The 124,619-nt window shown below is 38.5% G+C and overlaps 4 protein-coding genes across 8 annotated transcripts in view; 2 read left to right on the top strand and 2 right to left on the bottom strand.

The window, feature by feature from the left end:
* Positions 1-11,048, top strand: part of LOC129767295 (putative uncharacterized protein DDB_G0279653) — a 75,143-nt gene extending 64,095 nt beyond the window's left edge. Inside the window, exons 4-11 of one of the 4 annotated variants that reach the window (XM_055768010.1) lie at positions 3,452-3,560; positions 3,619-3,882; positions 4,106-4,234; positions 4,786-4,884; positions 5,349-5,438; positions 9,161-9,483; positions 9,553-9,646; positions 9,712-11,048. In XM_055768010.1, the coding sequence (XP_055623985.1) occupies positions 3,452-3,560; positions 3,619-3,882; positions 4,106-4,234; positions 4,786-4,884; positions 5,349-5,438; positions 9,161-9,483; positions 9,553-9,646; positions 9,712-9,822 (1,219 nt within the window). In that variant the 3' untranslated portion in view covers positions 9,823-11,048. The remainder of the gene's footprint in view (positions 1-3,451; positions 3,561-3,618; positions 3,883-4,105; positions 4,235-4,785; positions 4,885-5,348; positions 5,439-9,160; positions 9,484-9,552; positions 9,647-9,711) is intronic. The other 3 variants (XM_055768012.1, XM_055768011.1, XM_055768013.1) reach the window with 3 other exon arrangements.
* Positions 11,049-11,830: 782 nt separating this feature from the next.
* On the bottom strand, positions 11,831-13,549 carry LOC129770444 (uncharacterized). Its single transcript, XM_055773285.1, has 2 exons — positions 12,535-13,549; positions 11,831-12,473 (listed from the first exon to the last, which is right to left on the bottom strand). Exons 1-2 carry the CDS (start codon positions 12,815-12,817, stop codon positions 12,388-12,390), a joined length of 369 nt encoding a protein of 122 aa, XP_055629260.1. The 5' UTR covers positions 12,818-13,549; the 3' UTR covers positions 11,831-12,387.
* Positions 13,550-40,752: 27,203 nt separating this feature from the next.
* LOC129765116 (uncharacterized) lies at positions 40,753-81,247 on the bottom strand. Of its 2 annotated transcripts, none has more exons than XM_055764997.1 (4): positions 81,215-81,247; positions 50,695-50,975; positions 42,231-42,361; positions 40,753-42,168 (listed from the first exon to the last, which is right to left on the bottom strand). In XM_055764997.1, exons 1-4 carry the CDS (start codon positions 81,230-81,232, stop codon positions 41,912-41,914), a joined length of 687 nt encoding a protein of 228 aa, XP_055620972.1. In that variant the 5' UTR covers positions 81,233-81,247; the 3' UTR covers positions 40,753-41,911. The 2 variants fall into 2 exon arrangements, with proteins under 2 accessions (XP_055620972.1, XP_055620973.1); XM_055764998.1 differs by lacking the exon at positions 81,215-81,247 and adding an exon at positions 51,297-51,430.
* Positions 67,351-121,673, top strand: LOC129765115 (glutamate decarboxylase). The gene is made up of 6 exons (XM_055764996.1): positions 67,351-67,769; positions 87,805-88,044; positions 111,805-112,373; positions 112,447-112,514; positions 117,183-117,261; positions 119,203-121,673. The coding sequence occupies exons 1-6, from the start codon at positions 67,706-67,708 to the stop codon at positions 119,719-119,721; spliced, it is 1,539 nt and encodes a 512-aa protein (XP_055620971.1). The 5' UTR covers positions 67,351-67,705; the 3' UTR covers positions 119,722-121,673.
* Positions 121,674-124,619: the final 2,946 nt, after the last annotated feature.

The raw sequence follows: 124,619 nt of genomic DNA, 5'->3' as shown, positions 1-124,619 counted from the left end.
GCCCTGCTAGAAAAACTTGCAACGCATTTTCCTGATGTGTTTTTATACGGTCTTCTCGCAAGCTCGTGTCTGCTGTTGAGATGCTCGTGTTGTTAATTAAGAGCGATAAAATTTGTTGGACTGACCCATAGAATTCTTCTAGGGTGCCCGTTTGTTGGAGTTGGAATAGCTCCCTTGTGAGTGTGACAGCATCGCGCTTGTCACTGTAATAGGCAATCAAGTTTGCCTTAATTTCGCTCCATTTAAGCGGAGTGCCATATATTTCTAGAGCTTGGTCTGCGTCTCCTGTGATCTTTGCACGAATAGATTGCAGCCAGATCTCTTCGAAAGGTGTGTCTTTCATAATATTTAAGAAAGGTAGTAGATTTTCTACTGACCTTATAAATGAATGTAATTTGACGGGATTCCCGTCGAAGGATGGCAAATTATTTATGGCTTGAGGCGTTTGCATCGCCTTCAGCACTTTTTCTGCATTGCAGAACATTTCGTTCGTTTGAGCAATGCAGTCACTATCCTGAGTATTTACAGGAATTGTGAAACCTGCCAATTCAGGGTTCATTTTTCACTATTAAATCACTATCTAATCACTATCACCTTTTTTCAGGGTTAGAATTTTAATTGTAATTCGATAATTTAATTTATTTTTGTTTTATGTTAGCTTTGTGTGTTTCTTGTGATATACAGTGGTCCGGTTACCTCGGGTAGGGCCTCGCCACTCTGAATTAGTACTTGCTTTAATTTTTGTTTTCGGGGACGGGCTTTTATTTGTTTCAGTAAAGCGCCGATCCGATTTATGAGTTAGAAAAAAGAAAAATTTTGTTACTTACGATTTTTAGAGCTGGAACTAGTGTTGCGTCCGGTTTCGTCAGATTAATCACCACTACACGATATTCGTTCGCGCAGGCGCAATTGCTGAAATTAAACTAACGTTTCGCGAACACTTAAAACACTATCCTACCGACTGCGCCAGTTAAATAGTGAAAGAATTTCGGATAATGAAAACTAAAACTAGTGAGCTATGTTGCTCCTGTTAAGGTTACGACAAGACTGATCTTTATTTTCTATTTCATGTACAAAGCTAGCTTATAATCTACCCTATCTGCCTATCTCTATGTTTCCCTTCTTCCTTCTTCTCAGAAAGAATGTTTAACCGTTTTATGGTGTCGACTCGAGTCCTTATCTGTGGCTGCATAATTGTTCGTCGGTCGCATTTACCACATGGCGTTATTTATGCTTAAGTGTTTACTTAAGCGCTAGAACATTGATGCGTGATGTTTGCTCTGTCTCCTGCTGATAAGTAATGTTGGCGTTGGTCGATACTGAAGATTGGTTGACTGTGTTGATAACTTATATATATATATATATATATATATATATATATATATATATATATATATATATATATATATATATATATATATATATATATATATATATATATATATACTAGCTGACCAGGCAATAATAATAAATTATTTCTAGTGAATATTTTGGATGTTGAATAAAACACACTAATGTATTGTAAGTGTGTTTGAATATTTTAACGATCTTTAAAATAAATCGAATGTGACATATAAAAATACGAATTAAATGATTTGAACGAAAGGTTATATGATGTTTCTTGGTGTATTTCATTAACGTAACTGACATGTTTGGTCTCTTTAAAGTTATACGTCAACTGAAAAAAGTAATATAAGTTTGTCGTAAAGTAGAAAAAATGAAATATAGAAAATCAATATTTATTGCTGTCTCCTTGTTAGAAAATACGTGCATGTGATTTTCAACATGGCTTAGTTTATAACAGCTTGGTCTCGTTCATACATTAGAAAACAGCGATACGCCAGCTAACTTCAATGAAGCTGATTAATCGGCCTGTTTGGAATCGCGTTATTTTATCGTTGTTATTCAATCGAGGAGTATTCACATCGGTAATCTAAGCTTGAAACACAGCCATATTGCTTCCTTTATTCATGGATGTTTTTATTACTCTGCACCGATTTGCAGAACTCAATATTCATATATGCATATGAGTGATCGGATTTTACAATTCGATCGCTTTGCGCTTTGGCCTGGCTATATCTAAAGCTGTGTCAGCGTTGCTCATGATAGTGTCTCGCAAGTGAATGTATTATTCCTCGCACCACTTTTGTTGATTGTGTAGTAAGAATTGCAGTCGTTCACTCTCTACCTTCGCGTATATGTCGACCATAAATTGTTGGCACAGCTTACGATATCTTGAATTGGCGTTTCTTGACCATGTCAAATCACCATATGATAAACATAAAAATCCTTCGAGCGCGCCCTCTGTTTGTTTCGTCGCATGTTCATAAATATTAAATCAAAATGAGAAATGATGTTCATGATGAATTAAGTATCTGTGACGGGGTCTCGTTGGTCTGATGTTTATGCAAGAGATTTTTCGTTAAAGAAACCCTTCTGACTTGCACTGTAGTCACGCGTATTCTAGAGCTTGCCACTCCAGAATACATTCATGGCGTATTGTTCGTCATAGAAATCTCAACTATTTACTAATAAAAATGACGCAAGTAGTACTACGTTGAGAAGGCTTAACCTTGGGAACGTTAGTGCCATTGAAGAAGAACATAGCGAGGGTCGTATGAACGGTGTGTGTCAACGATGAATTCCAGATTATTGTTTTTTCTTCGCATTAAATTTCTCGTGTCACCGTGCTATCATGATTCCAGCAGCGCTTGTTCTTTGGATCTACACACGTGCTCTCCAGCTGATGTTTTATCAGGGTTGATGGCAATAGCACCGAGCAAATGTGATTTGAAGAATTTCGATAACTCATTGTGCTCATTCAAAAAGGCTTCCAGCTCGTCGGAGATGCTCCCTGCTTTAGATGAATTGATGTTACTTGTGTATTTGTAGATGGATGTTCAATGAAGCGGGCGTTACGCCATCAGTCATTGAACAACTTAAATAAATTCGTTCTGTTGAAAAAACGAACAACGGTTAAATTATTAGACTATTTTTTACACAAAAATAATAAAATCGCAATTAAAAAAAATAGGGAATTGTGGTCAAAATTTAAGGTTATATGTATGGTATGAAGTCAAATTTTTGAAAAAAATATCCAGATCTTTTTTTCTGCATAGAGCCACCCTATTCGGTATTAAATGTATGGTTATCGGTAGCCTACCGGTATCATATAAAGTTTACAACCTATTCTCATACCTACCAAGTATTTTGAGTATAATTTCATCAAAATCGGTCGAGCCGTTTCGGAGGAGTTCGGTAACAAACACCGTGACACGAGATTTATATATATATATATATATATATATATATATATATATATATATATATATATATATATATATATATATATATATATATATATAGATATAGATATAGATATATATATATAGTTAATCCGTATTATGCAATGTGTGTCTAATTCATGATTACGCTATGCTTATACTTTCAGTGTAAATCGTATAAGCACATTGGGGGACTTTGAAAACTGTTTAAACCTCCAGGAGTTGTACCTCAGGAAGAATAACATAACGGACATCGATGAATTGATATATTTACAGGTGAGAAAGTTTAATTTTTTCTGCAAATTTAATTAATCATATTATAATTTGTTTGTAGAATCTACCCAAGCTCAAATATCTGTGGCTGGAAGAAAATCCACTTGTTGATAATGCTGGACCAAGTTATCGTCAAATCGTACTCAGAGCGTTGCCAAATCTTAAGAAATTAGATAACGTAGATGTGACCCCAGAGGAAGTATCTGAAGCTATGCGTTCGCCAGTGGTTTCACATCAGCCGAGGCACGAAGCCTATGAGGATCCTCCTCATCCAGCCGTCACACAGCAGCAGCAACAGTGCCGTAATCAAAGCCCGGTCATTGAGGTGAGTATTTGAATACATGATGAATGTTGAGAAAATTGCCTTTCGGAAAGGCTTATTTGTATTGTAGAGCTAATCTCAATTATGCACGTAAATTCATTTGTATCTTGTCTCCTTATTTCCATGCTACTAATTGAATGTCAATACTAAAAACAACAACTTTTACCCCCTCTGGACTAACACAATGCACACCCACACACATTGGTATCTCTGTGGCCGTGTCTAGCAAACACAAACTATCACTCCATCGTCTGCGCCCATGCTGCCACCGCAGCATATGAGCCCTGAAAATACGGAATCGGAGTGCATCAGTGACCCAGCTGATCGTGGCTCTTTACCATCGTCTCCACTCCAGGTAAAGTTGATTTTCTGTGTCGCGAAAGTCACGTTTCCTCTTTATTTGCTCTTCTACATACTGTGTCTTGATATTAGGATAGATTCAAGTGAGCTAACAGCATGCATGGGATGTAGCACAAGTACACTAACTTATGCAATTTTATGAGCATCAGTGAGTTGAATTGTACATGCATTTTCTGTTCTCTGTGTCCGATGCCTGAAATTAATGAACAGGAATAGAATTTTATTTTCATTGAATTATGTATGTTGTTTTACTAAAAATCAATCATCCTTGCACACGAGAAACTCATACATTTGTTTATAGCTCAAATCAATTAAAATAGTGATACTTTTTTTAAAGCCATATACCTATATGTATCTAGCACATCCCGTAGAGAATGTTTAATTTTCTGACATTTATCTGTAGCAGACATGTATCGAATTATTTGGAAGAAAAAACAATGTCTTATGTTCCAAACGTAGCCGTTTGACGATCTGATTTTGAGGACACACACTACTGCACTATTAATTTTGTGTTTTTTTTGTTTTTCTTAATTTGTTTCTCAATAGCGAAGCCCCATGACCCGGGAAAGTTACTCACCTCCTCCGCAAACTCCGCATGCATCACACTATTCCAGCAAATACCGTGGTTCATATCACCAATACGATGTAAGATCACATGCTTCTATTTTGTTTTTAATCTCTTTTTCGTATTTTTGTCACAATTTTCTAGAATTTTCTTATTTGGATTTCCTATATTACTTTTACTCTGCTGAATTAAACTATTGAAGTTTTTAAATTTACTACCTCGATTGAAATAAAGTCTTTCTTGTGCGAAGACAGATTTGTGTGTCTTTTAAACTTTAGAATTAGGTTGCGGAAAAAGAAACGCATTATTTTTGCGTTAAATTCAAAACTGTATTTAAGATGAACTGCAAAGTTTAAAGCCTCTCTAATAGAAACAAGGAAAGAAGGAAAGTATTTCGGGTTGTTCGATTTGGGTCAAACTTTGTATCATTTTGTTGTTTGATTTCTTTTTCCTCAACCTAATATAAATGGAACATCTTGAGCTGATTCACATGTTGTAAGGTGTGACTGTTTTAGTCTAAAGAAAATATTTTTCATCTATTTAGAGATCACCGGGATCCGATCAAGACAGTCCCGTATCTGGATATAGGGAGCGTGTACCAATAGCCCCCAGCATCTCTACACACTCAATGAAGGTACGTTGTTGAAAATAATATGAATATACAGCCGACAAAAAGTAAGAGAAACAAAGTACGAAGTCGAATTTTTAGGTGATTTTTTAAATGCTGCCCTGCACAATACTTTGTTTCCTAACTGCATTAAGCGGGTCACAGATGCAGTTGAGCTTTCTAAATAATCCCAACAATCAAAACGTGGTTCCGGCAGCCCGGAATCACTAAACTCCAAATACCTTGGAAATCTGAGATCTTCTGGTCCTCAGGGATTCTGAAGAGAAGATTCTATGCGTTGAACCGTCGAAATCCACGAAGCTCGGCAATCTGGTAGTTCCTGGGCCAAGCGGTATCAACTCAGCGGCTACCGCAAGTAGTTCACGAATTTCGATCAAGCGTTGTTAAAAATATGGGATTTCGACTTTCCCAAACGAAGCGAACAAGAGGTCAAATTCTTCTTGAATGGCTCTAACATTCCAGTGGAACTTTTGCCTTCTCAACGTAGCTTTACTTGCCTCATTTTTATTAGTAATACTTGTATGAAATTTCTATGCCGAATAACACGCCTTAAATGTACTCTGGAGTGGCAAGCTCTAGAATACGCGTGACCACAGTGCAAGCCGGAAACATTTTCTTTGACGAAAAATCCCCCGGCCAGAACGGGAATCGAACCCGAACCCCCGGCATGATAGTGTGGGACGCTAACCACTCGGCCACGGGAGCACCTAAGACGCTGTCTTAGTAATTGCAAATATTAAATGTTCTCCTATAACAAAGTTCATTAAACGGGACATTACAGCTGGCAACGATCGAGCAAAAATACCTAATACAAAAATAAGGTCGATTCAACAGCTTGAACCAACTTCAAAAGAATTAAACGATACGATTGTCTCTGTCTATGACAGTAATTGCCTACTAAGGAGAGTTTCTTCGACTAGAAAAGTTCCTTGGTGGAACGAAAGGCTCGAGCGGTTTCGCAAAACAGCGCGGGAACTGTTCAACCGAGCGGAAATTACTTCGGACTGGTCTCATTACAAGAAATCCCTTATCGAATATAGCAGCAAACTAAGATGATCTAAGCGAAAATCATAACTAACGGCGAAAGCATTGAAAGTACCCCAATCGTTGCAAAACTCAATAAGACTCTTGCAAAAGACCACTCGAACGGGCTAGGTTCTCTTAAAAAGGACGATTGTTCATTCATAAAATATCCCTCAGAAGTATTAGACTTATTGATAAAGACTCACTCCCCTGGATCTACATCTGTTCATTCTGATACTAGTCCTAGCTATAATAGTGACATAAGATGCCCTCGAAGCTGTCTCACAGGAACTGAAAGTGCAAAAGAGGGTCGCAAACATATTTGCTGGATTGGTTTTATCGAGGGTCAGAGTAGAAAACACGATGAGATCTTATCAACCATACAAATCCGCAGGTGCAGATAGAATTTTTACAACCCTGATTTAGAAAGGAGAGTCAAAGCTAATTCCATCATAATCGAGATTATGATGGCAAGTCTGATACTAGAGCACATTTGTTTATTTATTTAAATTAAAGTTCATCTGACAGCATCGTCTTAATGAAGTAAGATAATTATAAATAGTCAAAAAAAAAAACACACAAATTAAAACATAACATTAAGCACATCTGAATTCTCTATCCTGTTTCTGGAGCATAGTGACGTCTCTTCAAAATCGAAAAATTCCTCTACTAACGAAAATGTCCTTATCATTCCCGTAATCGGCTCATGATGACCAAACGATGAACGATGCGGGAGCGGTTGCAGCAAATACGAAGATCGTAGGATGCGACTGGGAGCGCGAAAGTTCACCATCTGGAGCAAGTTAGGTGCATCAATTTTACCACAAATTAGTTTTGCAACGAAAGAGGCTTGTTGTATACGTCTACGTCGCTCAAGTGTATCCAGATTCAGCAATCGACATCTAGTTGTATATGGCGGTAGGTTCCGCGGATCACGCCAAGGCAGATGCCTGAGCGCTCTACGGATGAAGCATTTCTGAATTCGTTCAATCCTATTGCTTCACATGTGCTGGTAAGGGTTCCATACTACAGATGCAGTTTCAAGAATTGGCCGAACAAGAAAGCAGTAAAGTGACTTCAGGCAGTAGGGATCAGTGAAGTCCCTCGAATTTTTTGAAGCTGACGATTGGTTTTAGTTATCAGCACAGAACGGTGTGCGTCGAAAGTGAGTTTAGGGTCGAGCGCTACGCCCAAGTCGTTGACCTGGCTGACTCTCTCCAAGAAGTAATCATCGATTGTGTAGTCCAATATGATTGGCTGTCTTTTTCGAAGCTCATAATCACACATTTAGTGATGCTGCTGGTAAGTTTATTCAGGCGGCACCAACACACAAACTGATCAAGCAAGCTCTGCAACCGATGGCAATCCTCAAGAGTTTTGATGGTTAGATATAGTTTTAAGTCGTCTGCGTAGATCGATACACAGCCGGATGCTAGAATAAGCGATACATCGTTATAAAAGATCGCGAACAGCAGCGGTCCTAGATGCCTTGCGGAACTCCAGAAGAAACAGCAAACGGAGATGAGGTGTTAGATTGAAGTTTGACTCGGAGCGTTCTTCCAGAAAGGTATGACCTCAACCAGTTGATGAATCCTTCTGAGGCACCAAGACACGAAAGTTTTCTCAGTAGAATCCGGGGTTCAATTCGATCGGAAGCGGCTTTTATGTCGGTGTAGATAGCATCAACCTGAGCACGTTCCTCTAGACGGTTGACACAAAACGATGAAAACTTGAGAAGATTGGTGCTAACCGAGCGTCCTGGCATAAAACCATGTTGTACTGGTGAGACTTCGAAGAAGACAACTTCGTTTACGATCAGCTCAAATAGCTTAGATGCAGCAGATAAGCTGGTTATGCCACGATAGTTAGTCACGATACACTTGTCTCCCTTTTTGAAGACTGGAAACATAAAGGAGTGCTTCCACACGTCGGGAAAAATCCCTTGATCCAGCGAAGCTGTGTAGATACGGGAGAGTGGTAAAGCCAAAGCTGTAGCACAGCGACAAAAAACTTGCTGGAATGCCATCTGGGCTAAGAACTGTTGAACGTTTCAACTTTTTTACACCCTTCTCAACCATCTGTGGAGTAACAGCGAATGCGGGATATTTGCAGTTTTCCGCTTGGAATTGATAAAATTCCAGAAACTTCTAGGGTTCCTACGCAAGTTCATCTGGACACGGAGCACGTACGATTTGTAGAGAGTAGCGTTAAGACTGCGGTATGCATTGCTAGCTAATTGAAAGTGGTTTCAACATTTCCTCGACGTCGTATAACCGATTTTGCTTTAGCACTACGAAGGGATTTCTCTAGAGATAGGCAACAGGCAAACATCGAAGATGAACCAAAACACGTATAAGAAAAGCAATTGTCAAAAATTAACTGAACATTCAAAATAGCCGTACTTGTCAGCGTAAGTGAGAGACATTAGTACCAACTTAATGCCACAAAAACAAAATCTAGAATCGAATATACGTAACCCGCGTAAATTCGAATGTCATGATACTTTTTCAACAGACCTCTTATATCCGTTGATTTTTTCCAGCATTTCAAAAAATCTTCAAAAAATTTCACCTTCATAATTTGTTCCTTCAATTTTTTGTCGAGTATAGATGGTTGAGAGGTAAAATTGTTAAACAATATAAAAACCTTTCCTTTATATTTGCTCATCCATTGTTCTTTACCACTGTTTTGTTATTCTTAACTAGGAATATTATCAGTCTGACTATCAACGACAGAATCCGCCCGCACACTATCGGCATAGCCAGCTTGATTTAACAGAATGGGATGACAGCAATCAGAATCCCCAACATTTGAACAACAACAACAATGGCCACTCATCCAATCATATCAACAATTATCAACCACACCAAAATCCACCACAACACAACCAAGCAAGCTATCAGCAAAATCGACGAAGTATCGGAGGAAATAGCGAGAGGGACTTGTACCAATATCGCAATAGTAACGGCAAAGGACACGATTCGCGAGATGAGTGGGAAGATGTTGACCGCCGGAGAAATGAAAACAGGTGAGATGTCAGGTGTACACATTTGACATAAAAAAGTATGTTACATAACTGTTCTTGACTTCTCGTCAGGAGATCGGATTCGAGATTCAATGATAGTGCAAGTGTGATATCGAATGCAGTTCTCAACCACTTCGCAGGGGTTCACCGAAGGCCTGTCAACAGAGTGAGTCTCCATTGCCTGAAAACATAAATCGACACATGATCATTTCTTATTCAAATCATTTTCAGAACTCAAATCTGCTCTCTGCTACCCTGTGTTTGGTGAAGGAATTAGACTACCCAAGTTTAGAAGTAGTTGAACATGCGGTTCGATGTCGCATTGATGAACTGGCAGAGTAACTTGTTGAAAATACTGTTTTCGTTACTGTGATGTTCATCTACACCCTCGGTAATAACTCAACCTGGTTTTTGTATGAACTAAGCAAACTGCTGTTAATAATATTTCGGTTAACTTTCTTTATTGTAATTGATTTTGTTGAAAACTGATCCATCCGTTAGTTATCTTTGTATACTCAAAACTTTTCGATACCTTTCTTGTGAGCAAAAAAAAATAGAAATGGCCTTGATATGTATTGTGTAACAGTTTCCAGGTAGTAGAAACTGATAACTTAATTAATTTGTGATTTACAGGATTAAAAAAGACTTAACCATATGTCAGCATGAATGTGAATGTGAACGAGCGGAACATATGAGAGAAGAAAGAGTTACAACCAATGTATGGCATAAAACTACAATGAACAAAACAAAATAATCTGCCAACTTTAAAATAGTGGATAGAGCTAGAAATAACTCAGTATGAAATGAAATCATTAATTTGATACCCAATCATCAATTCTTTGCCATCGAATATTTTCAAATGGGTCATTGCGTGAAATAAACTGCCAATGAACACCTTAAGTTAAATTTGAAGTTAGATTGCGAGTAACATGGGGTATAATGAGAAAAAATGACTCTTGTAAGGAATTACTTTGTCTTAATGTTGTTCATTTCACGCAATGATACCATGAAAGATTAATACTGGATGCAAAGTTCTTGTTCTACATTGCGACAAACCTCAGAGTAACAAAGCCTCGTTGTGGTTTTCACCACTTTCTATTTTTTTCCGCAGCTTTAAAATTAGCGGTTTGTTTAGAATATTTTGCAGAGAACAGTCCAATATCAGTACAAATAATAGGTGGAATCGAGGAATGTTAGTTACGTGAAAACGGCTCCAATTTTTCTTAGAGACGCAAAAAAATGTGGCAGCAAATGAAGCAAATATCCATTAAGACTGGCTGAGAGAGGTTCAGTGCGAGAAAGTAAATGCACGTTTGTGTTCAAAGTAATTTGTGTTTCTTTCAAGTGCTTTTAGAGTAATCTGTTCCTGACTTTGTGCAATCAATACCAGTCGGATGCGATTTGGTCCTCAACGGAATTTTTGGTTTTAATGTTTGAAAAATGATTGGGAAGGTTCAATTTTCGTGAATCGAGATTGTTGAATTAGAACGTTTTAAACGTTAGTTAAATGGTACGTAGAAAAAAGCGATCAGCATAATACAATAATTTAATAAATAACTAACTAACAACTAGCAAGCATTATTTTTTGAATTTATTATCACATTTCCAACGAATACAAAAAAAATCAGAAAATGTGCAAGATTTCGTAGATAATATTTCGATGCTTTGGTACGAAGCTTTCCGATAGGGCACATTAAATTTGTTTTTCTAGGTTTCGGTAACCGTATATACGTCCTTGGACACGCTGAAGCGCACCAAGCCATGTAGAAGGTAAGTATGAAATTATTACGAAACTATTTAATACATATAAAATATGATGTATTGCTTGGAATAAAACTAAATTAGCAGATATATTTGAGTGGAATCGTGGGAATGCGTATTTCTATCACAATATATACAATGATGAGGCAAGATTAAAGACTAGATGTTTTGAGTAATCGAATGACATGAAGTAAAATATTTCATTCAAATTCTTGACAATTCAAAACTGATACTTTTGCTCCAGCCAGCGAGTGGTTGACAAAATTTTTTCTTCTTTTTTGGCTTTGAGAGACTTTAAACTTTTCAGTTCATTCGCCTTTAATTGACAAAATTTCCTCAAACTGATAGAATAGAATTCATTTCGAAAACCGTTGCGCATCGTTCGTTCGAGGACCCTCCTTTGACAGTATATTAAATGGCATTTCTCTAATACTTGTTCGATCGGCTGTCAAATATGATATCGCGATTATTGAATAGTTCGAATTTTTGAAAACAGGAAGTATCCATATTTTTCAATACATTTGTCTACATTACACATTATACATTATACATTAGTTCTAACATAATGAAGTATTACATTTGTTATCAATTCTTACAGTTAAAATTTCAAATGTGTGCTGGAGCACAACACTAACGTTTGACCACGTTCAAATAATTAAGGTTTTTCTTCAGACGTATTACCATAGGTTGACCGAGTCGCCTTGCTAGTGGGTTTGGATGATTCTTCACTTTTTCCGCATATTTCCTTCTCGTTTTATGAAGTTCTTCTTTAACCGTCGCCATTCCTAAGTCTCGATGTATGACACTATTGCGGATGTACCAAGGGGCGCCAGTAATTTGTCTTAGCAGTTTATTTTGTACTCTTTCGATGATTTCGATATTACTTGCTGAAGCTGTTCGCCAAAGTTGACAGCCATAATGCCTAATAGGCTTCAGCATGGATTTGTATAGAAGTAGTTTGAACTCTAGTAACTTCCTCCCGATTAGCCAATGTATTTGATTTGCTCGCAATTTCAATTGCGTTTTCTTTGCTTCTATGTGTTTCTTCCATTCGATTGAGGCACTGCAGATCCATTGAACTTGATTTGTGGGCATGTGTTCTGATTAAGCGTGAACGTAACATGGACACATTTTGTTTCATTTACTTTAATTCTCCATCCACTTTTCCACGACCGTTATTGTTAGCGCATAAACCGGGCTAACTGCGGTTGGAATGGTTCTGGCTAAGCACACTGTGGAAGTTAAAAACACAAGAGGTTATAGTCCAAATTTTCTCTTCATTTCACTAATTACGCATCACTTGGTAAGTCACTTCCACGTTGATGGTAAGGAAAAAACTGGCAAAGATGGATGATCTGTTCTGCGTTCCCTTTGCATTTGTCAGAAAGTTGGAGGGGTTTTTGTCCTGTCGGCTCGATCGGGTGCTGTTCGTTGTTATGTTGCTGCTACATTCATCTCGCTCTCGTGCGTGACTAGGTGATGCGATGGAATGGAATAGACAATAATTGCTTCGGGTGATGATCGGAAAATGTGTATTGTAGACAAATGGAGGTTTCAATTTATATCGTCCTGACATGTCAGAACACGTTTTGCGCTCGCTGCGCGTGGCGCGAACATTCTCCCGGGGCGAAATTTGACTAGTCCTTCTCTTTATTTATTTGTAATTACTCGTTGTCCAGAATAGAAAGATGAAATAATTTGCTTGTTACACGGCGAGACACTCCGGATGCAGTTTTTACATCTGCTACTTCAACTACTGTTTCATTATCTGGGTATACAGCTATGATTTTTCCCAACATCTATGTTTGGACACGTGTGTTGTCTTCAGCTATGATGACAATCATGCTCGGCTGTATGTGTGGACGTTTCTTCAAGCATTTTACACGAGTTTGTAGTTTGGAGGAATATTCCGTGGACCAGTTATTAGGCTTATCAAGGCTGTCAAAAAAGTCCTGCGGTATTTTTTTTTTAAATTTCATTTGTTCATAAAATTAGTTACAATCATCTGTTTTAAGTCAAATATGCGCCGTTTTGTTCGATGACTTGTTCCCAACGAGATGCCAACTTCATAATACCCCTGTTGTAGAAGCTCGCTTCCTTATTGGCAAAAAACTCGGATAGCCAATTTTCACAGGCCTCTTTTGTGATTATTCCTTGATAATCCCACAGCAGAACCTTCCTGGCCGTTAATGAGGGCTTGGCCACCGTCTGAGTCGCTTCAGCGGGCTTCGACCACGACCGTTTGCGCTTCACGTTGTCGTAAGTGACCCACTTTTCATCGCCAGTCACCATCCGCTTCAGAAACGGGTCGATTTTGTTGCGATTCAGCAGCGATTCACATGTGTCGATACGGTCAAAGATGTTTTTTTGCGTCAACGTGTGTGGCACCCATACATCGAGCTTCTTTGTGAATCCAAGCTTCTTCAAATGGTTAATAACGGTTTGATGACTTATCCTCAGCTCTTAGCCGATGCTACGGCTGCTACTATGCCGGTCTTTCTCGGCTAATTCAGCGATTTTGTCGCAATTTTCGACGACAGGCCTTCCGGAGCGTGGCGCATCTTCGACGACCTCTACACCAGAACGAAAACGTTGAAACCATCGTTGTGCGGTGGAAATAGAAACTCTATCGGGTCCATAAACTGCACTAATTTTATTGGCAGCTTGAGATGCATTTTTGCCTTTGTCATAGTAGTACTGTAAAATATGTTTTCTCTTTATTTTGCTCCATATTTGCGACACTATAACTCACGAACAACTTAATCAAACAAAAGACTGTTAAGGACTATATTATAGCGCGCAAAAATACTTTTCCAACAAGCTATAGTATGACTCGATACAATGAATACAACTAGAACTACGCCTTTACAACGACACCTCGCGGAAATACCGCAGGACTTTTTTGAAAGCCTAATATGTTCCTGGAGATCCCGTGACGCAATCGTTCTGTTTTTGTGACTGTTGAGAATAGCAGTGTCATCTGCGAATGTTGTAGTCATTAAGTTCCGCGCGGTCGGGAGATCAGCTGTGTAGATGAGATAGTGAATTGGTCCAAGAACACTGCCCTGAGGAACGCCAGCATAAATTTCTCGCTCTGGCGATAGTGTTTGGTTATACCGAACATGAAACTTTCTTCCCGTAGGTAAGAACGCATAATTTCATATACTTGTGGTAGCATATTTTTAATTTTATAGAGCAGTCCTTCGTGCCAGACTTTATCGAATGCTTGAGCTACATCAAGAAAAAGCGCTGAGCAATATCCGCGGCCTTCATATACTTTATGAATTTCTTCTATCAATCGGTGCACTTGTTCAATAGTGCCATGTTTTGCTCGGAATCCGAATTGATGATTCAGGATTAATCTTTCGGGCGCTGATTTTATTAGGATAATTTTTTCGAACATTTGTTTTGTATTCATAACCTTCGCCCTTGCACCGCGCGAAAATTCCATTTACAATTTTTGTTTCCAGTGTTACTTAATTCTAAATTGTTAGAATTCAACGAAAAATATTCTTTGATTTAATTTTAATACATGCAGTTTTACTAAGCTACACATTTCCTAGAATTTAAGCTAGAATTTCACCATTATAATATAAAACAATTATCAGACACCTTTTTTTATCGCATGTACAAAATGTATTTTTCAAACAATGAGTTGAACTATAATATTCTAAGAAAAACGGGAATTGTAGCGGTGTAGCGTGGACGCCGGAAATGGGCATTTCCTATAGGGTGACCCCCAATCTTCAGAAAACAAACGCAGCGATGCGCTTGAGTTTAAATTTCATCATCGCGCGCTCAAAGAAAACATGTATTCTCTCTTGGTGCGAAGAGTACAAAACTCACAAGCACGACAGCACAAACTGTACCCGGCGCAGAAATCAGATACTTAACATTTCTTCTCACTTGTGTGATGCGCGTCTCATTCTATACACACACACACACACACCCACACACATACACATTAAATTCTAGCGCCCTCTTTGTCTTCGTTCGTTCTAAGCATAAAAGCAACAGCGCGCCCCCATTTGAACCGTATACGCTTGTCTCAACAGAGAGAGCAATCCAGCTTGCAGCTTGCAGTATATCAATACGGCGCAAATTTCAGCGTAAAACTCAGCTTAACACTGGGTGCAAATCTCTGCGTAAGAACGGCGCTGACAACCAAACATTTCATCTGTGTTCCGGAGCGTGCTCATTCGCCAGAGCGCATGTGTGCGCAAGGAGAGGGAACTCAACTGGGTACAAAAATCTTGTTACACATCAGCATCGGGTTGCATTCTGAAGAGTGGTGACCACTATGCCCCCACTTCCCCTACATCCGACGTCGAAATCGTAAATCGTAGCGTCTGGAAATATGTTTGTTAATTTAGATGTTATAATTTAAAGATAAGTATTCCTCATGGTTACTCACTAACATGTTGATCGATTCATTTTCTACTTCAATTTGTTGCTGCTTGCTAACGCTCCGCTGTCTTGAATCGAACTGTGTGCTGTCTATTTAAAGCACAAACTATCCATCTCATTCGCTGTTGGAGCATGTTCGATCCTGTTTGCATGAGAGCGATGAATTGCACTTAGTGATGTCTAAATTTTTCATTTATTCGATTATCGATTAATCGTTCGGACATTTTTCAATATTCGATTCATTCGAATAATTGTTTTTCAATATTCGATTAATCGAGCGAATATTTATTTCTTGTAATAATCACGTATCACGTTGTCATTCTGGTCGCGTGGTCTATCGGGTTGTCGATGATAGATGGTTGGATGAAAAAATGTTGGATAAAAAAACTATATAGCCTAATTCTTATCCTAAAAATGCATTAGCCTTGAGAAAAATTCTTTCATTCATTAATCGTGATTACAGTGGCAATTATTCGATGTATTCATATTTTGATTTTAAATTATTCGATACCAAATTACTCGATTATAATTTCAGATATTCGATTATTTGAATTAATCGAACGATTAACCGACGTCTCTAATTGCACTTTAGGGTGTGGCGTCGGGGGATCGCATCGCATGCATTGGCTCTCTCTTCAGTGCGCTTGCGATTGAACACCATATTTTAATACAAAAAACCGTACGGGGCAAAACTGCGCACTTATTGATATGAACTTCTGAGATACTTCATGCCAAAAATAAATTCTTTATCATCAGAAGCGGGAGAAGCATCATTACTAGAGAGGTTAGCGTCTCACATTATCATGCCGGGTGTTCGGGTTCGATTCCCATTCTTCTCGGGGGATTTTTGGTCGAAGAAATTTCCTTCGACTTACACTGTGGTCACGCGTATTCTAGAGCTTGCCCCTCGAAATACATTCAAGGCGTGTTATTTGGCTTAAGAAATCTCAACTAAGTATTAATAAATGACGCTAGTTAATGCATACGTTGAGATGGCAAAAGTTCCACAGGGAACGTTAACGCCATTCAAGAAGGCACCGTCCAGTAGGTAGGAGGGGGGTGTTCTATGGTTTTTATGGGTGGTGAAGAGTAGGTGTTATGGTTGAACATACTACGTTGAAATTTTTGGGAGGGAGGAGACTGACAATGACAACATTTGAAACAGAATTTATTTTTATGAACAAACTAGCTGATCCGGCGAACTTCGTCCCACCCACTATTGATATATTGATATAAATCATTTCGGAAAATTCAATTTCCCACAGAAATTATTTTTATGTGCGTAATCTATACTCGCGAATGCATGGTGAAAATAAAAACCTTTTTCATTTAAAATTAATTTTGAATTATTTCTAAGTAATTGTTTATTTTTATTCCTCATTTTAGATTTCGGTTCTGAGGATACCGACTGAACCGCCCTAGGTGCTCTCTGACACATCCCAGCAGAAGTAGAAATGTCAATAGAAGAAGATTCAAATCATAAATCACCTTCTGATATGAGCCTCTTCCTCAGAGCTGATTCAAAAATACCAAGGTCTGCCGCAATCCGACGCTTCGAGACTCCCTCCCGAAGCCTCTGTCGGGCCATTTGAGCATTCCTGAAGTACATTTCTTCAAATCAGTTTTCTTCTTGTGAGTCCCGTTAAAAATTTTGTTGGAAACATTTTATTTTTTTTTTGACGTAGGACTACGTCTAACCGGAAGATATAGGGGGTGAAATGGAAATCTAGGCACTGAACAAGTAGGAAAAAATGCAAGATTTGGAACGCTTATAACTCGAGCATTTCTCAATAGATCGCAAAGGTTTTTGCATCAATTGATAGGAAATATATCTACGCATCTATCATAAAGAATAACATTTCATTTTTCTTCAGATAAATAATTGAATAATTGTGAAATATCAAGCATTGTCAAAATGCACTATGTGCCCATTTTTGATTGGTCCATTTTGTGCTCCTCAAATCGTACCGACCAAAACAGGCAACCAGAGCAGCAGCGAAATAGAATGAAGCACGATTGAAAAGGAAAAAGAAAAAAATGAATGAAACATTGGTCGCAGTCTCACACATGCGTAATTCTCGGCTGGCTCGTCAGCTTAAAAATCCCCGCTCCGCTGCCGTAACGATCATTCTCATTCAAACCGTACACCACATCGGTTCGCATCACAACACATCAACAAACCAACCCAAGCAGCCATGTCTGGACATGGTAAAGGAGGAAAAGTGAAGGGAAAGGCAAAATCCCGCTCGTGTTGATCTGGAGTTCCCCGCAAGGGTTGCTAGGCCGAGCGCGTTAGTACCAGTGCACCAGTCCACCTAGACGGCGTTATATAGTTTCGGCCGCCGAAGTGATCGAGTTAGCTGGCAAAGCTGCTCGCGACGATAAGAAAACCCGCATTCGGAACAGAACACATTCGGTTCGGTGGACATCAAGACAACAGGCAGTTGCAGCGAGTGGCGAGTGGCAAACGCAATCGCAAAACGGCATCAGGTAGCAGAAGAAAAAAGTTTGTTCTTTATACAAACTGCTTTGGTGGCAAATCCAGAACAAGGCGGCATCGAGGGCGTTCGAAATTGTTTTTTTCAAAACCACGAGTACTGAGTTTTCTAAATTGGAACCATTCCATAAAACAAGGCGCTTTTCAGGGCCATTAAACCTTCCAAAAAAGAGTTTAGGAAATACAGTTCAATGCTTTCTAAAACATTATTCAAAAAATAATAAAACACAAATTGATTTTTTCATCATTTGTTTGCCAGGATCTGATGAGTATGTGAATTTTGCAGTTGTTCTGAGCTTATTGATTTTCACCAATTCTTAAATTGCTTCTAGATTGAAAGTACAGTAATTTACACTTATCTCGACATTTAGCTAATTGGTCGGACCAGTAATGCGACATATTTAGTTGGACATTTTTGTAAACATAGAGTTCGGGGTCCAAATTATGACCCCACATTGAAAGTCGACACTGTACCACTGTCATCGCAAATGTTCAATTACAGGTTAAAATTACCTCCAATCCGATACTGAGTGGTGGTAATGCGACGTGCCATTGAATGTAATTTACTGTAAAATATGTCACAAGCTGGATGGGAAGAAATTTTCCAACTGTGAAAGCTGTGGCGAGTGGCAAATACAATCGCTAAACAGAAAGGTTTAGCCGAACAAGATGAGGATATCGAGTGATAACAAAACAATAAACTCTTTAGATTGAAGATAATTTTGTGATCCTGAAAAGGACCCTTTCTAGCCTGCATGTGAATCCAACGAGCGAACAAATCATAATGAATGTATTTTTCTTCTTCTTCTTTCTTTGTTTTTAAGAGGCTTTAAACTTTGCAGTTCATTCGCCTCTAGCCCAGTGAAGAGCCACAATAAAACCAGCCCAGAGGGGACTGGCGAAAGGGAAACCAAAAAAAATCACTCATCAGATCTGTCCGCTCGACTCTCGGTTAAAGAAGAAGGTAGGAAGGGATCCTATGCTTCATAAGATATTTAATATATGCTGTAAAGAAAAGTAAAAATTTACTGATCCGAGGACCAAAGCAGTAACGAAGCACAAGTGACCCAGCGAAAGGCGTGTTCCAAAGCCAAAAAACAAAACGGCCCTTCTCAGGAGGATAGGAAGGAAAGGAGTGGAAAGGATTTGGGTGGGATTAGTGGAGTGGGAGGGGGTGGGAGTGGTATGGGAAGGAAAGAGGGGAGGAGTGGGCGTGGGGTGGTGTGAAATGAAATGAAATACAGTTTGAATAGATAATAAAATATAGTGGTTTTGAATTTAATGGTATATAGTAGAGCTGAAAAATGGAGAGGTTTATTTAATGAATTTATCCTCCTTGGTGAGTGTGGCTGTAGGAATAGGAAGTTGATTAAAGTATAATGTAATGGATAGAAGATAGATGTGGGTATGAAAGTATATATTATATTATTTGTTATTTATTATTATTGAATGCGCGTATATACATGTATGAATACCTTCCTTCCGACCCGTACATACATGTGTATACTCACATAAACACGCATACATGACTGTGAAGTGGCGAACCTTAATAAGCAATTTCCAAGGTATTTAGTATTTCGGTTTAGATTTTACCAAAGAAGTCGGTTTCTTTCAGAAACGCAATTAAATTGGTTTCTTGGGTCTCGTCTCTACTGAGGATATCTCGGAGACTCTGACCTATGTTGTGTCGGACTCGAGCATCTTTGGTATGTTGACATTCAAGTAAAAGATGGCTAACGGAAACCGGAGCTTCGTTGCAAGCACATTGGGGTTTTTCGGCTCTGCAGAACAAGTGTGAGTGGGTGAAGTTAGTGTGCCCAATTCGAAGACGGGTAAGGACTTGCCTTTCCCTACTATTGAGGCGGTCATCCCAAGGGAGAGTGGAATTTTTAATTTTATGAAGATGAGTGGGACGGCTGTTTATCCAGCCTATGTCCCAGCTTTCACGGACTTGCTGTTTTACCCAGCGGACAATGTCAGATGGAGGACAGGGCATGTCTGGGGGTTCTATTTTGCTGCCCTTGCCGGCCAGTATGTCGGCGGCTGTGTTTCCGCGGATCCTGAGTGACCAGGAACCCAGCAGAAGGAGATGTTTTTATTTGAGGCAGCCTCTTCTGTTTGCTTAATCCATGGGTGTTTGCTGTTTCCACTTAGAAGATCGTGGTGACAGCTAGCTGAGTCTGAGAATATTGTGGTAGGAAGAAACTCATGGGTGCATTCTTGGGTAGCTATTAAAAGGGCGAAAGCTTCCGCACTGAAGATGGAGCATTGCGGTGGAAGAGAAAAGCTACCAGTGTATCTACTCTCAAAGATTCCACATCCAACTCCATCGGCACTGACTGAACCATCTGTGTATACCTGGTGGTTGATTTGAAAATTGGATGCAACGAGGTTATTGAAGCAGGCTTTGACTTTTGGAGAAGGGTCTCCCGCTCGAACTGCCTTGAGAAGTTCAAGGTTAATGTTCGGCGGTTTGACGTTCCAATTTCTTCCCGTCGCAGATGAACGTTCACATATATCGGGAAGATCTTTGTTCGTGAGATTTTTGAACCATGTTTTAGCTCTATGAATTAATGGGACATTGTGGTCGCTTTCGGGGAGTGACAAGTGACGGATGGCTTTATTAGTGATGGCTTTTGTTACCAGGTGGGTGAAGGGAAGTTGCCCACTTTCTGCCATTACAGCAAGAGTAGGACTGGTGGGAAAAGCGCCAATTGCGAGCCGAATTGCTTTATTGTAAATTGGTTGAATGGTGTTTAACACCCTAGTTAAGTCACCAACCATCTGGCCAGTAACGGACCACCCGCGAAGCGATAATTCATTATCAACAAACTCCAGACATCGGACCACTCAGCCACATCACATCATAAACAATCTCACGACCCAAGATCCAAATAAACAAACATTTCCATTATTTGCCATAATGCAGTATTTAGCGATAGGACTAGAATCAGGGCACAGCTAGATTATATATAGCAGTATCCTAAAATTCTATGTTCAGTTATTTAGCAAGAGTGAATAAAGACACGTTGGTGTCAAAAAAATATTTTTTTTAAATAAACCTTCTGTAAAAGTATTAACTGGCGCCCGAATAGGGACCCAGAGTGATTAGTGTTATCAGTGGAAAATTAGTGAAGTGAACGGAAGTAAGACTCGGTGCGTGAAAGCAATCGACAGCCCGTTTAATTTTCCACCGCGTTTCGAACAACGACTTGGTGCGATAAAGCAACCATCGGTTCGAATTGATAACTCGCGCAACACCAACCTCGTTTAAAGCGGACGTGCGGATAGGTGCCCCAGTAGGACGAAAACACAGAGAAATACTAGTGCTTCATCTAAAAAGGAAAACACCACCGCACCGGGAAGTGTGTGCTTCACCTGGGTTCCACGGATCCTCATCACTTCGAGCTCACCCGACGCTTGGATCCGGAGATAATAGGACTCGGTAACAACCAAACACGCGCTCGAAAGGCTTCCAGATTTCCACTGCAAGAGGATTGGGAACGGAGCCACGTGTCCCGCAGTTCTGTGGCATACCCACAGAATGTTTGGAATTATTGTGTAAGTAAATTTTTTATTTCAATTAAGTGAATTAATCAAAATCAAAGTGAAATTTTTTTACTAAAATTATTAATAAAAAGTGAAGAAAAGCGAAACAATATTCAAATCAAAATATAAGAAATATAATTATAATAAAAAAAGTGAATTAACTAAACTAGTTGTGTTTTAATATAATTTTTGAAAAAAATACATACTTAATCAGATTCAATAAAATGGCAGAACAAATGCAAGATATTTTAAACAGGTTAAGCATTTTAGAAAGTTTAAATGGTTCATTACCAGACTTGGATTATAAAGATCCAGTTCTTTTTTATTCAAACCCAGATGGATCACCTGCAGATCCATCCTCTATTGAAAAATTACCAGATTTAATTAAGGAAATACCTGTTTTTGATGGTAAATCCGATGAATTAAGCAGCTGGATACGTGATGTTGATGTTCTCGTAAGAGCATACACACCCAATATTAATAGCGCAACCGATCAACGGAATAAATTTTATGCCATCTGCACAGCAATAAGAAGGAAAATAAAAGGAGAAGCCAACAGTGCATTAGTAAATTCCGATGTAAATATAAACTGGAATTTAATAAAGAAAACTCTTTTGACATATTATGGTGAAAAGAGAGATCTGACAACTCTCGATTATCAATTGATGAACACAACACAATCTGGTAAAAGTTTGGAATGTTTCTACGATGAAATTAATAAACTCCTTTCTCTTATTGCTGGACAAATTAAAACTAACCCAGCCTATAGACACCCAGAAGCATCAAAGGCCATGATTGACATATACAATAGAAAAGCAATAGATGCTTTCACTCGCGGATTAAATGGAGATGTCGGCAAATTTTTGAAAAATCACGAACCGGAATCATTAGCAAATGCATACGCATATTGTATTACTTACCAAAACATTGAATACAGGAAAACAATGACAAAAACAAGACACGGAATTGAAGATTATCCTAGAATACCACCTAGAATTCCTCCCAAAATTCAACAACAACCTTTCATTTCAAGACCGATGTATATTCAGCATACTGCTCGTCAACAGCCAATGTTTAATCCTGTTCACAATTTTAATCGACAACATCAACAACAAAATATGTTTAGACCAATGATTTCAAACCAATTTCAACCACAAAAATTTCAACCTCAAAATCCTCAACCTCAACCAAGATTTCAAGCTCAGCAAAACAACCCATTTGTTCCAAAACCCAATAATAAAGTCGAACCAATGGAAGTAGACCCTTCGATTCGATCTCGACAAGTGAATTATGCAAACCGGCCACAAATTCCGAATAAACGACCCAGATATTTTAATATAGAAACTAATGAATATACAGAAAATGATCCTGATGTATCCCAATATTTTGAACAAGTCCCATACCTCGCAGAAGAAAGTTGCCCACAATGAACATCTTTTGAACGATACAGTGACAACATTGAAATAGAAGAACAAGACGAATCAAATAATAATGATGAACCTACCGAACTTAATTTTTAAGAATAAAATCCACGTTACCATATTTCCTTTTCTATGGTAAAACAGATACTCCTTTGAAATTTTTAGTCGACACTGGATCAAACAAAAACTACATACATCCAAAACATGCAAAAATCTCTCACGATGTTGAAAAACCCTTTCCTGTATCTTCTGTAGCCGGTGACATTGAAATTACCAAATTTTCTCAAACACGATTATTTAGACCATATTCCAACATCAATGTTAAACTTTATCACATGAAAAATCTAAAAACATTCGATGCCATCATTGGACATGATACCCTAAAAGAATTAGGTGCCATAATAAATACATCAAATGAACAACTTATTATTAATCAAAATATTATTCCTTTACTACAGCATCAGTTTCAAGCAGTGAATAAAATCCAGGTACGAGACGATCACCTGTCATCAACGCAAAAGGAAAAATTATCAAATTTACTAACAAATTTTAAAGATCTCTTCCAGCCTCCAGACAGTAAACTATCATTTATCACAGAGGTAAAAGCCGAAATTCGAACAATCAATGAAAATCCAGTTTACAGCAAATCCTATCCTTATCCGCAAGCCCTTAAAACAGAAATTACTAAACAGTTAGATCAACTTTTACGAGATGGTATAATTCAACCATCCCGATCACCATATAATTCACCAGTTTGGATAGTACCCAAAAAAATTGATGCATCAGGCGAAAAAAAATATCGCATGGTCATTGATTACAGAAAAATTAATACCAAAACTATCAGTGATAAATATCCAATTCCAGACACATCGACTGTTCTAGCAAACTTAGGAAATAACAAATATTTCACAACATTAGACTTAGCATCTGGCTTTCATCAAATTCCAATGGCACATAAAGACATAGAAAAGACTGCATTCTCTGTTAATAATGGTAAATACGAATTTCTCCGTATGCCATTTGATCTCAAAAACGCTCCAAGTATTTTCCAACGAGTAATGGATGACATACTACGCGAACACATTGGAAAAATTTGTCATGTATATATAGATGATATCATTGTTTTTGGAAAAACTATTGATGAACATTTGGAAAATTTAAAAACTATTCTAGAAACGCTCAGGAAAACCAATTTCAAAATTCAATCAGACAAATGTGAATTTCTAAAATCCGAAGTTGAGTTTCTTGGATTTATTGTTTCTGCGGACGGATTAAAACCAAACATGAAAAAAGTTGATTGCATCCGAAAATACCCCGAACCTACTAATTTAAAAGAATTACGTGCCTTCCTTGGACTTTCTGGATATTACAGACGTTTTATTAAAGATTATGCAAAACTTGCAAAACCTTTAACAAAACTTTTAAGAGGGGAGGATGGCCATCGCCAAATATCAAAATCACAATCAAAAAATTTTCCTATCAAGTTCAACGAAGAGGCCAAGCAAGCTTTTATACTTTTGAAGGAAGTCTTATCATCTGAAGACGTCCTAGTATTCCCTGATTTTGGAAAACCTTTTATTCTAACAACCGACGCTTCTGATAAAGCAATCGGTGCAGTTCACAACAATTTTCAAACGGTGAACGACCAATTACATTCATATCACGTACACTTTCACAAACAGAGGAAAACTATGCCACAAATGAAAAAGAAATGTTAGCCGTCGTATGGGCATTAAATGCATTACGAAATTTCATTTATGGTACCAAAATAAAAATTTACACTGATCATATGCCATTAACCTTCACCTTATCACCAAAAAATAATAACGCAAAGCTAAAACGTTGGAAAGCATATTTAGAAGAACATGATTATGAGATACAATATAAACCAGGCAAATACAATGTTGTAGCTGACGCTCTTTCTAGAATTCAAATTAACTCTCTTACACCAACTCAACATTCTTATGACAACGACGATTCATCTTACATTCCATCCACTGAAGCCCCTATTAATGTTTTCCGTAATCAAATAATATTTCAAATCGGTCAAAACTCTGCCTACGAACAAAACATTCCATTCGAAGGATACAAAAGACACATTTTTACTGAACCACAATTCACTATTGACTTTCTAAAAGACAACATGAAAAGATATCTCATTCCAGGACTTTTAAATGGAATAATGACCGACGAACCTATCATGGCTACTATTCAAGAAATCTACAAAGAAAACTATAATCCAAAATTAGTGCGTGCACGATTCTCACAATCGAAAGTTGAAGACATTAATGATCAAGAACAACAATTAGAAGAAATTAAAACGATACATAATTTTGCACATAGAAATGCTAAGGAAAATTTACTTTAACTTTTGAGAAAATGCTACTTTCCGAAAATGACAAAAATAACACAGGAATACGTTAAGACTTGTGAAATTTGTAAAACAGAGAAATATGAACGCAACCCCCAGAAATTCATCCCCGTCAAAACACCTGTCCCATGTTATCCTGCTGATATCATCCACATAGACATCTTTGTCTATAATCAAAATAATCTTTTTCTAACATCCCTTGATAAATTCTCCAAATTCCTTAAAATCCGACCTATCAAATCGAAATCAATCCTACATATCAAAGATGCCTTGATACAACTATTATATGATTGGGATGTGCCTGCGCAAATAGTAATAGACAACGAAAGCAGTTTTATATCAAATGTCATAGAACAGGAAATCAAGAGTATCGGTATTAAAATTTTCAAAACACCTGTACACCGATCAGAAACAAATGGCCAAGTAGAACGTTGTCATTCTACTATTAGAGAAATCTCAAGATGCTTGAAATTCTTAAACCCAGACTGGTCAATAATAGATTTGATTCAACAATCAGTTCATAGGTACAATAATACTTTCCATTCCTTTATCAAAGACACACCTCGCAATGTATATATTGGAACAAATTATAATAACTTACCATTTGAAGATTTTGCCAAACAAAGAGAAAAAACTTTTGAAAAAATATATAATTTACATCAGGCCAAAAACGAAAATATTATTGAAAAAACATACCCAATCTTTCAACCAGGCTCATATGCTCTCGAAAAAACCAATGATATATCAAAAAGAAAAAGCAGGTACAAACACATTAAAATCAAAGAAGATCATAACACTTTTATAATAGACACTACAGGCAGGAAAATACATAAGGTCAATCTACGGAAATCTAATTAATTCTTCAATCCTTTCATTCCAGACTCGCCTTCTGCGTGTCGGCCATACACTCCAGTATTCACGTACATGACCTCACAAATAATCCACTAGCTATCATACCATTAGGGAAAGCTAGGATAAAAACAGGCTACGTAAGGATAGTACATCCCATAGATTTGATTCAAATAGGAAACACCATATCCAACGTGAATGATGAAATACAATCAAACCCTTCAGTTAATCCTTTATACGAATTGATGCAAATTGAGAATTATAAATTGTATGAAACCTTTCTCAAATTGAAACCTTTTATAAAAAGACAAAAAAGATGGGATACTATAGGCACTGTATGGAAGTGGGTAGCAGGCAACCCTGATGCAGACGACCTTCGTATCATCAACGCTACACTTAACTCCCTCATCACCCAAAACAACAAGCAAGTAATGATAAACCAAGCTATAAGCAATAGAATACAAGAAGTAACCGATTTGGCTAATCAAATGCTGTTAATGGAAAAACAAAAAGCTAAAAATCATTCGATTGAAATTAATCATTTAATGATACTGTCCAACTTAGACTCACTTCAGGACCAGATAGAAACACTTGAGGAAGCAATTCTAATGGCAAAACATGGTATACCGAGTAGCAAGCTGTTATCAATGCGCGACTTCAATACGATCGCAACCTTCCTGGGAGACCACGACATATTCGTCACATCATTTGAGGAACTATTATCACAATCAACGGCACAAGTAACATTGAACAACACGCACATTGCGTATATTTTAAAAGTACCACAATTTTCAAAAGACATTTATGAATATGAATACATTGATTCCATTATAAAGAACAACAAACGCATCTCACTGCAACGCAATTATCTAATGCGTAATTTGACACACATTTACGAGTCAAACCAACCATGTGAGGATCAAGGAAATTATTTTCTTTGCGAAACTTCAACTTTAACCCCAAGCAATGACTGCATAGAAAAACTAATACGTGGACAACATTCCAATTGCATCTTCGAAAAAATATATTCAAGAGGTTTAGTCAAACGAATAGACGACGCCTCCATACTTATCAACAACGCACTTGTGCAAGTCTCATCCAACTGCAGCAACTCGAACCAACAACTCAATGGTTCATTTCTAATCCAATTTGAAGGATGCACTCTTCGAATCAACGGAGAATTCTTCTCTAACTTTGAAACTATTCTACCTGGACGACCGTATCACCCTACAACCGGCCTAATAGTTACCGAGCTCGATACCCTGGACTCACCACCTGTTGAATATCTACAGAACCTGACATTAGAACATCGAGACGAATTGGAAATATTGAAACTTCAAAGTAACTCTCTCACCTGGAAGCTACACCTGTTTGGATCCATTGGAGGATTCACGGTAGTATCAATAATTGCCACAATTGGAGTTTTCCTATATCTTTCTAGAAAAACAATCATCAACGCCAAATTCAGCATTCCAAGTATTAACAAAGACGACATCATTCTCACGGAAACTGTTTCCGTCAGCAAAAACGAAATCATCACAAACTCCAAGACACAGTCATCAGAACTATCAGCAGAACGCGAAAACGAAATCCAATCTTTCATCGACATGCCATCACCCTTTCGAACCATTAAACTTTGAGGACAAAGTCATTTAAGAGGGGAAGAGTTAAGTCACCAACCATCTGGCCAGCAACGGACCACCCGCGAAGCGATAATTCATTATCAACAAACTCCAGACATCGGACCACTCAGCCACATCACATCATAAACAATCTCACGACCCAAGATCCAAATAAACAAACATTTCCATTATTTGCCATAATGCAGTATTTAGCGATAGGACTAGAATCAGGGCACAGCGAGATTATATATAGCAGTATCCTAAAATTCTATGTTCAGTTATTTAGCAAGAGTGAATAAAGACACGTTGGTGTCAAAAAAATATTTTTTTTAAATAAACCTTCTGTAAAAGTATTAACTCCCTGTCCCCTCCACGGCTGAAGGTGCCTATTCCGTAAAGGATTTGTGGGACCAACCAAACATTTACAACATTTAGCAGCGTCTTTCTATGGCCAGAGGCTAGGTTGCCTGCGATAGCCTTGATGATGTTCAATTTCTTTCTGGTGGCTATTTTGGTCTTTTGGGAATGTGATAGGAAGTTGAGTTTCTTGTCGAAAGTAACCCCTAGTATTTTCAATGTCCTCATTGTAGGGATCGGGATTTTGTTGAGCTGAAGATAGGTTCTCCTTCTGAGAGCTTTTCCGATATGTATGTGTTTGGATTTCTCCGGGGAAAGTTTGAAACCTGTTTTTAGAGCCCAGTTTTGGATGGAGTCTAAGGTTTTTTGAAGCCTCTTTCTCTGAATTAAGCCGAAGCAGCTCGTAGAGATAAGAGTGATGTCATCTGCATAGACTATGATCTTTATATGGTCCGGAATAATCTCGAATAGAGATTGCATGGCAATGTTGAAGAGGGTTGGTGAAAGTGCTGAGCCTTGTGGGAAGCCGTTTTCTGGGATTTTTAGAGAAGATTGGTGGTTGTTAATAACAGTTTTGAAAGACCGGTTTTCTAGAAAACTTTTAATGAAGAGACCTAACCTCCCACGAATTCCCCTGTCGAAAAGGCTTTTCAGCACTGGGTACCTTCATGCCCGATCGAAGGCCTTGGATAAATCCAGGGAAACAATATCAATGTGGTGTAATTTTTCAGTTGCGTCGTTTAGGATTTTTTCGATTGCTACAAGGCAATCTTCTGTACCTTTTCCCGCACGGAATGCGAATTGTCTGGGATCAATCAGCTTATTTGACTCTAGAAAAGTCGTTAAGCGTCGATTGATCATTTTTTCCAAGACTTTCCCAACACAACTTAGGAGAGTGATGGGCGGAAATTGTCAAGAAGATGATTGTTCATGTCTGGTTTCGGGATACAGATCATTAAACCCTCTTTCCAGCAACTGGGGAGGGTTCCACTGTCCCAGACTTTGTTGAGGAGCTTCAGAAGTGCTTTTTTCCCGAGATGGGGTAGATTCTTAAGCATAGGGTAGCTGATGTCATCAGGTCCTGTGGATCCTTGTTTGACTTTGTTCAGTACCCAATCGAGCTCTTTGAGGGAGAGGTTTTTGTTGAAGTCAAATTCCACATCGGTATGAAAATCGATGGGAATTCTTTCGTATTCCGTTTTGTGGGTTAGAAAGTTTTGGTTGTAGTTTGATTGGAGGAGGCGGAAGCAAAGAAATCTCCAAACGCCTCGGCGATGATTTTCCGGTCATTGGTGTATTGACCGTTAATTAGAAGATTATATTCTTTGCTTCTTTTCTTTCCATGAAGCCTGCCAATCTTACTCCATAACTCCTTTGTTGACGCGTTGGGATTAATTTCGCTGACGAATTTAACCCAACTGTTGTACTTGGCTGTGTTGATAGCAGTCTTAGCTTCTTTGCGAGCCCTTTGGAACTCTGCAAGCAGAGTGGGTCTCAGTGGGCTGTCCGGATGGGCCTTTCTTAATTTGCGTAGGGCCTTACGTCGACCTTTGATCGCTGCCTTCAGCTCAGGCGACCACCATGGGACACATTTCCTGCCAGGGATGCCACTGGTTCTGGGGATGTGCACCATTGCAACTTCTAGGACAACTTTGGAGAATTCCTTGGCTGTCCAATCTCGTTTAGCGGAGAGGCGGTTTTCAATGTCAAACTGATAGCCAGCCCAGTCAGCGTATTCAAATTTCCATCTTGGCCTTGTTGAAAACTCTGGAGAAGTTTGGCCGAAGGAAGTGAAGATTGGAAAATGATCGCTTCCGCAAGTATCATCGTGGATGTTCCAAGAAAGTTTTGAAGATAGTTTGTCTGATACTATAGTGAGATCGATGGCTGAAGTAGTACCAGAATAATGGATTCTGGTGTATTGGCCGTTGTTAAGAAGGAGAAGAGAATGGTCGGATATGAAATCCTCAATGATGGATCCTTTTCGATCGAGGTATGCACCTCCCCAGGCGTATGAGTGGGCGTTGAAATCACCCATAAGCATGATTGGGGCGGGAAGTTGGGCGAACAGATGGTCCAGTTGGCCGCGTAGAGTGTTCGAATCGGAATCATAAGTGATGTAGATGCTAACGACGGTGATTGGAAAGGGGTGTTTAATGCGCACTACCACTGCCTGAAGATCAGTGGTAATGGGAAGAAGATCATGTGGAGTGCCATCTTTGATTGCGATTGCAACTCCGTTTTTTGAGGGGTTGGGACCCTCTTTGAAATATGTGATATATTTTGAGATGAAGTGTTTATCGAAGTTGTTTGGAGTCATAGTTTCTTGAAAGGCTATGACTGTGGGATTAGAGTTTGAAATAAGCATTTTCAGTTCTAGAATATTTCGTCGGATACTTCTGATGTTCCATTGTATCCCGAATTTATGTGTTGGAGTGAATGTGTTGGTGTTTTTAACTCTAATTCCTAAGTCTTAATTGTGTGTATGTTTGAACTATTCAAAGAGAATTAGTTCGATGGTCCTTTACCCTTGGAAAGAGAAGCTTTCTTTGAGGTATTGGTGTTGTTTTTGTTTGGTGTAGAAGTCTTTGGAGTGTTTGTTGTGTTTGTGTTGTTTTTTGTTGAATGTGCGTTGCTGTTGTTGTTATTGTTGTTTTTTGTTTGATGTGTGTTGTTGTTGTTTTCTGTTGGGGTTGTATTGTTATTTGTTGTTGGTGTCTGTCTTTGTTCATTCTTAGTTCTTTTCTTGTCCTTGTTTGTTTGGGTCTCATCTTCAGATTTTTGATCTGACTCTGAGGATGATCCTTTAGTTATTTTTCTTTTGTTTTTGTTTTTGTTTGGAACATCAGACGTATCCATAGAAATGACTGATTCGCTTTCGGATTCAGTTGATGAACTACCAGTTGTTGAATCTGTCATGGTTGTATCGAATGTAGTGTCAATTGGGGGGGTGCTTTCGCGGCTAGAAGTGGCCGAAGCGGCCGAGGCGCAGTTACATTTGCAGTTGCAGCTGGGTGCTGGCTTTTGCAAGTTGGATAGTCTGTCTTGCAGAACACTTGCGAATGTTGGAGCATTGTTTTGAAGTTGCAGCTGTTCCTTTGCCTCTTTGTATGAGATTCCATTGTCGATTCTTATTCTGGTGATTTTATTTTCGGTTTGCCATACGGGACAATTCCTACTAGAAGAGGAGTGGTTCCCTTGGCAGTTGACACAAAAAGCTGAAGCATCGCATACTTTGTTTGCGTCTGTTTGTTGTTCCGGATGTTCATGGCCGCAGTTTCTGCAAAGCGGATTTTCGCGTTTGCATCGCTTGTTCGTATGTCCAAATTTGTAGCACTTGTAGCATTGCATGGGATTGGGATAAAAATTTCTAGTCCCGGCTCGAATGAACCCAAAGTAACTGAAATTGGGAACGACAGTTCCGCGAATGGTCAATATTAAAGTGGCCGTTGGCACAACAATGTTGTTGTCCTTTCTGGTGATGCGTTTGACGCCGATCACACCTTGAGCGGTGAGTTCTTTCACCAGTTCGGATTCCGGAAGGTCGATAAATTCGCGGCAAGTCACAACGCATTTGCGTTGGTTTAAAGTTGGGTGGAAGATCACTTCTACAGGAGTATTATCAATCAGTTTGGTAATCGAAAGTAACTTACCGACTGTATCCTCATCCCTGGTTGTCAAGATGTACTGGAGTTTCTTTTTATCATCTCGCTGTGGTTTGGCGCTGTTGAATTTTTTTACAACTGCCTTGATGGTATTGCTGACTGTGAAGGGGTTTGTTGGAAGCACCTTGTCTCCTGTAGCTCTCAGAAGCAGTATCTGGAGATTACCGTTCGAGGGGTCCGCCCATAGTGGAGCGGTGGCTTCGGTGGGCCTGCCCTCATAGAAATTTGTAGCCCGGCCTCCCGGAGGCCCGGAGCTACTTGAAGCCATGCTTCTGCTTGACTATACCTAGGTTATAGTCAGCAGGTACGGATATAAAATCACTAAAATTCCTTATTGGGAGATATTCACTAAGGGGTATGTTCCCAGTAAAGTAACTTTGAAAAGCCACCAATGGGTGCGGAAAATTGCAAATCACACTTAATGTAATAATTGCTTCCGTCACTTCACTTGTTTGTATGCGTGTTTTTCTTTTTAGATTTTATTTAGCAATAAAGATTCACTACACTACAATATAACTGGCAACACTGCCCGAAAAAAAAGGGGGCGTGGCGTCGGTGACGCCGAGAAAGCGCGCGCTTTTTCCGGCAAGCCGGTAAGCGCCCGCTCTCCACGGTCGAAGCAAGCTATTGCCTTTTCCCGCTCTCCTTCTGCTGTCACCTTAAAACTTATTGCTACAAATCTCCTTCCACAATCGCCAGGGGGAACATCCCAGTCCGCTGTCCAGAAACGCCAAAACTCCGAGCTGCTGAAAGAAAAATCGACCTTCTCGGTCGGAGGTTAAAATCAGTATGATGTATTTTGTTTGTTTGTTTCTTTGTTTTTAAGAGGCTTTAAACTTTGCAGTTCATTCGCCTCCAGCCCAGTGAAGAGCCACAATAAAACCAGTCCAGAGGGGACTGGCGAAAGGGAAACCAACAAAATCACTCATCAGACCCGTCCGCTCGACTCTCGGTTAAAGAAGAAGGTAGGAAGGGATCCTATGCTTCATAATATATTTAATATATGCTGTAAAGAAAAGTAAAAATTTACTGATCCGAGGACCAAAGCAGTAACGAAGCACAAGTGACCTAGCGAAAGGCGTGTTCCAAAGCCAAAAAACAAAACGGCCCCTCTCAGGAGGATAGGAAGGAAAGGAGTGGAAAGGATTTGGGTGGGATTAGTGGATTGGGAGGGGGTGGGAGTGGTATGGGAAGGAAAGAGGGGAGGAGTAGGTGTGGGGTGGGGTGAAATGAAATGAAATACAGTTTGAATAGATAATAAAATATAGTGGTTTTGAATTTAATGGTATATAGTATAGCTGAAAAATGGAGAGGTTTATTTAATGAATTTATTCTCCTTGGTGAGTGTGGCTGTAGGAATAGGAAGTTGATTAAAGTATAATGTAATGGATAGAAGATAGATGTGGGTATGAAAGTATATATTATATTATTTGTTATTTAATATTATTGAATGCGTGTATATACATGTATGAATACCTTCCTTCCGACCCGTACATACATGTGTATACACACATAAACACGCATACATGACTGTGAAGTGGCGAACTTTAATAAGCACTTTCCAAGGTATTTAGTATTTCGGTTTAGATTTTACCAAAGAAGTCGGTTTCTTTCAGAAACGCAATTAAATTGGTTTCTTGGGTCTCGTCTCTACTGAGGATATCTCGGAGACTCTGACCTATGTTGTGTCGGACTCGAGCATCTTTGGTATGTTGACATTCAAGTAAAAGATGGCTAACGGAAACCGGAGCTTCGTTGCAAGCACATTGGGGTTTTTCGGCTCTGCAGAACAAGTGTGAGTGGGTGAAGTTAGTGTGCCCAATTCGAAGACGGGTAAGGACTTGCCTTTCCCTACTATTGAGGCGGTCATCCCAAGGGAGAGTGGAATTTTTAATTTTATGAAGATGAGTGGGACGGCTGTTTATCCAGCCTATGTCCCAGCTTTCACGGACTTGCTGTTTTACCCAGCGGACAATGTCAGATGGAGGACAGGGCATGTCTGGGGGATCTATTTTGCTGCCCTTGCCGGCCAGTATGTCGGCGGCTGTGTTTCCACGGATTCCTGAGTGACCAGGAACCCAGCAGAAGGAGATGTTTTTATTTGAAGCAGTCTCTTCTGTTTGCTTAATCCATGGGTGTTTGCTGTTTCCACTCAGAAGATCGTGGAGACAGCTAGCTGAGTCTGAGAATATTGTGGTAGGAAGAAACTCATGGGTGCATTCTTGGGTAGCTATTAAAAGGGCGAAAGCTTCCGCACTGAAGATGGAGCATTGCGGTGGAAGAGAAAAGCTACCAGTGTATCTACTCTCAAAGACTCCACATCCAACTCCATCGGCACTGACTGAACCATCTGTGTATACCTGGTGGTTGATTTGAAAATTGGATGCAACGAGGTTATTGAAGCAGGCTTTGACTTTTGGAGAAGGGTCTCCCGCTCGAACTGTCTTGAGAAGTTCAAGGTTAATGTTCGGCGGTTTGACGTTCCAATTTCTTCCCGTCGCAGATGAACGTTCACATATATCGGGAAGATCTTTGTTCGTGAGATTTTTGAACCATGTTTTAGCTCTATGTATTAATGGGACATTGTGGTCGCTTTCGGGGAGTGACAAGTGACGGATGGCTTTATTGGTGATGGCTTTTGTTACCAGGTGGGTGAAGGGAAGTTGCCCACTTTCTGCCATTACAGCAAGAGTGGGACTGGTGGGAAAAGCGCCAATTGCGAGCCTAATTGCTTTATTGTAAATTGGTTGAATGGTGTTTAACACCCTGTCCCCTCCACGGCTGAAGGTGCCTATTCCGTAAAGGATTTGTGGGACCAACCAAACATTTACAACATTTAGCAACGTCTTTCTATGACCAGAGGCTAGGTTGCCTGCGATAGACTTGATGATGTTCAATTTCTTTCTGGTGGCTATTTTGGTCTTTTGGGAATGTGATAGGAAGTTGAGTTTCTTGTCGAAAGTAACCCCTAGTATTTTCAATGTCCTCATTGTAGGGATCGGGATTTTGTTGAGCTGAAGATAGGTTCTCCTTCTGAGAGCTTTTCCGATATGTATGTGTTTGGATTTCTCCGGGGAAATTTTAAAACCTGTTTTTAGAGCCCAGTTTTGGATGGAGTCTAAGGTTTTTTGAAGCCTCTTTCTCTGAATTAAGCCGAAGCAGCTCGTAGAGATAAGAGTGATGTCATCTGCATAGACTATGACCTTTATATGGTCCGGGATTATCTCGAATAGAGATTGCATGGCAATGTTGAAGAGGGTTGGTGAAAGTGCTGAGCCTTGTGGGAAGCCGTTTTCTGGGATTTTTAGAGAAGATTGGTGGTTGTTAATAACGGTTTTGAAAGACCGGTTTTCTAGAAAACTTTTAACGAAGAGACCTAATCTCCCACGAATCCCCCAGTCCAAAAGGCTTTTCAGCACTGGGTACCTCCATGCCCGATCGAAGGCCTTGGATAAATCCAGGGAAACAATATCAATGTGGTGTAATTTTTCAGTTGCGTCGTCTAGGATTTTTTCGATTGCTACAAGGCAATCTTCTGTACCTTTTCCCGCACGGAAGGCGAATTGTCTGGGATCAATCAGCTTATTTGACTCTAGAAAAGTCGTTAAGCGTCGATTGACCATTTTTTCCAAGACTTTCCCAACACAACTTAGGAGAGTGATGGGGCGGAAATTGTCAAGAAGATGGTTGTTCATGTCTGGTTTCGGGATACAGATCATTAAACCCTCTTTCCAGCAACTGGGGAGGGTTCCACTGTCCCAGACTTTGTTGAGGAGCTTCAGAAGTGCTTTTTTCCCGAGATGGGGTAGATTCTTAAGCATAGGGTAGCTAATGTCATCAGGTCCTGTGGATCCTTGTTTGACTTTGTTCAGTACCCAATCGAGCTCTTTGAGGGAGAGGTTTTTGTTGAAGTCAAATTCCACATCGGTATGAAAATCGATGGGAATTCTTTCGCATTCCGTTTTGTGGGTTAGAAAGGTTTGGTCGTAGTTTTGATTGGAGGAGGCGGAAGCAAAGAAATCTCCAAACGCCTCGGCGATGATTTTCCGGTCATTGGTGTATTGACCGTTAATTAGAAGATTATATTCTTTGCTTCTTTTCTTTCCATGAAGCCTGCCAATCTTACTCCATAAATCCTTTGTTGACGCGTTGGGATTAATTTCGCTGACGAATTTAACCCAACTGTTGTGCTTGGCTGTGTTGATAGCAGTCTTAGCTTCTTTGCGAGCCCTTTGGAACTCTGCAAGCAGAGTGGGTCTCAGTGGGCTGTCCGGATGGGCCTTTCTTAATTTGCGTAGGGCCTTACGTCGACCTTTGATCGCTGCCTTCAGCTCAGGCGACCACCATGGGACACATTTCCTGCCAGGGATGCCACTGGTTCTGGGGATGTGCACCATTGCAACTTCTAGGACAACTTTGGAGAATTCCTTGGCTGTCCAATCTCGTTTAGCGGAGAGGCGGTTTTCAATGTCAAACTGATAGCCAGCCCAGTCAGCGTATTCAAATTTCCATCTTGGCCTTGTTGAAAACTCTGGAGAAGTTTGGCCGAAGGAAGTGAAGATTGGAAAATGATCGCTTCCGCAAGTATCATCGTGGATGTTCCAAGAAAGTTTTGAAGATAGTTTGTCTGATACTATAGTGAGATCGATGGCTGAAGTAGTACCAGAGTAATGGATTCTGGTGTGTTGGCCGTTGTTAAGAAGGAGAAGAGAATGGTCGGATATGAAATCCTCAATGATGGATCCTTTTCGATCGAGGTATGCACCTCCCCAGGCGTATGAGTGGGCGTTGAAATCACCCATAAGCATGATTGGGGCGGGAAGTTGGGCGAACAGATGGTCCAGTTGGCCGCGTAGAGTGTTCGGATCGGAATCATTAGTGATGTAGATGCTAACGACGGTGATTGGAAAGGGGTGTTTAATGCGCACTACCACTGCGTGAAGATCAGTGGTAATGGGAAGAAGATCATGTGGAGTGCCATCTTTGATTGCGATTGCAACTCCGTTTTTTGAGGGGTTGGGACCCTCTTTGAAATATGTGATATATTTTGAGATGAAGTGTTTATCGAAGTTGTTTGGAGTCATAGTTTCTTGAAGGGCTATGACTGTGGGATTAGAGTTTGAAATAAGCATTTTCAGTTCTATAATATTTCGTCGGATACTTCTGATGTTCCATTGTATCCCGAATTTCTGTGTTGGAGTGAATGTGTTGGTGTTTTTAACTCTAATTCCTAAGTCTTAATTGTGTGTATGTTTGAACTATTCAGAGAGAATTAGTTCGATGGTCCTTTACCCTTGGAAAGAGAAGCTTTCTTTGAGGTATTGGTGTTGTTTTTGTTTGGTGTAGAAGTCTTTGGAGTGTTTGTTGTGTTTGTGTTGTTTTTTGTTGAATGTGCGTTGCTGTTGTTGTTATTTTTGTTCTTGTTTGATGTGTGTTGTTGTTGTTGTTGTTGTTGTTGTTTTCTGTTGGGGTTGTATTGTTATTTGTTGTTGGTGTCTGTCTTTGTTCATTCTTAGTTCTTTTCTTGTCCTTGTTTGTTTGGGTCTCATCTTCAGATTTTTGATCTGACTCTGAGGATGATCCTTTAGTTATTTTTCTTTTGTTTTTGTTTTTGTTTGGAACATCAGACGTGTCCATAGAAATGACTGATTCGCTTTCGGATTCAGTTGATGAACTACCAGTTGTTGAATCTGTCATGGTTGTATCGAATGTAGTGTCAATTGGGGGGGTGCTTTCGCGACTAGAAGTGGCCGAAGCGGCCGAGGCGCAGTTACATTTGCAGTTGCAGCTGGGTGCTGGCTTTTGCAAGTTGGAAAGTCTGTCTTGCAGAACACTTGCGAATGTTGGAGCATTGTTTTGAAGTTGCAGCTGTTCCTTTGCCTCTTTGTATGAGATTCCATTGTCGATTCTTATTCTGGTGATTTTATTTTCGGTTTGCCATACGGGACAATTCCTACTAGAAGAGGAGTGGTTCCCTTGGCAGTTGACACAAAAAGCTGAAGCATCGCATACTTTGTTTGCGTCTGTTTGTTGTTCCGGATGTTCATGGCCGCAGTTTCTGCAAAGCGGATTTTCGCGTTTGCATCGCTTGTTCGTATGTCCAAATTTGTAGCACTTGTAGCATTGCATGGGATTGGGATAAAAATTTCTAGTCCCGGCTCGAATGAACCCAAAGTAAATAAAATTGGGAACGACAGTTCCGCGAATGGTCAATATTAAAGTGGCCGTTGGCACAACAATGTTGTTGTCCTTTCTGGTGATGCGTTTGACGCCGATCACACCTTGAGCGGTGAGTTCTTTCACCAGTTCGGATTCCGGAAGGTCGATAACTTCGCGGCAAGTCACAACGCATTTGCGTTGGTTTAAAGTTGGGTGGAAGATCACTTCTACAGGAGTATTATCAATCAGTTTGGTAATCGAAAGTAACTTACCGACTGTATCCTCATCCCTGGTTGTCAAGATGTACTGGAGTTTCTTTTTATCATCTCGCTGTGGTTTGGCGCTGTTGAATTTTTTTACAACTGCCTTGATGGTATTGCTGACTGTGAAGGGGTTTGTTGGAAGCACCTTGTCTCCTGTGGCTCTCAGAAGCAGTATCTGGAGATTACCGTTCGAGGGGTCCGCCCATAGTGGAGCGGTGGCTTCGGTGGGCCTGCCCTCATAGAAATTTGTAGCCCGGCCTCCCGGAGGCCCGGAGCTACTTGAAGCCATGCTTCTGCTTGACTATACCTAGGTTATAGTCAGCAGGTACGGATATGAAATCACTAAAATTCCTTATTGGGAGATATTCACTAAGGGGTATGTTCCCAGAAAATTACACTTTGTTCTAGTAAAGCACTTTGAAAAGCCACCAATGGGTGCGGAAAATTGCAAATCACACTTAATATAATAATTGCTTCCGTCACTTCACTTGCTTGTATGCGTGTTTTTCTTTTTAGATTTTATTTAATAATAAATATTCACTACACTACAATATAACTGGCAACACTGCCCGAAAGAAAAAGGGGGCGTGGCGTCGGTGACGCCGAAAAAGCGCGCGCTTTTTCCGGCAAGCCGGTGAGCGCCCGCTCTCCACGGTCGAAGCGAGCTATTGCCTTTTCCCGCTCTCCTTCTGCTGTCACCTTAAAACTTATTCTAACAAATCTCCTTCCACAATCGCCAGGGGGAACGTCCCAGTCCGCTGTCCAGAAACGCCAAAACTCCGAGTTGCTGAAAGAAAAATCGACCTTCTCGGTCGGAGGTTAAAATCAGTATGTGATGTATTTTTTGCCATCGCTCCTTTTGAACGCTCATTCGTTCGTCTCGTTGGACTCGCCCCTCTGGCTGAGTCTGCCGATTTGTCTCTATCCTGTGAGTGTGTACCGCTAGAGTATAAAACACGCGGACCCCAAAAAAATATCTTATTTTCTTTCAAACCGTAAACCCGTGTGGTTGTACGGCATCGGCATCGTGGACGTAACAAAGGAGGACAAGTTAAGGGAAAGGCAAAGTCCCACTCGAATCGTGCAGGTGTGCTGTTCCCTGTTGGTCGCATTCACTGATTGCTCCTCAAGGGTAACTAGGCCGAACGGATTGGTGCCGGAGCACCAGTATACCTAACAGCGATTATAGAGTTTCGGCCGTCGGAGTGCTCGAGTTGGCTTGCAAAGCTGCTCACGACAATCAGAAAACCCGCATCAAGAACAGAGCAGCTTCGGTTCGGCGCTCATCAAGGCAACAATTAGTTTCAGTGAGTGGCAAAGTGTTTCTCCGGCACGTCGCATTAAATGTAATTTACTGAACCACATGTCACAAGCTGGATGGGAAGAAATTTTCCAACTGTGAAAGTTGTGGCGAGTGGCAAACGCAATAGCTAAACAGGAAGGTTTAACCGAACATGATGGGAATATCGAGTGATAACAAAAACACAACACCAAAGGTTCTTTTCAGAACCATCAACATATTCATAAAGAGTAAACAGTAAACTAAACCATTTTTCAGGTAGATAGGTATTCACGTAGGAGAAGAAAATAAAACAATATATTTAAAATATATATTTAACAAAAGCTGTCTCCTTTGTATAGTCCTACGTCACTCCGGTTATGTCCCCGACATTACCCACCCGCCTTTTTTTTCAGAGCAAAACGCTAGTGCGAACTTTTACCCCACAGCCACTGCGCACCTTTGCCCCACAAGCAATTTTTGAACTAATCGATTTTATAAAGAAAGCTCTCGAGCTTTTTCAGCAAAACGAATACGCACTATCATCTACTATAGAATGAAGATTTCCTTGACAGTGTAGTTTCGAACTTTCCAGTTATTTCAGGTAAGTAAATCGTCATCTCCAAAATTCAAAAAATTAGATTAAAAAATCGCAAAACTCTGTTTAACTTATATCTATTGGTCACTTTCATGAAATGTATGTTTATATGCGTGAGCTGCTGGTGTAATCAAACGAATACACTGTCGTCGAATTTTTGAGCTAGTTTGCTTCAAAAAGGCCAATGCGCACTTTTGCCCCGTGCGCACCTTTGCCCCGCAGTAAGCCCTCAATTAAGAATTTTAGAAGTGAAAGATTGAAAGTGTAGTACTATGTACTTTTATCCTCTATCATCCTTCATAACGTATTTTTGTTTTCCATACATATTGAAAGTAATGTGAACTAGAAAAATATCACTTATCCAATCTCTCCCTACCCCTTTTTTCTTTAATGCAGAACAGATCTTATAAACCAAAGGGCTTATGGGGTTTCTCAACGTTTTGTGTTCGTTCGAAACAAGAATAAGACTGACAATGAATCATTAAATAGAAAAACATAGCTTCAGATAAAATAATTACCTCTATTTTTCTTTTTCACCACGAAACACATTCGTAGGCCAAAACAGATATTTATTCAACCGATTTCTATTATCGGGTAGTGGTAGAATTACACATTATTCATTTTATTGTCTCAATGTCATTGCATTTTTGTTCTAGCGTTGAGCTGATAGTGTACATTCTCAAATTTTACATAGTGTATATATTTATTCTTATCAATAACCATGTATTTCAATATATGGATAATACATCAATATTTATTTAGCTTTTGTCTTACGAGGATGCTTGATGAGAACAATCGAAATTATCGCGAAAAACTCCAATCGCCTTGGTTGTGTCCAATGTCATTAGTCATCCACTGTATTTCAGCGTATTCTCATTCATTGTAAGTTATTTAATCACAACGATAATCCTTTAAGCGAATACATATCTGCTAGTTTTCCAATTATATGTGATCTGTATGATCCGTATTATAATTATTATCATTATTATTGTGTTTATTGTCTTTCACAGCGGTCTTCACATTCTCTTAAATTTGAAACGCCTTGAACAGTACACATTTTTAATTTGTGGTTGACGTTACTAGCTCAAATTTATAAGAATGTACATATGTACATCTGAATTATTTATCAAACAAAATCAAGGGAAAGTTTCTTCGTAGAATTTATACTAAAAAATTGACGCTTGATAGAGATGACTCTATCTGAATGGAGTTCACTTTCACCGATTTCCATATTGAAAATCAGTGACAGATTAATAACCAACAAATGCTACTTATCTTTTTTTGTTACTTTTAACCAATCAATCTTAGCTAAATTAAGTCAATATAATGAGGAAATCTATATATTTTTTACAATCACGTCGGATGTTCCTCAGAAGTGACGTTTGTTTGGAAGCCCTTTGATTTTTTGTTCGCTTAATACTATTTTCAAATAAATAAAACATCATTTAATTAAGTAAAAGAAACATTAAAATTTTGAGGAAATTTTTAATAAATCTCCTTCGATATGTGACGATCTCTATTCTCTGGTTCTCAACAATAGAATTTTAATGAAAATAAATCTCAACTATGCGAAACAAGTTCGTTCAACGATGTTCAAAATCATACACATTTTGGGAGGACTTTCGATCAATCCCTAAACGAAAGGTGGTAGATCACAATTGCATAATGTCCCGCCTTCGCCTATTTTGCACCACAACGTGCACAGCTCATCCCAATTTGGTGTTGTGGGCCGAATACCGCTAGCAGCATCTCCCTCGGGTAATTCATTTGCGCATTGGCCGCAACCGTTTAGCTGAACATTAGCTGATACACAAAATGATTTACATACGCCATGGTGATCGTGGCTTCTCTTTGCTGATGATGAGGGTTCACAGTCACAGTGTTTGGATCCTTCAATATTATAATAGTTTAATTGATTATATGTTCATAGTATCAACAACAAATACACCTACCCAAACCATTCTCGCAGAGTTTCGAGCAAACTTCAGCATGTGCTTTAGTATCCAGTTTGATTCTTTTGAAATCATCCTTTGTTTCCATTGCCAGGCAGGCCAGCCCGCAAGCTGGCCCTCCGTATCCTTCTCTGAAAAAAATGGAATGAAAATTAGCTTTCTTCATTAGAAGTATTTATTTTAAATCAAATAGAGAAACCTAAAACATACACCTGACAAATACAATTAGAGGAGCAATGTGTGACTTCGACATTTTAAGTAATTCTAGATGGTGACACTTGCAAAAATCTACTTGACTATCACAAAGCACCATCTTTTAATAGATATCTGTGAAAATTTGACAGCAATCGGTCGATTCGGTTCGTGAGTTACAGCATGTGAAGCAACTTTTGTTATTGTGAAAAAAATGGAAAAATCCGAATTTCGTGTGTTGATAAAGCATTGCTTTTTGATAGACAAAAATAAAGTGCAAACCAAAGCATAGCTTGACAAACGTTATCCGGACTCTGCTCCAGCAATTGCATTTGTGTAATATTACCGAAATTATTGAAATTACCGAATTACCGAAACTGAGGCCTATTTTGGGGAAAACCGAAAGAGTACTACAAAAATGGTATCGAAAACTTGAAAGATCGGTTGAATAATAAAATGGAATTTCACAAAACAAATTGTTTTACTGTGTTACCTTATAAACTTTTCAGCCGAACTGTTATACATTCTGCTAAATATATACCAATTAGTAATTTTAAATGTTCCCGTTGAAGATTTTTCTTTTGACGCAGAATAACGTCTTTCGGGAACATATAGGAGTTCAAATTGAAAAACGCTTACTGCTCAGTCATTTCAGGATGGATTGATGAAATTTTTGCATCAAACGATTTCGGCGCTCTATAACAATTTTTCACCTTGAATAAAATAATATACATCATGTAACTAACTATCGAACAATTGAAAAATCTCAACCTCTATCCAAACGATCCTGATTCGTCGATTTTTTTCGCGCCCGTTTCAATTTTTTCGTTCACCGACAAACCAAATATCTGCATCGCGAGCGAGTGGGACCAACTCACATACCAACTGAAAATTGATTGTTCTTATTTGAAACTTTCATAATATATAAGTTGTATAAGTTGTATTTCGTGAGGCAATTTGTTACAATAATGGCTAATATTTTAGTAGAACGAATGAACCCATGATCAAATTCAAGTCCAAACAAACATAACAAGCTTGCATTTTTGGTTGCAAGTTGTTTGCAAAATAAGATGAATTCATTGTGAACAATGCACTGAGCTACCAAGTTCGGATCATTTTGGTTTACCACCAAACATTCTTTGTTCATGGAGGACCTTGCTCCAATGTAGCATTGCCATGCGACAGAAGAGGATCTCTTTGACAAAGTCAAGTTTGTATATTTTTTCCCCGCTGCGCCCATGAATTTCTTCACCCACAAAAGGTCCAAACGTTCTTCTTTTCGACGATAGTTTTTTAGCGTATCGCACGAACTCAAGGTATCACAAAACTCGAAGGATTCCTGTTTACTTTTGTTCGCCACGGTATCGCTGATTCTATTTTTCTCGACGAAATGTTCAAGAGCGAAATTCATGCGCTTTTTTACAAACTATAAACGCTGGATACAACAAATATATCGTGTCGTGTCATTGTCGTGAATACGACAAAGGTGATCGTTCCTTCATTTTTCGAAGAAATTGAATGTAGTACTCTTTACAGTTCTGTCAGAAATCAAGATATTTATCTCATAAACTTGATTGTTTCCACAACACTGTTGATTGCAATTTCTACAGGAAATCCTAATTCAATTTTGGACGCTGCTTAGCCGAATCATCGGTGTAGCGACCCTTTTCACGCGTCCCATAAGAAATATGTATAATAAGAATTCTAATAGTAAAGATTTATATTAGAGATAGGGAAAAATCCAACCAATGATCTTCCAACAGGATTGTTGGGATTTTCCATACTAATGTAGCAAATAACATTTTTTTTGTGGTATTTACTAAGTGTTGCTTTCCTTGAAGATAATCTGGAAATCAGAAAGGATCCCAAGTTGAAAAATTGAGCGAGAACAGAGATTGTAGTGAAAGAAGAAAAAAATCGAAAAAAAAGAATGAGCATAATGCGTTACAAGAAGTGACGTTAGAAAATGAACATATCGTAGTGAAAAAAATGCGGGAAATTCTTGGAATAGTCGAGCCAAGTAAAACCGTTCCTCTGTAGTAGTGATCATCAACTGAAACTGAATTATAATTAAGGTATGCTAATCGTTCAATGAAATAAATCTGGCGAAAGGGAAAGCTAATCAATGATTGAAATTATTAAATATAGGAAACATGATACTACCTAAAGACAAGCTTTAGGATGTCAGGATAACAAGTCTTGAGAAACATGAATAAAAGAAGAGGCAATCATTATTTAACAATATTCCATCAATTCTGTAAAAACCTGTTTATTTTGTTTGAAAAAACATTCCTGTCTCCCATTATTTAATAGTATGAACAGGGCAATATGGGGAAATGCGCTTATCGTATTTTGAATGTGTGATTTAAATTTTTACAAACACATTTTTGAAGTGGGATTTTTTATAAAATGCAAACTTGCATTCAAGTTCATGAGTAACGAAAGATGTGGGTTGAAATTATATTATAAAACTTACAAATGAAACAAAATAGCGCTTTAAAGGCGAAGAAAATTAATGGAAGAGGCACACACGCCCTTCAAATATATGATGAATGAATCAAAAGAGTAAATATTGGGATCGTATTATATGAAGAAATTTAAAAAAGAAAAGAAACATATTTTCAATGTAGCTGTAAAAGCTACATTGTTGATCGATAAGACGTTTTTGGAAATTTTTGGAGATATGATCATTTTATTTTTCATTTGGATTTGCGGAATTACAGAATTGAAGGAATTCATTTTATTTCGATTACAAACGGAAATTAAGAACAGCAACTGAACATTCGTCTACTTTGGAAAATCAAAACAGATTGAATTTATCATAATGAATCGTTTATCAACACACCACACATCACAATATATCAGCATAATGTGGATGCTGTCGGAGTTGAAGGAATTTTTATTAAAATTACATCCGGAATATAAGAACATAAACTGAACATTTTCATCATTTTTTTTCGACATGTCGAGCTCAAATCACATAGAGTAGCGCTCTGCACTATTTTTCTATTTTTTCTTAGGCGGCAACATCACTATTCATGCTAGTTGATTGTGTTGTGAAACTCCCAACAGTTGGCATGCAAAAAAAAACAACAAAAAATATATATACATAGTTATATAGATAAATATTACGACAAACAAGATTATATTACATCACAAATCAAATATTATAACACGTCATAACAAGCTCAGCTTTACAATCAATTTTAGGGAAAACTCTTCTAGTTTCCCCTAAAACTCGTTGAGTAGGGGGAGATGTAGCGACCCTTTTCACGTGTCCCGTAAGAAATATGTTTAATAAGAATTCTAATGGTAAAGATTTATATTAGAGATAGGGAAAAATCCAACCAAGGATCTTCCAATAGGATTAGGATCCATATATGCAGAAGGTAGCAAATATCATAATTTTAGTTTTGAGAGAGATGTACATCTCCAGTGAAGGAATTAGGATACGAGAGAAAAATAAAAGGAGTCGATCGTCAGCCACGCAAGAGAACAGTCGGGCCTCCTGCAAAAAGGAAAAAATTGTGTTGTTATTTTAAAAGAAAAACCAAGTGCCTAAACCGCGCGGGACGCTTGCATCGGAAAGATCGACGTTTATAAGGGACTTCAGATTCCCTCTCAAAAGTGCTGGCTTGATCAATTTATTCATTACTGGTTTAAAAAGGTTCGCAGTTCGAATAGAAAAGGTGCTACAGGCTCGTCACTCTGAAAGCTCGTCATAAATGGTTGAACAGCAGCAGCTGATGTTAAGAAAAGCCCCAACAATTTATCCTCAAAAGCCTCTGCAACTACTCTAAAGGTACTGGCTGTGAAAACAGCAGCGAAGCTCCTACGGGAATCTGGATGTGTATGTTTGTACTTACGCTCCTTTTGTGCTTAGACTGCGGCTACGTAGGTTTTAAGGTACGGCCGCATGTCCAGGGCTATTTATACCATCGGTTGGGTTTTGATCCATTTCACTCCGCAAAACTTCAGCCGATCCAATAATTCAAGAATACTTCGCACATCTTAACAGAACGTTCTCAAACAGGCTGTAGAAGTACTGGAGGAATTCATCAATTTTCCAAACAGTCTTTTTCATTCCTTCTTGAATGAATTGTGAAAACTTGCAAACTGCAGCTACCTATATTCGTGAGCTCGTAGTTTGGCTGCATCAAATTTCAAGAAATTCTTCATTCAACTGCTTCACTACTCTCCATTTAACATGGGGCCCGTCAATGCTGAATTGACCCACTCCAAACTAGGTTTAGTTAAGTTTCCACCTTGAATGATAATACACTTATCGACTAATTTAATTCAAGAGATTACAACGTGATTACACAGTGAAAGTGAACTTAAATGAAGCGATTAAAATAATTTGAAAGAGCGTTGCGTCCAGGATACTTGTCACCGAAAATAATGAATGTTCGGGTTTCTTGGTTTTCGTTTTTTACGTTGATAGGCACCAATGCAAATTATATATACAATACTGTTCATTCGCCACATTAATTTGATGCAAGGTGCGGCTACTTGGTGAGTCTCCCCAAGACAGATTTAAATGAGCTTGTGGAAATCGACATTGCGAAATAGATGCAAGATGCGGGTACTTTTGTACCCGCATGAATTTTTACTCTCTGGAATATGTGCAGACTTCAAAAGCGATATGAACACAATGCTTTGGCTCGGTTATTCAAGACTGCATAGGAAGACATTCCTTGATGTCTTCAGCTAATTGAACTTCTACGTATACCGTTTGGCAAAATTCTGATAACAATTTGCTGCGATTACGTCGATTGAACAATATGCGTTCAGCTTACATGTCAAAATCAAAACTGCGTGCTTGAAGTTAAACAAATCAAGCAAATTTGCGGTTCGAGAAGTACGTAGACTTGGGAGATGCAATAGATTCTTTCGTCCACATATTTTGGAAGTCCACGAGAAATGAATGAAATGAACAAGGCATCATGCCATACGACTTGCAAAAAAGAAAGTAATCTTTTCACAATACATGAATTGACCTAAATTGAGATTTGTTCGCATTGTTTCATTGAATCACTGGTTTAATCAATAATATCAATAATTTAATGAATACACTCAAATGTCTACTAAGCCAACGGTAGGTCTACACCAACCTTGCGGTTGTATTTTAGGTATAACTCACCCATAGTTTTTGACGTGGGATTGCGTTTTTCCGGAACATATTTTTATCTTTACTTTGCGATTTTAAAGTTAGTTTCAAAAATTAATTACCTAATTAAGTATTTGTAAGTAATGTGTATTTAAAAATTATTAGTTATACTTGATAATTACTGAATTTCATGTATATATTTATTTTGTTGAATTTTAATAAGAAAATAAGGTCAATTTTGCTCATTTCATCAATCGCAAAGTTTTTAAATTGGTAAGTATTATGTATGAATAAGAAAAAATCGAGGGGTTGTTTCCAAGACACGACCGCTGAGGACGCAGGACTACGCAATCTTTTTTTTCTATATTGTTGGTTTATCACTTCGGATATTATTTGCATATCAAACGAATCTTAGGAAGTTTCCGATTCGATTGGTATGCAAATCGTTAAAATCCGTTCGCAGCAAAAATAGTTACTAACGTAAACTTTATTTCATAAAAAAGTGACCTGACTTCCGATTGGACACCCTTAATGTAAGACGTAGTCCTACGTCAAAAAACTAGAGATTAAAAAAAAAATGCTATGGGGGTCTTTGGTATCACTTCATTCTGGAAAAGGGGTCTCTCGCCCAAAAAAGTTTGAGAACCCCTGATCTAAAACATCAACCGGATAATTTCAACTCGTATACCTGGTATTACAGAGCACATAAACTATTTTCGTGTTATTAAAAAAAGCAATAAATCGTTTTATCAATTTTCTAAATTTATATCAATATATTTAGATTTGAAAGAATGCATTATTCAGTTTAATGTTTCTCTATGCAATTGATATTAAACGGAATGAATAGTCCTTAATAAATTACTGTATTTAAAGGGTGTACCGTTTAAAATCCGTACACACTCAAACTGCTCTAACTTTTGATTCGTTGGGTAAAATGAATTAAAATTTTTTTTGACATAGTTTAATGTGTATTGTTTACACTCTGTGAGTTCAATTCATCAGGCGCGAAAAAGTTTTGCACGAGTACTTCAAGAACAAGGATCTGTCGCATCGTGCTGTCAGAAAAAAGTTGGGAATCGCGAATTCCACGGTAACTGTTATCATAAACACGTGTTTGGGGTCTTTAAACGGAAAGTGAGCGCCTAAGCTCGAGATGTGACTTAAATGTTGCATGTTAGCAGGACTTTCGTGTAGAGTACCAAAACTCGAGCAGGACTACGTACGTTTAAGGTTCAAAACACCCCAAACCGTGACGAGAAACAGAATGAGCAAAAGACCGTGCCTGGAAGTTATACGACCGGAAGTTAACTGAACCACACTATTGCTTAATGGATGGCGAGATATATGTGACGAACGACTTCAACCAGATTCCAGGAAACCTGTATGTGACTGCCAAGGATAAGTTGGAAGTTCCCGAGAACATCCGGGCACAGAAGATATCGAAGTTCCTAATTTGGCAAGCGATTTGTATTTGCGGAAAGTGGAGTACACCTTTCGTTACCGCAAGCACCATGAATGGACAGTTATATTTGGAAGAGTATCTCCAAAAGCGGTTTCTCTCTCTCCTGAAGACTCACGACGGTCCGACGATCTTCTGGCCGGAGGCATCATGCCACTACACGTAGTACGTACTAGAGTGGTATAAGGCGAATGATGTCGATTTCGTGCTGAAAGATCTGAACCCATCAAATACTCCGGAACCTCGCCCAATAGAAAAATACTGAGTCATTATGAAGAAGTACCTTCTAAAATTATCTAAAGTGGTGAAGAATGTAAAAGTAAGGAAGAAAGCATTGGTGAATATGCAAAAAACCTGTCGATTCTGAGTAAACACCGTCTGCGAATGACGAATCTCTATAGTAGCATGTCCGAAAAAGAACCTGAAACTACAGTAGAACCCCCATTATCCGCGAGCGGATGATCCGCGGTGCGGTTTATCCGCGAAAGCGAGTTCTTTAGTAATTCTATGAACCTACCCTAAATTTGACAATGAGTGGTAGGTTTTTGTTCTTCTGTTTTGGTCATGACTTGTTATCCATGGTTATTATGGAAAGAAAGAAATGAATAAACTTCTAATCACATCACTCACCACATTGAATCCTGATTCTTACCTCATCCTCACTAACAACTATCCCTTCCTTGATAATGATACCAAAACTAACTTCAATTGTTTCTTTCTAATCCCTAAAAATTCGGTGATAATCGGATAAAAACTCGAATTTTGAGAATGAATTTTGTGTGCGGATTCTAAACCGTACACCCTTTTGCGTAAATATGAATGTGTTTCGGTGTTTCCAATTGGCGTGTGGTTCACAAATATCGTGGCGAGGACTTCCGGTTGTCTGGTGGTTTCATTGTCAAAAAAAATTGGTATATCCATAATAAATGGAACCCAGGCGAGTTACTCAGTATCGGGATCTCGGCCAATTGCCAATGAAAATGAAATAAGTAATACTGCGTTGGGTAGGGGAACTTCCTTCACGTTAGACATTGGTTAAAAAGAGAATAATTCGAATGTTTTACGAAAATTCATTTTCGTTGGCAAGAATTTCATTTACCATTTCAATGTGAACCAACAACAAAAATTGTGACGAAACACCTGTATTTATACTCAACCTGTTTTCTCGTATTACTCACACAAATTATAAATTTCATCACTTCAATTTTTTTCGTAGATTCTTGTTTGCTGTTGTCATATTTTTTTATGAATTAAGTTCATTGTGTGTCAGGTTCCGAAAAACATTAAATCCAATAAATTCACAGATCAATTCAGTTGTATGCAAAAATATTCCAGATAATATTTTCTAACTTTTTTCAACATAAATTAGGATCATTCACCGTTATTCACATTATCACGACATACACAATCTCAACAAACTTAACCAATGCAAAAGAAGTGTCATTAATCACCACATCCGAAAGTCATTACCACACATGTTGGGATTTCATCCGAACTTTTCCCATTATGATTATAAACTCTTTTAGCACCATTTGTCATCAGCAGACGGTCGCTCGGATCGACCACGTCCAAGCTTAGTATAATCGAGAATTACAACAAAACGTTCAGATTGCTGTAGAAGACTACAGAACAACCGAATGTATGTAACATAAGCAGCGCACTTTGTATCAGTACAAAAAACAACACTACCGACTGGAACTTACCCACAGAGTTGTTCGCAGGTCAGCTTCCAATTCACCACTACGCGTTTTTCGGTGGAATCATCACTTTTACCAGGCCAAGCTGTAGCAGATGGCAAGGACAATGATGTCCGTCGGTCGTGAGTACCAATGATGTTCGAATCCTGCGCATCGACGGTGCCTAGACCTAGTCCTAAAATGTGAACATGCGCAGTCAGCAATGTCAAGATTCTCCAGAGCATGATGATTGGTAGCGGGGAAACCGAATGGACAGATACGAATGTGAAGTGTGCTGTAAATAGATGCTGGAAATGAGAGGGCGTGGATAATTCGATTCAATTACGACAGAAGGTGTGAGGGCTGGTACTATGTGCGTGGAGATTCCAATAGAGCCTGGGTCTTCTAAATAAAGTATACAAAGACTGTTTTTAAGAAAAAAAATTCTTTTGGCAAAACCGTGGTTTGCTTTAAAGGATGGCAAATATTGGTTGGGTTTTTTCATACAAGATGCGTAAAAACAAGTAACTGTAAATCAAACGGAAGAAGTAACTCATAGTGCAATGCTATGCAAAAACCGAATTCACTTCCTAGACTTATTGTACGAAGATGAAAACAGTTTTACTCACTCCTTGATTGGACGAATGGGCTCACATGAAACTTTAGAAATTCTGACAAACACCAAATTTAGTTATTCACGGATGCAGTGCAGTTGAAATATGAATCGAATCGATGTTCATCGAATATGAACTAAGCTGGGACAGCCATTGGTAGCGTGATTTTGTTCGCTTGGTAGGTTCAAGTAGCAATATTTCGCATTTGAGATATGGGCTCATATCTGTCCCGTATAAACACCGATACGAGACATGCTGCCAAGCGCCTGATTTGCGGATGAACCTTCGATGATATTGGTTGAAAGGGGAAAGAGTAAGTACGCTGAAGCGTTTAACAAGCGTGTAGTAAATCATACAATCTGATAAGGAGATTTGTTTAAACTCCAGCAGTATATTACTCACTGAAGAATCGCCATCTGGCACATATCGATTGTTTTGTTTTGTGTTGTGTTTCTGAATGTGCAATCACTTCGGTTGTATCATAACAATAATTATCTTTTACTGGGAAAATGTTGAAAGCAGCAATTGGAGAAAAATGCCTATCGATAACCCAAATACAATGCATAATTGATAACATTTGAAAACAAAATGGGTACTGCGACCTTCAATTCACATATTTAGAATTTTGTTTCAAAGGAGGCAGTAGGGATTCTTTTTTGCAACTGTTTCTATGCTGAAGCGTTGCGAAGTGTGTACTGGAGCTGCAAACAATCTTCGTGTCTTACATCAATCAGGCTAAAGCCTCGATGTGTCGTGTCAATTGTATAAGATGTTCCTTGTGATTTGAACGTGGAGAACCTCACCGACGGTTAAAAGATCGCTCATTCCATGTCGTTCAAGTATATTGGAATTTGGTTTGACTCCAAGTTTACTCTTGGAGTTCTTTTTTGATACCCAGCCAAATTTCCAACCCAAGGAAAACTTTATCCATACAATGAACGGCACCTGGTAAGGGTTTCAGTAGCCTAAATATGCTGTGCGTTCGCTTACCGAGCGAACGATCGTGGGTTCAATCCCAGGGGCTTTTATTGAACGATTGGCTTTTTTCAAGGCTAGAGGCGAATCAACTTTGTAGTCTATGCCAAGCTAACCCGGCAAACTTCGTCCCGCTCAAAATTTTCTTTTTGTTATCAATACCTTCAAACAATCACGTTTTCTGGCGAAGCGCACGTTCATGAGTCCAATCGCAGAACTGCTCTTTAATTGATTTTCTAATCGACCCTTTGAAATTCTCTTTAACTATAAAATTCCTAGTACTTCTACCAAAACTCGTCATTATAATATCAGATCATTTTCAGACACACATTCGGCGATTCATTTTTATTTATATAGATAGAAGAAGATATAGGAGTGCGTTTTATCACATTAAAATCCATTTCCGCTTTCAAACAAAGATAAATTTGGTTAGCGTAATCATCATATGGACTAACAACGCTTGTCACTATGCAGTTGTAGAACACATGGTAATTAAATTTTCTAAATTTTCTCATTTTCCTTCAGAGTTTTCCGAAAATTTTAAATTGTCATGTTTGGTTGAAATACGTTTGGTTGATATATGTAAAAATTTTTTTGGAACCCTTTCTCCATTCCAGAGGAGGGAGGGGTACCATACCATCATAGAAACATTTCTCAAACCCAAAAACCCTTACATCCCAAATTAGGGTCCATTCGCCTGATGAGTTCTCGGATTATACAGAAGTTTGTGTTTCATTTGTATGGCAGCTTCTTAAAGAGGGGGTAGGTATGTGGAATCACCATAGAAACATTCATTACCTCCTAAAACCTCTATATGCCATATTTGGTTCTATTGGCCACCATAGACCGTTTAAAAACTCCAAAAACTCCACATGCGAAATTTGGTTTCGTTTGCTTGATAAATCCTCGAATTATGTAGAAATTTCTGTTTCATTTGTATGGCAGCCTTAAACCCCCCTCCATTAGAGAGAGGGGACGGGGTCTCGAACTATTACAAGAACCTTCTCCGACCCCTGAAACCTCCACATACCCATTTTCGCGCCGAACGGTTCTGTAGTTTCCAAGTCCAAGTCCAAAGACAGACAGACAGATGGATTAGGGTGACCATTTCAATTTTAGGATGGTCCGAAAAAACAATTTTTCCTTTTTTCCAAAAATTACTTTTTTAAAAAAATCATAATTTTCGAACTGCTGAACAGATTCAATGGATCATCAAATCAAATGACATATCAAATTGAAGCCCTTCTTTGAACTTATATTACACCTGTAATAAATGTATTTTGTTTTCATAAGTAGTGATTGTTTTCGTTTTTTATAGTTTACACAGTCTCGAGACCAGGAACGCAATTTTTTTCAGTAATTATAAATTCTGGATAAATTCTGGATACTGGACAGATTCAGATGATCGACACATCGAATTTGGGCTGTTTTTTCATATTTATTGACTGTATTTGTTTTTTATAGCTTAAATGGTGTCGGGACCAAGGGCGCTATATTTTTTTTCTTGAACGCTGAGGTTTTTTTACATACATATCCAAATTGAAATGTTGTGGTTGCGGTAGCTTAATGGACAGAAAATAGGAACATGGAAAATCCAATTTTTTGTAAGTATAATATATTTTCAAAAAATTCTAGCACAACTGGCTTCAACGTGATGTGTCGATTATCTGAACCGATTAAGTAGTTCATAATATAGGGATTTTTGGAAAAAAGCATTTTTGGAAAAAAAAAAAAAGGGAAAATTTTATTTTTTGAACCATAGGTTAAGTGTTTAAAATCATAATTTAAAAGCAAAAAAAAACCTCTCTGAATTCTTGGATATATTATGTAATTATTTCAGAAGATTTCAGAAGCAGCTAGAGAAGCCCGCAAGTCCAACTTGGCAACAAAAAAGCAACAGGATGATCACATTTTAAGCGTTGAAGGACAGTTTTATGATCCAGGAATTGCAGACTGAAGATACGATGTAAAATAAACGGAGTAAATGTATCCGAAATTTAAAACGCGTTTTTTTCGAAATCATGTTTTGCAAACTGGTGGGAGTTCTACCTCCGGAACGGTCCATCCGATTTTGATGAATTATTTGTTTTGTTTTGTTGTGATGAAGTTTTAGTGAATATTTTTGTCTCGATTTTCGAGGCAAAAACGCATTTTTTTACAAAAAATGTCACATTTTGTCAAAATCAATATTTCGAAAGAATCCTACGTACGATGACAGGAAATATATCCAAGATTACGTAAAAAAAGATTGGTTGAAATCGGTCCACTAGAAAAACTTGTGAGCTCCCACTAGTTTACAAGTTTTTGGCTACAAGGATTCAATAAACTGGTTGCGGCTATTCAGGGAACAGCCCAATTAACACCAATTTTTGTTTGTTTGTTAAGTAATATATACCTGATAAAACTATGATATCAGAATAATCATAGTTATTCATATTCTGGTTGAAAAAAATATTTAATTTTATAAATTTTATGACGATTGCTTAAAACTGAACTTTGCATGGCTACGTTATTCAAATGACTGGATAATGTTTATAATAGAATTTGAAAGTCCATCATTCATACAAAATTAATAATTTAAATGAAACAAATTAAACCCAAATTTCTACATTACTCGAGAATTAATCAAGCAATGGTGAATACACACTCCTCCCCTCTCTCTGAGGGCGGGAGGTGTACTGCCATACAAATGAAGCATACATTTCTGCATAATTCAAGAACTAATCAAGCAAACGGAACCAAATTTGGCATATGGAGGTTTCAGGGAGCAATAAATGTTTTTATGGTGGTTTGACACTCCTTTAATAACTCGAGAACTATTCTATTTGGCATGTGGAGGGTTTAGGGGCACGAAACGTTTTTATGGTGAATCGACACATCTCCTCTCTCTCTAAGGGGGGCTGCCATACAAATGAGGCATACATTTCTGCATAATTACAGAACTAATCAAGCAAATGGAGCCAAATTTGGCATATAGAAGTTTTAGGGAACAATAAATGATTTTATGGCGGTTTGACCCTCCTTTCCCTTCTCTAATGAGGTGGGAGGGGGGTAGGATGCTGAACAACTCGAGAACTAATCAAATATATGGAATCAAACTAAGCATATAAAGGTTTTAGGGATCGATAAACGTTTCTATGGTAGTTCGACACTCCTCCCCCTCACTAAAGGGGGCTCCCATACAAATGAAACACAAATTTCTGCATAACTCGAGAACTAATCAAGCAAATTGAGCCATATTTGGCATGTGGAGGTTTTAGGAGACACGAAAAGTTTCTATCGTGAATCGACACTTTTCCGAGTTTCGAGATAACACCAGATCTCGACGTTTTATGTATTTTTGAGTCATTTAGCATCGAAAAAAAATTCAATTTTCCAAATTTCCTTTCCACCCTTGGAAGATTTTCGAGGATCAAAAAATCAAAACTTTAAGCACTTTGAGGCACCCCTAAATCATATCCGATTGAGCTGAAACTTTTCACAGGTCATTTTTTTGGGGCCAATGAACAAAATGTTCATGGTCGGTTTTTGAAATTTGACATGACCATTTTCGCTCCCACCGCTCCCATTACCTCTCATATATACTCTTCATTATTTCATCCATACATAACGCAAAAGTTCATGGCGCCAGGGTCCTAGACGAAAGTTTTCAGTTTATCTCATACCACTTCGACATCTTTTATCGTGATATGCACCATACAACGACTAATCAACATACTCCAGCCATCATCGTTCGATTGTACCACTGGTGGAATGAACAAACAATACCATACAATTAAACTAAATAGCCCTTTTTAGGAAACCAAATTATTATAAAAAAAAAACTTTTGAAATATACAGCAATTTTACGCCAAATCAGTCGCATTGGTTCGAGGGGGCAAATGGTCGTCCATTTGCTGGTGCCCTTTTCTCTCAGCCATATCCATGTAAAAAGCCATTTATAACATTTTCAATGTACAATTCTGAGAATGAACCCACGATCAATTACTTAGTGCTTGCGCTTCCATTTACTCGCCTTTGTAATTGATGCAGAGATCGAAATTCTCGCTCTAGTTTTCGATGAACCGTGTATTGTTGATATTTTCGTCTCTTCCTTTTCACCGAAAATTATTTTTCAGAGAGAAAGAGATGTCGAAAATCTCTATCTCGGAAGTTTAACGAGAACGCTTTTTCGTCTCTCATTTGGTACTGAAAATATGGAGCGAAAAATCAAAGCTAACTTTACCAACATTAGTCTGTTAGAGCAGCGTCCAAACGATCTGCATTTGGACAGCGTGTGAATTGTACAAATATTAATCCATCTCATGTTCACTTCACGATGAAACCCAATATTGCCGCATGTTTTCAGCTGTGCTGAAGAAGTGAAAAACCATTATCGGCATCGAGGAGTCACTGAGAACGAAACCATTTTTCGGCAATCATAACTCACCGAAAAATAAAAATCGGCTTTGCGTTTCTCGCGAGAATCGAAGTGAGCGTATAATATTCTCTCGCCTCCTATATTTTCAGCTATGTTTCTCTGTGGGTGAAAATGGATGTTTTTCGTCTCAAATCGGCGAGCATTTCGATCCCTGAATTGATGCAAATGGAGAGAGCTTGAACAGCAATATTTGTTTATTTTCAATATACGTAGAGGAATAATCGTATGTTTAGCGAACGATTTACACGTTACTAATCCGCAGTGATATTAAGTTGAAATGCACAGAACAAATGCATGAGGGAATGTCATTGATAAAAGACGTTGACTGAGCGGTGGCTGGAACAACGTTCACGAATCGTTCCTTTTATACCAAATAAGTTATCAATGGGAGGAGCTTAAGTTACAACATTGTCTCTCTCCACTGTGTCCGTAGAACAAACGTTGCTGTTTTGCAGTGATATATGAATATTGTAACTCATAGATTCATAAATAGAACCTTTTGACCACACGGGTAGGAAAGAACACAATGCAGTGCAGTACAAATATATGGAAAAATTGAGAATACTTCAAATTTTCGTTTATTTTAACCATTTACGGATTAGGGAAACGTAATGTATAGCATATTCCACCAATCTTAGGGAATTTCAGATACGATTGGAATGCAAATCTTCAAAACCCGTTTGATACAAAAATAGTTATTATCGTTAACTTTATTTCATAAAAACGTGACCTGTTTTCTGAATTGGCAGTCTTATCGGAAGACGTAGTCCTACGTCAAAAAATCAATCAAACATATATCTGTAGTAAAAGGAACATTCTGTGAATCAAATGAAAGCTGAATGAATGAATTACATGAATTTAAAAAAAATAAAATTAGTTCTCTAATGATAGGCTAATACAACCCAACTAGACAATTAGAAATATGTAAACTAAATCTATGTAAGAACTACAGAATACAGAGCATTAAAGTACGAATGAAAAAGATGACAGTCGAAACTAGAAATACACCGGTAGAACACATAACATATTTTTTCTGGGCGCATTGTAAATTGAAAATCAAGATAGTCTGTCAGTGAAGTTAAATTCTAATTCATTGTTAAAATGCTTCAAATAAATACCAATAATATTAATAAGTACAAAAATTCAGAAATGAGATATTTCATATCATAGTTTTATGCTTCCAGCGTGGCAAGCTACAAAAAAGAATTCAGCATTTCTTCCAGATTATTGGTTTTGGAAATTGCACTTGAAAATTGATATGTCAATACTATTCACGCAGAACTCATGATAGAGGATTATGAATTAGAACACCCTTGAACAAAAGTTAACAAAAAATAATGAATCATAACATGAATCAATTATTATTTATTGGGCCGTATTATTCCAACCCATTTGCCATGAAACCTAAACGCCCCAAAACTGTAACAAATGTGCGTCATTTGTAACTTCGCAGCAGCCACAGTCATTAGATATATGTTTCGAGTTTGAATGGTGTAAAATCTTCTTCTCAACGCAAGTACCACCTGGCGTACCATTGAAAATCATACCATCCGTTTATATTCTTTGTGAATAGCTGCTTGTTGGAAAGCACTTTTGCTAAAGTATATAACAGTTGGTATCGATTTTTCATCCCAGAGAAGTAGTAGTGGTAGTATATTGAGGCAAAACCATCCAACCCAGCATCGCAATATGAACGTCATCTATTCGGGTTGTGTAGTGAAATGTGAAAAGCTCTCGGGCGTGTGGGTGGTTCATCCACTCACAGGAAAAATCATTTTGACCTAGCCAATACGTAATGTGCGTCACACGACTTGAATAGAATGATCAAATATACTTAACGAGAGTCATCCAATAATTGATTGGGATTTTGTTTTTATTGCAATAAACCGATATGTTTATGCTTATGCTATTTCAGGGTTTGATATGACTTTTGAAAAACACTATTAATTTTTTTAGGACCAGATCGATAAACTCTCACTTCTTAACAAAAATAACGTCAAATTCACATGAATTAAAAAAAAGTTTTTAATTCGTAGGTCATCTTTAGTTCTCAATCAGACCAAATAACCCATTCGGGTGGTTTAGATCAAGTTGTGCCATGCTGTAGTGTGTATCTCGTTCAACGCAGAGGATAATGCTTGTTTAAGCTCTTCAAACCACTCATACTGCTTGTAAGCTGCATCTACTATTCGTACAATCACTCCTCATAGGTTCTTGATATGGTTTTGATCTGTTAACAAGCTGACTAGTCCAGAATCTGAAGCTCCTATCCAATAAACCATACCTTGACATTTCGGATGTTATGAAAGGGTGGCAGTGCTCGAAATGCACCGTTATTCTATATCAACAATTCCTTCGTTGTTCTTATATTGGCGTTCAGTGAAGGCTTCACCAAACGGAATGAAATTGCCCTATTTTTTATTATGTACCGTTTTGACTCATATTCCGAACAGAATCAAATTCCAAACACTTCATTTTAAATTGTAAATTTACTGAACTTTAATGTTAAAAATAATGAAAACCCCTACATTTTTCAGGGCTTCCGTATTACAACATTTACTTGTATCGATACAGCCTATAATTTATTCTAATAACAACTCTCTGAACGCAGTATGTTTTCGCGACATTCATTGCATCGAAGATAATGTGAAGGCGGACCCAAAAACATTTTGGAACTACGTTTAACGATCGGAAAACAACGAAAGGTATACCTCAAAACATGCGTTACCGGGGAATTAGTGCCAGCACGTCACGGGATTCAGCGAATATATTTTCTTCCTTCTTTCAAAGTGTGTCAAGTAATAACTCACCACCTTTGACTGAAAGTTACCTGAACAGTATTCCGCAGTTCGATGTGAACGTGCCTCGAATGCATTTCTCAACACACGAAGTCCTGCTCAAGCTACAATATATCGACGGATCAAAAGGACCTGGGCCAGATAAATTACCGCCATTCCTCATCAAACAGTGTGCAAGCTCTCTTGCTTTTCCAGCGAGCATGTTGTTCAACCGTTCTCTTAGTGAGAAATTCTTTCCCACTATCTGGAAACTCGCATCCATCACACCAATTCATAAGTCGTGGTCGCTCAATGATGTGGAGAACTATCGTGGGATCTCCATTCTTAGCTGTTTGCCGAAGATCTTCGAAGGAATGGTACACGATGTGCTCTACCAGTCTATGAAATGTATAATTTCTGACGATCAACATGGTTAGCTTCGTATCGACTCTGGTAGACAAAATGGAGAAACGGCAGCAAGTCGACGCCGTGTATGTTGACTTTGCCAAAGCTTTCGACAAAATGCCACACTTACTAGCTGTTGAAAAGTACAAAAAAATATGACTTCCGGAGTGGCTGACATCATGGATTCTATCTTATCGTACTGGGCGCAGTTCCACGGTCAAAATTGGTGATTCCTACTCTGTCCCATTTCAGATACATTCCGGTGTACCTCAGGGCAGTATTTTGGGGCCGTTGCTCTTCGTTCTGTTTATTAACGACCTTTGCAAAACTCTGAAATCACCGAAATTGATGTATGCCGACGATCTCAAATTGTACCGAGCAGTCTTAACGCCTGTAGACTGTTGTGCGCTGCAATCGGACACCGACATGATTCTGGAATGGTGCAGTTTGAACGGGATCGAGTCAATGTCAACAAATGTTGCGTAATTTCATTCAGCCGCACACGAACACCGATTGTCTTCGACTATAAAATGGCGACGACAAGTTTGAAGCGTACGAGTGTCGTAAAGGATCTTGGGATTCTCGTAGACAGTAAACTACGGTTTGCGGAACAAATCGCCTCAGCCACTGCGAAAGCATATTCCATGCTAGGTTTCTTGAAACGAAACACGAAATGCTTTGGCGATATATATTGTTTGAAAACGCTGTACTGCTCTTTGGTGCGTAGTGTGTTGGAATACGGGGTACAAGTCTGGGCCCCGTTCCATGTAGTCCACATAAATCGGATAGAACGAGTCCAAAAGCATTTTATCCGTTATGCTCTTAGGAATCTCAACTGAAGAGATAGAACGATTCTACCAGGGTACGAAAACCGTTGTATGCTGATTGACCTGCCAACATTAGCAATGAGACAGGCACTTCTTCAGCGATTACTCGTCTTTGATGTCCTGACTAATCACATTGACTGTGCTAACTTATTGGCAAAACTTCGCTTCAACACACCTCCTCGAGTGACGAGACAATCAGATTTTTTTCGCCGATCAAACGACCGCACCACCTATGGAATGAACAATCCGCTGGACGTCTGTTGCAACAAGTTCAACGAAGTGGCTCATGTGTTTGACTTTGGTGTATCCAAAAACGTGTTTAGACTTAGACTTAATAGATGAAAATGTCTGTACGATTTTTATGTCGAAGATAAATAAATAAATTAATTAATAAAAATAAAAGTGTAATAAGTATTTGCAAAAAAAAAAATGATTGTTAAAACCTGTAGTGAAATGATTGTGTTAGCAGATCCCGTAAAAAGAAGCATCGTAATTTTATCAGTTTTTTAGTTGTTTTCACTATTTAGTTTGCTGTTGAGGTGCGAGAAAATGCAAGAATCTGCTATAAACGGATGCACAAATGATTTTTTATTAAGGAATCTTCAAAAAATTAGTATTAAAGTAGTGTTCATAATATGAATCAAGTTTCGATGCATGACTAAAATTCCGAACATACATACAGAAATAGTTCACTAATTGGGTCAAAAAGACAATCCTGTTCAGGAGCAACAATAGAAATGGACCTAACACCATTTGTAAACAAATATTTGTAAGCCTGAAGAACAAGAGCTGGCCAGAAATCATAGCCGCCGTAGGTCATCTAATCTGTGAAGAGATGCTTAAAATAAACGTGGTCCAATGCGCCAAAAATCTGGGCGAAGCAAAAGTATTTCAATCCGGGACGAACGATCACGAGTATGGATGCTGTGTTTCTTGAAACGACATCTTACCATCTCGAAGCGAACGGCATATCCTGTATTCCGAAGGCGTTGAACTGACTGAATGAACTCTGGACCATTACACGAGTATATGACCAACGTATTCTATTCTTAGTTGACCAAGAAAAATGTTCAATTCTGTGAAGATAGCAGCACTATTTTGGTCTGCAGGTCTCCGAACCTCACTCATTTCATTCAGTCACTAGGCGTTTAATTTTTCAAACCAATGAAAGCTTCATGGGATACTTATTGTTATTCTTCTTAAATGGCTCTAACGTTCCTAGAGGAACTTTGCCGTCTCAACGTAGTATTACTTGTGTCATTTTTATTAGTACTTAGTTGAGATTTTTTTTTAATCTGTATTATAGTGACTTTCAACACTTTTGGCTGGTTCGTCATTTTTTACTTCCATTTTTGGAAGAATGTCGGGAGTGAGAATTGAACTCGTGATCTTCAGCGTGAGAGTTATGGATGTTACCACTACGCCAGATCGCCTCCACGCTTAGTTGAGATTTCTATGCCAAATATCACGCTTTGAATGCATTCTGAGTGGCAAGCTCTAGAATACGCGTGACCACAGTGCAAGTCGGAGAAAATTTCTTTGACGAAAAATTCCCCGACCAGAACGGGAATCGAACCCGAACCCCCGACATGATAATGTGTAACGCTATCCACTCAGCCACGGGAGCACTTAATGGGATACCTGCGCTCATTAAATAGCGTTACGAAAATGGAGGTGCAATGATTTAAAAAAAAAGACTTCGTTCCACTGCTAAACAAAGCCTTAGGGTCAATGAAAAATATAGACCAAATACTGTTCATAGATTTCTGATCCATGTTCAATTCCCAAAAATATTTTTTGGTATTGCAGTCATATTAAAATTTTAAATGCTTGTCGTACTGGTCGGAATTAATAGCCCTTGGATGAGCATGTATCACTTTATGTATCATGTGAAATTATGAAAACTTAATAAGATCTGTTTGAATTAAATTGTGAACTTTAGATATGTATTTACGGAACAATGTTATATTTTGAATTATTTTTTCTAATTCGTATTCCACCCATATTCATATTGTAATTTGTTATAAAATTTGGTTTTTAATATATGCAGTTGTTGTGTCCGATGTACCATAGCTACTCAGCGTCGTGACTATCCTCTTGTCTTCCCACGCTAGTAATATTTTGTTTATATTGAATATCGTTATCTATCATTCATAGTAGCTCCGTATTAAAACACGGTTGAGTATCGTGTCGGTCCCTAGGAACTGAGGTTGAACTTTTCGTTAGAAAAACGTTGATCACTTAGACTGACAGTTGCAAAATAAGGAGACATAAAAAAAAATTGTTTTCGAATATTTTACGTTGTGTGTTTACTTTCTAGGCGAAACACAAATTACTGCATAATCCGCGAACAAATCGAGCAAATGAAATCAAATTTGGCATATGGAGGTTTTGTGCTCCTGTTGCCGAGTAGTTAGCGTCATACCAGTGATGCCGGGGGCTCGGGTCCGATTCTCGTTCTGGTCGGGGGAACTTTTCGTCGAAGACTTGCACTGTGCTCACGCGTATTCTAGACACTCCGAATGCATTCAAGGCGTGTTATTCGGCATACAAATATCAACTAAGTACTAACAAAAATGACACAAGTAATACTACGTAAAGACGGCGAAGCTGTGTTTCTATGGTGGTTCGACACTCCTCTCCCTCTCAAAGGGGGGCGGGTGCGACTTACGTCTATTCAAACTCTTATGGAAGACATGAAGCAAAAATACAACAATTCCATGCCAAACCGATATAGTGGTTCTCAGACTTCTATGAAGAGTTTTGTTCTTTATCGTAAAATATTAGACCGATATTTTTTTTATTTTTTCATTGGGAAATCAACTTTTTCTTCTTTTTTCCAAAAATGACGTTTTTCAAAAATTTATTACTTTTGAACTACTGGACCGATTCAGATGATCGATATATCAAATTAAAGCCAATTGGCTATCTCTTTTTTGAAAATTTAACGCATTTGCCAATTAATTGAAAATATAACACATTGGCCAATTAATTGAATGCTAGTCGCATTCATCCAGTCTAGTCGTATTTAAATATTGAACGAAGGCTGAAAACATGTTAACTATGAAAAATCATAACTTTAAAACGATTTTATGATTTTTGAATATGTTATGTTGAAAAAAACCTCAGCTTTCAAGAAAAAATATGAAAAATATAGCATCCTTGGTCTCGAAACCATGTAAACTAGAAAAAAAAGGATACAATCAATAATAACGAAAACAGAACTAAAATTTTCTGCAAGTGCAAAATACGGATCTAATGTTTTGCGATAAAGAAAAAAATCTACCACTTTTCACGAGAACCTGAGAACCATTATCTCGGTTTGGCATGGAATGGCTGAATATCTATATTTTACCGATTTATATTTTATCGTGTGTAAACTGGGCTGAATACTTTCTCAAAACTATTCTGCAAATTTTTACTAAATTTTCCGATCAATTCTGATTTTACATGAAATATGCTGTGAGGTGAAAACCTTGTACTCGCCCTTTTTAATTAGCCATAATTTAAGTTCAGGCTGTCTCCGGATATAACTTTTTTTTCAACCAAGCTTCTACTTTAATATTTGAAAAGGGACCACAGGAATCAACGCCGTCAAAAGATGAATAGTCATAATAACTCAGAAAGAGTCAGAAAAACGACCAGTGACATGCTCTAGAATTGGTGAACATGGTGAATCGCTGTCTTCACTCCATCCAGGCGCTCCAGATTTTGCGCTGTGAAATTACGAAAACGAATTGTTTTAGTAACAATCTGTAACTGTTACAAAAAAGGGGATAGGAAATGGTATGGAATAAAGATAGGAACGCATCAGGAGAGATCTCGTTCTCGAAAATTGTGTCAAAAAATCCTGGGGTATATCGTGGTATATTCTATGATGATAACAAGCAGGGCTCGGCATAGTCATATTCAACTGAGGATAGTCAGTTTACTATGGGGAAATTCCCCTCCGTATTCAGTTGGGAATGATTTTTGGCTTCATCACGCAGTTTCTCCGCCAAAACGACTAAACAGTCATTCGGGCGTTTAGTCGCTTCCCCCTCTACGACTCGACTATCTCATTTCATTCTTACCGGTCAAATTTGTTTTTGTATCGTATACGAAAATTACTCACACGTATAAAATAGCGTGTGCGCTATTTTGCACGCTATTTACTAATACTAACGCAAGGACCTTCATAGCATACCTGATAACTGTCTAAGTTCGTTGGTTTGAGTCCACGATGGGTAGACAATAAACCGTCCATCAATGATGTATCTTTTTGTATCAGAGATCATGTTTTCGTTCCTCTTTATATGGACGTAAAAGTAATAACAGTAATAACGCGGGTAACAATTTCGTTCCTAGAGGGGTGGAGTCAATTCAATTTCTAGTCAATTTACTTTTTGTTGACGGCGACTGCCGAAGCAGTTCCAGTTGAACCGAAGGTACTGAGAGTAGAGTCGGTCTTCATTATTAACCTTCGAAGGTTTCGGGCCCTGAAAGCAACTGCGCTCTATGGTTCGTGCATACTGGGAGCTCTATCCCGTAGGGAAGAAAGTAGACATCGTCAAGTACTTTGAGTCCACTGGATACGCTGTTCCGGTATCCTTAAACTTCTGGAGCCTAGTTCCGGTCGTCCGACGATGCTTCTTCTTCTTCTTGGATGGCTCTAACGTTCCAGTGGAACTTTTGCCTTCTCAACGTAGCATTACTTGCGTCATTTTTATTAGTAATACTTGTTTGTGATTTCTATGCCGAATAACACGCCTTAAATGTACTCTGGAGTGGCAAGCTCTAGAATACGCGTGACCACAGTGCAAGCCGGAAAAAATTTCTTTGACGAAAAATCCCCCGGCCAGAACTGGAATCGAACCCGAACCCCCGGCATGGTAGTGTGGGACGCTAACCACTCGGCCACGGGAGCACCTGTCCGTCGATGCTACGGAATCCTAAACTACAGCTGAAACTAAAGCAGAAGGAGAGAAAGATGGTAACATCGTTCCGGACTTCGGGCCGGGAGGTCGAAGCAACGGACCAGACAGTGAAAAAATACCTAATAGAGATTGAACATGTCCAGACGTATTTAACGCTGAATGAGAACGACTGGCGTCCCCCACCAAGCAGGCAAGTTCCGACATGGAGTACATCTCCTAGACCAAGTTCCCAAAGAAGATGCTTCTGTGGCTAACCATCAGCGAAAAAAGAATGTCACAGCCGCTCTTCTTCCGTTCGGGACTTACGGTGAGCAGGGAGATTTACAGCACAAAGTGCCTGCCGGAAGTTACCTCCTTCATCCAAAACTATCATTCGGAAGAGGATGTGACGTTTTGGCCGCACCTGGTCTCCTCCCATCTCGTGAAGAAGTCTCTGGAGGAGATGAACCGCTTAAAGATAGATGTTGTTCCGAAGTCCGCCAATATTTGTGACATGGTCAATAAAATTATGTTTATGAGAAATTTGTCCAACTAAATTATCTTTTGTAGTTTTTTTAAATTATAAAAAAAATTGTAAAAAAAATGTAAATTGTCCATTTTTTTATGAAAGCTTTTATGGGAATGTTAGTATTGTTAATCCAGCTGTGAAAACTTGTCGAGAATTTTTCCAACTCAACCAAATCAGCACTTTGAAATGTGCGGTTTACTATTACAGATTGTAATGTTAGGGGTGAATTCTTCCTAACGCTTATTTCATTGCAATTGACACGTGTTTTGTGATGTACAAAAATACAATTTAAATACTCATCTTCCTATGTTGAAGGTCACTTTCACGATGGAAGAATATTTCAATGTCAAATTATTACCATAAAAATAAAATAATACACAGTAGCACTTTAATAGCTTTTCTTTGTGGTTATTATCGATGTACATTATCTTTATACTCTAGTCATTGCTCATTATAGTAAAAACAGCTAAACATTATCGTTATTCTCAACATGGTTGTGTCCTAAACCGATATAACACTCATTTTCTTAAAAGTGGAATGTAATTATTTGTCAAGAACTACTGAACAATGGTGTTTAGCAGAACCTGCTCCGTTATCTCAGAACGAAAATTTGCTGATGTAGGCAAACCGATATTATGCTGTCCTTCAAAAACAGTAAGAATTATTTTCACGAAAACAGAGAAGTATATAAGTGATTCTGAACAAAATAATGTTCGATTGTATAAGAAACACTGACACAAAAGAATCTTTACATAAGCTCACGGTGGCAAGAAAAAAATGCGAGAAGAACAAAATATACTGATGTCTTCTTTCCAGCTTCACACAATCCGGTCAAATCCGCCACGGAAGCACCCGCAATCCGCCCACTCACATCAAGCCCCAAAATACCGGAGGATGTACATAAAATATTCAGCAACCTACCCCTCGATTTATACGCATAAGCCCCGCCTATATACAATGGCGTCTCCCGTGAGTCCCATTTCCCACGCATTTCGTCTTGCACCCCACCTTCGATTCGTTCCGTTAGCCGTTTTCTGTGTTGTTCACTGTGTCCTTCACATAGCTTTTCAGGTTCGGTTCAAGTGGAAAAAAACCCTCCACGCTTTTCCATCGATGACGTAAGAGTCATGTGGTCTCCGAGCACTCATACACGCGAAACCGTGCCGATGCTGCTTATGCTCTGTGGTGTAATTTTTCCTCGCGATCTGAAAACGAAAGCTTCGCTGCTTTGGAATCCTTAGCTTTTTCGCATAACCAGTGAGAACGTCAGACAGCACGGTTTGAACTGGGAGACCTTTGTTTGCACTGTCCGTCCGGATACCGTGTGTAGATTGGTGACAAAGTCTAAGATTGAAAATTATAAAATTGTTGGAAAACCACTCTGAGGGTATAATCCTGTTGCAATAAATAAATCGAGTTAAAGAAAATACTAACGGTTACCAAATTTAAATTATAAATATACGATAAACGCTACTTTTAAGGAGAACAAATGTGTTAGAGTTGTTACGTAATAGTGTTTCAAGTTTAGCCCAATTGCGTATAGTATAGTGGATCGCAAGTAACTCAACGGAGCATCAGATTTTCCAGTGAATCAAAATGACGTCGATAAACGTAGAAAAGTATAAGCTGTCTGATAAAACAGCCAAGCTCACAGCAAAAGGTAAGAGTTGCATAACAATCGTGTTTCGAGACTTACGTAATCAATATGACCGCTCGATGTTCATAGCCAATTTTCCAATTGATAAATACACGCAAAAATCTAAAGTTACTAAGTTACTAAGTTGCAGAATTGAATAAAAATATATACACACCATTTCGAAATTTTGAGTTTGTCAGAAAACGATATATTTCTATTTAAGAGGCGTGGTGGAAAATTAGACAGTTGACTTTCAAAAATGTTCTCATCGAGTGTCTTCTCCTGTTGTTACATCATATATTCATCTAGGCATTGTTTCAACCTATTTTAAGTTGCCTTCAGATTACACTAGATTATTGAAGATTATTGATCATTGAAGAAAAATTGCCCCATTCATAGTAATCTCCATCGGTTTAGATGTACTTGTACCAGCGTTTGATCTACTCCTCAAATGCTCCCTGAATCTCCTTGGCCCCCTCTCCTGAAAAGGAATTTCTAGAATCGGGTTCCTTAGCTCGTTGAATAGAAAGATGTCACATGGTGCCATATCAGATGAACTGTACTTAATTGGTTCACTTTTTGTACAATTTTTGCATGATATACAAACTCGCGCATACTCATCTGACCCCAAATCCATCAGCTCAGATCTCAGCTGTAATTGCTCAGTTTTTCAATTTCAGTTTTCAATTTTCGGATTCCATTGATGGTTCGATGGACTTCTAGAACAAACGTCATAATCAATAGCCCAACGAGTTCCCCTGGAGCATATACACTGGTACACTTGTGTTTCCGATAGACGGTGTTTGCTGATGGATCCTTTTAATGGATAAATCGCTTTAGTTTGTGCAAATATGATCTTACAGAAATCATTTCCCCCAAGACAACTCTGCTTCGGTTCGCACTTCATGATACACCTAGAAACGTCGGTAAATCGTTCGATTAATTCAAATAATCGAATATCTGAAATTTTAATCGAGTAATTATGTATCGAATAATTTAAAATCAAAAGATGAATACATCGAATAATTGTCACTTGATTCGCGATTAATGAAAGAAGGAATCTTTCTTAAGGTTAACGCATTTTTAGGTTAAGAATTAGGCTATATAATATTTTTATCCAACCATCTAACATCGACAATCCGATAGACCACGCGACCAGAATGACAACGTGATACGTGATTATTACAAGAAATAAATATTCGCTCGATTAATCGAATATTGGAAGATAATTATTCGAATGAATCGAATATTGAAAAATGCTCCAACGATTAATCGATAATCGAATAAATGAAAAATTCAGACATCACTAGATACACCAGCTCGAAAGCAAACCCGTCATGTACGTTTTCGGTGCAGAAAGTTTATTTTCTTCTTTGCCTCTAACATATACATGTCGAAGCTCTCCATGCATCATGAAACAGCAGGATCATACGGACTACGCAAAGCGAATGATTCATATTCAAATAATGTAGCAATTTCCTGATCCATTAGTCTCAGAGAGTGCAAATTAGATGATTATTTAGCTATATTAAGGCTTAGGGAAGGGTAGTCAGATTATATTTTTCATTCTTAACGCTCCTATTCCTTGAAATATATGTATTCATATAAACCGCATAGTTTTACTAACAAAACCGCTACAGTGAGAAATAGAATAGTAGAACGAGATGATATATGTGGATCAAACTTGTATGCAGGCTTCAAAAATAGTGTGCGATGTTAGGTACAGCTCGGATATCCAATCAACAGGCTTTGTTCCCTCGCTTCGTATAATCATTTAGTGTGACACAAGTGAGTACTGTCATTCGTACAAGTATCTGAATGTCCACTCATGTTTGGTTATATATTCGTGAGAGGTTACTTGCATGAGACAATGTGTATCAGTGTCCTGGAATATCAACAAATATTCATGAGTAACGAATATGACTTGACTTTTTTTCAGCTTGAAACACACTTCCCTCATTATATTGATGACAATAACAAACGAGTTCATTTTGTTCATATCGCTGATGCATGAACAAATTTGCTATAATGAATGAATGCGGCATTGAGTGGGGTTTATAACTTCGCTGTTATTTATACTTCAAATATCAAAAGCAACAAATCGATATTCATCACATTCGAAGTGATATTCGTTCTGGCAGTGAATTTTCCAAACACGGCATCTGGCAGCTGCAAAGCAGCACGGACTCAGAAACCTTTGGATAGAGACAAGCAATAACCGCGTACGATCCCTAAACGCTATATTTATTGTATTACAAGCAGCAATACAATAAAAGTTCGAGCTAAATAAAAACCATCCGCACACAGCAGCCTCAGGTTAAAAGTAAACAACAGCTGATATTCATTTAGCTAAAATGAGATTCAATTCTGACGTCTCGAATTATCAATATGAAAATGACACTGGGTGAAAAAATAACCTTCAAAACATATTGAAGAACAAAAGTTTATTTGCTCATATTCACTGGTTGTCTGGATCTGTCGTTTTGATTTTCGTTTGGAGTATATAGGATTTCGATGCAACCTAATCCGAAAATCTATGCATTTGAGCTTAGCGAAGACGTTTTTTTCCAACACTGCTTGTAATACTAACTTCGAGCCAACCGCGAGTAATCGGTTACATATTACTAACATAGTTGTAAGCAAACATTGTCGAAATATTGAACTCCCGGCCCCGTTAGGCTGACGCCATATGAGCCTTAATAAAAATATATATTTTGGATAAAAAAAAAGGAAGTGGGTTATATCTATGGTATAACCGCAAGGGTGACGTAGGACTATCGTTGATTTAGAGATCATTTGTTTGAAGTTGAATCTGAATTCATTCTGAATGAATGAATATTTGGGGGACTTCGAAAACGAGAGCGTTACGTTGGAGGCACAAGGTTTTATGTATCCAATATTGGATACGGAAATATATTACTGATGGGGAAGAATAATCTTCAGAAGCTATCCTGTTAATTGCGATTGATTGAAAAATCACAAAACCAAATGTATTTGGTCAAAGTGTTACATGGATAGAAAACATTAATATAAACTCTTTCACATGAATGTAATTTTAAATTCCCAGAGGAACTGGCAGATTATTTTCAGTAACGATTAGATATTTCCACATTTTCCTCGATACTGGAAGCCCACCAGTGGTTAATACTAACTCGATAACCATCTGTTAATAGCACTTGATTGAAAAATATTTGGTCACAGTGTTACATGGATAGAAAACATTCAAATAAACTCTTTCACATGAATGTATTTTTAAATTCCCAGAGGAACTGGCAGATTATTTTCCGGATCTTTCTCGATGCTGACTGGCATCCAAACGGAAAGAATTCCGTGCGTGTATGTGTGTGTAGCGGCTGCTTCGATGGTCACCTTCTCTTCTCCTGAAGGATCGGCTTCTCTGTGCTCCCTCACAGGTTCAAACAAACTGCTTGCGTTTCAGGGCAGATCTCGATCCTTCGCTGTCCAGCACCCTCAGCAACGATGTTGTCTTGTCGATGTCCTCACGAAAAATGAATACATCTCACCACCAGAATATCGCTTAAGTTTGCTTTATGTGCGTAATTGAATCGAGAGAAGGCGTGGTTTACGATGGCAATTTGGAAGGCAAACTAGAGGGGAATGAACTCTCTGAGCTCGGAACTTTCGGCGGCTGAGCAATAATCGATTGCGGGCGCATACAATATTGGATACGGAAATATCCTACTGATGGGGAAGAATAATCTTCAGAAGCTATCCTGTCAATTGCGATTGATTGAAAAATCACAAAACCAAATGTATTTGGTCAGTATTACATGGATAGAAAACATCCAAATAAACTCTTTCACATGAATGTGTTTTTAAATTCCCAGAGGCAGATTATTTTCAGTAACGATTAGATATTTCCACATTTTCCTCGATACTGGAAGCCCACCAGTGGTTCATGCTAACTCGATAACCATCTGTTAATAGCACTTGATTGAAACATATTTGTTCACAGTGTTACATGGATAGAAAACATTCAAATGAACTCTTTCACATGAATGTATTTTTAAATTCCCAGAGGAATTGGCAGATTATTTTCAGTAACGATTAGATATTTCCACATTTTCTTCGATACTGGAAGCCAGTCTTCCGAAAAACACTTACACATGTCCACGCGATGTGAAAATTCCATGTTTTTGTTTGAACTCGAACATGATTCTCGCTAGTGTTGAGTGTCTATCCCCAACACGAACAATGATACACAAACATAGACATGTGAAAACAAACACGATGTTTATAATTCAAGAACATCATGTACAAACATATCATCTGATGTCGCATTATTCATTGCTTTCGTTTCGTTTCTTTTCATACACGGAAAGAAATTATTCATCCCAAAACTTTTCACTTTACTTTTTCACAGAAACGAACTTGAAATTTAGTTCGCATTTCAAAAAATGAACGAGCTAAGAGGCTATAAGTTCATGCACCAAAATATATATTTTTATTAAGGCTCATATGGCGTCAGTCTAACGGGGCCGGGAGTTCAATATTTTGACAATGTTTGCTTACAACTATGTTAGTAATATGTAACCGATTACTCGCGGTTGGCTCGAGGTTTGTATTACAAGTGTTCTCATAATTGGGATGTTGCAGTCTTCAGTACTCTGTACGTGTGCCCGACATGGGATACTTCCTATTGGGATGCAGCTGACCGTTAATCAGCAACGACCCCCTAGTCTGCACCCCATATCTAGCGTGGTGCGTCTTTTTCGACTCGAGGAATCCAGGATAGAATGATCACTAGCCGGCGCAATCATCAGCTCGTGTAGAGTTGTCATGAGCGGTTCAACCTTTGGCTCTTGTTGAATCATCAGTGGACTGCACAACCTTCGGCCCGTGTATCTGTAAAGAGTGTGTGTATGTATTGCGACTAAGTAAAAGTTTATAGATCGTTCATGCACATTTTGCAAGTCTGATTCAATAATCCTTGGTTTCGTTCAAAGAAAACATTCTCTGAATAGAAAGAAGCTTTCTTTTTTTTTGCGTGCATGTTGGCAATTAAAGTCTGGGGAGCCGACTGCATAGCGGGCGACGTCGTACAAATGCTGACAAAAAAAAAATACCCAAAAATTAGTTTTAGATGCAACCTTCAGCGGCACACAGCAGAACCAGCAGAGAAATTTCAACGGCTAAAACACACCATTAATTTCTCGATGTTATCACAAACTGAATGAAGGAAAAAACTAAAAGCTACACTTACACTGCTCTGCATATGCTATGTGTGCATGCGATTGCATCATCCTTTCTTCACCTCTTCTCCGCTCGTTTTATAGTTCGGGTCGCGATCGTCGCGAACAAGCAGTATTGGCCATTTGTTTTCAAAGATCCAGCCAAAATTGTTGCTCCCGTGGTCGAGTGGTTAGCGTCACGCCTAACATGTCACTGCTGAATAATTCAATTTTAGTACTTGTTCAAATAGCTAATAATAGCGAATGTTACATGAATATAAATGCGTGCACTAATAATGATATTAATTGTAAAAAACTCTGATATCAATCGACGTTTATTTTGTTCAGAACAGATAAAGAGGTTTATTTTATTTGCCCAATATTTTAAACGAATCAACCATTGTCATGATAGGAAAGCATTTTTTTCCATGTCAACATACCAACACACCACGCGTTGAATGGTGGTGGTGTGGTGTACGATTTGCTTCTTCTACTCTACGCACTGCCGGTGCTTGGGGTGAAAATGCAAGAGAAACTGTACACCATGTTCGAACATCATGTGAAACATTGGGATTGAACATCGTATGTCCAAACATACCACGAATACAAACATGTCACATTTTCTAACATAGGTACGAAAAAATCATGTTTGTACTCAAACACAAAACTGTGAACAGCAGCGTGGACATGTTTATTCCGGACGCAGTGTTTTTTGTGAAACATGGAAGACTGCTGGAAGCCCACCAGTGGTTAATGCTAACTCGAAAACCATCTGTTAATAGCACTTGATTGAAACATATTTGGTCACAGTGTTACATGGATAGGAAACATTCAAATAAACTCTTTCACATGAATGTATTTTTAAATTCCCAGAGGAACTGGCAGATTATTTTCCGGATCTTTCTCGATTCTGAATGGCATCCAAACGGAAAGAATTCCGCGCGTGTATGTGTAGCGGCTGCTTCGAGATCTTCCCGGGGAACCGTTTATGGCATCACTCTCCTCCTGATGGTTCCCTTCTGGCCTAAGGTGCACAAACAGGCTCTAGGTGACACCGTTCATCCGCGCTTTCATGATAAATGAAGAGCTTCACCACAACAGCGACAACATGCTCCAATCGCTGTTCAATTATAACTGAGTGGATTTCCGAGCGGTGCTCGCTTATATACCGATTGGTGATTTCAATAGCCTGTTTTAAAAGCAATTTTAAGACTACTGAAACAAGTTTTTGGATCAGAAAGTAACAAGTATAGAACGTGTAGACATTTTATCTTTCGAATGAAGTTTTTATCATACCATTTCGTTCAGTTGTTTAGGAGCTATTAACGCTCAAAATCTCGGTCTCCGGCGTAACGCTTTCGTTTTCGAAACTTTGATTTTACACCCCGGTATAGAAATGAAAGACGTAGTCCTACGTCAAAAAATTATAGGAGGTTATGTTCAAGACACGACAGCATTGTTGACGTAGAACTACGCTGTGGTTTAATTCAAGTCGCTTGTTTATAACTGCGGAAATTATTTTATAATGGCACGAAAATTTTAAAATAACAATTCTACCGGTTTGGTCACCCTAAAATGTTTTTTTTTAATCATTGTAGAATCATTTGACGATAATTGTTTGATGATTCATTCTTGTGCTCGTAGAACAATACATGCTAGAGATAAGCGCAGCTGTCATCTGTAGTGGAGAAAGTTTTGGTACTGACAAGCGAAACCAAACCAGATACAAAATTCCAGAACGACATTACATTTCTTGGTGACTAATAAGCGATATGAACTACATCTTAATCTCTCATAATCTCAAAACCTCGAAAAGAGTAGCACTGTTTCATTATGATCAAGATTAACGCAAATGCAATCCTAGTTGAAAGCAGTTTTGCGACTGGCACGCGAGCCCAAATAAATTAATATCTTATTGAATAACTTGGTATTCCACAAATAATTTGCATTCCACCTGCTTCAGCATAGCGTCAGTTCAATGCATTGATGACAGGAAACAAACAATGTTAACTGCTTGGAAAAGGGCTGAATATTTGCCTCAGCAGAGATTCATTACTAATACCCTAGCGTAAATGTTTATCATTACGGCTGCATAATTGGCATCACAAAACAATCGTCAATCATAGCATAAAAAAATTAGGCGATTGTTGCATCGTTACAGGGCCAATGCACATGGGAGCAGTTGCAAATGGGGTTTCAGCGTAACGAAGATGCACTATTTTTACGTACGGGTTACGAAGCACGTACGCACACAAATATCCATATATCGATGGCTTGAACCAACTTAATGTACACACACTTATATCCGTTTTGCGCTTTTCTCAACAGAAGCCTTTTCTGTTGTTTTCTGTTAGTATTGCCAGTCTACATTAGCTTAGCTGTCATCATTCGTGGAGAAAGTTTTCCTACCGTCATGCGAAACCAAATCACTGACAAAAGTCCAGAACATTTATTTTCTTGGAGAGCTGACGATAGCCTAGCTTGATGATTCCCCACACAATTGTGTAGCTCAGAACCTTAATGCAATGGCGTCAGTCTGATGCAATGATTGCAATTCCAGAGACATCAAAGAGTGAGTAATTAGGTCGCGTCCACAGCTCAATCCGAAACGAAGACATGTGATGACGCAAAACAAGGAAGAACAAGCGATATTCATTGCTTCGAATACAGAACGATACTGAAAGTTTGCCTTTCTTCCTTGGTTGAGACTTTGGACTTCTTCAGTTCATTCGTCTCTAACCTTCAAAACATTACCTTGGAAAACATTACTTATCCATAATATTACTCCTCCACCCCCATTGCCTTGAGAAAGGCATTCGATCCCTCGCCATCCAACTCGCCCAGCAACAATGTTATTCAGTCGATTTCCTCGCGAAGAATGAAAGTTTGCCTCAGCGAGATCCACTGTTTATACTCTAGGCAAATATTCCCCTTCGTTCTTCTTCTTTTCCTTTGTTCACGGAGACTTTACATCTTATGATTTCCCCTTCAATGCTCGTCGATAAGTTGCTCGTTATTGACAGCTCTGATCGGAAAAAAACACAAATGGACAGAACAAATGTATGAGGAGATGGGAATGCTTCTAATTTTCATCAATTTAAACCATATACAGACTATGGGGTTGTAACATATAGCATATCAAACAAATCTTATGGAATTTCCGTTTGGTATGTAAATCGCCAAAATCCGTTCACAGCAAAAATAGTTATTGACGTTAACTTTATTTCATAAAAACGTGACATTTTTTCTGATTTGGCACCCTTAATGAAAGACGTAGTTCTACGTCCAAAAAAAATGAATCCACATGCACAGTACAAAATTTTTCCGTGCCAGTGGGATAAAGAAGTGCCCGTAGTGTCGAAAATAATGCTGCCGCTAGCGCATCAATTGAGGAAGACCCAAATCAGTCTCTCACACGTCGTTCTCAAGCGTTGGGCATCTCTGTGACGTCGTTGTGGCGATGTTCGCGAAAAGATCTTAGCCTAAGTCTTCATGGCTTCGTCAATAAGCAAATATGCGTTATTGGTCAGGCAGCAATCCACACGTACTCCATGAGTCACCATTGCATCCCGAAAAAATTACGGTTTGGTGCGGTTTATGGTCCGGCGGCGTCATTGGGCCCGTACTTCTTCCGTGATGATCAAGACCGGCACGTAACTGTGAATGGGAATCGCTAACGCTCAATTATAACCGAATATTTTAAGCCCGAATTGAATGATATGTGGTTTCAACAGGACGGCGCCACAAGGCACACAGCGAATTTAACAATCGATTTATTGAAAACCAGGTTTGGTGAGCGTGTTATCTCACGAAATGGCCCAGTCGATTGGTCACCTCGGTCGTGCGATTTGACGCCGTTAGACTATTTCTGTGGGACTACGTCAAGTCTATGGTCTATGCCAACAAGCGAGCGACGATTGATGAGCTTCGTACGAATATCGAACGTGAAATCGCAGCAGTATCGGCTGATTTATGCTTGAAAACCGTCGAAAGTTGGGTTCAGCGTCTGGACAACATCGTTGCTGGACGGGCTGGACGGCGAGGGATCGAGTGCCTTTCTCAAGGCAAGAGGGCGGAGGTGGTAGCGCCGGAGTAGAGTAGAGTAGAGTTTTCAAAGGGCCTTTCTCAAGGCTAGAGACGAATGAACTGTAAAAGTTTAAAGTCTCTATAATACAATACCTTCCTTCCTTCCTTCCTCTGTAACGCTCTCACTAAGCCTCACTCCTCGGCAACTGTGAAGCGAATTTCTTTTTGAATATAATCAGAACAAAACTAAGCTTCGGAATCGGGTCAGCAACGATACAATGAACGCTATTTTGAAATCAAAAGATTTGATTGAACATTGTGGCGGCAACTCGAAAGTTTTAATAAATTATAGTATACAATCTAGATTCAAAAAAAACTATGTATAAGCATCATCAAACACATGAATGATTTGCAAATGTAAATGTATGTAGTATTTGTAGTAAATGAATCAGTATTTTTTTTCATTCTAATATAACTAATTTTTCTCTGGCACTGACAACAATGTGGCAACACTGCATACAATGCTTCGGTTTTATTTGCAATAAAACCATTCATATTATGATAGACTGCGGGTGAAAGAAGCCGATTTTCTTAGTTTGACAGTTGCACCATGACTAAGTTGCAGCGTATTCGAGATTTTTCTACGCGCAAAAGTCGCAAAAAGATATTTCAATCGTCGTGAGAGTGTCCCGGTGGACCTTTGAAAAGGGCCTTAGACTGAGAAACGAAAGATTGTGAAGGTGGCCACAGGTCGTCCGAGGACAACTCGGATTCCGAGGGTTATCAAAAGGAATCGGACGAATCCAGTGCATTCAATGAGCGCTCTCTATCTTAGAATTAAGATGATGACAAGGTTTGCATCGTAAAATATTTGTCTTAGTAATCTTTAACTTCTTCCCATATTATTTAATACGTCACACATCAAGTCATTTCACTAACCTGCTGAGCGTTCCAGTGTAAAACAATCTTCAAAGTCACTTAAAATAACTTGAGCTAAGACATTGTCGAACAAAGTTAGACAGAGGTCTAGAGAAATAAAAAAAAATGTGAGCTATTGTGAATATTCCATCATATGTAACAACTTTGTCGAAGACAGTTTTTGTCTAGAGAATAACTGTCAAGCTCTAGATGTAAATTTTAACTTAACATGTTAAGCTCCGAAATGTTCTTGTTGCGCTCTTCATTCAACCCTCATCAAGAGCTATTGCACAATATCAGTGTCGGTCCAAGCTCCCAAAGATACTTATTGTATAAATAGAAAATAGTTAGAAGTCGCCTAGAAAGTAGTTGCATTTAGTAAAACATCCGAAACCGACCCATATATATTTTTATTTTCTTATTCTGTAACTGTCAGTCCCAGTCAGTCAGCGCTTTCCTACCAAAAAGCTCAACGTTGACCCCTGGTGACCGACGCGAGGCTAAACGTTTTAAATTCGTTCCCTGGACCATTGTTCATTGATTCTCAAACACATGCCGTAGCGAATACCGGACTTCAATGGCAACGTAAGCAAAAAAAATCAAACTCATTTCATCGTTACACACGAGTGCTTCCAATTCAGTCTGTAGTTAACGATTCGTTAAAGTGTGGATAATCTGATTACTTGTGACTAAATATTTACTCAGCATTTTAGCATTCATTTTTTTCTATAGTGGGGTTTGAAAGGAATGTCGCAAAATGAAAACTCAACCTATGTTAAATTTTCAATTCCACATGAAAACACATCCACACAAAAATGAAAAGAAAAAATCGTAAAACATGAGTTTACATTTGAGGGTAAATTTAATAACGAACCAAATTCCTGACATTCCTGAACATTGTTCCTTCCTGCCATCCATGGAAGAATGATAAATGCTATGTTAAATTAAAAGCCACCCTCAGTAATATTCTTCCATATGAAACATTGCGCCTTTCAAGTCAGGCAAAGATTTCAGCAAAAGTATACAAATAAGGGTAGTTTTCCACCCCAGCTCGGCGAGGGTATATCCTTCATCGTAGCTGTCCGCATCACTTTCCTGGATACGACCGACACCACAGTGGAGAGCAAATATTTCAATTTCAGAAACAGGCTGTTGCTTGTCATTGGTACACAATCTGCTACTGATCGGCAACACTTGTTACAGACATTTAGTCGCGCATTAATTCTAGACAGGAAAAGTGTAACGCAATCAAGTTGAACGCACCATCATTCCGATATGGCTCGTAACATGAATTTAATTGCGATAGTAAAAAAAACAACGAGCGTTATATTAAATTTTATCAATAAAATTTACTTTTGTGATAATAATACAACAAAGGAATTAATTTTAAACACTAAAAGTACCCACGTCCCTCAAAATACTGATACTGGAATACTGATATTGCTCTTCACATTCGCAATACAAATATAACCGATTATTATGCTCAAACAAAAATGACAAAGAATCTCTCCAATAAAACCAAATTCATCACAATTAAAACCTTTTACCTGTGTTACGTTTTAAATTACATTCGATGTCTCCGTAAAAATGCTATGTACATCAAATCAAAACTACGTCAGTAGGATGTTGTGAGTTTGCATCATTGTAGCTTTATAATGATTTAAGTATGTGTTTCTTCATGCATCAATTAATCACAAGGTTGCAGCACTCAAAAATTCACTAAAATGTTTGATTACGCGTTTTGCAATTTTTTTATCGAGTGTTGAGTTGTTAAGTGTTAAACAAAACCAGTGCATTTTTTCATGAGAATGCTCAGCTGTTTAATTTATAGATTCCCTGGTAAAGTTATAAAGTTTTGTATATATTTTGATGATTCAAATGATACAACGAAATCGAAGCATTTTTCATTCTTCCATACATAAAACCAAGTTAAGGCCTCCTAAATGATTTATCGATGTGAGCACTTCCTCCGACCTGTTCACCAAATACACATTTTTATCTTATTGATGATGAACACTTTTTTATCAAGCGGAAGAACACCGATGCTTCCTCCGGGAATACAGTTTGCACAATCTAGTACCGCGATAAGGAAGAAATATAATTTATGGGTTTTCGATATTCTTCATTGTTTTCCATCAGTTTGTTAGAGAACGCAATGTGAAAAGCTTTTAAGAAAATATTGAAACAAATTCAAATATGCGACTATGACCAAACAAGTGAAACTTAAGAAATGTTTAAATAATTATACCCCCATGATTTGCTCGCTGACTACAAAACTCCCCATCTCCCGGTCGAACTCCCACTGCGTTATTTAGCGTTTATAGCCGAAAATAGGAGAATAAATAGCACACTCGAAACCCGGAGGGTGGTTTTCAATACCTAAATCCCTTCAGGAACGAGCTGTTGTATTAAATCTATACACACGTCAGCCCGAGGGGGAACCGTAATTCGCCTGACTACCCTCCATCCTGAGAAGATACGCTCTATCTGCAAAGGCATTTTCTCGTTCATTGAAACGAATGACAGACGCTCAGAAAACGGAAGAGCTGCTGATGCTCAAATTGATTCCTCGCTGGCACTGGAGTGCTGGTGACTGTGTGGTATTCCCGCACAGCGAAAGGGATCTCGTTTTCCTCGTTCCGCCAGCACTGGGTCCTATGTTGGGTGTGTGCTATTTTATTGCAAGAATAATTGCTAATTGAGGATTTGGCAAGAGCTTAAACTGTCTTTTCCAAAGATGACAAAATATTATGTTGTTTCAGGGGGAAATCTGGTGGTAGTAAATAACTCTAATAATTAAACTACGTAAAAAATGAGGCGGTATTTGTTATTCGAGCCACTGTTTTAAATAGTTTTTTCCAGCCTCATATTTCTGTTCCTAATAGCAAAACAAAACATGACATTGACTTTACCCAATAGTGATGTAAATTGATAGCAATCTCAGTATTTCACTTCATATTTCCAAGAAGAGCATACTTGCGTTTAGAAAGAAATCGAAGAAATTTATAACATCTGTGTTTAAAACAATAGTCATTCATGGAAAAATGCATTTTAAGCATACTTAACAACTAAAATGACGCGACAAAAATTAAGACCGGTTTTAAAATTCATGGTAAAAAAAAATAAAAACAAGAAAAATCATTTCGTGAAAAGCTTCTAGGGTTAGTACTTGGTGTAACCTGTGTTACGCATGTGTTACGCATCACTTCACGCACCCGGTTCGACATGAATTCCACCACCTTCTGGCACGTGGTGACCGAGATGGCGTACCAATAAGCTTGGATTCAATACCACAGTTGCTGCTTATTCTTCGACTTCTTCGTGTACACCAACCTTTTCACGATCTTCCATAGGTTCTCGATAGGATTCAGATCCGGTGACTGCGTTAGCCACTCCTTGACGTCGACTTTGTTATACTGGAACCACTTTTGACGGTCTTGGCGGTGTGCTTTGGATCGATTTCTTACATGAACTACCATTTCAAGGGCATCTTCCACTCGGCGGGTGGCAGCATAACATCCCTTAGGCTTTGGGCGTAGCGGTACTGATCCATGATCTTATCCACCCAGTACAAGGGCCAACCCCGTACCAGGAGAAGCACCCCCACACCATAATGTTCCCTCCTCTATGCTTTAATGTCTTCGTGGTATACTGTGACATGGGTCCATATCCTCTGCCTCACCAGCCGCCGCTGAACTGTCCGGGAACTTTCGGACAAGTTCAGTTCGTCCCGGATCTTTTTCGAGGCCTTGAAGGGAACTTTCTTGGAGGCTCGCTTTATGGCAGAGTTATCCTTCATAATCGTTTTCCTTGGACGTCCAGTCGTCTCGGATTTTTTGCGGTCGCGGAGGGCATTAAACACGAAGGTTTTGGATCGTCCCAAGTACTCTACGATTTCGCGTTGGCTGCTGCCTGCTTTAGAAATTTTGCGGATGACCATCCGCTGTGTTTTCGTGCTGTTACGCGCGACCCATTTTTCGTTGACTGCAACTAGAATTCGAGAATTAAAACCTTATACACTTCTTGTTTACATGATAAATACTTACCATGATCCGGAAAGAACCAACAAGAAACAATCATTTTTCTTCAAAAATCCATCGAAATCCATCGAATTATCCCATAAACATTAGTGGCCGTTTTGAGTAGCTCTACTCTGTCAAGCGTTTAATATAGTATTTTTGATTATATAGTTTTTGATTTTGATCCCTGCATCGTCCATTTTGCGTGTATCAGACTACTCCCTCACATATCACGTGTACCAAAACCCCTTTTCCCAGTTGTTTATATGCAATTCCTTCAATTTAGTGTTTTAAAAATCAGTTGTAGATAGTTCGAGAAGCAAAACTGCACATAAAACTCTTCAAGATTCGCATTTCAACTTACTCCGCTCTATGGAACAAGTTGAAACAATACATATGAAAACTAAACATTTCAAAAATCGATAGTTTTCGAAACATCCAGTGTGAATCTCTTTTTTTATCGGAAGCCATCTGTCATACCTTGTATATGCTGCAAACAGATTTCAATGAAGTAATTTCGTGATTTTTTAAGATAACTTTCAAGTTGAACTTCGAAAAAAACGTTTCAACTTGCCTCACCTTCAAATTTTGTGGAGTTTTTCTCTTACCCATTGTCTCCTATTACATCATGAATCATCAGACCTTATCGGAAGTACTATGATAATGACAATGTTGTCTTTTGGCCTGACCTTGCATCGTCCCATTACACAATAAGGTCTTTGAATGAAATGCAGCGTCTCTTGATACCAGTGATATAAAAGGATTCAAACCCCCTAATGTGTTGCAACGACGTTAATTTTTTTTATTGGTAAAACTTTAAAAGAAGTATATAAAGGGTGTACCGATCAAAATCCGCATACACTCAAATTGCTCTAACTTTTGATCCGTTGGGAAAAATTAATTGAAATTTTGCGTAGACATAGTTCAATATGTATTATTTACACTCTGTGAGTTGTGAGCAATAAAAAAATAATTGAAATTTTGCGTGGACATAGTTCAATGTGTATTGTTTACACTCTGTGAGTTGTGAGCAATAAAAAAATAATTGAAATTTTGCGTAGACATAGTTCAATGTGTATTGTTTACACTCTATAAGTTGATTTCATCAGATGCGCAAAAGTTTTCAAAATTGCGACGAAAGAACAATGCGTGCGCGAAAAAGTTTTGCACGAGTACTTCGAGAATGAGGATCTGTCGCATCGTGACATCGGAAAAAAATAGGGAACCGCGAATTCCACGGTGTCTGGTATCATAAAACGTTTCGAAGAACGTCTGACTGTTGATCGGGAGCGAAGATCCGTCACGTCTACGAGAACGATCACAAACGCGTGGTTGGAGCCTTTAAACGGAAATCGAACGTCTCAGTTCGAGATTTGGCTAAAAGCAGAATACCAAAACTGAACTAGGTTTAGAAGTCCCCATACTGTGACGAGAAACAGAATATGGTCGCAAAAAGCCCGGAAGTTGTACGACAAAAAATTAACGAAACAACACTGCTACGTAATGGATGGCGAGACATATGTGATGGCGGACTTCAACCAGATTCCAGGAAACGTACAAACATTATTTTGTTTGCCACTCTTTAATTAATGTCAAACATCGAACATGTAAAAAATCGACTGAAGTATTTAAGATAACCTAACCTTGTACCGACAGTTTAGACAGACAGACCGAAAAAAATATTTTAGGCATCCAATAATTGAATATTTGCTTGTCGAGTTTTGTGTCGAATATATTTGATCACTACACGTTGATCAAATTTTATCTGTTTAAATGATTCAAATATTTGGCTTAGGTCAAACAGTGTAGGAGCACCCTTACAACCGTGCCGACAACTGATTGTGCCTGCTAGTATACACATTCTTTCACATCGTCATTTTTATTAGTTTCAGTGAATACTTTTCGAGCTCCAACGAAATTTTTATTCGAAATAAGACACTTTCATTCGATATAAAAACCTTTCATTTTCATTTGATGATTTGTTAATTTCGCTTTAGTGTAAAGAATGAAAAGAATGGACGTGAAGTGAAACGAATCTGTGCAGCGTTATTCTCTTTGTTGAGCGTGAAGAGAAAGTAGCAATATTTTCATTCTGCATGAGTTTGCAGCAAATTGAAAGGCGATAGGCTCATTATTGCCCATATTTTGATGTTTGTTGACTTTTACTGAATGGTATGTCTTACTTCTGTGCTTATACTACATTTTGGGTCACGCCTAAATTAAAATTGTGCAGATTTATAGTTAGTATCCGTTATACTAGGTTTGAATTGGCTGAGAGTGTTTAATTCAATGTTGATATCTCGTCTTTCGTTCAGTTTGTTAATACCAAGTAAGAACCTTACGCCGTGAAGTCTCTTATTTTGTAATATTTTTGCACGAGCCATAGCTCTGTTTATCAAGAGCGTTATCCTTCTATATAAACAAGTCGGATGGAGTCTGGTTGTTCCCAACATTTCACGGTTATTTGGTTAACCGTATGTATAATCATGAAAAGCAGAATTTATATTCTTTTTTTTTAGTATTGTATGCTCTTTTTCAAACAGAGAATGATGTTGGTAACGTTTAGTATTAACCGTTTCCCTAAACTTCAACGATTCATACTAGACCACACTTTTCCGACTCAAATACAATTCAATACAATTGAAAAAAATATTGATTGTATCAGGACAATGGGTTTGATACAATCCCTGATTTTTTACGCTTCGGATTCTCAAAATATACTTATCATTCATCCTCAGTACTTGCAATTTCCAACAGTACCTCTGCAATTTCAGATCTACGTTCGCGTTTCTTGTCTGCTCGATGTTACAGATGTTGTCAAATCACCACGTCCGATATTCACAATCGTTCACACTTATCTAGCGATTGAGCGTTTTCGTGATGAGCTTCTCAACGTATTCGGTGCGATTCAGTAGAAGTTTGTTCATAACGAAACCGAAAAAAATTAGGTGGTGTCCAACATACATTCGCATTGATGACATAGGACTACGAACTTACTGCGTTCAATTCGCCTATTTGTCTTCTTAGGAAGTAACGGAATTGATCTTAGGAAGGAACGAATTGAATGATTGACCTTTTAAAATATTATTTGGTGACCCTGATGCGTGATTATGTTGTAATTTTATCGTAGCCTTCAAAAGCAGAGTATCTAATTTAATAATTATTCCATTCAACCCACTTTCACAAACAATACACTTTCTTGGTTCGACCGAAATAACAGTCGAGAAAGACGTGTTCTCACCCGTCTCCGACTTGGTCAGACTTTCTTTACTCACTCTCATTTAATTGACAAAACAGTACAACCCCTATGTTCCTGTAAATTCCGTTAGTCAGGTTCGTCAGCATGCCAAAGAAGCTCGAGCCCGACACAACAAAGATCATATCCTAAGAGATATTCTCAGCCGATGACGAATCTCAATTAGATTCATTCAGTCATCCAATTAACGACCAGACGGCAGCGGCAGCGAATCTCAAAATGGCTTCTCTTAGGGCCTTTAGTTGAGAGTCCAACCCAACTTCTTAGCAAACTCTTATTATAATTGTCAAATGCTTAATTCAATACACAGAGTGCTTGCACCGAGCGACGCACGTGATTGGCAAAGCAGCAATGTTTCCAATTAACTATCAACCTTGACATCTGATGTTGGCTGATCGCTGTCTAGAATGACACTATAACAGAATGTCGCCTAGTCACGTAATTTATCTCTCCGTTCGATATACAGGACATGATGCCTCATTATCGGTACATTACTTGCTCTTTTTACAGTTCAACTAAAAGAGCATAGAACGCTTGTGCCAATCGACCAAGAGACTTCCCAGTTGTTCAGTGGTTAGTTTCAAAGAATGATTATAATTTTCATAATTATAATCAGTACGTAAAAATATCGCCTATCGCTTGATGCTAATATATCTCCGATCTATCGATAAATGGCGGAGCTTATATCGCAATATTTCGTTTCTCCCCTCTTATCTCACTGCGGATCATCCACTCGCGTATAATTTACTTGATGTTAACTAAATACTTTGAACACGTAGTTCTCACTGTTCCTTCACGTGTTTTCTATTATTTTCCTAGCATTTCCACTAGAACTTTATCAATAATATAATAATGATATTTTCTTCCGTGATTTTTTCACCACATACTCTATGCTCTGTGTTAATCTATTACATAGAACACATATTTGATGCGAAAAACGTTCATCTGCATTCATAAAAATTATTTTATTCGAAAGGCGTGCTACTTCCACCCGAAACCAAAAGAACAATGAACTCCTAACGGTTCGAAAACATGGCTACCAGTAAATTTACCAGACTTCAATTCCGCAAATGATTGGCTATCCGGTAATCCAGACCTCACTCAACTGGATTATGTGTGAAGAAGAGTTTCGACAATTCTGCCAAAAAAGTTAATTTGTGAACCTTTGATGCCGTTGATATCAGTTTTTTTTCATTTTTGTTCTCGATTTATAAATTTCCCAAAGAACAGACAAAACTTATGGCTTAACTATGTATGTGGGTAGCATCATGAAGGGTTTCCCATTAAGAGCGAAATAATTTGAAATTGAAAAAAAACACACGCAGAGAAATTATAGCTCAAAATAGTGCAAATAGCTTTATTTGATGGAAAAAATTATTCCATTTATTATTTGTAATACTTCGATTTTGTTTGGTGTCAATTACTCGGTGCACAATATCCGTTTGAATGACGGAAATGGCGGCTCGTATGTTGACCTCAAGCTAAATAAGATTTGATAGTTTGTTACCTTTTCGCAATATTATCGAATCACCGAACTGGTCCGCAACAGATCTATCGTAACTGTGGCTGTGTGGCATGTTGCAACATTTTGTTGGAAGAGAGTATCATCACCATCGATTCCATCAATACATTTCGCAATGTACGGTAACCAGGGTCTGAAATCTTCGAATATGGAGCAAGAAAATCAACTCTCCGCTCAGTAGCTTCGTTTCGACTAGGACCACTTCGGCAGTTGCCGTCAACATGATTTGAATTATCTAGAAAATGAATTGACGAGCGTTGAGAGCAAGAATGACTGATGAACTCTTCTAGAAAATGGTTATTCTAATTGCCGTGACTAATGAATACAAATATGCCTCTTCATTCAACCTGACTTCAATCCACACTTCTACTCCCCCTGACACGAATCTCGTTACCCGCATACACAATCTTATTTTTACGTCCATACGGCTTATTGTTCACCCACCGTGACCGGGAGATTTTTCGTGAACGAAATTTCTTCCGACCTGCACTGGTACACGATTATCCTTGCACTTGCCGTTCAGAATATATTCAACGCGTTCTGTTAGACATAGAAATCTCAACTAAGTACTAATAATAATGACCCAAGTACCACGGACTATGTGCTACGTTGAGACGACGAAGATTTTGTAGGAATGTTAGTTCCCTCTGTACCCTCGGAAAAGAAGAAACCAGCTCTGAAGGAGCAAAAGGCTATCGTATTTAGCACGAAAAGCTAGCAACGAGCTGTTTGATTTTTATAAAATTTAGTGATGAAACAATTGTCAAATTCAAGTACATGTCATCATGATTTGATATCTACATTAATAATATTGAAGGGTGTTCACGACAACATTGTAACGCATGTGAATTACTCTTACTTTTGAATTCTGTGTGAAAAATGTTTTGTGCGTGTTGGAAAGCATTATATACGGAAAAATATATAAAATAACAAAATACGAATTGCATAGGTATAATAAAATTTCAGTTAACAAATAGTTTAGTTAAATTCATGTACAATTACAATACAACCCCTTATGGTTAACCCCCCTGTGTTTCAATATTTCATTCATCTATTGAAAAGTATTTTATAACTGCCATCATACGTTTACTCTAAATTACAATGATCTATTTATTTAAAATTTTAGATATTATACCAATGATCCAATCGTCGGACTCGGCGGAGACGCGGGAGTTTCTGAACAAAGTAATGGAACTTCTCATCGATTACGTGAACATTCAAAATGATCGCAAGGAGAAGATTCTAGATTTCCATCACCCAGAGGACATGAAAAAGTTGCTCACGTTGGACGTTCCAGACCACGCTGTTACATTACAACAACTTCTAAAGGATTGCGCGTTGACACTCAAATACCAAGTGAAAACAGGTATGTATCTCCGAACTCCCGACCTTATGATATGTAACATGCAGCAGTGATGATAGTAATTGCAACGACGATGAGATTCCTGCAGGATGCGTCTACGTGAAGAACGGCGGGAAAATCCTTTTCGCGTAAATAAGTCCTTGAACTGCTCAGAAATGACGGATCAATCTCCCCTTTTGTCTGCCAACAAGGGAAGCAAAACGTAATACTTCCTGTTTCCCTCTCTCCGCCTCCTCATCGTATGAGAAATACTGACATTCAGAAAAGAGGGATTACAATAGAAATAACCCAACAGACGTATATCCGGATGAGCCCACACTTTGCGTTCCAGCTGTAACTGAAGGCGAAGTGGACACAATAAACAGAGGGAAAGCATTTTGCCGCTGTCTGATTTTGATATTGCAAACATTCGTTCAGCCGGTTGTACTGTTCTATGGAAAACGCTGTTTTGTCGCTGTTTTTATCCGGACTGCTTTTAATATGAGCAAGGCGAAGTGGGATTTACCTTTAACACCTTGTAGAAAAGTACTAAAATCACTCAACACATCATTTTCGTAATGCTGATGGGCTTTGGTTAAATGAGTACGCGTAATAGGGAAAAATCATATTCATCTTCACTTGAGGTCGCTTCTTGGAAACATATAAATGTCAAACTGGTAGCATGATCATTCGGAAAGACTTAATCATCCCTTTTGATCGGTTTACCAGACAACGAATAACAATGAAAAGTTATTTTCTCTGAAACAAGATTGATTCAATCATATGTGTATTCATATGTATGTTTTTAAATTATAATAAAGAAAAATATATTATTCATCTTTTAGATATTTTCTATCAAATACCATCAAGCATTCTATTCAAAGAACAAATCTTTCAACATCATTTTCGAGAACTCAACTCAAACTTATAGCATTTAACATCCACAGGACTTCCAGATAACATTCTTATCCAATGCAAAATCAAATGAAATTCAATCTGACCGCAGGAAAACAACATCAAAGCCGCTTATCCGACCAGAAAATAGTATCGGAAATTTCTATCCTTATTTATTTATGTTCCATATTTGCCTCTCTCTCGCTACCTTTTCATGCCATCATCACTATTGTTATGGCGAGATAAATACATCAACAAACTTCATAGATATCTTCCCAAAGAACACAAAGAAACGCCACTCGAAATTCGACACTCCTCTGCATTTTTGGCTTATCTTCACAAAAACTCTCAATAGAAAAAAATGAGTGAAAAAATCTCTGCTGGAGATTGTTTTTCACCCACATTCAACGCGTTACGTGGAACACATCACAAGTCAAAGGATACACGTGACCGAGATCGGATCAATAAGTGGCAATAAATAGAAGGAAAAACCAACATTTCCTTCCCCTGAATTTAATCAAGCACACTTATTCTTTCGTCCCCACAAACTTTTCCCTCCAGAGATGGAACAATTGCGAAACTCTGGGATCTGTTCTCTCTTCCGCAGAGCGGGTACAAATTCCGGTTCAGCGATGCGTGCCAAAGCACGTCAGTAGCAGCCAGTGCAAAATGCTAATGTATTATGAATTAGGATTAAATTTCAATGAACATTTCTTGTTGAGTCTCGCGAGGGGGAGAACTTTTCGGCCCGAGGGCTGCGTTTTATTACCTCTAATTCCATTATACGTAACGTCGAGCGATGGCACGCGACTTCTGGCTCCCGCTAGGAAATTAAAAGCTCTTCATGCCTGCATCAATCTCGGGAAGTGTTATTCAAATTAATGTTTTTGTTTATTGTTGAAGGTATGATTGATTATGTGCTATTGTTGACACGTCCGGATAACCAACACTAGGCAATTAAACGAAACCGCAAATTCAGGATATTTTCCCATTGAAATAAATCATTGTCAATAGGATCAATACAAATAAAAATGTAAAATTTTTAAATATAAACCAAGAATCTTATCTTTAAATATATATATATATATATTTAAAAGAACACGTAATTTCAAGTAAAATCAGAAAAAAACCTTTTGGCAGTGAGGTGCTTCGATTTCAATGCTCGTGAAGTGTAAGCTGTTTGCTCCAATTCTTCAAGCCGTTAGTAAAAGTCCTCGTACATGAACACATACACAGCAGACTTCACTGTACCTGTGACGATGCCAAAATTCAAGGCCAAAATACCCGGACCATCGTCTTGTCATCCTTACAACTTTTCTGAACTTATTGACCCATTTTACAATTCAATTCCGCTACAGGAATAATGAGCTTGGATAGACTGTACACTTCGTACGAAACAATACTCAGTGTACATGCCTCGAAGTGGCTCCACTTTCGGAAGTCGCGCTACATTCCGATCATAGAGCATTCGTATGAAAAATAGATATAAACGAAACCGACATATTTGTGAATAAACAGGACGTGGAACGAGGTTTGAAGTTCTTCAAAAATTCAATAGACAGAAAAGATGACGGAGAAATTGGGGTTATCTCAGTTTGGATTATTATCCTAACCATCAGCATGTTAGTTCTACCAGATGGCATTCTTCTTAGATCCGACATTTACAACGTCCTCTCCCTTCTGGAGAATGGCGATAGCGTCGAACAGAAGCCTGGTTGCGGCCGCCCGACGGTGCTGCACGACCGTAAAGTTCCGCTGAAGTTCAGCGGATGACCGAGACCAAGGTGGCTCCATCATTCCGTGTCATGGGCTGGGAGGTCGGAGCAACCGGCCGAGCGGTTATGAACTGATGAGCGCAGAAAAATCCACCCCCATTTGAGATCAAAGTGTTCCAATATTAAAAGTGTTTACGTAACGTCAGTTTTGTCCAAAATCACCCATAAATTCTCAATAGGATTCAAGTCATGGCTTTTTTTATCCCATCTATTTGTTTTTATTAGGCTCATTTAGCAAATCAGCTGTAACAGAACCGAATTTATCGCGTACATTTTTTTCTCATGTTGTATATCACACATTAGCCATTTTTAGGTGTAAGAGTATTCTAATTATATCGATACACAACACATATCGCCTTTTTCTGCGTAAAAATATTCCTATTGTTCGAATGTTCACAGTTAGGCCATTCCATTGTTGTGTTATAAAAACGCGATTTCTGAGGCACTGAAACTTATTTTTTGAACGACCCTCGTTTCTCCCACACCAAGTTCCCGGAAAATGTCCTTCTATGGCTGACGATCAGCGGGAAGGGAATATGGTATTTTAGTCAGCCCTAACCTTGGTCAATTATGCAAAGAGATACGGTGGTACCGAAGACCCCGTTCTCAACGATAGAATTTTTTCTCGGTGCTGATCGCAGCTGATCGTCAAGTCCACGAAAGAGCGAGTGTGTTTGCTTTAAGGTGAAGGTGGAAGTAAGCCATTGTGGTAGTATAGATAAATCCACGTGTAAAAATGGGGTAATAGTGTTTGTGATAGAAGAGTTTGTTTTGATTTTGGAATGTAAATCGATCAATTCACTTATCAGACTGTGGGCGCTCCACTGACACGAGTCTTAGAATACATTCGAAAAAAAAACAATTCAATACTAAGTTAAATGTATGAACGATATGCTCCGATGAACTGCTGCCCCATCCACCATATTCTCCAGATTTAGCCCCGTGCGACTTTTTTTTTGTTTCCTAACTTGGAAACTTAAAGAAGTTGAAGCATCGCTGGGTCAAGTGTATCGAACTAAAAGGAGACTTATATTGAGAAATAAATAGCCACGTTTCCAAAATTTTTGTTTTTTGTAGGCTAAGTACTTATCGGACTGCCCTCGTAAATATATATAGAAGGTGTATTTGCAAATGAAGTAAAATTCTGATTACACGCGAGCGTAACATGAGTAATTTTACAACACATCCGAATTGGGGCTCTTTTGGTATTAACAAGTTCTTCCGCACAGTAACTCGATGTTGATCATTCCTTCGTTGAACGTATTTTTTCACAGATTCACGTTGGAGAGCTTCAACCCTTCTCTTCGTTGGTCGAGGCATTTTGATTGGATGTAATACTTTTCCGTTTACTATTTTTGACACAGAGGCAGCCGTGGCAGTGTTCAGAGCTCTGTAATACAATTTTCTTAATCAATGTTAAAGTTGCTAAAACTTACATTATTAAACTGACCAGACGTCCCACGTTACGCGGGACAGTCTCGCATTTCAACAAAATGTCCCGCGTAAGATTACGTCCCGCGAAACGTCCCGCATTTAGCAAAAGTAACGAAAATGTCCTGCGATATCAATATATTAGGCTGTCAAAAAAGTCCTGCAGTATATCCGCGAGGTGTTGTAAGCGCGTAGTTCTAGTTGTATTCATTGTATCGAGTCATACTATAACTTGTTGGAAAGGTATTTTTGCGCGCTATAATATAGTCCTTGACAGTGTTTTGTTTGGTTAAGTCGTTCGTGAGTTATAGTGTCGTAAATATGGAGCAAAATAAAGAGAAAATCCGACATATTTTACAGTACTACTATGACAAAGACAAAAATGCATCTCAAGCTGCCAATAAAATTTGTACAATTTATGGACCCGATACAGTTTCCATTTCTACCGCACAACGATGGTTTCAACGTTTTCGTTCTGGTGTAGAGGTCGTCGAAGATGTGCCACGCTCCGGAAGGCCTGTCGTCGAAAATTGCGACAAAATCGCTGAATTAGCCGAGAAAGACCGGCATAGTAGCAGCCGTAGCATCGGTCAAGAGCTGGGGATAAGTCATCAAACCGTTATTAACTATTTGAAGAAGCTTGGATTCACAAAGAAGCTCGATGTATGGGTGCCACACACGTTGACGCAAAAAAACATCTTTGACCGTATCGACGCATGTGAATCGCTGCTGAATCGCAACAAAATCGACCCGTTTCTGAAGCGGATGGTGCCTGGCGATGAAAAGTGGGTCACTTACGACAACGTGAAGCGCAAACGGTCGTGGTCGAAGCTCGCTGAAGCGGCTCAGACGGTGGCCAAGCCCTCATTAACGGCCAGGAAGGTTCTGCTGTGTGTTTGGTGGGATTATCAAGGAATAATCTATTATGAGCTGCTTCCCTTCCCAAACGCTCAATTCGGACCTGTACTGCCAACAACTGGACCGCTTGAAGGTAGCACTCATGAAGAAGAGGCCATCTATGATAAACAGAGGCCGCATTGTCTTCCATCAGGACAACGCCAGGCCACACACTTCTTTGGTGACGCGCCAGAAGCTCCAGGAGCTCGGATGGGAGGTTCTTTTGCATTCGCCGTATAGTCCGGACCTTGCACCAAGTGACTACCACCTGTTTTTGTCCATGGTGAACGAGCTAGGTAGTCAGAAGTTAGCCACAAAAGAGGCCTGTGAAAATTGGCTATCCGAGTTTTTTGCCAATAAGGAAGCGAGCTTCTATAACAGGGGTATTGTGAAGTTGGCATCTCGTTGGGAACAAGTCATCGAACAAAACGGCGCATATTTGACTTAAAACAGATGATTGTAACTAATTTTATGAACAAATGACAAATCAAAAAAAGTGCCGCAGGACTTTTTTGACAGCCTAATATTTCAATATTTCAATTTGATCATGTTGATTTTCTTAAATGAATGAACCTCAAAATAAAACTTTTATTTGGCAGACTGTTCAAGAGCGCTTCCAATGCATGTAACGATTAATACGATTAATATTGAAAGTGTTAAATAAGCCGGAAGAACTAGTGTATACTGGACAGGAAGAGGCAGAGTTGTTTGATGAAGTATCGCAAATGAAGCGCCGGTCGACCTTACGGAAATTGACCGGAACCTCAATCATGGCCAATGAAAAGATTTATGTCGACGTGTTCTTTTACCTTTCCGTGGCTTTGGTAGGCAGCTGTCTCCATTTTGGCCATTCGCCCAAAAGTTTTCTATCGGTCGCCGCTGGGGGATGTTTGGAAGGCTGGCGGTCTTCACGACAATGTTTATCTCCAGACCACATCACCTTCGCAACTTTCGGCAAGCACTTCGTACTCGTTCCCCGTTTACCATATGACTCGAAAGAAGAGTGGCTTGGACATTCCCTTCTCGTCTGTCAAACAAGGACCTTCTTCGACAACTTGATGTGGATGATATATTCGACGTCATCGCTTACCTGCGGAACGTAAAGTACCCGGTCCCCTGCCATTCATTGAATTCTATTTCACTTTTTTTTCTCTTTCGCTTGAAAGAAGCTGCTCAGATACGGCCGGTCTCGTCTGACGCTTCCGCATAAAAATGTCCATTTTGGCCAGTTTCCTTTTCACCGTTTGGCCGGTTGCTTCAATCTCCCGGCTTAAGGAGCGACAGGGAGAGGATGTTTTAAATACCAGATCGGCTATATCTGGCCTCAGGATGTCCAACTCTTTTGCTGTGGGGTGGAGCTGGTAGTATGAAAAAATCATCAAGTTGCTTGACAGTGCTGCTGCTGCGAATCAACAGCCTTGAATCATTTTTGTTGTAGGCTTAATAAATGTAATATTTAAGGAAAATTTGTTCCATCAAATTATTTTTTGTTGTTTCTTTTCATCGCCATCCGAAAATAGTCCATTTTTTTTAATGCATACGTTAACACTAAAATCGATGAAAAATGGATTGGAATTTTCGAGCGTTCCATTCGGTAATTTGAAGAAAATTGTAGAATTTGCATCGTGCTGACCAGGCTTAAACGCTCTGACTGAGCGAGTGATTTTCAGGCGTAAACAAAATCTTAACCACCGAAAAATCACAACTGAGTAACGATACTTAGAAAGAAATAATACAGATTAGGTTTAATTGCAAGGACACATGTTAAGAGTTTCCCGAAAAAATGCGACTCGCTAAACTATGGTTTATTTTCACATAAAGTATATACATAAAGTTTTGTTTTTTATGTCCCGCGTTAGACCTCTGACCACCTGGTCACTTTATACATTTTAGTCCATTAACCCAATACGGCAGTGTGCTCCACCGGAGTGCTACCGCTGTACGGAGCACTGCGCCGAAAAGTATGCACATCGCGCTGGTGTGATCGGTTTGCAGTATCACTCTCATGTCGTCTAAAGACGACGCTCGTACACACAGGTCGTCGCGCGGATGTCGTCTAGAGACGACCCTCGTAGCGAAAGGGTTAAACGTAAACTGACCAGACGTCCCGCGTTACGCGGGACAGTCCCGCATTTCATCAAAATGTCCCGCGTAAGATTACATCCCGCCAAACTTCCCGCCAAACGTCCCGCATTTGGCAAAAGAAACGAAAATGTCCCGCGATATCAATATATTTCAATATTACAATTTGATCATGTTGATTTTATTAAATGGATGAACCACAAAAAAAAACTTTTATTTGACAGACTGTTCAAGAGATCTTCCAATGCATCCAAAGATTAATACGTTAAGCTAGTTTCATCGCACCGACAGTGGACTTTTTGTTTAGAGAGTGTCAAATGGAAGCGACAGCAACAAAATTAGAATTTTTTTTTATAAAAGTCCCCTATTGATCCGCAGGGATCAACGTGAGTCAGACGAAAAGTTCATCTTTGGTCCCCTAGCTCGGTCAGGGCTTAACGTATTATTATTTTTATTATTTATTTCACTTCGTCTTAGATTTAAAAAAAAAACATCTCACAGACTGACAAATCTTAAATACTACCTAATATTCCTAATTCTACGTTTAAAAACACATTTAGATACATTAAAATCGAAGTGACATTGAACTTCATTAAACGCACGGAAGCAGCTGGACAAAGGACAGTTTTGCCCGTACGACGTTGTATGCGGCCGTATCGCCAATAGCTGTCTTTCGCGGAGCTGTCTGGTGGGAGCGTAAAACCGTATCTCGCTGATTAACTCCGCACAGTCGATGTTTCCGGACAGTAAATCGAAGACGAACAGACGTTGAATTTTCTTCCGCCTCGCCGAAAGCGTTTCTATGTCAATAAGCATGCAGCGACTTTCGTAATCAGGAAGATGAGCGGGATCATTCCATGGCAGTTGTCTTAAGGCGTAGCGAATAAAACAGCGTTGCACTTTTTCGATCCTGATGATGTGCGTTGTATGGTAAGGAGCCCACACGCATGCTGCGTATTCAAGGACACTTCGAACCATTGAGCTGTACAGAGCCTTCAGCGTGTACGGGTCACGGAAGGACTGCGTGTTCCGCCGGATAAACCCTAGAACAGCGTATCCTTTTGCGATGACGTTGTTGATGTGTTCGGTAAACTTTAGTTTGATGTCGTGATTTACCCCGAGATCTCGAATGGAGGTAACGCGATCGATAACAGCAGAACCGATTATGTAGTCATGGGATAGAAACGATTGGCGCCTTGTAAATGTGATTGTCTTGCACTTGCTGATGTTCAACTCCATGCCATTATCAGCACACCATGCAACCAATTCATTCACGTCAGCTTGTAGAGCATAGCAGTCCAATATGGAAGAGATTTTCCTAAATATTTTAAGGTCATCAGCGTAGAAAAGCTTACCAGACCTCAGCCGGCTGGCGAGATCATTGACGAAGAGAATGAAAATCAAGGGCCCAAGAACGCTCCCTTGAGGGACGCCGGATGAAATAAGATATGTACGGGAACGAGCACTTCCAACTCTCACGAAAGCTTTTCTATCGGTTAGATACGATCTGAGCCACTCAGTTATCCATTCAGGAAGTCCAATATGTTTGAGTTTCGCGATAGCCAGTTCGTGGGGGACTTTATCAAAAGCTTTCGAGAAATCAAAATAGATAGCATCTACCTGACTGCGACTTTCTACAGTTTCCGACAGAACGCTCATGTAACTCATCAGATTTGAAACGGTTGAACATTTCTTCACAAAACCATGTTGAGCATCAGTTATGAACGAACGAACCGCATTAAAGAGACTCCGGTGGACGAGTTCTTCAAAAACTTTAGCAATGCAGCATAATATCGAGATTCCTCGGTAGTTACAAATGGCGTGAACACTACCAGACTTGTGAATTGGAGTGATCGATGCCATCTTCCACACCTCTGGAAACCTACGCTCGCTCAGGGAACGATTGAAGATTGTGCTGATAGGAGTTTTTAATGCATCTGCACATTCCTTTAGAAATGCTGGAGGTAGACAGTCTGTACCGGCACCCTTGGAAGCGTCAAGGTTTTTCAAAACTGCAGCTACGTCATTTGGGGCGAAAGTTAATAGCGGAAGGTTTATGTCAAACGATGGAATGTTTCGACCAGCCGCTGATAAACTGGGAGTGTCACGATTGTGCACGCTACTAAAAAAGTCCGCGAAAAAGTCAGCGATATTCTCGGGCGAGTCCGCAGTAGCTCCATCATGCGTCATTCCTGAGGGAATTCGAGTAGTATTTTTCAGGTTCCTAATGTAGGACCAGAAAGATGCTGGATCACGTTTCAAGTTTGATTCGGTGCGGTTATTGTAACTTCGAAACGCGTTTTCTTGACATTCATTGTAGATCGTTTCATCTATCCCTGTTGCACGAAGATCTTTCGCGGAAAAAAACGTTTACGTGATTTCCGAACGATATTACGAAGGTGTCGTAGTTCTGGTGTCCACCAAGGGAGTTTTGAGTGAATTGCGGAACTCCTGTGTTTTCGTGGAACTTGATCGTCGAGTATGCTAAAAACCTTTTCATAGAACAGTGCAGCTGTCTGGTCTGTGGATGCGTCGCCGAGTATAGCATCCCAGTCAACCGCCGCAAGCAGGTCATTAAGCGCTACGAAGTCACATCGTTTAAAATCGAAATCATCAACATCACTTACGCCGATAGGGTTTTGATTTCCAGCCACGATTTCAAGCCGGAGAACAAACGGGTTATGGTGAGGATCAATTTTTAAAAGCGAAGATGGTGGATCAATGAGCTCTACATAGGTAGATTCACTCACAAACGCCAGGTCAAGAAGACGTCCGTTTGCGTTACGAACTGAGTTGATTTGGTGAAGTCCGGATGTGAGGATGGATTCTGCAAATGCAATTTCAGATTCGGTAGAGGCGTTGATTGGCAGGTAACTGTTGCAGTCGTCGTCGAAACACCATGATAGATGTGGGAGATTATAGTCGCCAAGTACAACAATGACGTCGTTTGCGGAGGACAGGTCGCAAATCTCTTGAACAGCAGCTGCGTGCGATTCATAAATATCAGGACGAGAGCTAGGGCGAATATAAATTCCGCAGACGTAAATAGTTGTCCCGGGAAGACTAATAGAAACGACCGTTTGTTCGAGTTGAGTACAGTTTGTTAACGTAAACGCACAACACCGAATATCGGATTTAACGGCGACCAAAACGCCACCACCGCGTTGTAGAGTGCTTGTGTTAGCATTACGGTCACAACGAAAAATGCTGTAGTTTGATGCAAGCTCAGCGTTTACTACGTCTGGGCGCAACCACGTCTCGGTCAGAACAATTATGTCGTAGTCACAACTCGTCGTTTTCCTACGGAACTCGCTAGTTTTGGTACGCATGCCTCGAACATTTTGATAATAAAGTGTCAAATGTTTTGAGAATAATGTCGCCGCAGTGTCAAGATTGGAAGGGCAGATGATTTGATCGACAACGTGCAAGCTCTGCGTAGATGACACTAGTTGGATAACAGTACTGTTTGGGGGTGGCGGAGTTGCTACGTCGACGTTGAGGCTCCTGGGTCGGCTATCGGCGCTGGTTTCCAAAAATGCCGTGAGTTGGAAACATTGTCCTCAAATTCGCGAAATTCGATCCCCTGCGGCCAAGTAGAGGGGTCCATTGCCTTGGTTTTTAAGTTTGGGTTGATACCCACCTTAAACGACACAAACGTTAACGTGTTCAACGGTCGGCCCCTGGGGATAAGTGATTTTATCACTACGTCATCCGTCTGCAAACATTCCTTGGCGAGGTTCTGGACATCCGCATCCGAGACTTCGGGTGAAATTTTCGACAGGTGCATCCAAAGTCTACTCTCTGTCCGTACGGAGGCAGCAATAGATGCCCCGTTTGCCATCGAACCTGTACCACGGAATATTTTCGTTGGCCGTTCGAGTCGTTCGAGGTCTTCGTCGCGGGCTCTCTTTGGCGATGATCGATTGCCAAATTGAAAACGATGCGGTAAGGGTGATAAAAGCGCCGGAGAAAGTTTATTGAAGCCTCCTTGTATCTCCAGTCGCAGTTGGGCGATCAAGCTGTCTTTTATCTCCGTCTTCAACTCTTCGACAACCTTTTTGTGCATATAATAATAAGCCGGAATAAGCCGGAATAACTAGCAGTAGTCGCAGCTGGGGGATATTGGGAAAGTTGGCGGTTTATCTCCAGGCGATCCATCCTCCAGTGATCTTTTGGCATAATGGGCTGATCCCAGGTTCGACCACACCACCTTCGCAACTTCCGGCAAGCACTTCGTACTGTATATCTCCCAGTTTACCATATGACTCGAAAGAAGAGCGGCTAGGACATTCCCTTCTCGTTTGTCAGAGAATGACCTTCTTGGAGAACTTGATGTAGGTTATATATTCGTCGCCATCACTTATCTGGGGAACGTAAAGTATCCGATCCCTTGCATTCGTTGAATTCTAGCATCAAGTACGTTTTGTCTTTCATTATGAGTACGAAAAGAAGTTTTTCACTTCTTTAACCGGAAAGAAGTTTTTCACCTTCTGGATTAACTTGAGGTACTAATCCTTGCACAGATACGGTCGGTCTCGTCTGACGCTTCCGCATAAAAATGTCCATTTTGGCCAGATTCTTCTTCATAATTTGACCGGCTGCTTCGATCCCCCGGGTTAAGGAGCGACAGGGAGAGGATATTGTAAATACCAGATTGGCTATAAATGATCTGGCGGACACAAAGTGCCTCAGATTGTCCAACTCCTTCGCTGTGGGGTGGAGCTGGCAGTATGAAAAACTCAACAAGTTGCTTGACAGTGCTGCTGCTGCGAATCAACAGCCTTGAATAATTTTTGTTGTAGGCTTAACAAACCTAACATTTAAGGAAAATTTGTTCCATTAAATTATCTTTTGTAGTTTTTTTTCATCGCCATCCAAAATTAGTCCATTTTTTAATGCATACGTTAACACTGAAATCGATGAAAAATAGATTGGAATTTTCGAGCATTTCATTCGATATTTGGAATAAAATTGTAGAATTTGAATCGTGCTTGCCAGACGTAAATGATCTGACCGAGTGAGAGATTTTCAGTCGTAAACAAAATCTAAACCACCGAAAAATCACAACTGAGTGATTACAGGTCAGGTTTAATTGCTAGGACACATGTTAAGAGTTTCACGAATAAATGAGACTCTCTAAAGTATGGTTTATGTTCACATAACGTATATACATAACGTTTTGTTTTTTGTGTCCCGCGTTAGACCTCTGACCATCTGGTCCCTTTAGTTAAACGTAAAAACAATAGTTGTATTGATATCAACACAATTTTATTTGATTGATTTTCACGTCATGAAACGCTATGACTCAGGAATAACATTTCATTGAGTGGTTTTTATAGCTGTTTCGTTGTCTGGCATCAGTGTCGAAAAAATAACGATGCTTTCACCAATACAAACAAAACCATTGCGGTACGGGGCACTGTACCCAAATCATCCAAATGAAGAGTGTGCAGCGCTGCTTCTTTCGAATCGCACTTCGTCAATGGACAGATCCACAGGCGGCCGTTGTGATTTAATCGTCCTAGAGGCCCTTGTCTTCCGACGTAATTGTCTACGAAGGGTTTTTTAACTTAAGTCTTTCAAGTTCTATTGCGAAGTCTACTTTGCAAATCGGTCGCGAGTAAAACACTCACTCAAAATGCATATGCATTACAGTGGAAGTGGAGAAATAAAACGTAAGCAACGTTACCACCGCCTTTGCAACGTGTGGAGTATCAACTATTTGCGGTCGTATCTCTGCTCTCAAAACTTTTTTACCGTTCCGGTTGTATGCCTGCTCTCAGCCACACCCACAAGTAATCATACTAAAGCTTTTATGAATAATAGATAACGGTACCGTCATCCGGGGCAAATTGACGAACGAATCTCTAATTAAATTGTATGAAAATTTACATTTTTCAGAACAGCATTATAGTTCCCATTTTTCACTTTGTTAAAAAAATATTTTCAACACATCAAAACAATATTTATAGACGCTAAACATATTAATTCACTTCTAGCCGATACTTGATGTGTTGAATAGGTAATCAAATACTTGTAATTACTATTCAAACAAGTGAGAAAAAACTATTTAACAAAAAAGCACCAAAAAAGACCAGAACCAAATCCCATTATGCGACATATCGAACGCCTTGGTTTGTCAAAACTAGCTCATTGGTGACCATTCCAAGAGTTTTTGGCCACATTAGGATAACCCGAATGATCTCCGGATGACCTGCTGATCAGTGTTTAAATCGAGTTATGGAAAGACATGACGACACCTTTAGGCCTTTGAACCAGGTTTTTGTCCCCTCAAACCCTTAAATTATCATTAAAATGGCCGTAGGTGAAGAAATAATTGATTTTCTATACATTTTTGTGCATATGATACTAGAAAATCCTGAAAAACATAGATTGATCAATTTCACCTCGAAGCTACATTTTGAAATTTTTCGCTAAAAAATTTCCAAATTAGCGCTTAAGGATTTTTTTGAACAAAACTTACCATAACAATTTGTGGGCTTAGCAGCAGTACTGATTTTAAAAATAATTGGGTATAAACCTAACAAAAAAATCGGAAATATTCACATTTTTCTGAAATTAGTGATCAATTTGCCCCCGGTTTACGGTACTCAATAAATACTAGTAAATACTAGCGTTGAAAGATAAGGGAAATTGATTCGGCCTAGTATGACACCCAAATCAACATTTAGTACGATCGCAAGAGGTTAAATCCTTTCAATACGGCAGTGAGCTCTGCCTGAGTGCTACCGCTGTACGGAGCAATGCGCCGAAAAGTATACACATCGCACTGGTGTGATTGATGTGCAGTATAACTCTCCTGTCGTCTAAAGACGACGCTCGTACACACAACTCATCGCGCGGATGTCGCCTATAGACCACGCTCGTAGCGAAAGGGTTAGAAGAAATATCTTGAGATGCTATTCCATTCTCGCTCGCGAGCAGCCATCAGCCACATACAGAGGTTTTGCCCGACTTGAAATCTGAGAGGGTCGACGATATGTTGTGATTCCAAAAGCCGTGCAGTTTTTATTTACTTTTAGTTGTAGGGTTTCATGCCATCATTTGAAGGTTTTTTGTATCATTGAATATACACGTATAGATTGTTGATTTTACGCGTTGTCAAAGGTAGCTAATTGTGGTGTTGGAACAAATATAATAGTCTGTAACAGTGTATGTGTCACTGCCGCGATAGATGTTGGTTTTGATCTTCCAGAGTAAGAAGTGCGCATCGACAAAACTGAACAAAATACCATTCTTAGCTGCTTCTACAAAACCACGCAAATCATTACACCTTATCAGGCTCACCAAAACTTCCTACTAAAAAGTGAAATAATAATTGATTTTCTATAACTTCGATGTGCTCTGAAATACGAAGATGCCTACCAAATATCGAACTTCCGCCTCCAAAGTTGCGGATCTAAAATAAACGTCGCTGTGAATCCCGTGTGGTTCATTTTTCCAGTCTGTATAGTATTGCTTCATAGTGGAGGAACTTTTTAACTCGCAACATTGCAGACCGAAGTTCGATTGTTTAAGGAGAGCTTTTTCAGAGAGGGCTGATTCAGATGGGGTTTCCACCAACACGAATGAACAGTACAGCCACCGTGATGATTGGATATTCGAACAGGATAACGCATCAGTTAATAAGAGTCGTGATACCTTTACATAGTTTATTGAACTAGGTTCTGGAATACCCTGCTCATTGACCAGTTCAAAACCTAATAGAGAACTTATGGGGAGCGATCGTATGAAGAATTGATGCTGCTAACCGGAAATATAATAAAAAATTCAAGGTTTTTCACATTTCTCGAAACTAAAAAAAAAAACGAGTGGTTCTAATCTTATAACGCGTAGAGCATTTTTATGTTTATTAGTACTTAGTTGAGATGCTTTATGCCAAATAACACGCCTTGAATGTATTCTGAGTGCAAGTTCTAGAATACGCGTGACTACAGTGCAAGTCGGAAGAAATTCCTTCGATGAAAAGTCCTCCACCAGAACGAAAATCTAAATCTACTTCATGTAGTATAAGGCCGAGGACATAGTAAACGCGATGCGGTGCGATGCGATATTGAACGATGAATTGGAGCTCATCGCATGCTATGACATACTGATTGATTCAGATCGCGCGTTTTTTGATGTTTCATTCCACTCCATTCCACATGTAAAAAACCCAGCACAAGGATGCAAGATATAATAACACATCTTCATTCTGTGAACAGTTGAATTGTGAGATATTTAATTTGATAATAAATTGTGTTTTTCTCAAAAAAGCTTCAACCGAAAATCAAAATTGAAAGTACAGCAAATGAAATATTTTTCTCAGTGGCAATTAGTTACTTTTTCTCTCAACATATCAATTTTTATTTTCGTTCGATGAGTTCGTTTGTGAAGATATTTATAGATAAATCGTGAAGATAATTTATAGATAATTAACCCTTTCACTACGGCAGTGTGCTCCGTCGGAATGCTACCGCTGAACGACTGCGCCGAAAAGTATGCATATCGGGCTGGTGTGATCGTTGTTCAGTACCACCCTGATGTCGTCTATAGACGACGCTCGTAACGAAAGGGGTTAAATTATAAAATTCTGGCATGTAGGATTCTGATCAGATATTTGAGTCCCACAATACTCCAGTGACTGTGATCAGCCCATAAATTGGTTTTACAGCATTATAATGAGCACTCCATCGAGTTTGCGACAATCTTTTAACATCACACCTGTGTGGCTCAGAAACATCTCTCAGCGATCAGTTGAAACTGCGAAAAACGAGTGAACAGATTAAACAGTTCTAAAAATGACACACACTGTAGATTTTTAGTAAAATCATGTTGTCCTCATAAGCCCCATTGTTTACAAACCCTCTGGATACAGCTGTTTTGTTTTGCTTTCTCAACAAAACCTGAACTGCTTTATTTGATTCTGGTCCTGCATCTAAATCAATTATCAATAAATGGACGAATGGATATTTTGTTTTCTCTTGGAATTATCTTGTAATCTGTTCAAATATATACGAAATAATATTCTTTCGCTTGTGGTCTCTTTTTGACGTTCGACACTCAAATCACAAGACAAGCTTATTCAATCCTCCGTACATCCGAGTTAACTGTCCAAATGTATGCAAAATCATATTTTACCTCTTGGGTGCATTCACAGGCAAACTTTTTTGCATGTCCGTTCATCACGGCAGCAAAAGAGAAATTGACTGAGGTTTACCAGCCAACGCATTATGCATCAACCGCAGACCAATCGAGAATTTCAAGAAGCTATCGCTATTTGTAATGATTTAGATAGTTTGTTTTCGAAGCATTTCTGAGATATTGAGACATGTTTTTATGGCCAATAAGTAAAAAACATCTCTCGTAGATCTTTTATCTTTCGAATAATGTTATTTTCATAAAACTTCGTTCATCCGGTAGAGAGATATGACCGCTCAAAACCTTGTACTTCGAACGTAACCTCCTCGTTTCCGAGACATTGAATTTACACCCTAGGACAGAAATGAAAGACGTAGTACATATAACGAAATAATGAACATGGAAAAAACAAGAAAGATTCTATAACATGTGCTTTTCCACAGTGATTTGTATTGTTAGATAATACTCAAAATCATGTTTCATGCCACGCCTTGGATCGATCTTTCTTTTTTTACACACTCAACTCAATGTTATTTTCCCCCTTCTTACACGTTCGAATTCAATACGGTGTGCTGCCTACCCAAACAGCAATGTGCTACACTGTCATTGAATTTATTTAATAATTAGATGTTCTAGGTTCTTTTGAAACATTCTGAAGATCAAACCAATTGATCTACCATTTCAACCATGACTGGTGCAATATTTATAGTAAGAAACTCTACCTAAAATGGTTCATAGAGCCCGCGTGCTAGGCTGGCTTTGAGTTTACATAAACATCAGATGTTATAGGTCCTCAAAATTATTCTAAAGTTCAGACGATCATAGAGTCAACGTGCTCCATTTTATTGATATTGCTCCACTTTAATTGATATGAATATAGAACCCAAGTAATCTTGCTTTCATTAACACATATAAGATATGTTAATTTATAGTTTCAGAATGAAGTTATATCTCAGACCCTCGTAGCCAAATTTATTTCAAAATTCTATTGCTATTCATACCAAATAGTTACCAATTCAAAAACTTTGCGGATGAAGTGAGGAAACTTGACATCGTTTTTGCACTAAAATTCAACAAAATAAATACACATTCAATAAATATATAGTTGTTTTTTGAAAAAAAAAATCTTCTCAGCCAGGAGGAAATACTTAAAAATATCTCACTTTGATCTCTATAATTTTGGTTTGAACTAGCCTTTACTTTACATAAAAAGTAAAATATCAAAGAATAAGACAAAAAAATGAAGAGAAATAGCTTTCCAATACCATGCAGTTTGATAATTTCAATACCAAAGTAATACTTGAGCAATGTTGTTCTGGTATGTGCTCAATTATTCCCGAATTCCAATACATAGATCACTGCATAAATCATTACAAGGAGACGTCAGTATGCCAGTTTTGCGTGTTCTGTTTCAGCCAGGGATGCCAGTTTTAAAGACATGTTTTCATTTTGAAGACATTTGTTTTACTGTGAAGACATTTGATTTTGTGAAGACATTTTGAAGACATTATGAAATATGTGAAGACATTTCTATATGAGAGCGTACGTGGGTTTTGACGTAGGACTACGTCTTTCATTTCTATACCGGGGTGTAAAATCAAAGTTTCGAAACCGAAAGCGTTACGCCGGAGACCGAGATTTTGAGCGTTAATAGCTCTTAAACAACTGAACGAAATGGTATGATAAACACTTCATTTGAAAGATAAAATGTCTACGCGTTATATACTTGTTACTTTTTGATCCAAAAACTTGTTTCAATAGCCTTAAAATTGTTCTCGAAACAGGCTATTGAAATCACCAATCGGTATATAAGCGAGCGCCGCTCGGAAATCCACTCAGTTCTAATTGAACAGCGATTGGAGCATGTTGTCGCTGTTGTGGTGAAGCTCTTCATTTATCATGAAAGCGCGGATGAACGGTGTCACCAAGAGCCTGTTTGTGCACCTTAGGCCAGAAGGGAATCCATCAGGAGGAGAGTGATGCCACAAACGGTTCCCCGGGAAGACATCGCTACACACACACACATACACGCGTTCTTTCCGTTTGGATGCCATGGGACTCTGGGAATTTAAAAATACATTCATGTGAAAGAGTTTATTTTAATGTTTTCTAACCATGTAACACAGTGATCAAATTAATTTGATTTTGTAATTTTTCAACCAACTGTAATTAGCAGGAAAGCTTCTAAAGATTATTCTTCCCCATCAGTAGGATATTTCCGTATCCAATATTGTATGCGCACGCCATCGATTATTGCTCAGTCGCCGAAAGTTTCGAGCTCAGAGAGTCCATTCCCCTCTAGTTTGCCATCCAAATTGCTATCGTAAACCACACCTTCTCTCGATTTAATCACACACAAAAATCATACTTAAGCGATACTCTGGTGGCGATACGCATTCATTTTTCGTGAGGACATCGACAAGACAACATCGTTGCCTAACGTGCTGGAGGGGACATATACACGCGCAGAATTCTTTCCGTTTGGATGCCATTCAGCATCGAGAAAGTTCCGGAAAGATCTATTCTGGTGGTGAGACGCATTCATTGTTCGTGAGGACATCGACAAGACAACATCGTTGTCTCCCGTGCTGGAGGAGGTGGACGGCGAAGGATCGACACATACACGCGCGGAATTCTTTCCGTTTGGATGCCATTCAGCATCGAGAAAGTTCCAGAAAGATCTAATCATTTCTGGAAAATAATCTGCCAGGTCCTCTGGGAATTTAAAAATACATTCATGTGAAAGAGTTTATTTTAATGTTTTCTATCCATGTAACACTGTGAACAAATATTTTTCAATCAAGTGCTATTAACAGGTGGTTATCGAGTTAGTATTAACCACTGGTGGGCTTCCAGTATCGAGGAAAATGTGGAAATATCTAATCGTTGCTGGAAAATAATCTGCCAGTTCCCCTTGGAATTGAAAATTACATTCAAGCGAAAGAGTTTATTTTAATGTTTTCTATCCATGAAATATCCATATAATACATTTGGTTTTGTGATTTGTCAATCAAGTGCAGTTAGCAGGAAAGCTTCTGAAGATTATTCTTCAGAACAAGGTTTTTCGTATCCTATATTGGATGCATAAAACCTTGTGCCTCCAACGTAACGCTCTCGTTTTCGAAGTCCCCCAAATATTCATTTATTCATTCATTCAGATTTGATTTTGATTCAACTTCAAACAAAAGATCTCTAAATCAACGATAGTCCTACGTCACCCTTGCGGTTATACCATAGATATAACCCACTTCCTGTTTTTGAGAGATATTATTTCCATCAAATACTAACTATTGGCCGAAAATATTTCCAAAAGAAGAAGGGCTTTTGTCTCAGTGTCATTCATTCGCTTTCCATCAGTGTCGCTAGTTTACTTTTGTTCTTTGTAATCAACGAGACTTTTGTTTCGGTGTCATTCACTTGCCTTTTTTTAGATTTTCCGAGCAGAAAATCCACAAGCATGTAGAATGAATTCAGCAACAAATTGACTTTTACTACAAATTGTGGAGAACTTTAAGCCGCCTGAATACATATTGTCTCTAGAATTCGAATGATTGAGACATTGTATTTTTTATATTTTGTGCCTATATGTACTATACAATTGATTAACCTAGATCTTTCAAACAAACATTTCACAAATCGAAGGTTTTTTGGTTATACACCGTTTCAATAATTAGTTTTATGGATATGATTTGAGTTACAACCAAAATTTCAAAGTTGAAATAAACAAATTGAGTTATCACAGTTCCGATCACAGTTTTTTGAAGAACTGGGGCTATATTCGCTCAATCAACGGTTTATCAAGTCAATTATCATTTCTAAAGTCATAAAATTTAGTTCGCGGTTACGTAATACATTTTTTGTTCACATATATTGGAATAAGCATCAAACTCTCAAGGTAAATTTAATGAATGGCGCTATAGAACAATACCAATTAGAACGAACATTGAATAAGCTATCAAATATGGTTCGAAAGGACGATATGAATTTTATTCTCCTTCGATATGAATGTGAAGACATTTGAAGACATTTTTTCGTATCATGTGAAGACATTTGAAAAAAATCACCTGGCATCCCTGGTTTCAGCTCCCATTCGATGCAACGCTATTCCAATGTGCACGAATGGAGCTGAAACAAACCACGCAAAAACTTCAAACCGAAGGTTGGCGCCGTACATTGATTTATTGATTTCTCGCGTAACTTTTGAAAAGGACCTATGTAACATTCACATCAACTCGAGAAAAATGAAGTTGAAGACCGGAACATTGTTCCGCGATTTGTTTCAAAGGGAATCTATCTTTATTACTATTTTTACCACTACCAGTCAATAATAACTCTGAAAAACCAATCGTAACTGTTGTTATGTGATTTTAGTTTTAAATTGAAGCCTCCGGGCGGAAAATGTTACATTGGACGTTTTGACTGACCGCTTTGTACATTGGACAAATTACGTTGCACGATGAAAATTTGAAAATAACTACTGAACAACAATCCAAAATGTTGCATTTTGTGCTAAAAGCAGATCATTATTGTTATCACTCGTTGAATTGCACTAAAAACGATATCAACACCTGAAAATAACAAAAACTTAAAATGACCGAAGTACGACTTCGTGTTGTTTCGATTGCCTTGTTACTTCGGACGTATCGAGCGTCAGAGGAAAGTGGCGTCCGAAGTAACAGTCGAGTGCTCAAAATTCGAATCTGTACATTGGATTTTTTTTTGTATCGGTGATAAAAAGGTGAAAAGGATAGATACTTGAACGTTTGTTTTCGCAATGCATTCAATTATTTAGAACTAATAGTGTGCATCCATTAACTCGATTTGTTTACATTTGTTACTTAGGACCTATTCAAAAGTTACGCTAGATTTGTTTTATTCTACATTCTTCGTAAATGCGAAAAAGATGGTCAAAAGAAACACTACAGAAATGTCAAAATTCACGTTAGAAGCAAAGAATAGGGGATTGAGGCTAGGTTCAATATTTCTCTAACCAGAATCCGTGTCTCTATGCACCTCAATTGATCACATTGTCGAGCAGTTTTGCGACGATCTTCTATTAGCGGTTTAATGAACATGAAGCAATAAAAACGAGATTTTAAATGTTTTACCCAAATAACCATATTTTCTAGAGGATATAGAAGAAAAGATCCTCAAATATTGTTCCACAGTAATATTCGAGTGGATAGAAACACTACTTCGACCTGCTCGAATGATATGATTAATTAAAGGTTTATTTCACCATTTTCTACACATAAATACTTCATGGAGCTTCGAGGGAATTTCTATTTCTCAAGCATTGGAATAGGTGAAAAATCATTTTAGTTAAATCAAACCGATCTTCTTAAAATGTAACGGTTTCAAAGGATATAGTTTTCTTCCAGTTTTCTTTAGTATCCATCATCCAGTTTTTTTTTTGAAAAATATTATTGGCAACCCTGCCCAGGCACCAGGCTAAAGGAATGCCACTGGCTCATTTATGTTTATGACCAGCCTGACCAGAGGGCCTTTCACCGTTAGGGGTAGTGGTGGTTCACTAGGTTGAATGATGTGCCGGTGAATCGGTACCTTGCTGGTGGTATCGGTTCTGAAGCAACGAGGTGTCGTAGAACAAATTCCAATGAATATTTTGAATCTTTAGGACAATGCCTAAGCGTTACATAAGGGTTTTTGAAAATAAAAAAAATGAGATATCAAAAAACGGCTATACAACGCCTTAGATAATTCATTTTTACATGCTGATAAAAAATTTCAGCCAAATCGGTCGAGTAGACCCTGAGATATTGATACCACCAGTTGAAATAACACGGTTTCGAGAAAAACGTGTTTTAAAATTCGTACAGCAATACTATATCCCTTGAGGTGACTTCATACTTTTGACTGTAACTTTCCAACGAAATTAAATATTGAAAATTCTTTTAGGACAACATTTCTGAGGGTATAAGCTTCTCAAAAATGCAAAAAAAATTATTATTTTTTCCAGACCGGTCCCCCCTTAACAAACATATTACATACCATTTGTATTTCCTATTTCCTTTTAAAAAAAAAATTACGAAACAATATTTAAAACTACATAACACCATAACAACTGACTAAACTTAAACAAACGATTACATTTAAGACCCGGTATCAGCTCAAGACGAACTTGAGACACAGTACAGCTACTAAAAGAGGGGAAAGAAGGTCTGACTCACCACATCTACAGGATTGTCACCTTTTCTGGATTGTGGGAATTCTTCTTCTTGGATGACACTTACGTTCCCAGTGGAACGACTAGTACGATGAACGCAACAGCGCCAAGCCACAACCGTACAAATTTCACAACGAATCCGGTTGAACAAAAGGAGGATGAGTCCAACAATGGCTTCTTGGGAATTTCGTCTTGAGTTAAAAGTGGGAAAATGATAAAGTTGAGTAAAGTTAATTTTGGTATTGATTTGTCTAATTCCATTTTAATAAACATTTTCTTTGTAATCTGAACAGAGAGTCACCTCCCCAAACATAGCTATTTTAACGAACACTGAGCCATAAATCGAATTAACGCGCCTTCTAACGTAATACAATAAAAGTATTGAATAGAAAAGGGTAACACTTCACTGCTATCAGCGGTTCTGTTTGTGGGCGATAATATTATGTATATCCCCAGAGATCACGTGTGTTTGGTTATATTTTCATCTGAATAGAATATAATCAAACTCAGATTTATGCTCTGCCGTTGGAGTATAGATGGAAAAAAAATCAACCAAAATCCAGAATACTCCAAGTCGCACTTATTGAATGAAAAAATGCTCTCACATTCACGATGATGGATTGTTGAGGGGTGTTATAATGTCAACAAGAGGGTAGACAGTTCCTCTCCCTTATCAGAGATTTTTCAACTATCACAGCGTAGGGAAGCTTTACCATCGTTTCACTCTTCGAGTGCAATCTGTTGTAGGGTTAAAACACTCGCCTGAGCACTAATTCCTTGTACAAACAGAAGCTTACGAATGAGTGAATTTATTAGCAATCTTTGGGATGGAAAACATATGCTTCGGTGCGATAAACCGTTAATTTCGTTTGTATGATATCGCAAATTCAAATTGGAATAATTCAATTTCCAACACAAGCCAACCTTCAAAAAAATGCATAGATGAAGTTATTTCGGAATACGACATCTGAATTCTACTTCACCAAACACAACTAATGCAATTCTATTACATGGTGTGTTTAAAAATCCTAATAGAAAAGATTATCACGCTACATTTCACACCGTGAATGCCTTTTGTCTATCGCACAAAATGATGTCAAGAGTTATCGGGAAAATCCCTCTGTAGCCCCAATCTCGCCCAAACGAGACATGAAATTGCGCTGGGCAATCCGCTAGGGCGCTAAATCCAGCATGATAGACAGTCTGTATTAAGTGGAGAAAATAGGGACTAAACGAGAGGATTTTCTCAAATAATTAATGATCAAGATTACGTTCGGGTATATGTAGCTAGAGGTGCATTCAGCAAATATTTCAAATCCCGTATTATGATGGATCGATGGCTCTCTAACAAAGCCGCTTTGCTCACTTTTTCTCTAGGTCATCCTCACTTCTTCAATCAACTCTCCTGTGGTTTGGACGTAATCTCGATGGCTGGAGAATGGCTCACTGCAACCGCCAACACAAACATGTTCACGTATGAAATTGCACCGGTGTTTATTCTAATGGAAAACGTGGTTTTATCGAAAATGAGAGAAATCATCGGATGGAAAGGAGGTGATTCCATTCTCGCTCCTGGAGGATCGATTTCCAACTTGTATGCCTTTCTGGCTGCCCGTCATAAAATGTTCCCAGGCTACAAAGAGCATGGAGCCCGCGCGTTGCCCGGAGAACTGGTTATGTTCACCTCAGATCAGTGTCATTATTCTGTGAAGTCATGTGCGGCCGTTTGTGGCCTTGGAACCGACAACTGTGTCATGGTTCCATCAGATGAACATGGGAAAATTATACCATCTGAACTGGAACGCCTGATACTAGAACGGAAGGCGCGCGGCCAAATCCCATTTTTCGTAAATGCTACAGCGGGTACCACCGTTTTAGGCGCGTTTGATCCACTGAATGCGATTGCTGATATTTGCGAGAAATACAACTGCTGGTTCCACATCGATGTAAGTAGAAAATTACACTTCCGACCAGAGACGGTTGATTGATTTCCGTCTACCCTTATTGTATCTTTTACAGGCTGCATGGGGTGGTGGCTTACTGTTGTCCAAGAAATATCGTCATCCCAGATTCTCCGGAGTTGAGCGGTAAGTTTTTTTCCCTCTCCTAATCATGCTGTCAAAAATAGGAAAGATTGACTCTTTCCGTCGGGCATACAAGCGTTTTTAATCGTGGACAACAATGCCTAAAATTTCAATTCTGCTGCACGCCCGACTGCGCCAAAACAATCACACACTGGAATATCTCAGCTGTTCATTTAACCTTCAGCGATGAGACTTTAATCATTCATCCATTGTCATCCCCCATCAGATCTATGCTCTCAAAAAGGGGGAACAACAACAACAGCCCACGTTTCAATTTTACAAGCTGTTGCTAAAGCCGTCGTGAACGTGAGGGGTTTCCCAGCTGTGATTAAGAAACAATTTTTCATGTTGCAAGCAAATTGATGTATACTTTCAATTTTTTTTATTGAAAACGAAAAACAGACAGAGAAAAAAGTGCCGGCAGAAATCGATACTAGATAAAGCAGAAATAAACAATGCTGTATCTTTTGGGGCATTTTTCTCAAACTAAGAATTGAAAATAAACCGTAAGTAAGTATTGATCAACGGCTACACAAAACTGTATAATCGTATATAGATGGATATAAGAGAAGAATTTAAATCTCATGGTGCATCTAAGTATCCGCGGTTATATTCATCACTATATGATGTTAATGGTCATATATCAGTCAGTACTCATCCAATTGTGTCAAATGAACGCGTTACATTATTTATAAACAAGTAATTGTTTTCAAATTTTTAAGTAGTAATTGTGGTACAGTACACGCTCGCTAATTAAGAGTTTTCTGGTTGAGGCGCTTTCTAATGGGGGGTTCGCTAATTGGGGCGCGGCCCAATTAAAAAGGAGTCATCTTGTCAGTTTTGCTCTGACGTTACAATATAAAGACAACCCTGTTTTTGTGCGAGAGGTTGGGACCGCACAAAAAATCGCATAAAAAACGTATTAAACTTTAAAAAAATTGTTTTCAACACACAATTTTTTCTTTCGTAATCAACGTTCAATTTGTTTTCTTTCTATACGTTGAGACAGGTTGCCGCTTCACACAAAAAAAAATCGCGCATAGAAAAAACAAGCGCAAAAAACAGGTTTTACTGTGTACCTTCAGCGAACGAAAGCAAAAACCACAACAAACATTGACACTTGTTGATTTCCCCAATAAGCAGATGTCATTTGCAAGTTGGAGTGCAGTCATCCCCCAATTAGTGATCTTGTACTGTATATTGAATTGAAAATGAGTGAAATTTCTGAAGAAATACGCTACGAGATGTCTTTCCAGAAAAATCGAATGCGCAGAGGAACATGCCGAAATTTTTTGTAAAGTATACGGCACGGTTGCTATAAGTAAACGGAAGATAGAGTCGTTCGATGGAAATTTTTAAGTCGATGATCCCAAGATCACCGAAGTCCTCGCGCTCGTCGCTGAAAAAATTCGATGGTTGACCAGTCACTTGAGTAGGATTGTCCTTTCCTTAACACTTGCAATCTATTTGGAAAAAGTTCCACGAAACGCTAGATACTTTCGCCATTCTTCGAATTCCACGCTATATTTCGGTAGCCATCGCAACCTCATTCCAGCTCCATACCTTTTCTGGTGTCTCATAGAAGGCTTACGGAGCATACAGCTACAGAATCAGCCGGAGCTGTTAGTGTCCAGTCTCTAACGTCCAAAATCATTGTTGCACTGCTGATCATCGCAAGCCTTCTGTTTTACATTAGTTGGAGTCTTCCCTGTCCCGATGGAAAACTTTCGTAGCTAATCGGACAGCTGTGGTTGAAAAAGCTTTAGAATCATGTCACTGGAACCACTTTTTTGGATTATACCAATCCAGCTGATCCTTTTTCGCGTGGCGTCAATCCGATCGACCTCAACCAACAGTCCATTTGGTGGAACGGTACGGTCTGATTATCCTTGTCACCATCAGGGTTACCATATCTACAGAATATTTATACTGTATTTAAACAGATTTTTCAGATTTTTCGAAACCAAGAATCTGTAGTTACAGATAACAGATTTTTTTGGTTTAAAACAGATTTACAGATTTTTCTAAATTCCGATCCAATATAATTTATGACTTGATCTGAATATTATTTTTCCCATCTCCCCAATTTTATTCATATAGCATTCGAGTCAGTGTGAATGATTTATTTTGAGATTCTTTCGTAGCGTGAAGTACTGCTTTCTCATGTTCAATTTAAGGCGAAAAATAAATAAAAACTGTTGTAAAAACAGCACATTGAATGCGAATTTCTTCGTGGATATCATCAACATCGTCAAATTCATGATAACTATGCCAATCAATGATACTAAAGCTTAGATTATGCTTCGAAATTGAATTTATAAATTTAATACAGATTTCGATACAGATTTTCTGAGAAAAAACTAAGATAAAAAGTTGTTGAGACCAAAAATACAGATTTTATTATGGCATCGCTGGTGCTAATTTATGCGACTTTTCACGAGCTAAGTTTGTATTGTATCACTGATTAGTAGCTGAGAAATAAACAAGAAACAGATATCATGATTTTAGCCTGCAAAAAAAATCAGTTAATCAATTGTTAGAATATGGGTTGCATTTTAAATTAATAATTCACTGTTTGTTAGATTTTTACACGGATTTCGGAATTTACCCGGTTTATTTTTACGCGGCACGAATCCCCCGAGTAAAAAGCGACTCCAGTGTGTATGAACATTTTTCCTTGATTCTAAGGTTAATAAGGTAGGAAACCGATTATTCGTGGTCGACTCGAGTTTAGGAGTGTGACACATTTTCTTTAGGAAAAAGATGCTATAGAAGGAGATTGTAACAATGTTGATGGTCACACTTAAACATTAATTCTATTCTTATATCAATCATGTATTCACATTTCAACTTATTATATTGTCCTTGATGATAATAAACCAAAAGGCAAGATAGCGGATGGTATTTTAGAGTCGTTTGTAATGTTGAAGGTCATCAAGACTCTTAAATTTACTACTTAACACAGCTAACTACTGAAGATGTTGTACGTCAATCAGGTGTGTACAAGCTGAAGTCTAAGCTTCACGAATGTAATTCACGAAAACGGCTTCAACAATGATGTCCCCATATGTCACCCATTCAACGAACATTCAACGATCCTTGATATTCCATACTACTCTAAAAGTCTCCATTAGTAGCGTTCATGTTCAATTGAAACAGATCGACCCGTAAAGTAAATCAATATTTGGGTTCGATATGACAAAGTGCATGAAGTCCTACGATTGTCTTATCAAACACACAGTCCCAGTCCCGTAATCAGATGTATACATCATCATATTGCATTTCAAAATTTTAAGTAAGCTGAACCCCGCTGAACCGCCAACTAATTCGATACTAACTGCCGAACCACAAATCCGCATTTTGGTATTACACACGTTGCAAATATGTGACGAGTACTAACTTCACAATAATTTCAACATTCATTTCGATAGGTTGCTCTAAGATTTGCCTACCACCGCAAGTCCCAAAAGTCCGTAATTAATCACACCACAGAGTGACAAAATAATGCTTGAAATCGTCAATTCATTTTACATTATTTCGAAACAAATTCACGAACGCAAAGCTATTAGGTTAAAAGCATTTCCATTTTCCGACGACGTTAGGATGATAACGTTAAAGCTTTGTGGTTTTAAAGTTGAGCTGGCCCGATTTGAATGAATCTGAATTTTATGATAATCCCTCAACATGCCGCATGCAATTTGGAAATCTGTTTTTTAGCTCGTTCCATTCCGGAATAATGAAAAGGGGACGTGGGAGTAATTAATTGTCGAATATAGAAATCAGGTGCACGCGGCTACCTAATAAATAAATTGTAACAAACAAACACAGATGTTTAACAGATTCAATTAATCTCATCGTCACTTGTTAATACCACAAAAATTCCCCTATTCTATAAAATCGCTCTCAGTTACGTATTCTTTATGCTTCAAAACAAATGGTACACGATAAATGCATTACACTTTGCCCAGTATCATTGTTTTAGAGAGAATGTTCTAGCTCAGCCCTACTGAAACACACTTTTGTACGACAGGAAAACGCTCCATCACGGAGTAGGATTGACTTTGTAATCTTTTCCGGTGAATGGAAACACCTGTGGGTTCAAAAAAGGTATGATTTCAGTAGGCTTTCAAATGATCATTCTGCGCTAATCTCATTTTAGTTCAGACCACACTGTATCGAGAAAAGGCCTTTATCATTTTTAAAGTCTACAAACAAATATTTGTATTTCATTTTATTCAGTGTCACTGAACAAACAAGGATAAAGGGATTCACGTCACCGCAATGCTCATCTTTTTCTCACTTTTTAAAAGAGGCTGACAGTTTCCGACTGAATTCATGCTTCAGCAAGTGTCGTCCCGGTTGCATGGGGCAGAAAATGTCGGAGGGGTGAAATAATAAAATGTGTGTATAAAATTAATTCTTAAACACTCCTCCGGGTATCACTATGCGGGAAAATTTGCTGCCACATCAAACAATCAGCGAAGGGTTGGTTTGCTAGCACGTGTCTGTACGGAGAATAGGGGGCAAAAATCCATCTGTTTGTGAGCATGAAATATTTGTCTAGAAGTTTGCCGTCTGGTGGCGAGTATTTTCGATTGTTACGAATAGCGCCAAATGTGACAAGAATATAAAATTCACAGCAATTTATGAGTGTGCATTGTATACTTTCAGAGCGGATTCTGTCACATGGAACCCACACAAACTGATGGGAGCACTGCTGCAATGCTCTACGATCCACTTCAAGGAAGATGTAAGTATCGATATGTTTCAATATACTTCAGATGTGTTAGTGGACATATAATTTTAAAAGAAAGAGAATATTTTTTACACAAACACGTGTTCGTCCTGAAGAAAGCAATATAAACCGATGGGTGCAAACTATGGACAAACATTTAACTTTGATTGAATCATTTGTATATAGCTAATGTTCCAAAGTATACACAATAGAAGTTAGTTAGACAGCTCTAGCATTTATGTATCAAAACGACAAGTTCAAATGAAATTGGAAATAGTTAATTTTTTTAGATTGAATCGAAAATTCTATTGATTCCATTAAGAAAATATATTTGCCCCTAAAAAATAAGAAATTCGCTTTCGATCCAAGCAGAATCCAGCCCAATGTTATTAAAAAAATCCTTTTGGAAAGTGATCATTAGATTGACAAACCTAAATTATTCTTCTAACAAGAACTACAACTTTAAAACCAGTGAGTTACGGTGTCTTCTCATCTCTACTTTCCAATTAATTTCTATCAATTGATTTGATTGAATGATCACAATTCATTGTTTTTTGTAAATTCAAAGCATTGTTGAGTGCTTACGCAATAGATAGTGGAAATGTTTTGCCAAATATTTCTGGCAGCCAAAACATTTGTTCGTGGTGTATACCGCATAATTTAGAACGAAAAAGAATCGGGTAGATTGGTTAATGGAAATCTTGAGAAAATTCGATCAATATGCTTCAAAAGATAATTAAAAATAAATTATAGTTTCTTTGTAGAAGACACGTGGAACTTTGAGTGTGTGTGAAGTGTTTTCAAAATAAGAATATGCCTTCTTTGACGCCTAAAACATCAAGTTTTTGGGTAATTCACCGTATAGCCTTGATTTAGCGCCCAGTGACTCCTTTATCTTCCCATTAACCAAAAGTAAATTGCGTTGTCCATCGTTTAGAATGACACAAACGCATCTAAAATTGGTGCATAGTATTTTGAAGTATGGCTCCCTTGGCCGTGTGGTTAGCGTTTTCTCGAACTTGCCACTCAGAATACTGTTAATGCTTGTTATTCAGCGATGAAATCTCGACCAAACACAAATAAACGAAGAAATCTCGACCAAATAGAAATAAGTAACCGGTCGGCAAGCAACGGAAACGATTGGATGATATCATTTACCTACGAAACTTTCTCGGGTAAAACCCGTTACACATCGTAGCGTAGCTATCATGCGAGCTATCGGCTTGACTAGACGGCCATATTGAATAAAAAATAGGAAAATAGAAAGGTTTAGTGCGAGTATTTCACAACACTTGCACTGAACTCGTTGTGGATTTTCTTTTATTTGTATACTATTGTTTTCTCCTATTAGTTACTTGTTACATGCAATACGGAAAGTCATAGTGATATACTTTCGGTTCCATTGAGTTATTATCTTTGTTTTCTATCAGTATAAAAAAGCGCGCAGTTTTCCTTAAATAAAATAAATAAATAAGTATGAGTAACGTAGTCTTACTTACTTACTTACTTACTTGCGTTACATAAGATGGTAGGAAGACAACTTTACTGTAAGTTTTTCAACTTTGAAAATGTTGCTCAGTTAGAGCAGGACAACGTGTGATAATTTTTCTGAAATTTCGAAAGAAAAAATCAAACATGAGAAAAATAGCGTAATGCTTCGATTAGAAAGATTATACAGCGAATATAACCTAGCACTAAAAAAAATCAATATATCTGTAACGGTTACAATTTAATCTTGTTAAAAGAAGGATTTTTTCTTCGAATATGATCCTCTACAACCTCTAAGGTATTCTCAATAAGCTATAGAAAACACTGCCATCAAGTTCGTATGGCATATCGTTTAACAATGCATTTCATATAATGCCGTATTTATGTATTTGTTAAACTTCTACATGTAAATCCATGATCTATCATAGAGTACTAGTTAATACCTAGTTTGTTTTTTATACTTTACAGGGTCTCCTGATCAGCTGTAACCAAATGTCGGCCGAGTATCTTTTTATGACCGACAAATTGTATGACATCAGCTACGACACCGGTGATAAGGTAATACAATGCGGCCGTCATAATGACATTTTCAAATTGTGGTTGCAGTGGCGTTCCAAGGGTACTGAAGGCTTCGAGAAACATATGGACCACCTGATGGAACTGGCTGAGTACGAAGTGAAGCGTATTAGAGAGCAATCGGACAAATTCTATCTGATACTCGAGCCAGAATGTGTCAACGTTTCCTTCTGGTACATCCCGAAGAGACTGCGTGGAGTTCCTCATGATGCTAGGAAGGAAAAGGAGCTGGGCAAAATTTGCCCAATCATTAAATCCCGGATGATGCAGGCCGGTACACTGATGGTTGGCTATCAACCTGACGATCGACGCCCTAACTTCTTCCGCTCAATCATATCGTCGATAGCAGTCACGAAGGCCGATGTTGATTTTATGCTCAACGAAATTGATCGCCTTGGTCAGGATCTGTAAGTTGTGGGTTGAATCAATAGGAGTACAGACAGCGTTAGCAGAAGTATATTACAAAAGTAAGATAGAAAAACATTCTACAGGCCTAGGAACAATTTGCAACTGCCCAGTCAATCGTTTTGAATGAAGCAATTCGGAGAAGTATATACCGACAACCAAGGAGTATCTGTTGTATAACATATCAATGCATCCTATTCGACTTTAAGTTGGGAGTAAATATTAATAACTTATTTATATATGTTAGGATATTTTGGTTGGTTAATAAAATTTAAGAAAAACCTATCATATTCATATGAAATTTGTTTGCCAAAACTTACGGTTATTGTTAAGTTTTATGAATATCTGACAACACGTTAAGCTTGAAATTTGTAACAAAGTCCGTATCCTACACATACCGTTACGTATTGAGTTCGTATATAAGCACTGTTAGATCATTCTAAGAGTTCTAAGTTTAGAAGATTTGAAGTTACTATCGGACAAAAATATTTACTGGAATTAAGTATTGCAAAACGAAGAATAACATGAAAAAGAATTATATATACACAAAAAATATATATATACATATTATATACAAAGCCATGCATTCTCTCATACATCCTCTCATTACATACATGCGTCACTGCTCATTGGTAATACACAGTAACGTAACTTTAATACTCCCACCTCATTCGGTTGACATGATTTGAATACCCAAAATTTGTAAAATACTAGATAATTTGACCTCGTTAAATTGAGCATTTTATCCATGTGTAGTGCGCAGTAAAAAGTATAGTATAGAGTCGTAGTTGGAAATAAAATACATGTGTTCTAAGACTGCTACCATTTTAAGTTTCTTTATCCTAAAATTCAGAACTAACTAAAACTCAAGATTATGTTGTGGAAATTGTATATATATACATGCGGAAAGGCAGACATAATTTAAACCATTACTTGTTCATCATGTTCACAATGTACCAAATATCGACTGAAAAATGGCAAGGATCGGCCGTTATAACATTAAACAAATTACCAAACGCTTTAAAATTTATTTTAGTTTAGACAAGAATGGTTGTTATCAGTCCTATTCAATTTGAATTGAAATGAAACGTCATATCTGCACAAAAACTATGAAGGATTTGTACAGATATTACTTTTTATTTCAACTTAGGGTTAAAAGGTTTGAAGTGAGTTCGCATACAGATTATGTACTTCTAGGTTGCTAATAATCAATCTAGCTTTGCACTATATGCTGCTAGTCACTAGCAACTAGTGTAATTAAAGTGTATTTATGGAGTAAAACAACATGCGTTTGAGGCAAACACAGTTTTAAATGACGATTTGAAAAAAAAAATGTAATTGTATAAGTTCGAATCGCGTAAGAGAAATATTATCGAAACAACATGAACAACAAAATCACAAAGTCTTCCTTCGAATGAAATGTTAATTAATTGATTCACGTTCATTCTCAGATACCGTCAATCATGGTGAATCAGAACAATGTCATTAAATCCTATCACATAAGTCCTTATTCACCATTATGTATATTTCATCTTGAGAGTGGCGAGAATCGTAAATCATATATAAAAAGAACAATCTATCAACATATATTAGTTGCTTAATTTTTGAACGAGTTCATTTTTGGTCATGAAATACTATTGAATACCAATCGGTGCATGGTAGAGCAACATTGTAGTTACTAATTGAAACTCCAACGAAAGCGTCTCCCAAGTATAAGGTGCGTATCAAATGTGCGCAATGATTTTAGCTAAATTGAGAAGAACATAATAATCCATAGCCTGAGCAAATGTATGTGGAGCAAGCTTCACACGAAAAGCCAAAAAAAAAAGATAATAAATAACATTTCATAACCCAGTACTACAGAACATAATGCGACTAAACACAATAGATGTTATATGTTGTTACAGTGTAATTTAAAACAAGTGCAAATAAAAAGTAATCATCTGTAATCGACAACATCTCAATGTTTTATTATTTTCTAAGTAAGTGAATCGGCAGCTTGTGGAGTCACGTGCAAAATAATATGGAAATTTTGAAACGTTCGCTGTGGAATTTATGCCTTCTCAACGTTGGTATTAACTAGCGTCATTTTTATAAATACTAGCTGCCGTTGCATAGGGTTACCATCTGTCCTGATTTTGAGATCTATTTGGGGCGTCCCGATTTACTTTTCACAATCTAGCCTTTGTCCCGATTTTTTGAGAAATTCAATTTTGTTGCAGAATCAAAATTATTTTCAGTGTACAGTGGAACCCCGATTATCCGCGAACGGATGATCCGCTTGCGAAAGCAAGCTCCATAGTAAATCTATAAGCCTTCCCCGATTTGTCGGTGAATGATAGGCTCATGCACTTTTGTTTTGGTCATGGCTTTCACATTATCTGATCACTGGTGTACTCGATCTGGTAGGGGGCTGTCCACATACCACGTGGACAACTTTAGGGGGGGTAGGGGGTACGAAAATGTCCACGATTGTCCACGGAGAGGGAGGAGGGGGTTCAGATAATGTCCACGTGGATACATAAAATGAATATTTTTGAAAATACATTAATATCCATAATCAATAAAGAATAAAATCGGCTCTGCATTTTTATCAAATTTCAATCTTGTCGCCCCTTGCGAGTACTCCGTATTTATCAATAAGAGACCATATTTTTTCATATTGTTGAACTGTTTCGCTGAAATGTGTATTTTGAGAGTAACGCACATGAACTGAGAGTGATGGATTTATTTACATTGGCAGAAGAGGATCATACATTCCGTCAGGACGAAGATACCACCAAAGTATGTTATGGCGGATTTACATTAGGGAGATCTATAGCTATAGATGGATTTATTCACGTGAAAAAAGGTGTAAACAGATGAGAATAAATATAATACACTTATTCGAGGTATATATAACTTGAATAAATTCACCATATGTAAACGCTTGTGAATTTCTCACTGGAGAGAAATCACTAAAGTTGGATGCAGTTCTACTTCAGGTGAATAAATTCACCGAAAATATGAATATATTAATTATAGAAGTTCACGCTAGTGTAAACGGTTGATGCGATTTCTATAAATCTACAATATATCGGTTCCATACTTTTGCGTCTTGTGTCTGGTGAGATTGGAAAGGAATTCCGTTTAATCTGCTTCTACAGAGCTTCGATAGATTCTAACAAGAACTGCTTATAACCAAGGCGCCTCTATATATACCAGGTGAAACAATCATATGAAATGCACTTTCAGCCATATTGGAATTGCTGTCGGTATTGTTTACAAACAGCATCAGAACGCTGCCGGCGGCTCTCTACAAACTGCTGTGACGCTTATTCGAACGATGCCCACTTTGTTCGGCATTCGCGAATTTATGTGAAAAAGACGGGATGATTTTGTAGAATTTCATTCTCATCCAGTTCATCCACTACTCTCGCATGTGAAAATGCAAAAATGGCGTATCCTAGCAATAACAAAACAAACAACCCCCGCTCCACAAACCGTAATACCCTTCTCATTGAAGTGATGATGTTGCTTCACCTGTTATACATTTATACAAGCGCCTTGCTTATAACTAAACGAAACTAAAGTCCAGAATAAACTAACATAATTAGCCAATAAAATAGACGTCATATTCCATCAGGACAATGTCAATCTTCCTTCTCTTTGACAACCTGGCCGAAAATGTTAGGTTTGCCTGAGAAGTGCTATTTCACCCGCCATCATCACCAGATATTGCACTTTCCGGTTATCAATTTTTCAGGCCACTTTTCTTGAGCGCAATAATTTCGGCCCATTGGGTAGCATGGAAAAGAACCTTGTCCAGTTTTTTTACGAGAAACCAAACAAGTGCTGGGAGGTTGGGTTTTGAAATTGCGGAAGGATCGATTCAGCAATACCTTACACTGTGTAAACTAGGCATAAGAATTAACCAATCAATATTAAAAAAAAAACTTCGTAAAGAAACTCGATGTTTGGAAGCCACATGAATTATAGTAAATTTTTGCTACATTTTGTAAATTTTGGACTGAATTTTCATCAGAAAATCGATCACGGTGTATAGAAATGGGTAAAATACGATATTGTTTGCAAAGATCATGGGATAAGCAAGACAAACCACTGCAAATAACATCAAAGCCAGGATTACACGCGGTGTGTATGGTGGAACTGGAAGCGAATCTCCGATTATGAGGAGTTACATGGCCAAAAGGTTAATTCCGTGTTGTACGGTTCACAACTGGATAGATTTCACGAGGCGATTATGGAAGAAACCACCAGAATCGATCAACAGAAAAGTGTCACATAAATTTTTGATGACGCTCCAAAAAATTAGGGCGATTAGTTGGGAATTTTTGATGCGTCCATGGTTTATCCCAGACCTTGCAAACATAATTGCGATCTATTAAGAAATGATCCAGATATAAGCGTCCGGAATTTTTAGACGTAGTCCTACATCAAAAAAACATTCAGAAATTAAACAGAAAAACGCGAATACTTTTTAAATGACCCAATACATTCGAATAATTGTGTGTTTGTAAGAATGATACTTTGGATTTTTTTCCCTTAAAGTCGGCACGAATTCGGGAACAACCTAATATTTTCCAAGTCTTACGAGGTTGAACAGAAAAAATCATTGGTAGATGAAGCCAGCGATCACGATACAGGTTTATTGTTCATTTGAGCCGCCATTTGTGTGTTAAACAAACTAACACTACATAATTTAACACGACATTCTTATAACTTGAACATCATGATGATACCGATATCGATTTTTTATCACTGCTGCTTTGTCTTGCGATTCCAATAACGATTTCGTAATGAAGCCCTAGATTTCATTGTCTGATTTTTTTTCAAAACATATAACAATTCGGCTGAAAAGTAACACAGTAAAACGATTTGCAACTTTTCGATACCATTTTTAT

This window comes from Toxorhynchites rutilus, chromosome 2 (assembly GCF_029784135.1).
Source record: "Toxorhynchites rutilus septentrionalis strain SRP chromosome 2, ASM2978413v1, whole genome shotgun sequence".
Lineage (NCBI taxonomy): Eukaryota > Metazoa > Arthropoda > Insecta > Diptera > Culicidae > Toxorhynchites > Toxorhynchites rutilus.
This window is presented reverse-complemented; position numbering and strand designations above follow the sequence as displayed.

Coding starts and splice junctions, on each gene's coding strand:
- LOC129765116 (XM_055764997.1), bottom strand. Junction 42,362..50,694: donor ACCTGCGAACAACTCTGTGG/GTAAGTTCCAGT, acceptor CATTTTTTTCAG/AGAAGGATACGGAGGGCCAG. Junction 42,169..42,230: donor ACTCTGCGAGAATGGTTTGG/GTAGGTGTATTT, acceptor ATAATATTGAAG/GATCCAAACACTGTGACTGT.
- LOC129770444 (XM_055773285.1), bottom strand. CDS start 12,817: ATGTCAGGACGATATAAATTGAAACCTCCATTTGTCTACAATACACAT. Junction 12,474..12,534: donor AGTGACTTACCAAGTGATGC/GTAATTAGTGAA, acceptor TAACTTCCACAG/TGTGCTTAGCCAGAACCATT.
- LOC129765115 (XM_055764996.1), top strand. CDS start 67,706: ATGACGTCGATAAACGTAGAAAAGTATAAGCTGTCTGATAAAACAGCC. Junction 112,374..112,446: donor ACTGCTGGTTCCACATCGAT/GTAAGTAGAAAA, acceptor TATCTTTTACAG/GCTGCATGGGGTGGTGGCTT. Junction 117,262..119,202: donor CGATCCACTTCAAGGAAGAT/GTAAGTATCGAT, acceptor TATACTTTACAG/GGTCTCCTGATCAGCTGTAA.